This window comes from Trachurus japonicus, chromosome 7, assembly GCF_045865225.1.
Source record: "Trachurus japonicus isolate A0001 chromosome 7, Traja_1.0".
Classification (NCBI taxonomy): domain Eukaryota; kingdom Metazoa; phylum Chordata; class Actinopteri; order Carangiformes; family Carangidae; genus Trachurus; species Trachurus japonicus.
In genome coordinates, this window is record NC_140913.1 from 7,214,595 (window position 1) to 7,358,773 (window position 144,179).

General features: G+C 44.6%; 3 protein-coding genes across 5 annotated transcripts in view; 1 reads left to right on the plus strand and 2 right to left on the minus strand.

Annotated features, from left to right (window-relative positions):
• Window positions 1-11,258: 11,258 nt before the first annotated feature.
• On the minus strand, window positions 11,259-87,265 carry skia (SKI proto-oncogene a). Its single transcript, XM_085780986.1, has 7 exons — window positions 85,853-87,265; window positions 20,400-20,516; window positions 19,467-19,582; window positions 18,579-18,898; window positions 18,126-18,472; window positions 16,266-16,496; window positions 11,259-15,165 (listed from the first exon to the last, which is right to left on the minus strand). The coding sequence occupies exons 1-7, from the start codon at window positions 86,768-86,770 to the stop codon at window positions 14,977-14,979; spliced, it is 2,238 nt and encodes a 745-aa protein (XP_085637112.1). The 5' UTR covers window positions 86,771-87,265; the 3' UTR covers window positions 11,259-14,976.
• An 8,238-nt stretch (window positions 87,266-95,503) lies between these two features.
• On the plus strand, window positions 95,504-102,161 carry LOC146984109 (uncharacterized). The gene is made up of 4 exons (XM_085780990.1): window positions 95,504-95,733; window positions 97,326-97,473; window positions 99,247-99,815; window positions 101,923-102,161. Exons 1-4 carry the CDS (start codon window positions 95,591-95,593, stop codon window positions 101,993-101,995), a joined length of 933 nt encoding a protein of 310 aa, XP_085637116.1. The 5' UTR covers window positions 95,504-95,590; the 3' UTR covers window positions 101,996-102,161.
• A 1,410-nt stretch (window positions 102,162-103,571) lies between these two features.
• Window positions 103,572-144,179, minus strand: part of prkcz (protein kinase C, zeta) — a 106,179-nt gene continuing 65,571 nt past the window's right edge. For 2 of the 3 annotated variants that reach the window (XM_085780989.1, XM_085780988.1), the window contains exons 5-15: window positions 143,840-143,877; window positions 143,401-143,595; window positions 139,718-139,815; window positions 137,758-137,844; window positions 134,792-134,927; window positions 134,475-134,562; window positions 134,178-134,297; window positions 128,901-128,980; window positions 124,880-124,969; window positions 115,909-116,024; window positions 107,173-108,085 (exon numbers count right to left, since the gene is read on the minus strand). In XM_085780989.1, coding sequence (XP_085637115.1) covers window positions 107,998-108,085; window positions 115,909-116,024; window positions 124,880-124,969; window positions 128,901-128,980; window positions 134,178-134,297; window positions 134,475-134,562; window positions 134,792-134,927; window positions 137,758-137,844; window positions 139,718-139,815; window positions 143,401-143,595; window positions 143,840-143,877 — 1,136 coding nt within the window. In that variant the 3' untranslated portion in view covers window positions 107,173-107,997. Of the gene's footprint in view, window positions 108,086-115,908; window positions 116,025-124,879; window positions 124,970-128,900; window positions 128,981-134,177; window positions 134,298-134,474; window positions 134,563-134,791; window positions 134,928-137,757; window positions 137,845-139,717; window positions 139,816-143,400; window positions 143,596-143,839; window positions 143,878-144,179 lie in introns of all 3 variants that reach the window. The other variant, XM_085780987.1, reaches the window with a different exon arrangement.

Here is a 144,179-nt window from a genome sequence, read left to right on the forward strand (position 1 = left end):
ACAAGATGTGGAATAAGAAACTGCGGCGCTACTGTAGTAGTTCTGTAATTTTAAAAACACACCGGCAGCAGCCCCCGCTGATCTGTAGCGTCACTTGTTACTGTAATGATTTGTGGAAAACCAGCTGTGGTCTGTGATTGAGGGTGAGTTTGGAGCTGACAAGAGCATCGCCCTGACGACCGTTTCCTTATACATTTCTCATCGAAAAACTATACAAATAGCATTTAGATGATGTAGAAAAAAAAGAAAAAAAAGTGATAAAAATCCACTTTGTCACCTCCATTTTTGCGAGCTCACGTCAACTCCTGCCGCTGCAAACAACCTCTGCGGGCTGGCAGTGTTTACATCAGCACGTGTGCAGCTATGACGTAAACGAGAAAAACAATCACGGTTGCAGTGTCCACACGCACCCGGTGAAACCAACCCCGGCCGAAAACCCCACCCTGGACTCCGGTTTCAAAAAACCACGGTTTCAGGGTTCCAAAAGCGCGGTTGCGTGTGGACAGGACATACAACCGGGAACATATGTTCACGGTTTCAAAAATACCCGGGCTCGTGTGGACAAGGCCTTAGGAGTAGGCTCGTTACCTTTAATTGTCGGTGCAAGCTGTTTTTAGAACGGCAGAGCAGAGCCACAAGCTGCTCAGAGCTACGCTACGGAGGCTCATGGGATTTCTTGGTTTCCCTCACCCAACCCATCAAATACACAATCCAACAACTCCAAAACGCTCTGGTGGACAAGTTGTGACCTGCACATTCACCACACTGAGATAATAACAGAACGTTACGAGATGGAGTTGTTTTAGAGGCAAATGCAGAGAAACTGCCCCCAATGGGAACACGCATCAGCGGTTTTGGATGAATTTACATTAGCCTCCATAGCATAGCTCTGAACAGCTCGCGGCTCTGCTCCACTGTTCTAAAGATAGCTTGCACCTACAATTAAAGTTAAATGTTGAACTATCCCTTTAAGATATTCAGGTGGTTGCCAGTCTCATGTTTAAGCACAGAGCTGGAGTCAGGACATGATTATTACCTTGTCCAAGGTTCAAACGTGACATTAAATTACGAGAAAAGTCCACATCCTTGGTTTTTCAAGAGATTTTTATGAATATAGAAAGGACATGACATGTTTGGCCCGCTCTTCAGGGAAAATTTGCCCCAAGGTGATGTTGAAGGAACACTTTAGTGGCAATATTTTCACACAGCCACCGACAGTATTTTTTTTTTTTTTTCCTTTTTCCTTGCGTTCCTTTGGCCGGACACACTGAATCACCAAATTAGCGAAGTGTTTTCATTTGACCTTGTAAGCACACTGTGCCAATGCCACCCATGGGTAAATGTGTGAGTCATTTTCAAGAAGCATGCTTTCAGTGGTCAGTCAAGAGTTGGCCTCTCTGTGTTAAAGTGGCAGCTGGGTGTCAGGCAGCTCAGCTCAGTTCACCTGGAGGAGTTTGCAGTGTTGCGTGAATGGACGCTATACCACAGGTTTATAGTGTATGTGAGACTGATGACAAGTAAAGAAGATACTGCCTTAAGGTTTGAAATCAGACCAGATCCAGACATTATTTGGACTGATAGCTTTGTAAATCACTTTCATGTCTAAACACAGTATACACTTATATGTATAAGGAGCTTCCATGTGTTATTTACTAGAGGTCCAAGGCCGCAGGTCGATGAGCTGACTGTCAGGACTCTTCTTCTCCTACAAACCTCCCACAATCCTCTGACCTCCTGAACTCCAGGTCAGGTAATCGATGTCTATTCTGGGGTGAATGTGGAGCACCTGTCCCAATTATCTGCCACTTCCATACTAAATATAGTGTTTGCCCAGAGTTATCACTGTCTTTGCTACATCTGCTACTCTGTTATTGTTGGACACTTTTGTCCCACAGGATACTGAGCTATCATGAAGACAAGCAGCCCCTAAACTTTCTCTGTACAGTGTTCGGCAAGTGATAATCGTAATCAGTTGTCATTACAAATTCCTCTCTTGAAAACATAATTACATTGATTTACTAATTACTACTCATCTGCAAAGGTAATGCATTAATTTAGTTGTCACTTCACTTCTGTTACTCAAACCAGCTCTGTTGGAGGTGTCTTTAAACAAGTTCAAATCACGTTCACACACAACATTAGTGTTGTGTTAAGTGCATGTAGAAGTTTAAGTCACTTTAAGTTGGGGATACAGTGTACGATTCGTTGTTTACATGGCAATCAGATTTTACGAGAAAATCATGATCATCATGATCATTCCTGACCTGAGTATTCTTTCTGTTCAACCCCTGCAGGCCATCCCGACTATTGACAATTGTCCATAAAGATTAATTTGAAAGCAACAGTGCTAACAAGACAGAGGAGATGTGCCCCTTTGATAATTTGAGCAGTGCTGTGTGCCAAAAGCTTTTCTTTAAAAAAAAAAAAAAGAATCTGCCATCGTCTTTCGTTTTTATCGGTCGTGGCAAACAAGGCCTCCATATTTCGTCCAGCCGTGCATCGCCATGGCATTTTCAGACTTTCCTGCCAGGTGCATTGACATTGGGGAATCAACTCAAGACTCTGCTTCAACTGTGTGGGAGCCTGACATCACCCAACCAAAATTTCTGACATCTCTGAAATTCATCTGACCGTCCAACGGCCGTTCAGGAGCAGATGGAGGCAGCTGCAGTTTTCAGAGCCAGATCTGAAATCTCAGGCTCAAATGTTTGTCCGACAAATAATGACATTTCATGAAAACTCCTAAAATGTTTGACCTTAATGTTAAATACTTTTAATGAATAGAAATGGAGGTTCAGCTGGAATTAAGGAAAACACACTGATATGATTGGAAGGAAAACAGCTGGTAGTGATTGATTTTGAGTGGTGGCCAAGAATCTGCTATGCGATATGATATAAGTTTATATATAAGTTACCTTCCCAATACATCAGTAATGAGGTTATGCTCATATAAAGTGTGAGAGCTTGACCTGATGGAGCCTCTATGAAGGGTCACAGAGTCACAAAAAATGAAATGCTGTCTTTCTCTTCGGCATGTGAGTGTGGTCAGCAAATGTCAGACATCCTGGTCACAGACAAACAAAGAACTGGACGGGAGCCGCAAGCTAACCTCAGAGCACAGACTGTGAACACCGTGAATCCGTGGGAATTTTCAGGGTGAAAACAGTCGCAAATTTCTGCTACTAATGGCTTCCATCCATCAACATTGTACATTCTAAATTATCACACAGGTGGTGACGCTACAAAGGACAGAATAAACAGAAAAGAAATATGCAGTTGAAAAAATTATTTAGTCTTTGTCTGACCACTTCTCTTAACTCCACAAAACTGACAATCCAACATTTGCACTCACTTGATAGAGGAGTCAAGTATTGTACACCTCATTAAAGATAGATCTTCATGAAGCACCGATGAAGATGATTTGGTTTTTCCCCTGCCTTTGGGAATTATTTTTTACACAGCGCAGATGAGGCTGGACAACACAAACACTCCATTAGCTTGTTAAGGCAAAAAGGAGAAAGTCATTTTGGGTTTTCCCAGTATTTCACTGGATCCTCAATGTGCCCAATTATTTGGAAAGAGAGAAGATTAAAGTGTTGGCAACCCCCACTCTCTTGATCTTTGTGGATCCATCACAAAAAGAAAAAAATCCACTCACAGGCAGAATGTCAATCATTATTATAGACCACAAACTCTTAAAATGCATTTTCTCTCAGAGGTCTTAGATACACAGTCAAATGTCAAAATTTGCTCTCGGTTTCAGGCTGCGTTCACATTTCCATGATCTCTGTCCAGACTACCATTTTAGCTGAAAAATTTCAATACTTGAAAATCATCATCATCAGTTGACCACTCATGTACACTGGGGATACGTAAGCTGGTGTAAACAGGAACTACATTTTGGTTTATTGCAGAAAATAGGATGAAGAGCAAAGACAATTGTAGTATTAAGGTTCATTTGCATTTAAAGGGACAGGCACTGAAACCAGTTGTTCTGAACAGGGCCGTTTTGAGAGCATAAAAAGAGCTGTGATGTTTGATCCTTGGGGTATTTTGATCAAAGCATGTCACAGATATGTCTTTAAGACACCTGGGAACTATTTTGATTTGTGGAAAGGGGGCATAATATGTCTCCTTTAAAATGAAAACATGGTATGGATGGAGCAGTTCACTGGTTGTTCAACCACAAACAGAGACCAGCCACTCAGAGGCTGTTCACAGCCTCTCAGGATTTTGTTTTCCCATTGTCATCATTTCAACTTAAAACATAATGATACGTATGTCAGTGTTTCGCTCAGAACCCATTTCTGCTGCTCCCACGTGGCCAAAAATCACTCACTACAGGTTTCTGCGATGTTGAACTCTTGAAGTCTGGTTGTACATCAGTTTGAGCTGTTGAGCCTGCCAGCTTTGGAAAACTCAGTAAAGTATGCACAGCAAAACACGACAATGATCCAATGAGCCTGTATTAATCAGGATTTCAGCTGTTGTCAGTGTTGAATTTAACTGTAGGACAAACAAGCAAAGAGCGTATTAGAATTTATATCCCCTCCATCCATCCATCCATCCATCCATCCATCCATCCATCCATCCATCCATCCATCCATCCTTCCATCCACCCATCCATCCATCTCCTCCGCAGACGTCAGACTTGAGCTGCTTCAGTTCTGGATCCAGAGTGATTTATCCTTGGCTGAGGAGACCCATCTTATTGGCTTCCTTCCAGCGACATCCTGCAGGGGCTTTACTGCGATGGCAGCTGATGTGATGCGCCGAGCTCCTGGATTGACAGGCAGAGTGTCTGAGACACTGATCATTTTTGTCAAGCGGAGATGCTAAAATGCTGCAACGACCCATAAATATTGAACCTGCCTAGGGGCCAATGACCTGCACCGGCTGATTGTGGCCTCTCTGGCGAGGAAAGTGGATGTGTGTGTGTGTGTGTGTGTGTGTGAATGTTGGAGAGAGATGAGTCCATTAGGCTATAGGGAAGTGTCCATTCACAAGGAGAAATGGGGGGGAAAGGTCAAGTCCTCTGTGTTTTGTGAGTTGTTTCCTTGGTGGAATAATGTAATAATAGACGGTATCAACATGCCTAACATTCTAACTCGATTTATATTACATTGAATTACAAATAAAATGCAAAAATACTGTGTGCTGACAGCATACAATTACTTTTCTCAACCATCAGTGTCCATCATGCCAGCAACATATTCACTATTAGAAATAATGCAGTAGACAAAATCTTTCCCAGCATCCTTTATTTATGGATTCAAAATCCAGCTTATATACAACCTGATAACACCTCAACATGTTTTTCTTTTTTAGCATTTTCTGCTTTTTAAGACGTAAACCAATTTAATGAGAACACCGCACAAACCCTGGGTAGTTCCTCCCTTTGCACTCAGTTACTCTCAGTTATTGATTCGACCAGATGTTGGAAGCTTCCCTTTGAGATTCTGCCCCATTTGACATGATTGCATCACATGATTTCTGTAGATCTGTCAGCTGCACATTCACACTGCCAATCTCTGGATCGACCACATCCCAGATGTGTTCCCCTGGACTCAGGTCTGGAGACTGTGTGGGGAGGCCAGTAAAGTTCATTGAACTCATTGTCATGTCCATGAATCCAGTTTGAGCTGGAAGTAGCCATTAGAAGACTGTGGCCATAAAGAGGAGCGCATGGTCAGATAGGCTGTGGTATTCAAAAGTACATGGTTTATTGGCATTAAAGGGGAACTATAAAGTCTGGTTGCTTTTTAGCTGTTTTGGTCGCTTTTATTTTTCTCTACAGAGCTCCCCCTACATTTTCGGAATGCATATCACTGTCGTAAAAACTCATCGCTAACCCTTCTCCCTCCCCACCTCGGCCATGTCCATGTGTTTTCAACGAAGCCAGTGAGAAGGCAATCCATGGAGCGATGTCTACCAATGTGGGTAATGTTAACAAGAGATTGTCAGGTGTGTTTGTCTCATAGTGCCGTAAAGCAGTCCATGTTTCTTGCAAGATGCGATCTAGGACACAGGGTCGGACACAGGTGTCTTGCAGGGATGGTTTTCAGCCAAGAGGCACTAGGTGGAAGGCAGATTCCACCTAGTGCCTCTTCTCCCCGTAACAAGTCATTTAACCATCACAATTAATCCAAAGCTGTTTAATTAAGGGGCAAATCTTGCATAGTCTTTAAAGGGATAGTTCAACATTTTGGCAAATTGGCCCATTGCCATAATTGCTATAGTCATAGCAGTAGGTTCATTACCTTTAATTGTAGGTGTAAGCTATTTTCAGTACGGCGGAGCGCAGCAGCTGGCTGCTCAGAGCTACGCTATGGAGGCTAAGGGAATTTCTTGGTTTCCCTCATTAAACTCATCAAATCCAACATCCCGAAACTCCACAGCGCTTTTGTAGACAAGTTGTGACCTGCACAACCACCACGCTATGAGATAATGACGGAATGATACGAAATGGAGCCGTTTTCGAGGTAAATACAGGGTAAATACGAGAGACTGCTTGCTGAAAAACTGTCCCTGAACGCAACGCGCATCAGCGGTTTTGTATGAATTTACCTCGAAAACGGCTCCGTTTCGTATCGTTCCGTCATTATCTCATAGCGTGGTGGTTGTGCAGCTCACAACTTGTCTACAAAAGCGCTGTGGAGTTTTGGGATTTTGTATTTGATGAGTTTAATGAGGGAAACCAAGAAATTCCCTTAGCCTCCATAGCGTAGCTCTGAGCAGCCTGCTGCTGCGCTCCGCTGTACTAAAAATAGCTTACACCTACAATTAAAGGTAACAAACCTACTGCTATGACTATAGCAATTATGGCAATGGGCCATTATGCCAAAATGTTGAACTATCCCTTTAAGGGCCCAAAGTGTGTCAAGAAAACATCCTCGACCACCATTAGACCCAGCCACGTTGGATCCATGGATTTACACCTCAACATTTTTGTAGACTTCAACTGTCCAGTGTTGGTGAGTCTGTGTCCAGTGCAGTCTCAGGTTTCTGTTTTTGGCTGTCAGTTGTGCAACTTGATGTGGTCTTCGTCTTTGCACATGTTGTTCATTTGGATGCTTTCGTGCTCACCACAGTTGTAAAGAGTGGTTATCTTGAATGTCCGTAGCATTTCTGTCAGCTCCAACCAGTCAAAACGTTCTCTTCTGACCTCTCTCATCAACAAGGTGTTTCCTCCACACAGCTGCTTCTCACTGGACATGATCAGTAGCTTCCAAAATACCCAGTCCAGCCCATCTGGCACCAACAATCATGTCGCAATCATGTCAAAGACACTGAAATCACATTTTTTCACAAGTCAGCACAACCCTGGAGTTTTCAAACTAAAACAGATCTTTCTGAAAGTTTAAGTAGTGTGAATGGGAGTTGAAAATGTAGCTAAAGAGATGTTTTAAACTAAAATATAGTAGTAGACTTAGTTCAATATGCCTGTAACAGTACACTTGAACTAGTTCATTTTAACCTGTATGAACTGAACATGGAAATAGCCCATGTGTGGCAGTGCCAACACTGGATAAAACCCTGCAGTTTTATATCAGGATATTGACATATTTACTGATATGGTAACCAAGGAAAGTCATTACTCATGAATAAGACAGCCTCCATCCTGTTTTTAAGAACTCTGAGAGGGCAGATTAATTATCTAAATGTATATGTTGTTCACCCTTCACTCACTTCTCAGTATTAAAGAGGAACTATGTTATCTTGATTAAACAGCTTTGGAGTTATTGTGATGACTTGTTATGGGGAGAATGGAGGCTCTCTGCCTTCCACGTCTCTTGGCCGAAAACCAAACTTGCAAGGGTGTCCCAGCTCTTGTCTTGGCGGCACCACTCTGTAACGCGTAATCTCTTGATTATGACGGATAAGACTACACAAATATACATCATAAAACGTATATGATATATAATGTTATCCACCGCTCCATGGATTGCCTTTTCGCCAGCTTCGTTGAAAACAAATGCACATGGCCAGGGGGAGGGTTAGCAAAACAGAGAAAAAGCGACTGGACTTGGCGTGGTTCTGCTTTGACTAACAATGACAATAGAAAATCATTGGATACACACACAAACAATAAAGCAATCTGTATTATACAGAAACTCCATTTGTTGACGTTTTAATTCAAAGCTAAATATTTTAGCCATTAAATGTGTTGTTGTTGTTTTGTGTTACAGCAGACTGTGGGGTATCACATTATGCTGTGTGTGTTATTTTGTTCATCCATTTACATATAACCAACATGCTTCCGCACTCCAGAATATCCTCAAAAGAAGTGCAAGCATATCTGAAAACGCCCGTCTGACCGTTCATGAAAAAAACACTGAAAATGTAGGAAATGAATTAAACATGACTTAGTAATTGACTGTACATTATAAAACAGCAGGAGACATGGAGGCAGAGTAAGACTGAGAGAGCTGCAGAGAGACTCCAGAGACTAATGAGCTAACTGCAGGGCGTTCTTCCTCATGTGACTGCTGTAATTGGGTCAGTCAATAGCCCTGTGTGGTGCTGCTGCTGCTGTGGAGGAGCTCAGAGTCTGTCTGACAGGCTGGCCCACACCATGCTGACGATGTGGGCCACGGCAGCGGCCGCAGAGCCTCCTCCACTCACTGTACAAGTGGAGCCATGTTCAGATGCTGTGGGCGGAGTTTCAAGGCCCCATATTTTACATTTTTACAGTATTTTATCTGAGGTGTTGATCCGCAAGAAGATTTGTGGTTTTAAAAATCAAAAAAAAAAAAAAGTGCAGCTTCACATATCTCCTCTCTGGCTTTGCTCCGGTAACAACAGGAGCCAATCAGAAGAGAGGAGGCTCTGAACCTCTCTGGCACAGGGAAGTGACTGGTTTGTTCCAAAGTCACAGGAAGTCCTGGTGTGTGTCTTTAAGGCTCAGTGTCTGAATACAGGCTGTGTGCATTTCGCTGTGGACTGAGGCTTTGACACGTTCACAGTATTAATATAAATCCCAGTCCTGCATTATAATCAGCAAAGACATGAAAATCTCACTTTTCTTGGATATTCAATGTTTTGTAAAGTTAGCGTTGTGAGTCCGGGAACACAGAGTGAACCTGTCCCACACGACCTGAGCAGTCTGGACGATTCAGCTGCAGCAGATGGCAACCTTCTCTCTTTATCCACAAAGCCACTGAGAATCCCATCAACCCATGTTTAGTGCTAATTAGCAAATGCTAACTTGATAACTGCGGTGAAACATAGCAAATATCACCTGCTTTACATATTTTCATTGTGAATATATTAGCATTTAGCCATAGTCTTGTCTTGGGGAAGCCTATGACTTAAACAGAACAGATTACAGTAGCTTCTCAGTGGGTTCAGTCACTGCTGTTATTTTTTGGGTTCTAGCATGTAGCATCTGGTTTCAAATTTAAAGCGCACATAGTACCTATTCATAATGGCAGAGACTATATGTCAGCTTCTTTTGTCTTGATTTTTGTATGGAATTAAATTCAAGACAGTGTTTGAAGGTCTTAGTTTTTAATTAGTCTATCAGAGAGCTACAGGTACTCTTAGCCAAACCAGAAACCTCTCCTTGCCAGCTAACCTATGCTGTGCACGCACTGCTGCGTAACATGGCTGTGTGTGTGTGTGTGTGTGTGTGTGTGTGTGTGTGTGTGTGTGTACTCGCTAATGAATGTTTACATCAAATGTTGTCAGCCTGAGTGGGCGTTAACTCGAGACCTAGCGTACATTCCTTTCTGGTTAAGTGTTTGCAGCTCATCTTTTCCATTTCACTATTTTCACAGTGATTGTGGAGGTTTCTGTAGCAGCTGCTCGTGTATATAAACCGGATGAGAGGGTGAAACCAGAAGAATGTTTAGTGTTGCTTCGCTGAAAAGAGGCCACTGCCCTGACACAGCACTGCTTTGTTTTACCTGAAAGAGGTAGCATGTGTTTTATGCATCAATCGTGTGAAATATTCAAACAGGACGCATTTCATTTTATTTTTTCATTCTCTGACTGTGTTTTTCTTGTGCTTTTTTTGTTTTTATGAATGAGATATAAATTATACGAACACCAGAGAATGTATGTGTTCGGATCTTGTTCAGTTTTTTTTTCAGATTTTAACTTCCGACTCATCTTCATGAATCAATTTATGTCTCAGGAAATCCCAAATTATCTCCACTGCTCGTCTGCACTGGGACTCACATGTTATCCATATGATACATGTGTTCAATTGAAGTTTGCCACCACTTCCTATGTGATTGATGATGGCATCTTACAACATTTTTACTGTGAGCAGAGACAGCTACATCAGCTAATTTGTGCTAATGTATTGAAAAAATATTTGTAAAATTTCAGTGAATTATAGTCAGACTGTCAGAATGTCTGATATTGATGTGAAAAAGGCAGTAACACCACAGCCAGGAAGTCATGTACAGTGAATCAGTTTAGCCGAGGCAGGCTGTGAACATGTTTGTTTTGAAGCGTTTCCTTCATTTATTCTAGTTCTGGGGGCTTCTGTTTAGGATTACCTCAGCTTGGACTTGAGAACTATATGGGTGTGTACCAAGCATGGAAGCTCTAACAGAGGACACTATTTAGCTGCATCATGGCAAGTGTAGTATCCAGACCGTCGACCCACAGTAAAGTCCAAAGGTCAGGATATCTCAGCCACTGCTGCTTCGTGAAGGTCCTCCAACTTGAAGCCAGTGCGGTCTCATTGTGCAGGAGCAAGTCAATTTATATTTCCATGCCCCTTGAACAGCGTGGCAAAAGGTCCAGTCTATCTTTACATCTTTGAAGTATGTGTTTCATTTTCTCTTGCCTTACGGTTCTGCTCCACTACATTTCAGAGGGAAATATTTCACCTTGTGATCCCTTCTTGAAATAAAGAAATGTTTGATCACAGGCTGCAGACTGTATGTGCTAACACTTTGCAGTGAGTCCTACTATTCAGCATTTACAACCAGTATGTAAACTTGTAATGTATGTGCCCACAGGAGGCGTTTTTATAACATTATATCTTGCATTTCACAAAGATGGCATAAGTAAAAATCATAGCAATAATAATAATTATTACTAGTATCATTAATGACCAGAGGAGATGTTGTATCCACGCAGCAGGACAGCAGCCCCTCCTTGGGCTGGCGGATGTTGTACTGAACTGAATTCATCAGTGACGTGAATTAGGAGGAAAACGCTCCGTCTGCAGTATTCGCAGGATAATTAGGGTTTGGATTGTTTACCCAACAGGCAGCAATAAGGAAAAACTGGGTCAGTCAATCTGGACAAACAACTTTATTTCTGGTAATGCATCTATACACTGTACATTCAGTCACTGTAGTATATAAGCATAGCTATTTTCAAACATAATCTCATAAAGTCCTTTACTTTACAATATAGTCCGTGTCGTGAGAGAAGGGGAAGGGTGTCGGAGGAGGAGAGATGAGGGAAAAGGCGTGAAAAGATGAGGGAAACAAGGAGATAGATGAAGAAGCCAAGCTTTTTTTCATACTGTATATGTGGTATTAATAAATGGGAAAGCTTACATTTACCTCTTACATAAAAATATTTCTAGAATTGTAAGGTTTATATAGTATTAGCAGCAGCACAGGGCTAAAAAGATACATGAGGATTAGGGGGGAAACAATCTGCAAGTGGCGTTGTAATGTGTGTACATGTGTGTGTGTTTGTGTGTGTGTGTGTGTGTGTGTATGACCCATACTGTAGGTCTGTTATCTGATACTGAACATACTGTTAAAAATATATATGAACTGGTGAAAAAAGTCATTCAATATAAAGACTCTACAGTAAAAAAAAAATGAAAAGAAATGGATTAACATGTTTATGTAGGGAATATTCTCTTACGCACTGCATCATTAACTGTTTTTGAAACATCTCAGTTAAAACACAAATTCAAAAAAAAAAAAAAAAACAGAAACAAAAACAAGACAAGCTATTGTAAGAAAAGATTTCTTTTTGAAAAAGGAAACACCATGTACATATATTATACAATATTGTAAATGAAAAAAATATTTACATTTGAAAATTCTTATTCAAATCTTCACACTGGCTAGTACTTGTCTATTAATATGGACTGTTATTGCTGCTTTACTGTCCATTATTTAGCAAAATGATTCTCCTTTAGAAAACAAGATGTTGTTAAACTGCTTTTTTCTTCTTTTTAACGCGCGGGAGAGTGAAGAGCAAGTGTCGTTGTTGTCTCCCTTCTTTTGTAGAAAACCACGAGTAAAGTAAACTACACAGAGGCTATCAACTCTTTTTGAGTGTAAAAACAACTACAAAATGTACCAATTTTTTAGGTCTGCCAAAGTCACAGACACAGTGTCAGCGATGGCGGATAAGAAACGGGGCTTTTCAACATAATGCCCTCTTTATTATCCTCGACACGTCCGCCTCGGGACAAGTCAGCAAAACTGGGAGTAAACAGTTAAGTCTTTATGTACAACCCAAAGTAACAATTCACCGAAGCAAGTGGGTTTTAAAGATCTTCTATAAAAATTGTTTGAACATGCATATCATTGATTTCAAATAAAGGAAACAAAAAGCACTCATTCAAAAAAAAAAAGAAAAAAAAAAGCCTTAAGCATCTAGCGTTTGTTTAATTGTTCTCTGCATTGAAAAAGGAAAGGAGTTTGTAAACTGGTTGATTTTAGGAACACTGATAAAAACAGCTGCTGAGCTGCTGAACCTGCACACAGGTAGCTGATGAGAGGCCCCGCCCCTGCAGCTTCATCATCAGTTCTCCTACTCTGGAAACCTTTCGCCCATGACCAGGCACTTGAGGTTTTCCAGCATTGCATTTAATTTTTTTTCTCTTTTTTTTTTGTTGTCATCTTCTGCTTTTTGCAAGTGTGAAGTTTTCTTTTTTCTTAAGAACAATATACGGTTTGTTGCTTTTTTTTTTTACTTACTTCTTCCTCTTCTAAATAAGACAAATTGCTTTATGTTGCATAACACAATAAAACCCTTACATGTACAGTATCAATGCCCAATAACTGACTATATGTATGGCAAACTTTCTCAAATTTCATGCATAAAGAAAATATGAGTTTTCTATTGAAAAAAGTGAACATAACAGACAAGCAATAAAGTATCTCCACGTTTAAAAACAACATCAACAACCAAAGAAAAAATTTGCATTAACACAATGTACATTCTGATTGCATTGTACCCGCTGTGTGACGGCAGAGTCGTGCTCTCCACCTTCAGAATAAAATCAGATTTTTAATCTTCCAACTTTTTGTTCAGGTGACCTGTAAAAAAACAAAACAAATTCACCTCGATGATGTGCTGTGAGTCATTAGCGAAGTTTGAAACCGGGTGTCATTATATTACAACAACGGGGAGAATGTGTTGCCAGAACCTTTGTAACAATCCCAGACTGCATCAGCAAGCAACAGGTAGAGCCTTTTTTCTTTCCATTTATTTACAATACTTTGCCTCAAGAAAACAAAGCAACAGTATTTATTCGAGATGCATATAATCAATAAAACGCTTACTGAATTTATATGGTAGCAGTCATGTATAAGAGTTTTCAAAGTAAGATTGAAGACAATAGTGGGAGTACAATGCATTATAACAGTATTTTTGTTATGACAAAGTGCGATTCATTATTGTAAAGTAAAAAAAAAAGAAAAAACAACAAAAAAAACATATATTTATATTTACAATAATTTAATTAAAATGAACATTTTGTGGTTCTTGCCAAAGGTGCCCCATCCAGTCCACTCTGATTTCAAACGTGATGCTTCTGGTGTCAGCTGGATTAAAAACAAGACCACGCACATCTGGAGGATTTCATCTTTAGAAGATAAAGACGTCCGGGTTTTGACCCGAGCGCTAAAAAACACATATGGCAGCTCGTGTGTGTGTGTATGTGTGCGTGTGCGTGTGTGTGAGCAACTCTGAGATGGAGACTGCTGGATATTGTTATTGATCATCCAACACAACACATGTGCTCACTAAAAAAGGTACAGCATGTTTTTTATGTCCAGCGTCCAATCCAGAGAGAGAGAGGAGTGAGAAACGTTTAGACTCTGATCTAAGCCCCGCCCCCCCCGCTCCTGATTTTTATAAAACAACAGGGGGAGGAAATGAGTATTCAAAGCTCCTCCCCCTCAGTGGACTGCGATGGCTTCCTGAAAAAAAACCGACAAAACCACGGTGGCACTGTGGAGAGTTCATCTGCTTGTTTTGTTCGTCTTCTCATTTATTTGTATCTTTTTATATTTTCCAACTCCAAGAGCACAGAGAAACAAAGAAACTGTCTTTTTTTCCTTTTTCTTTTTTTTTTTTGCTATTTTTTGTTTTGTTTTTTTGTTTTTACATATCGCTATGTAGTCTCTTAAATAGCTTATAATGTCTTCAAAACCATCCCTGTCCTCATGGTGGTGGTGAGGGACGGCGGTGGAGACGTTTTGGGGAACGGTAGGTTAAGTGTGAGCCCCGCCCGTCCTGGCTGCGCCGCTACAACACCTCTAATAGAATATGATCATCTCTCAGCATTTATCATCACAGACGTCTGTCCAAAAGTCTCGCTTATTTTTCTTGTCAGAGAAAATCCAGGCACAAACACATTTTGTGCTATACATCCACTTTTTCTTTCGTTCTCGTGAAGTTCTGTGAGTCTGGAAGGTGCGAGTCAGTGCTTGATTCAGAAACACATGCTTCCTTGTTGAACAATTGCATTTTGCAGTTTCTATTCACTTGACTTTTCATGGGGCGCGATGTAGGACGCAGGTCCTCGTGTTCATCTCTCTGTCTCTGGTCCGAAGGCGAGAGTCTGGAGTTTTTTTGTGTTCTGGAGGGCGAGCGTGATTAAGAGTGGTGCGATGAGGCCGGCCCAGGAAATCCTGGGTGCTGGGTTCTCCGGTCTGAGTTGGGCAGAGGATGTCGGGGGGGCGACGGGGGGTGGGGGGGGTATCACGGCAACGGGGGTGTGAATGATTGGGGGGGGAGGTGAGTCACGCTGCCGGGTTAGTTCTCAGCTGACATGTCCTTGGGCGTCCCGTCCTTGTCGCTGCTGGATTTGGGCCAGAGCTGCTGCTGTAGCTCCTTCACCACCCTCTCCAGGTGCTCCCTGGCCTCCCGCTCCTGCAGCAGGTCGGCTCGGAGCTGCTCGCGGTCGGCCTCGGCGTGCTGCAGCTTCATCTGGAGGTCCTCGATCTGGAGAACACATGGCAGGAAACAGCTGTCATCATACAGCACAACTGATCTGACTCTGGACTGAAGCAACCGACTCTGATCCAGTCCTACACTCAGTCTTTCACCTGCTTACACACTATAGAGTGGCTGTATACTGTAAATACTGCTCATATTAAGTTGTAATTATGACTAGAAGAAGCTAACTAACCTAGATGCGTAGTGATACCAAGTGATACAACCGCCCTGACCGGTCTGTGACAAACAGGTCGCACACACAAGAGGCTTGCCCTGCAGCAGCACCAAATCCCAGTGTACCGCAACATGTAAATTAGTCTCAGCCTCATGTTGAATAACATCCTAATTGTGATATTTGGGCTGGACAGTATTTAGATAACGAATTTTGGATGTCACCCAAGCCTGCCATTCATTAACAACTGGAGTTGCCTGTTTGATTAAGTTGTGAGTGTCTGTTGTTGCTTGATTTATTAAATGTCTTTCAGAAATGCAGTCATGGAAGTTTCTAGCTGTTATTTCATGTCAGTGTTGGAAACAGGTGGCCTCTTTAGCAGAGAGCACACTGGTGACACTGGAAGCGTCTGAAACTTTCCTGTGGGCTGCAGCGACTTAAACGTCTAAAACATCTTGTGTCAGTGCAGCCGTTCCAAGGACGAGAGCAGTCTCTGTAGGGAAGGCAACACAGATGCAGCTGGAGAGCATAACCTCCCTCTTGTTTTGTCTAATCTGCATTTCCCATGGTGCCTGGGGGAAGTCGACGTCTCTTCCTGTTTCCTTTCGTTGGAGGACTTATCGTACGTCTGTGCACTAGGCGCTACACCCATTTATTTTTGACAGGGGAAGAGGAAATGTGTTTTTTTTTTCTCTTGCCTTCTCCTCTGCTGACCTTGAAAATATGTGAGCGAGTGAAACACTGCAATTACTCTAAGGGTGTTGTCTAGACGTTGTGCCACCGCATTTGCACACATTGTTAGTCTGGTTTGCCAACATGCTCAGCCTTGTTTGGCTGCATTTACACTCGTTAGACACGTTTCTATTATCGAGAAAATTTCGTCTTCTCTTCACAGAGTTTTTATGGCACAAAAGTTCCGTCGCTTCTAACTGACCTGTGCCGAGTATTTTGCGCGAAGACGTCCGGCTTCGCAGCCCTTGTCGCAGACCCTCAGCTGCCGGGCCTGCTCCAGCTCCCGCTTCAGACGGATCCGCGACTCGTTGGCTTCCTTCATCTTCTTCTCGCTCTCGGCTCGCAGACGTTCGATTTCCTTCCTCAGGTTTCGTTTGGCCTCGGTCGCCTCCCGCAACTTCTCCTTCTTGGCCACCCGCAAGAACTCCAGCTCCTGGAGAGACCAGATTGTGGGAGGTTAGCAAAGAGTAGAGGTTGGAAGTTTTAATTGTAAATAGGCTCCATCTAAACCTATAAAACACTTTAAGCACTTTAAACTACAATTTTTTTTGTTTTTCACAATCTTAGCTCGGAGGCAATTATCTTTCCGACATACTGACAGTTGGAGCCAGGAATCAAACTGCAAACCTGCTGAAAACTTGCCCACAAGTTTATATAAATGTGATTATTATTTTTTAATCATAATTTAGATTTCTCACTAAACTGACAACTCAAAATGATCCCTTAAACGTCTGGCGGTGTTTATGTAACCACTGTTAACACCAGTGGACGCTGCTGTCACATGTCTGTTTCACTGTTGACACCCAGCAGACTGCTACAGTGTCTATGTCAGTGTTTACATCGAGCCAAGTCAGGGGTTAGGGCAACGTGTGGGCTGACAGAAGTTAGGTTTCCTTCCTCTGAATCACTGAGAGAGTGTGAATGTGGGTGCGTGTGTGTGTGTGTGTGTGTGTGAGAGAGTGTTGTGGTGACACACCCATAGTCTTCTCATGGGAACCCAGCAGTTGGGACAAACATGTCTGTCATCAAGCTTTGTTAGTTCCCACAAAAAGAGTGAAAAGGCACAATCCCCATCACACCCTTTACTCTGCAGAGGCTTTACATAAGAAGTCGGTGAATACTGGCGTCAGGGTGAGTTCAAGTCAACACAGCAGGAGCTACACCAGCAGGTTGTTTTAAAGCCAGACCACCGTTCATTGAGCCGCGAGGTCGGCTGCCTGCTTCTCCGCTCTGATGGAAAGTGAAAGTGAGGCGCTGTTACGCTGAAATCACTTTTTTTTCTTTTGCTCAGGATGCATTTTTGTGTTCCTCACCCACACACACTCTTCTGAGCTTTCTTGTTCTCGGTCCAAGACCAAAAATAAAAATGGAAGTCTGGCCTTTTCCCTTCACAGCAACATCCGCTGTCATTGTTATCACTTGCCAACTCATGCTAAGCTTTGTGAACAGTAATAATGACTTTGAATCCACTTCTACATTTCTGTGTCTTTGCTCGAGTAGTTTCCTCAGAGCGCTAACTCTGAAAAAAAGTTTCTGTCAAGTTTAGTTACATAAAAAGAAAGGAAAAACTTTGGGGAAGCTAAAGACTTGTGTGAGTTGTCACGGCTGGGAAACCCCACTCTCTCAGCCAACAGTGACACATATCGTGGTGCATGAAATCATATTCAGTGTTAATATAGCCAGTCAGTGTGTCAGTGTGCTGTCTTTAAGTCGTCTGAGGTCAATTCAATGCATCTTAAAGTTCCCACACTGTAAAAAGTGAGATTTTTATGTTTTGATTAAAGATCAAGTCTAGGTTCTGTATTAATACTGTAACAAAGTGTGTCAAAGTGTCAAAGCCTCAAATACACATAGTCTGTATTAAGGAATTTTGCCTTAAAACGAGCCGTCAGGACTTCTGTAACTTTGTGATGTCACAATAAAGCAGGGGCTCTGAGCCTCTCTTTCTAAAAGACTTCAATCTTTTTTCCTTTTTGAAATCTGAATATCTATATAGCTCAATATAGCTTTTGCTCTTCTTAACACACACAAATAAAGCTGATATCAACGTTCTGGTGTCTACCTGTTGGAGGTTGCGTTTGGCCTGCAGGGCTGATCCCAGCTTCTCCTCCTGCTTCACCCTCATCTTCACTATCTCGTGCAGAAACTTCTCCTTTGACTCTTTGGAGTCGAGTCCGTTGTCCAGCGCCTGCCTCAGGCTCTCCAGCTCCGACTCCAGCCCCAGCTCTGGAGGGGTGATCGGGGTTGCGACGGGCGCCATGGGCGCGAGGGGCGGAGCTGCGGGGGGAGTGCCCTCGGCCGACGTGACAGTGCAGATGGGCCCTTGGGCGCACGGGGAGCTCAAGTCCTTGGCCGAGCTGCTGGACGAGGTGAAAGACGGTGATGACAGGGAGGACAGGGACGAGGTGACTGTTGGGAGACACGGGAGACAAGAGAGTCAGTTCAGCTCGTCTTCATTGAAGCAGATAGTTGAGATCTTGTATACCCAGCAGCTGGTACTGAGTTCTTAACTTACGTTCGTCCCGGCTCTCCACTTCGATCTCCACCTCAGAGTCCTTGTCCTCCTGAGGCGGCGGCGGTGGCAGCGGCGGCAGCGGCGGCTTGCTGGCAGTGAAGGACGGAGGACAGGGGGCCTCTGAAGCGGGCGGCTGCAGCTCCTCTGTGGCTCTTCTCTTGCGAGACCTGGAGTTGGCACCTTCATCTGGGGGTTCACCTCCGCTCGGGTTGGAGGTGCCGGGTACCGACGGAGACATGGGACCCACCTTCCCCAGGGGCAGCGGTGTGAGGGCAACATTGGGGGCCACGCCGTTCTCCAGGCTCTTGTAGTTGTAGAAGCTGAGGGGACAGCAGACGGTTTCATTTACTCGTCTCATGATGTTTACATGAAATAATCCAAATCAAGATAACTTCATTTACAAGAGCTGAATTCATGCAAGTAAACACAGCCAGGACCATATTGTATGGTCCGATCAGGACGCTCTCTGCCAAGCAGGGTAGAGAAACATTCAAATAAAGTGCCTGCAGCTCTATCCTCCCACTTTGTGAGAAACTGGGCCAGATCAACTGTGATATGGTGCAGCCTGCACTGGCAGCACCATGGCAAGTGGGTGCCCACATTATGAGTGTGTGTCAAATGTGTGTGAATGGTGAAGTGTGGGAGGCTGCGGTACAGTCAGACTTGACCTCTGTGACACCAACCCACCCAGACAAGTGAGAGTGTGTGCTGGGAGCTCATCAGATCCAGCTAAACAAAACGGCTATCATCTCTCGCAGCAAAAGCTCCACTTACAGTCCAGATATGTCATTGTTGGTGATTGCGTTTTTTTTTTTTCTAAGTCAGTGAAGTGCTGTTCGGTAAAAAGTATCCTCCATTTTAGATCTGGTTGTCCTGTGCTGTACTCACCTGTCTCTCAGCAGGGCCAGGGGGTGAGTGGAGGGCTCCTTATCACCAGCAGAGATGTGGGGGGACCAGGGCCGGAAAGCCGACGGTCTCTGCCTGGGCTGGATGCAGTTGAGCCCCTGGAGGAAAAAAAATAGAGATAGTTTAAATCAGATGTGATAAAGAAATGATATCTGGTGGTTTTAACAGATGTTACATTGTATGACACTTTTGTTTTACTTTGAGAAACATAAATATTACGTTTTACAAATTGATTTATTTAAAGGTCCCATGTTTTTACACCTGTGTTTAATTAGACATGTTGACATCACAATGTTACAGACGTCCAGACAGCTCGTTTAAAGACAAACTCTGAATACAGAGTGTGTGCATTTCCCTGTGGTCTGGGCCTTTAATATTTTCACACTATCAATATACCTTTTTACAATATGGGACCTTTAAAATATAGTATGTGGCTGTAGTTCTTGGTGACTGAGAAGACAATTTAGAAACACTGCAAACATTTCCACATGTAGTTTGTTGTGCCAGCTGTCTTTGACCTTGGGTATCCATCAGTAGAATATTTCAGGACTTTATTCCTGATTATAAATACTGATTTAGTAATATCACATTGGAGAAGCGTCAGTATGGGGACGTTCTAAGTTTACCCTCATGGCAGATTCTTTTTTTTTAGCGAATATCGATCTTCACAGGCGACATCCATCATTCTATTGTGGTTAGATTCTGTTTCACCGCTCCCTCACACTTCACTCCATCAGTAAGCGACTCCTTCTGGCTTGTGGCGTCTACAATTACACCCACTGACTTGCCAAAGTCTAAATTTAAGCACTGCCCTCATCTGAAAACTTCTGTATAATATTACATGACATCTCATCTCAGGCACCAATGCGTCATTATCGTTACCCACATCTCCTTCCTGAGCCCAGCGACACTGACCTTATTGGAGGCGGACAGGGACTGTAGCCAGTCGTGCTGCTTCTCTTTGTCGGCCAGCGGCGACTGCGATGGGAAGTCTTCATGCTTGGACTTTTTGATCGGGGTGGGATCGGAGGGCTGGAAGAGAAGAAGAAAGAGATTTGTTTTAGGGTTGGGCAAGTGAGAACTGGTTGGTTTCACGCAGGAAATATATGTTCTGTGGAACAGGTCTGAAAGTGTAAACACGTCCGGGTTGATTGATTTTCCCACGTGATATGAACGCACCACAGGTCGCCCAGTTGGCAGCCGGCTGAGGGCTGTCGCGCTAAAATGTCAATGAACTGGAAATGCACCCAATAATGTCAGACAGACCAATAACTCTGTGTGTGTGTGTGTGTGTGTGTGTGTGTGTGTACAGATGCCTGATAGAGGAGTGCCAGCGGAGGTGTCTGATAGCTGGAAGTGTGAGTGTGTTTAAATTTAGGCGTGGTGTTGACTCTGTGTAAAGTTGTGTGTCTTTGTGGGAAGCTGCTACAGGGTTACACACACACACACACACACACACACACACACACACACACACACACACACAATCGTGTTTGCTCATGGGCAGCCAAGAGAGGAGGCAAGAGGTGACTGGGGCAGTGTCTGTCTGTGTGTGTTTTGTGCGTGTGGGTGTGTATATATCTGTCTGTCACACACAGATACACCCACACATACAGACAAGTAGGGGTTTGTTTCTCTTTCCCCCATTAGGCTGGCTCTGTGGCCATGACCTCAGCCTCTCCAAGCTGTGGCTGTCACTAGCTGCCTCATTCACACACACACACACACATACACACACACAAAAGCTAAGGGCAATCTCGATGCATTTCTAATTGAACAATGTGTGTGTGTGTCTGTCTGTGTGTGTGCTGCTTTCCGAGAAAAATCTAAATCTAACAAATCTTTCTTGTCTTCTCTTGCTACCTGGAGAACAGGAATCACAGCAGCAGATGAATGATCCAACTACTCTGAGACGGTGCGCCTGTGTGTGTCTCTGATGTGGACATGAAAATCTAAATCTAACTAAAACTGTTCATTTCATAGCAAAAATTAAACTTCTGATATTTGGATTTTAAAGTATTTTTTTTTTGGCGTTTTTGCCTTCATTTGATAGTACATAGTGATATAGACAGGAAAGGGGGAGGCAGAGAGAGGGGGACATGCAGGAAAGGTCTGATCTGACGTGAAACGTGAAATGTTGTGCGAAAAGCAGTTTCCTTTGAGATAAATCTTTTCCTTCAACATGTGGAGGAAGTAAAGGCTCCATGTGTCTGTATACTGGCTGGCTGGGTTCTGCTGTTATCATACATGTGTTCTGGCTGTGCAGAGGTCCTGTGTTGGGAGTAGAGGTCACACACATGCAGCCCAGATCTCCGTCAAACCAGCAACGTTTCTAGAGGGGATTTATTCACTCACTCACTCACTCACTCACTCACACTGCTCTCTCTCTCTCTTTTCTTTCTCCGTTTCACTCTGGTGCTCTCTCGCTCTCATGTTCTCTCTCTGAGGATCTCCCTCAGGAATCTACAGTGAACTGCTGCAGTGGGCAGAACACACAGACACACACACACACCACCCCCTGCATGGTGTCAACAGGTGGTCATTGGTAATGGGGTTGGATGCTCTCTCTCTCTCTCTCTCTCTCTCTCTCTCTCTCTCTCTCTCTCTCTCTCTCTCTCTCTCTCTCCACCATGCTGGCAGTGTGTCATGCTCTGCCGTGTGTGTGTGTGTGTGTGTGTGTAACCAGAGCTGCTCTCACAGGAAAGCAGCGTGGCTAGACGAACAACTATGACCGAGGCCTGCCGATGTGACAGCTGTCCCCCGTCCACCTGGCCGCTACACGACCGTCTGTGTCGCTCCCTAACAATGTCACACAGCCTCTGAAAGATTAAAGGTCACATATCTTATAGAACGAGATTTTCATGTCTTTTGATTAAAAAGCAGCTTGAGGTTCTGTGATGATACTGTGAAAGAATCAAAGTGCTCAGTCCACAGAGAAATGCAAAATTTGTATTCAGAAATCGTGCTTAAAACGAGCCGCCATGACTTCTGTATCTTTGTGATGTCACAGTAAAGCTGAGGCTCGCCTTCTCTCCTCTGATTGGCTCATTGATTCACAGATAGAAGTGATGAAAAACTTAATAAAGATGATTTTTAGCTCTTAAAACCACAAATGTATATTTTTATGGATCAACACTTGTAAATAAAACACAGAGAAAGTGTAAAATATGGGTCATTTAAGGCTTTTATCTAAGGGCCACGTTTTTGTTCCCTTTGAAGATGTCCTTCAAATGAGGAAATGACATTTATGGATTTCGAGATGTTTCATTTCAAATAAATGAGACTGGAGATTAGCTTTCGTTTGAAGAGCTTTTTTATCACAAATAACCACATCAGAGGAGGTTATTTGTGAAAAGACACATGCTCCAAAGATCAAAGAGAAACCTGGCGTCTTATTTATGTCACTTGTGGTGTGTAGTTTTCTGTGCAGTCAGAATATATTTAAGTAACGAGCTGTTTTCCTAAAAGACTGAAGCAGCTTGAAATGTCCGAACAATCACAAACACCTTATAAAAGGACTTATTAAACACCTGAACAGATCCCATAAAGATTCACAGAATATCTGTAACTGCAATATCTCCCTTCGGTGATCGACTGACTGACTGAGATGGATTGAAGAAATCACAGCATCACTCAAACGTCATAATCAGTGTTTTTACTGTAACTGATCACAGTGAGAAGAAGCTGTGCACATGTTGTTTGCCCTTTTTTTTCGTGCTTTTTAAAATCCCGTTCTTTGTAATGAGAGGATGGATTTTAATTGCTGTATATAGCAAAGATACTTAACAGTAGAACAGAGGAGTCCTGACTGTGGTTGGTAGGTTTGTGTGTTATCTAAAGATGAAGAGATATGTCCTACATAACAGGCCAGCATTAGAGGGCTAGAGGCAAGAGGCTAGTCTGCAGTTCAGCCCGGAGAGTGGCTGATCATACACACACACACACACACACACACACAGTGCTGCCTCTGGGCAGAGCGTCTGTGCCACGTGCCAGTCCTCGTCTCGTGGATTACCAGTTGCCAACGCCGCGGCTCTCCATCAGGGCGAGATCTGGCTCCGGTAATCTTGGACGGAGAGGAGCGTCGGGGGGTCAGGGAAATTGGCAGCTGAGCTCTTTGGGCTCAGTGGTGGGGGCTTCAGGGAGGGAGAAATCTGCATGTCTCGATTACTGAACAGTGGGACTGTGAGACATGAGGCAAACAGACAGCCGGGGTGGGAATTCCTGTTTTTTTTTGTAAAAGAGCTCCAGTGGTGTCTGTGGTGCTGGTTCTCAGGGGACCCGGTGCAAAAATGAAGACTGGTGGAGTTTCACTATAATTTGATTTGGTTAAAATGATCCCAGTAGAGTGCCATGATATCTTCCTGTGTGGGATTAAACATTATCAAACAGGGTCTGTGGCTCAGGGACACACACTCATGGAAACTTATCAGTGCTCTCTGACTTACAGCAGGCCTGCTGCAGAGTGACAGAGCCGGGCTAACTTCAGACACACAAAAATGTGTGTGCATGTGTGTGTGCAAACATCCATGCACTTTGCAGCCCACCCTCTTCATGATCCGGGGTGGATTACACAGCATAGACAGGATGTCACACTTCTAAGATAAGGCTTTCCGATTAGCTGAGGTGTGTGTCAGACGTGCCCAGACTGCTGCGCCGTCTATGTACTCAGCTCCAACACCTCACACTGAGAACATGACACCTCATAATATCTACGCAGCAGCATTACGCTGGTGTCTGGGAGGGGAGGGAGGGGTTGACATTGGCCTTTTATTAAAAGACAGATATGCTTTTATGATTATTATTCATGCTTCCAGTGAAACACGGTTAGGAGCGCCGAGAGCAGAAAAATATTAGCGCCGCACCTTTGAAGCATGCATCTGTCAAATGTCGATTTACAGCTCCTTACTTCACACACGGCGGTCAGGAATATCCCGCGCATGAGAAACTCACAAATCCTCCAGTCACCGGGGCAGCGAAGGTGGAAACAGCGAGAGCGGCCGGGCTTATCTCAGCCGCCGTAGGGGGACCCCATGCAGGGACTCATGTGCCAGCACGTGTCTGGGCCAGTGTGTAGATGTGTGTGTGTGTGTGTGTAAAACGTCTAAGGCTGTGTGTAAGTGTGTTTGTGTGTGAGTGTGTGGCAGAGACAGGATGGGTGGGGTGATAACAGAATTCTCGGTTGAAGACTGTCTGTGCCTTTTGAAACCCTCACGGTTTCGGCACACTTCCTCTGTCTGCAGGCCGCTGCTGTTTGTCTCAGACCCAACGCTATGAATAGCATTTGGTAAAAAAAAAAAAGAAATGTAGCACAGTCCTTCAGTCTCATAACTTCGCAAAGCCGTCTCTGCTGCCTGTTGAAATATTCTTCATCTCTTAACACTTTAATCTCCTCTGCAAGTGGACGTCCAACCACGCAGAGGAGAATCCCAGTCAATGTGACATGATGAACACACACGATTTAAGAACCGAAGATGAAATGTGTGGATTCGTCGAGTGGGGCAGAAAACCTACAGAACTGTTCAAAAAAGCAAATGAAGAAGTGAAACTTGCCATTAAAACTGACTTTGTTACACTTTCACTACGTTGACCTTTAGGCGGTTTCACTATATTTTACTACCGTGAGTTGTGGACATTCAGAAAAAGCTCTCGATAGAGAAGCAGTGCCATGACCCCAAAAAATAAGGGAATATTGAAGTATGAAATTGTGGATCGGTCGTGCTTTACGGAGACACACTGGCTTCTTTATCCTGTCGTTCTCTCTCTGAACATGTCGGAGGTTTGTTTCTGTCGGAGAGGACGCCGAGGGAGCAGAGGGATGAGTCAGTCAGGAGAGGGTTCATGTGGAGGTTGTGGAAGTCCTCCAACCCCAACAACCACTCCAACCCTCTGATTATGGACTGTACCAAGAGTCATGTACCCATCTTCGTCACCATGGTTACTATAATAATGGCCGAAGATCGTTTCGTTTCATCTGGGATGAAATAAGGACTTTCTCGTCATCGGGGACAATCTTTGCTGTCATGACTACAATAGATCACGAGAGAATAACACAAACACTGCTGTCCTGCTTTGTTGACCCGACCGCCCACCACAACCTTCTATCGCTCTCCTCACGACGTCACCACACTTTCTACTCAAGCTATAAAAACAGCAGCTGTCGACTTAGACAAAAAAAAAAAAAAAAAAAGCAGCAAATATGGAGGAGGCGTGCGTGCGAGGAAGCTCATGGTTTTTGACAATCACTGTCTTTTTCAAAACTTGATCTCCGAGCTGAGGTGAAAGCCGCCGTGGGAAGGTTTGGATGTGGGAACGACGCTGCAATCTGGTGGTGTCGAAAACAGGAGTGTCACCTTAATTAAGATTTAAAAAAAACAAAAACCAAATCCCAGCGGCTTTGACTCAAGCCGCTCTTGTGACAGACAGCAGAATCTGGTTCTTGATAAGATCTGTCAGTTTCATCTTCGTTTTTTCTTCTTCTGCCACTCCCTCCTCCTCCCCCCTCCTCCTCCTCCTGCTGCTGCTGCTGCTGCTGCTCTGCTGCCGTCTGCCCCCGAACCCTCCACCCAACTCTGTTCGTCTGTCTGTTTGAGAGCGTTTCCTGTGTCATAGATTACCGGATGTCCTCTACAAACAAGCAAGATTCCAGTCACAGAGAAAGAAAGCAAGCAGAAGAAGTTAGAGGCTGCAGAGAAGAAGCATCATGGGAAAAAACTAAAAGTGTCTGCGGCTGAAATATCTTATAGAACATGATGGTTGTCAGTCATCATCCAGATGAGAGCATAACACGCATTTTCTACTAACTATGTTCTTCAGGTTGATTTTTATCACCCAGCTGTAATTATCTACAACTATCTATAAATGTCCTGTCTGTAAGAGACAAACTGCCTGACGATGAAGGCTGTGAGATGTGGCTGAAAGCTCTGGAACGTGTCAGACTGGTTTCGGGAATATGAAATAAAAAGTGATAAATCTGTGTTTAAATCTCGATAACAACACTTGCGAGAAATCATTTCAGCTTCCACCGCACAGTGTGACAGCGTGGAGACCGTGTGGTTGTCACAGAGTGGTGTATGGTGCTGAACAGGTTGCCTAACCCAGCAGCCCCCCCCCACACCCCTCTACACCAGACCAGGCTGAGATGAAAGGGCAAACAACCTGTTTTCTTTGCCGTTTCTTTACTCAGGAGGGCGAGCGGAGCCGCACCCAGCCCGTGACCTGACTTTAGCCTCTCTGCATGTCTTGCTGAGGGGCCCGTAGTGGTGGAAAAGGGAGGGGCCCCTTCCTGGAGGCAAAGTGAGAGTTAGCTCACCTCATGCAAAACAGCCCCACACACACACATACGCTGAGAAACAAACAGGTGTCAGACAACATGTCATTCCACTGCTTGTGCAAAAAAAAAAAAAGAGAAAAAAACAGAAGAGGCGTAGTGACCGGGGGCGCTCAGGTTCAAGGCTGAATTCATTAGCTGTCGGCCTCGGAGCAAACAAACACTTTAGTTTCCCCCCCTGAGGTTTGAGCCGTGAATTGTTGTGAGCAGTGCTGGGAAGGTGAGCTGTTGAATTTACCACCTGTCTATGCTAATTTCTCAGTCCGAATGACACTCGCTCCTGTGTGTGTGTATGTGTGTGAGTGTGTGTGTGTGTGAGAGACACGGACATACGGGATAAAAATACACCGAGCGCGGCGGCTGCTCGCTCAAGTGAGATTCCTCGACTGTGCGTTTGTGGGTTACACACACGCAGAGCTCCAATTTTGGCAACTAGTTCATCCCACCATCGTCTCCTTGGCTGAGAAGTCGCACAGAACAATGGGCTCTCTGTCTCCAGTCAAGTAAATAGCAAGAAAAAAAAAAACTAAAAACACACACACACATAGTTACACTCAAACTCTTGCAGCACTGCACTGCAAAAAAGATCAAATTAATGTTATTATTCAAGAATCCCGAGTCTTGCTGAGGCAGAGTTCTGACTTCCAGATAAACTGGTTTGCTGACTGCACTTATCTAATATTCACTTTGATTTAGTGATGAGAAATTTCTCCCGTGCTCAGCACATAAGTTACTGTATTTATTCACTTCAGGTTTGGAATTATAAGGAGCGAGTATTAACTTGTTGAGTTCAAGTCTTGGAGGCAAAGACACCTGCCAGGCAAAAGCACAGGGCTGAGTGTGTGTGTGTGTGTGTGTGTGTGTGTGTGTGTGTGTGTGCGCGGCAGATGTTCAGACTATCAGGTAGCTGTATACAGAGTGGAGGCCCCAGCAGTACCTGCCCGTACCACCTCCCCTCACATAAACCCATCATTTATCCCATTAGCATGGAGCTTCTCCTGCATTCCCCTGCTACTTGAAAGAAAAACAAAAAAGACAGAGTGTTTCCACAGCCCTGGTTGAAAAATAAAAATAAAAATAATGATAACAAAAAAAAAAACAGCTTGTATTGAAAACAGCTTGTATTGATACTGCTGTTATGACAGAATGTGCCCGCTCTCCTGTCACCTCCCAGTGTTTTCCTGGAGCGACGCTGCGATGCTCAGTTCCTTCTTATTTCAACATGAACATCAGAGTTTTTTTTTTTGTTTTTTTTTTTCTCTGAAACTTTTATGGCATCAGAACCTGCTGTTGTTCCTGAGGTCTCCGCTTCCAGGAAGAGTCCGGAGAGGCTGGTAGACAAAACAGAGGAGAGACCTCTCGGAGCTGCCGGCACCAGCCAGGCTAAAGTTTAAAGGCTCAGAACAACGGATAGAAAGCAACTGTCAGGACACATAACATATCTGTATGTGATGAAATGTGTCTTTGATTAAGTCAAAGGGAATATCTTTGCTGCAGAGCTTTACAGTGTTTAGCATCTGAACTCTCTCCAGTAACGTGAGTGTTTGTCTCCTTTATTTATATATAGATCAAGCCACAGAAAGTACATGTGAAATGATGAGCGCGCCATAGTGATGATAGGTTGAGCAGTCTGAGCTTGTATTAACTTGCTTGTACTGGGCTCAACCATTTGCAAAAAGCCCCATCATACTGCCATTGTTTGGGCAGATACTGGCCAAATAAATGTGATTTTTGTTGGTCTTGTACCAAACAAACATGTTTAAATAATATTTGCTGGCCGGGGCGTCTCTGTAGCAACACAACACTTAGAGTGCTCACAATGCACAACAGTGTTGTGTCACTTTTTTTTTTTTTTTTTTTTACCTTTTATTAGAAAAAAATGTTCCTGCTATTTTGATATTGCACTTGGCCACGTTGCGATTAGTCGTGCAGCTCTACCGAAAAACCAGGACGAGGAAACTGGAAGTGTTAAAATGCAAACTCATTTCCAGGTTTCAGGGCTCTATGCTAGATAAAAATGTTCAGTGTGTGTGTGTGTGTGTGTGTGTGTGCTATGCAACGCAATGCTGTTGTCAAAACTTAGAGGCCAAGAGGCTAAATTAGCCCCCAGGTCCCAAAAGGAAAGGAGGACCTATTCCAAAAACACATGGATGAAAACAGTGGGAAGGATAGTGAGGTGAAGAAGGGAATAAAAAAGAACAGCGAGAAGAGAAGAATAAACAGTTTATGGCAGGAGATCAAGTCTGAGCACAGAGCGACAGTCAGACACACAAACAGAGGATTTCTCAGATAAAACCGCTGCTTATCAGAGAGGAAGTGAAGACAGGCAGCCTTGTTTTTAGCTCCACAACCATCTGACGGCTCTTACATGCTCCCCATTAGTAGCACACAGACTTTCTACCAGTCAAGTCCGAACATGGAAATCACCAAAAGTGTTGTTTCACGAGTTTCATGTGACATCGGCGACATGAATGGAAAAAAACATGGGAGCGCAAGTAAGAGCAGGCAAGCAAAGAGGGAAGACATGGGATGAGTAATCGTGTACAGCAGGCCTTCACACTGCTGCCTGGAGGCCATGCAGAGCAGCTCTGAATGCACACACACACACACACACACACACACAAAGAGAAGGAAAGGGAAGAGATTGGGAGGTTTGGGAAGGGAGCAGGGTCTCCATTTCCTCTCGCCAAATTTGCTTTGGCAACTCTTTCCGTGGGAATGGTGAGAGAGTAGCTCCCCTCAGCCGGAGAGAGCCAGGGCTCGGCCCACTGAGGAGACGGAAAGTTCAGAAACGTAAAATGGAGAATGAAGGGGGTGGGGGGTGGGGGAGTGGTGGTGGAGGGAGGTGGGGGTAAGTAAATACAGCTGGACTTTTCCATAGCTTTTCCTTTTCCATCCCTTTCTTGGCTTTTGCTGTTTTTAGACGGGTGAAATGCAACTTAACGTTTTATAACAAGCTACGGTGAAAAGGCTTGGACGCGTGCACGGCCCGCAGTGTCGTTACCCCAGTGTGAACTTGCTACCAGACTGAGCCTCCACCTCCACATATCTGAGATGTGCATCGCTGCATTTCTAAGCAGCAGGTAATACCGATATTTAGGAGTGGTGTTTTTACAGTGTAAAATAAGCTTTGGGGGTGGTCTTTCTCTGAGCATCTCTTCTGATTGGCTGATTGTTTTCCGAATAGTCCAGTAGAAAAATATTGCAGACAAACACTCGGAGAAACCAAATCCTTCAGGATTGGATGGCAGGGCGGGGCTTGGGGGTTTGTTGTGACATCACAAAGTTACACGATTGTATTAGGGTTCAGATTCTTAATACAGACTATGTGGAAATCCTATTTTATACAATATAAGATAAATAAAAATATAAATAAATAAAGATTCAACACCTGTATGCAAACAAATACAGCAACAACAAATTTATCAGCTGCACTGGTGCTGATTTTCAAGTCAAATACTTCACACACAGCAGCGAAATAACAGCATACTTAGGCCTGCAACTTTGCTTTTAGTCCAGGCCAGTTCTGAAATGGTCAAATAAAGCCAAGAAAAGAATTTAATGTCCCCCGTTATGATCTTAGACAACAAATGTTTTAGAGCCATCTAAAAGCAGGATAACTCAATTTGCTCCATTTTTAAAGTTGTTCTAATTCCTGCTTATACACTAATGGACATTTCCCATTGATCTGTGTGTCTGTGTGTGTGTGTGCGCATATACTATGTGTGTGTGGGTGAGTCCGTGTGTGGGTCTGTGTGTTCAGTCTCATATAAAGACGTCTGAATGCTTACTAGTTGATAATATTAGATGACAAGCTAAACCCCTGTACTGACTGGTGCTGATGTAAACCATTTCCTTCAGCCATACTATATTTCTCTTTGTGGTTAAAAATCAAAGGCCTTCGGTTCAGTTTATACAATTCCTGCAGTTATAGTATCTCACCCCTTTTCATAATTTGGGCTGATTGGTAAAAGCTGTGATGAGCCAGAATTGTGTTTGGCATCAGAGCCGTTGGAATAGCAGAGGGGAGAGAAGAAAATTCCTGCGTTTACGGCCTCGTAAACGACGCTTTCTGCGCGGAGGAAGGTCGTAGGGAGGCGCGAGTGAGGAGGAATCTGCTGATGGCTCTTTTCCTCGCGTCGGTACAAAAAAAAAGAGGGAAAAAAAGAGAGAAAAAAGCCGCCTCCGTTTAAAAAGGAGGCCAGATGTGAATTATGGGTAACAAGGGGAGCAGTGTGTCTGTGTGTGCGCAGGGTCGGGGGAATGCGGGGCATAGGGCAGATTTCTGCTTGGAGTGTAACGTGCCCTGAGGTTGAGGTTGCTTGTGAAAGGGTTAAGTCGCATGGCTGAGCAAATACATAAATAGCACTGGGGGGGTTGGGTGGGGGAGGGGTGGGGGGCTGTGTGGGCATGGCTGCTGCTGCCAGCTGGCATGGAGGGCGTACATGCACACACACACACACATACAGAGGCAGTTTGATTTCTAAGTATTACTTACGGGGCACTGGAACACCAGCAGGCATGTTCGGGTGCCCTGGTCCAGCCTGCACTGCAGCAGATGCCTTAACATGTGACGACCTCGCCAAGACCGCTTGTGCAAACACGCAGACACACACACACACACACATGTGTACGTCTCCACACTTGTTTCAAGTCACACTAACTTCTGCGCGCAAATGCAAACACACACACACACACACACACACAAAAAGAAGCAAGTCCCGCCTGCTCTCACACATCAAAGGAGCTCCCAGCAGCAGAGCAGAGCTGCAGACACGGGCCTCATCCCATAATGATAAATCACATCCCAACACCTAAAACAAACTCTCGACCCTTTCTCGACTGCACTAAGATGGACACCCAAACAAAACAGATGACTGGGTGCTCCCTGACACCCGCTCTGCCCCCTCATCCTTTGAACACGCACTCTCCCCGCCTGACGTTTCCACTAATCTGAGAGGATTAGTGCAGGTTTAGGGTCTGTGGAATGATGTCAGCTTTTATAATTTGAAATCTGACATGAAGAGTTTGTTGTGCTTCCTGCTCGTGTCTGAACGCCCCATTCACATTTATCTGCTTCGGTGGGTGGACTTCCTGAAAACAGGACGGGGGGGGGACAATGGACACGGCTGGTGTTGCCGTGCCGTGGGAGCAGCGCGTGTCCTTGTGATGGTGTGTGCTGGCAGTTTGCTGCGCATGGATCCTCCTGTCAGAGAGGAGGAGGATGAGGGGGGATTTAAGCGAGGGTGGGTGGGGGGTGGGGGGGGCTTGCAGTCAAATCCCCTCTCATCTTACAGGCATCATTACGCCCGCTAAAGCCTCTTCCCTGGAGCCCTCGGCTACCAGGGACCAGGACAGACCACCAATTACAGTCTTAACCTCTCGGTTGCCCTCTCTGTCTGTATCTCACTGACACCTATAGCTGGGGGAGAGGGCAGAGTGAAGGGGGGGGTTGATAAAGACGCTGCTTCATGAAAGCTGCTGGCATTAAAGACATTATCTGCCGAGCTGGAGCACTGTGCAGCCTTTCCCTGGCTGTTTGTGTTTCACCGCCATGGCGACAATGCACCATAAATAATGACAAAATTCCATTGTGGCGTCTTCAACTTTTATTACAACGCTCCACTCTTTGATGCATGAAAAAAAAAAAAATCAGCAGCAGCATCGTCACGGACGTCGTGGTGAAAAGCCGTTTGGCGAGACAGACAGGTAAACTGTAACAAGTGCATTACTCAGGGCTGTAGTATTCAGGTTCGGTCTTGTTCTGCAGTCTGGCCTCCAACATTTTCCTCTGTTACATCACACATGTCTTTGTCTTGTTTTCTCTTAGGCCTCATTAATATGGGTTAATCAGGACTGTAATTAATCCTGTCTACTCAGAATATAAGAGATGGCAGCAGTTCATCATAATGTGACTACTGAGTAATATGCAGAGGATTAACCGGCTCCATTGTTCAAAGGGGCCTTAATGACTTGATTCTCACTTTAGTCAAATCTTCCAGGACGCAGCCACAATATACAGTAAATAGAACGGCTCGGGGGGTGATAACGCACAGATGGAGTGGTCTGCTGTGACTCAGTAGCTGTAAATGAATTGTTGATAACATAAACAAGCCTCTGGCGCTGGGAGACAGCGGAGGTGATATGATGGTTTAGAGGATAATAGAAGGTGTGAATCTAACGATGTGTGAGGGTCCTCTTACCAACGCGTCCGACACGAGAGCAGCCGCTGTAGGGAGGGGGCGGGCGGGCAGCGGCGGTAAACAGCACAGGTCACTGGCTCAGAGTGAATGACTCAATGTATGTGTGACTATCCGGCTCAGCCGCGTGTGTCTGTGTTTACAGTTCCTGTTCAAAGCAAACACAGCGGGGGAAGATGTGTCTTATTTTTAATGTATGGAGAGGAACTGGCTCGGGCAGCTGCAAGCCAACCCCCCTGGCTGCGTGTCTGCTGCAACACGAAAATCCACCGCTTTGCAACTGTAGCGCTGGAGGCGTTTTTGCTGCTGTGGTCAAGACCTGTGGGATCGAGGAGAATGAGTTGGGATTAGGACTCTTTAAGGGACTGACACCAGAAGAGGTCAGAAATGATAGTTAAGCCCTAAAGTCACTGTCTGCTCAATCCCTTTGATTAAAAACCACAGAGTCATTTCCCCCCTTGTGCATTCTGACCGAGGGCCGGCGGGGTTACAGCTTTTGACTGCCTGCGATCTGCAGGGGGAAACTCACGGCAGAGCACCGGTGTGTGTCAGACGCCGCGAGGGGTTGATTGTTTCTTGGATTAGATCTCTCTGTCTTTGCTTTCAATGTCTGCTGCTGGACTTTTGCTGTGTTTTTCCAGTTCAAATTCATTTCCCCAGCAGGTCGGGGAGGCGGTCAGCCATGGCCAGTTTCTCAGCGGTCGTTGCACTTATTTAAATCCAGCGGTGACGGCTCAGTTTGCAAGAGTTTGTCTGTACTTAAATAGCTTCTAAACCCAAACTATCAGAAACGATAAGATCAGTTGTAGTCCAATGTGAGTAAAGCTTACAAGCCCCCCCACCCCCACCCCAAGCAAATCCTCCTCCTGCTCGTCCAGTGACCAACCCCTGGCTGTACACAAAACAGCTAGTCTTTTGAGGGATCACGGCTCGCATGGCCAGAGGCTACAAACCTTTTCCTTCCTGTCTGTGGGATGGGATTAGGTCAGGCTGTCAGCTGTTTCAAACACCATGACTGGCCACCGTCACTCTCCTGACCGAGCCCTGCTGCCTGCATTTTTTTTTTTTTTAGACAGACCGCTGAACACACTGGGTGTTTCACAGGCAGTCAGCAGCTCCCTGTACGCTGCACAAAACAGCGGCTGTCTGTCCACCATGGGCGTGTTTGTTGTCGTTGGGGCATTAAGTGGGCCAAGCATGGCTCTGGCTAATGCATTAGCAGACACGCCGGGTCAATACAACCACCATGCTGTTGATACCATCAACTAGCATGGCGAAACAAGCTCTTACACATGCCGCCTGCTTTGATGCAAGCTGTGGTCTCTGAGTGTTATTATGTGGAGAGACGGAGAAAAACAAGTGAGGGGTGGAGAAATAGTGGGAAAACATCAGGTAGGTGTGTCTTGATCATCTTTGAGATGTTTCTACAGTTCATCTCAATTCAATGAACTGGAGCCTCCTGAGAAAAAGCAGCTAAAGGACTCAGAGAATGTGAGAAACGAGCTCAAACCCCTGTGAGCCGCGCTGCAGCGTCAGTTGTGCAGAGCCCTGCTTAGATTGGCAGAGGTGCTCCAGACAGCCCCTTCCACTTCCCTTCACATTTAGAGCACGGCGCAGTCGAGCAGCTGTCAGAGCAGCCACTGCCAGCCCGCTGACCCGCCTGTGACGAGCTGCTGTAACACAGTAAATAGTGTAGTACTATCAGAGCAGACATGAGTGGCATCAGGATTAGCATTAGCAGCATTTGCATCAGTTAAAAGCTCTTGCAATTAGAGTATCTGTCAAGTGAATACACCTGAGTGTGGCTGGTGATTGCTTCACTCAGACAGTCTAATGGTATGGAGATGAGAGGGTGCGTGTATTTTGTTTTGCTTTGTTTTTTTCACGGTCAACTTGCAGTTGCTAACATTCATTTGATGTTTTAACAGCAAGCTACATCCAAAAGACTTAGAAAGAAAAAAAAAGATGGAGAGGCCGTAACCCATAACAAACATGCAATAAAAAAGGAAGTGTGTCGGATAGACAGGAAGTTAACAATCACAGGGAGGAGAAGTGTTTCAGCATTAGCCTCCGTAGCGTAGCTCTGAGCAGCTCACGGCTCTGCTCCGCCGTTCTAAAAATAGCTTGCACCGACAATTAAAGGTAATGAACCTACTGCTATGACTATAGGGATTATAGCAACGGGCCAGTTTGCCAAACTGTTGAACTATCCCTTTAAGAAAAGAGACACTGGGCGGCCATCGTCCTGTAGTGCTGCAGCCGGTGTACAGTAGCTATCGGCTATTACAAGCCATTAACCATCAGACTGGCGCTCCAGCTAGCATTTACTAAACATCCCACAGGGGACAGGGCAGAGAGCACGGTGAACCACCTCCACCGCTGCATCTGGAAAGGTATTTTTAAGAGGACCACCCAAGTAAAGTCCCCAAACTGTCACATGCACTTTTTCTTTCTGAGGCGAGAGACTCTCCATTGAGACTCTTGACACACTCGACTGAGGTGAGAGAAAATGGTCGCCACTGCACATGTGCTACATGCACCTAAGACGCATCTCGATGTCTGCGGGGCTCTGTCTGCTGCTCAGGCAGAGAGTAGGCATAATGGTCTGGGTTGTTAGTGAGCACTCCAGTTGTGCTGTGATGGGAATGTTTTCGACAGCTTTCAGACACTTGGCACTAATGATGTTCTGCATGCCCTGTGGCCAGCTGAGAGTTTTTTCTTTTCTTTCTTTCTTTTTTTTTTTTTTTACTACGTGTTCTCCCTCCAATCAGTGTGTTGAACAATTTCACCAGCAGCCACACAAGCACACAGAAACATGCCAGCTCAGCCACACCACTACAGCTTGGCCTTATCTTATAAGTTAAAATAGTAACCTGCAAAAAAACAAAAAACATTGAATACTCTGTTTTAGAACTTGTTGAACAAACTCACATAAAGTATAAAAGTGGACATTTAAAGGTCCGGTTTCTATAAAGTTGAGATTTCCATGTGTTTCTGATTATAAAGCAGACCGAGGCTCTTTATTATTACAGTGACAGTACCAACCTTCTCAGTCCGGTGAAGAGCACTCATGGTGGCCATTAGGGGTCACGTCAATTTCCCAGTTCCAGCTTGAAAGATTTAGCGTCTCTTCCCTGAGAACGGCCAACCATGACTCTATTGAAATCCAGCCGTAAATCCAATCTGTGTCATGTTGAAGTAAGGTAGCCAATAATAGGTGAAAGCCTCGTTAGAGCCAGTCAGACAGAGAGTGCAGGAGGAATGAATCAATGAGCACCAGAGGCTCCCTGAGGGCCGGCGTAGTGGAGGGGGGTGGGGGGAGGGGGACAGTTATTGTAAATCAATTGTCGGCCAATTCATTTCCATTGATAGCATCAAAATAATGACATGCCGAAATAAAATGGTAATCAGGGCCTTTAGCTGCAGGCGGCGGGGACTTGTTAGGCAATCTGAGCTGTGGGGAAAGTGACAGTGGCCCACATTCGCTGCACTCGCGTTTGCCGAACATGTGTGTACTCATCCATGCGTGTGCGTCGGCAGTATGTGCTCGGCAGGACGTGTCATTTGTTTTTGTTGTGGCTGGATACGTGCGTGTGTCACGGAGGATTTTTTTTTTTTTTTTTTTCGCCGGGCGACGGCGTGCATGAGGAGCATCTCACGTGCAGCGCAAACCTCTGATTTAATCCCTGAGATATGCTGCCCCCGACGACAGCAGCAGATGGCTCGGTGAGCAGATTAAAATCTCAGCAGCTAACCTCGCACCAACCCAAACAGACGCACTTTAAGTAAGTAAGAGGAGCTGAGACAATTACTGCATATTTCCGAGCAGAGCGAGGGGAAGGAGGCGGAGGGGGGTGGGGGGATTGAGAGATGATGTTCGTGATGATTTTGTTTGGCTCTTAAGGAACCACAGACACCCTAAACTCCCTCCAATCAATGGCAGAGGGAAGAGATATTAAAACCGTGGGTCACAGCTGAGGTCAAACCTCATGAATCAGCATAATTAAATGAGATGAGGGAGCGAGGGGAGACAGTAATAAACTGGAGATCTGGTTTGGTCAGAATGTGGGTGGCAGAGGAGACTGTTCCTCTAGCCCGGTTTTATTGTTGTGGTTGGTAATGAAACGTGGGCCAGATTAAGGTGAACCAGTGGCCAGGTTCCCCTGCAGGAACTTTACAACCCATAACCAAGGCTGTCTGGTAGAAGCATTTTTCCCTCTCTAAAGTATTAAAAGTATCCAGTAAAACCATGAATGTTTCTGGTAGTTTACATTGAAAAGGCAATGGTGGACTGACTACATTGGTCCAAGTACATGTTTTAATGGTGTCTACCATACAATCAGAGAAAACATTGGTACTGGCCTCCTCTCTTCAGGGGGTAGAGCACTCAAGTTGGGGCTGCTGCCAGGCCCAACTTCCACCCAAAAAACCATGCACACACAATGGATGTGCCAACCTCCTCAAAGCCAACCACCACCACCACCACCACTACTTTGGCAGAGACTTCACAGACCTGGTAGATACCACTCAACACCAGCTCGCTTGTGATCTGAGTCAAACTTTGTTTTTATCCTTAACCATGGACCGCCACCCAGCCAAACACACCATCATGAGGTCCCACAACTCAGCTGAGAAAACATTTTGTCAGCCAACCACGATGCTCAAAACGTATGTCTCGGCCTTTGGACTGGGTGTAGTTTGGGAGTTAACAATATCCTGACGATGTTGGACTCATCAGTGTGCAGATATTGGATATTGCGCCAATCTGATCAAATACTAAGTCACCTTGGCTGCATCTTGATGAGCCGGCAGCCATGCTATCTAAATCCAGACATGGTGGCAGGATTGGTTTGGTTCAGTGTAAACAAGCAAGGGAGGCTAATGAGGGGTTTTCTTTACTGCAACACAGCGGGATCTCTGTTTCAAATGGGTCAAACCATATGGACAATAGGCTGATTAAATTGGATAAATGAAGTGGTAAACTGGTCAATGGAGGACGTGTTGAATGGTACCGCTGTAGACGGCAGTTGTATAAGAGTAAAAAAAGGAGTGCGGGCCCATTGAGGTCGTCCAAAGGGCCGGTTGGGCAGGGTGAAGTTGGGGTCGCAGTTGGGGACAGTGGTGTCTGTTGCAGGGGTTCACCAAGAGGTGAGCAAGCAGACCCACGCCATAAACAAGTCTGAAGTTTATAGCCACTATTTGGGTTTGTTGTTCCGCTGCATTCTGGCCCTGGCGGCTCACTGGTGGGGGGTGGGCAGAGACACAACAGAGACAAGCGGGGCAAAGACGCCGTAAAAAACAAAGGGAAGTTTACTAAAAACCATGTGGCTCACAGGGAGGCCGAGTGGACACTAAAAACGCTGGGGTCATCGAGAGAGCAGCTTCAGGTCGAACTCTTCAGGTCAATCCTGCTGCCATCTTGGTTTGTGGTGTTTGCTCCGACTACACAAGCACACACACCTCCAGCTAAACAACGAGAGGGGCTTTGAAGGAACAAGAGGAGGGATAAAGAAGAAACACGATGAGGAAGGAAAAGAGAATGGAAGAAAAAACAAATGAGAGGATGTTGTGGTTGTGTGTGTGTGTGTGTGTGTGTGTGTGTGTTTGGAAGTGGGGGTAGCAACTCTTTCCTCAGTAGAATCAGTCTTAATTAAAAACGATTGGTTTTATAGTAAGTACGAGCCTGAGGGGAGTCGGCTGCACTGCTAACGTATTCTGAAATGAGCGATGGGGGAAAACGAGGAGGGGTCCGACTCTTACGAGCGCTCTGCTCCATGTGACAGATACGGTGCAGTTAAGCGTGGTTCTGAAACAAGAGATCCAGATGAGGGCGGACTGAACCCGGAGAGTCCAGAGCTGTCAGAGTGATGGGCGTGTGCAGTGAGAGGAGAGCCCTGTTGGTCCTGAGGCTTCATCAGCAGCTGATGAAAGTTAAACGAGGAGCCAGTTTGGAGGCTGATCAACCTGGAAACTACTTGATGTATGTTTGTCAGCTCTTGTCGTTGCCACAGCAAAATGGAAACCCCTCTGCGTGCGTATGTGCGTGTGTGTGTGCGTGTATGCCTGCGCTGGGCCTGCCTCCAGCCTCTGTCTAAGAGGACTGGAATGGCAGATCGGCTGCTGTCTCATCAATCAAGGTTTGTTTAGTGGGATGTGTTGGGATGTGTTAACTGCCGTGCCTTCCTCAGATACAGCTACACTCTCTCTCTCACACACACACACACACACACACCTGGGCGAGCTGCCATGCCCTTGCGACCAGCAGACAGCTCTGAAGTTACAGTCGATTAGTTTGAGAAAAGCTCCCTGTAGTGTTTCAGGTCTTGAAAGGTCACATGACAGACCATCTCACAGACTGGTTTACTGACTGTCTGTACATCGAATTGCTTAACGGTGCCACGTTGTATCGCATTTAAAGTGAGATTTCCTTTTTTTTTTAAATTATAAAGCACATCTAGGTTCTATATTAAGTATCAAGTCCACAACTTGCACACAACTTCTTGTAACGTTGCGATGTCACAACAAAGCAGTTACCTCTCTCGGCCATGCCCCAAATCCCAACCACCCAATCTTACAGCATTTGGTTTCTCTGAGTGTTGTTTGAGGGATGTTGTAAAATAACATTGAGATGACCTCTGTCCTTTTATGGATCAACACTTCAAATAAAATAAATGAGAAGGTGTCTTGGGACCTTTAACATGAGATACGTCCAAGAAATTTAGAAATTTGGCCTTCGTGTTTCGTTAACATCTTAATTAGGCTCTAACAAGTGATGCTGATTTATTTTCTGTGTATATCAATGAATTGTTTCTCAAACACTGTCTTCAATTTTATTTTTATGAGTGACGAACACCTTATAACTTTCTAGAAGGTTTCACGCAAACAACAAAGTATATGGATGCATGTGGTAGAATAGAGAGTAAGAAAAAACAAACATCAATATCTGTGTAAAGCAAAGTCAGTCGAGGTCTGCTGGGGTCAAGGCAGTCATCCGTGGATGTAGTAAACACTCGCCGGCAGCGAACGATGGAGGCGGCCAATCAGATTGGAGAACCAGAGCCATCACCGTGGCAACTGGTAAACCCATTGCTTTTGTAGAGAAGTGTAGACTAAACTGTTGATACAGAGTCAAAGCAGACCCCGGTGTGACTGATCCTCTATGACCTTAGTCACCTGACACACACACACACACACAGGTGCGCGCGCACACACACGCGCACACACACACACACACACACACACACACACACACAGGGTGCCCACAGCAGAAAGCAGGGATCACCACGGCCTGCCAGAGACAAGCTGTACACTGTTGTTGTTTTTTCAGTCAGAGTGACATCTGTTTGCTCGTGGATTTGGCTCGAGTTTTAGTGTGTGTACATGTGTGCGTGACAGTGTATATATGCAAGTGTATACGTGTGCGTGGGAGAGTGCTGACTACACACACACACACACATACATACAGACACACTAACAGCATGAGGGGAAGGGCAAAGAGACTGTGACTCACCTCGCCTGTTTGTAGACGGGCATAGAAGGCATGAAAAGTGTGTGTGTGTGTGTGTGTGTGTGTGTGTGTGTGTGTGTGTGTGTGTGTGTGTGTGTGTGTGTGTGTGTGCCAGTAGGTGCTGACTACCTTACTTTTGGACTCAGTAACTGTGTCTGAGCCAACAACGCGCACACACACACAAAAACATGTGTGTGCTGGCACAGTTTGTGTGTGGGAGTTCTTTTACTGCAGGTGAGCTGCATACCACAAGCTAAGCTGCAGATAGATGGACTGATAACAGACGAGCAGGTACGGGCAAGAGACGCACACACACTCACACACACACACACACACACAGAGGCACAGATGTGACATGATGAACAAAGAGAGATTCGATGCAGCTGCGTACAGCAAACCGACGAAAAAGAGTGTTTTGATTTAGTCTAAACATTTAGGAACACCTGCAGACACATACACATACGTACACACAACACAAACACATGCACACACCAATCAAGGAAATGGCAGAGCAGTAGCAGCAGCAGCCTTGCACTCACAGCTGACCTTTCACTCACTTCAATCTGTTAAATAAAATGAACCCCATCAATCTGACTCTGACACTGCTAACATACATCATCTCTCATTCACACACACACACACACAGGCGCACAAACACGCGCGCACTATCAATCACATGTCAGCATGCGCTAATGCACCTCATCTTTCATTCATGGAGAGGAAGCGGCATGAATAAGCAACAGCTCTGTTCATGCTGAAATGTGGGATTAGCACTGTTAACTGAACTGAACCTCGCTCTGTCTCTGAATGGACTTCAGGCAGGAGGGAGAGGCAATTACAGCACAGTGTCTGCGTGACGCCGCATGTGTTAGCGTCAAGGGTTTTCACCAGCGTGACAGGCTGATGCCGGTCGGCTGTCGGTATCCTGTATCTCTCCGATACACCTGAATTATTGAAGCCAATGACGGGAACTTTTTATGTTATATGACTGTTTTCCATCTCAGTCTGGGTGTGCGGTAAGAGAACACATCCATGGCAAAAACTTGGGGGATCAAAATCAAAATGTACAGCTGGTTAGCAACGGGAAGAAGGGGGGAAAAAAAGAGTTTCCACAGCTTTCGGCTCAGTCCTGACTGTTCAATAGTTATCGTTAAAAACAAAAAGTGCTCTGAGAGACTATAACTCGACCTCTGGATTGTTACAGGGTTGGATGTGAGCCGCAGAAGTGGGCCACGAGTTGGAAAAAATGTTTGGGGCGAGCTGCTGCTCCATGAAATGTAGTTAATTTTATAGGTAATTTATACTGAAAATAAGCCATAGCTGTAAATCTAAAAATGACCCCCTAATTGCTTCATGTGGTGAATTTTACGGACAAAGTAATAAAAAAAAAACCTCTGTATCGGTTTAGAAATGTAGATCAAAGCGAGCGAAGGTGTTGTTGTTGACTATAGCACACAACCTGTGTATCATCCACATCAGGTGAGCTGTGTCCTTCTTTACCTCACCTTCCTCTGTTACTTTCAGAGCAGCTCTTGTTATTTGTGCACTTTATAAGCACCTATTATGAGACAAAAAAAAAGATTCATCTGAGTCACCCTCTCCATTAAGTGAATAATTTGAATTTTGCATAATGCACCATTGAGTCTTGAGTGCAGCGGCTCATAGAAATGCCTACGAGCCCTCAAACTTTGCTCCACAGCTTCATTTTGAACGAGCCTCTGGAGAGTCGTGTCTGTCAAACCCTTGTTTCCTTGGTTTTTTTTTTTGAAAAAGTTGCAACTTCAGAGACTGGACTTTTCAAAGCTGCCAGTTCATTTCTACGTGACTCCGTTTGAGTGTTGAAAGAGGCTGCTGCTGCTCTGCCTTTGCTTCTTTTCTCTCGCCCCCCCCTTTCCTCGCTCTGCAGCACATATACTTTCTGTCTGTTTTGTCTTGCTCTCTGTGATTCCACACCCTCCGAATTCTTGGAATCAAGTTTCCCTCGTTACCCCGCCGCCGCCCCTCTCCCTGTCCTTGCACATGCTTTTTTTTATTTTTTTATTTCTTGTACTACTTGGAGTCTGGCATGGCCTGTGTTTTTCACCATAGAAACCGACATAACAGACCGACACAGCCAAGCTCGGGCTCAGCAAACAGAGACCAAATAAAATCCATCATTCAGTCGGTGTGTGCAAAAGCCTTTTTTCTCTCCCCCCTCTCTCTCTCTTTCGTGAAGCATTCACGCCTTATTTTAGAGCAGTTCCAGCAGGACGAGAGGGGTGGGGGGGCCAGAACAAAGTTTTGAACATAGACGTCATTCGGCAAGTCGCCGGCTAAAGGCAATAAGCATTTCAATCTGCAGGAATAATAATCCAGAAACCATATAATAATGTTTCCACAACCTGAAAATGGAATCATTATGCCAGACAATACAATAACATCTTAAGAGGAGTCCTGTAATACTGTTACTCATGACCACATCACCTGGTGAGACATGACATGATGCACTCAACACGTACGATGTAATTCGATCGTCACATTATTCATATCAGCTGCCACACAATGACTTTACACAAATCTGTTGCTCTGACAACGAAACTGCGCCTTCCCAGCACATAAACGCCGCTAAAAACCTACCAATTTGATCCCATTCTTATGATGTAATCCCCTAAAATGTTGGATATTTGTTTTAGTTATGTAAGCACCCTTGGCCCCTCCAAACCCTCCACTGGGTCTGCCAGATGGAACAAATGACGAATCTCAGACGTTTGGCGTTTCCTGGCTCGAGAAGCAGGGGGAAGGCTGACTTCCAAGCCATTTCCTAAGACGCAAATTGTTCAATGAAACCCACACATATCACTGAGTGTCTGAATCGGTGGAAAACAGCGGCAGTTAAAAGAGGCAAACTTGCACACGTGGTGCAACTCGGCCTTCATTTATCTCTAGCTGTAAAGTGGGGAAGCACATGCAGCGATGCCAACGTAACCGTTGAATGATTGCAGGCTTGGTTTCCCAAACCCACTTTAGGACGGTATTTTCATCAATGCAGGATGGAAGTGAATTTTAAAGATCCCAAATTGTATAAAGAGATTTCCATGTCTTCATTGATTATAAAGCAGGTCAAGCCTCTAAATTAATGCTGTCAAAGTACAAAATCAAAGCCTCAGTCCACAGACAGATGCACACAGTCTGTTTTCAGAAAGTCAGCCTTTAAACAAGCGGACAGGATTTCTGCAACTTTGTGATGTCACAACAAAGCAGGTGAACTGCCCCAAGTCCCGCCCCCTTGGACTTCTCATTCACCTTTCCAGGGTTAGTTTCTTTGAGTGTTTACCTAAAATATACAGTCAGCCAATCAAAAGAGAGGCTGTTGAAACCAGACCTCCAGAGGGAAGCCTGAGAGGGGAGATGTACAACAACACCGAGGTGGTTTTTGGCTTGTAACTTTTTATGTGTCACCGTACTTTAAATAAAACCCTGAAAACGTATAAACAAAACTGAAGAAACAAAGTTGCATCCCAAGGCTAAATGGGCCAACGTCGACAAAGAGACGTCACTATAATTAATGTCAGGCAAAAAATAAGACCATGAACTCAAATCTACATCATGGAAAGCTCTGGCAACCTCCAGTCTGAATGCCAGCTCTCATAAATACTGAGCTTTCTCTTTATCTGAAATGCACACATTCATTAGGGAGGGCATACATTACATACACACACACACACACACACACAAACACACACACGGTCACTGTCAGCTGACACTGGCCAGCACCAGACCAATCGGCCAGCCAGTCTGTTTCTCTGGACAATCAGCCCCCACTGCCCTGAGCAAACCCCCACGGCCCCCTGGGATATCTAGGCTGAGAGAGAGAGAGACAGAGAGAGAGAAAGAGACAGAGAGAGAGAGGGAAAGGGAAAGGGAGGGAGGGCGAGTGCTGGTGGTAGCTATGGGAAAAGTGTACGTGACACACAGACAAGAGCCAGAGAGTCAGACTGTGGCAGAAGACGTCACAGACTCTCTATCAGCTGTCTCTGGACTCTGTCAACTGTCTGTTACTGTCTCTCTCCCTCTCTCTCTCTCTTTACACATCCTTTTACCTCAATCACTCAAGTGCTTTGTCCTGTCTGTCCCTGTCAATTTAAAACCCCACTCCATGACAAAGACCCTGCTGATACTATTACACGCTACGAAAGCTTTAAACACAAAAAAAGGGAGCAAAGGCTCGACTGATAGTATTATTGGGGAATATGATCTTAACCGCTGTGTATTTTATCTATATGGTCCATCTTAACGACTCACTAACACTACGTTTTACTGGATTCCTTTAATAATGTGAAGCTCCTGTTAAGTACGAGGTCTTCTCTCTTGTCCAGACGCCTCCCACCCCCTTCTTATTTCCCCGTCCTCTGCAACCATGACACAGTTACATAATTGCATTTGGTAAACTATGTAACACCACCGCCTCCTCCTCCCCCATAACCCCCCCCCCCAATCTCAAATCGCACTCATCTGTTATGTCTGAGGCCGAGGAGACGAGGTTTCCAGACAGACTTATCACGGTCTGTTTTGTTACTGCGCTGTGGAACACACAGTTACTTTCATCTGCTTTCTCAGAGGAAGAAAAAAAACTAATTCCTCCCAATCACAGATTGAATTTGCGGGGCTGTCGTTTCAATGCTGAGAAACTCCAGATAAAACTGCCCCAGCTGTAATCTCCATTTTATCAGTTTAGCACAATGCTGCACAACTTTTGGTATCGGGCTGCAACGCGCGTTCTCTTCTCGGTGAGCTCATTGTTTTTTGGGCAAGTGAGGCTTTATCAGTGTTGGGGACTTGGCTGACTGATCGCTATGGGTTACTGATGCTAATGCTAATGCTAATGTCGGTGGCACACTGAGACCTCAGCCTGACCAACGACATCACTGCATGTTCACTTGAAGACCTGATGGATACATTGCACATGGAACATCTGAGTGGACAGTTGTAACCATGGTAGAGGACGCTGATGGTTTCTTTGGTCTTTATGACACTGAAAGGTTCACACAGGGAACTGGTGGGTCTCTCTCTATATAATATTGTAAAGTCTTGACCTGACCCTGTAAAGAACCTATATCCACCCATTTTTCTTCAGAGTGTCCAAGGTCAGGTTGCAGCAGTGCAAAGTGGTCCGGACATCCCGCTCCCCAGCGATGGTTTCCAGTTCCTGCTTTGGTGGGGGGGGGGGGTCTCCAAGGTGTTCCCGGGCCAGATAGGATATATAATCTCTCTAGCATTTTCTGGGTCTACCCCACGACCTACGCCTGGAAGACCTCCAATGGAAGGCTTCCTCTTGGTATCCAAAACCACACACCTGAACCTCCTCAACCGGCTCCTTTTGACACCGAGCTCCTCACTCTATCTCTAATGCTGAGCCAAGCCGTCGTAAAGAGGAAACCCGTTTCACCAACTTGTATCTGAGGTTTCATTCCGTTGGTCGTCGTCCAAGGCTTGTGACCTTAGGTGCTCGAGATCCCGTTCAGTGCAGGAACAAACGGTAATGCAAACTGTTCCTGACCTCTTTTGTCCATTCTGACAATGAGACCTGGAGGTTGCAGCAATCGTGCCAACAACTCTAACTTTTTGGGGGGCTTTTGAGGGTTGGGAACAGAGGGGAAAGAGCTTTAATTGAAGAGTCTTTTCTCTTACAGGGCTGGAGAAATAAAAGTGTTGTGTCCAGAGTCAAGAATGTACCAGTTGGAACTGGCAGGCCTGGAGATTTTCCACTGGCTCTACTTCCCTGAGAGGTCTCCCTCCTTCCTCTCTCTGGTTTTCTCCTGAATGCTTTTTTTTCTTTTCACTCTACAGCCTCATCATTTTATCTCCCCCAAGACAACATGTTAAGATAAGCCTTTCATATACACGCTAAACAAAACAGAGTATGGACAGAAGGGGAAAGGGAATAGGATGCATGAAGCCAGTGTGGTAGCAACAAGAGGAAATGGCTATTTCCTCCACTTCCCTATATCCTTTATTTTGTCCCATCATGAGGGAGGGAGAGTACAGTTGTGTACCAGGGAGGAGAAAGTAGGAAGACACAAAAGAAAAACACAGGCAGAAAATGTAAGGACAGGAGAGAGAGGGGGGGAGGGGGAAGAACGGCAGAAGAAAAATAAAAAATGCATCAAGAGCCGAAGCAGGCAGGAAGCCGCCTGTGGGCTTAAGTGCAGGGAAATTAACATCAAACTGTCTTTAACTCCGCAGCTCGCCACAAACAAGGGCCCAGCCTCTCCCTCCACAGCCCATAAAAAATACATTTAAAGGAAGAGAAACTCGCATGTCTCGTCGCCGCCACCGAGGTGAAACCAACGCGACGCTTTGAATTTAACAGATAATACGCCAAAGTTTACCGGCGTCAGAGCAGGAAGCTGTAACAAGCCGCCGTGCTCGGAAACTGCAGATAAGGGCCACGGACGGACTGCAATTAGATGTGGTGAGTTAGAACGAGGCTGAGGTGCTAATGGCCCAAGACTAATGAGGGCACTTAAGTCAATTATGAGGGAGGGAGGGGGGAAGGGGGGGCAACTATCATCCCTCAACCGGCTTCATCATCACTCCAGTCGTCTAGTTTTATGTTCACTCCCCTGCAAAGACAACAGCAGCTCTTAGTTATTTAACTGGATTAGTCATGAAAAATGACTTCCAACACTCTCAGTGTGTAGGACTGACTGTGTTCCAGTGATAAAGAAGTGTGTGCATAATGCGCGTGTGAGAGTGTGCGATGGTATCAAAAAAAAGGTTGTGTAAGAAGCCTATCAACCGCTGCCATCGCACACTGCAGCTCCACGTCCATCACTTCTCTCACAACCGGCGTTCGAGTCGACACAACTCAACAATCTCGGTTTGTGCAACCGTATCTGTGCGTGTGAGGTGAAGACCCCCCACACCCCACCCCCCACTCCAATGTGATCTGACACAGGCCCTCCTTGGCGATGTCGTGGTGGGGTGGGGGGGGGCTTAAGTAGGCAACTCAACACTAGCGAGTCTGCATTGGCTGCAGCCAGCAGTGACGCCGATCGATTTCATTGCGTAGATTAGATTTGGGGAGTGCACTGGGATAGAGTTGATGGTGCTCTGAGTGTGTGTGTGTGTGTGTTTGGAGCGGGGGGTGGGGGGGGCAATCATCAGGCGCCTAGTTGGTCTTTTTAGAGTCTGCCAGGGCCAACACACACACACACATATGCACACACACAGAGGCCAGGGGGGGGCAATATCGGGCTGGCTGGGGGTGCAGTTAGGCAGCTGTTAGCATTTCAGAAAAGATTAGCACCAGGTTCAACTGTAAACAATGAGCTCATTCTCTCTGCTAGAGTGCCGCGCAACACACCACATCTGTTTTGGAACAAGCAGTCTTATTCAAGGCCCACACTGAGGTAATCCACACCACCGCTGTAAAAAAAATCTAACCAGGAGAAGCACTTGAGAGTAAAAGTCGTGTAATGTCCTGCAAAACGCCGTGAATGGCATTTCTGATACGTGTCACTACAGATTCATCTCATTAGTGACCAACAATACGAGAACAATATGACTTGAAGCAAACACACCTTCAGATGTTTCAGCTGCATCCAATGGGAACGACAGAACAGGTCACAGCGCTGACGACGGGTGATGACTGTGATGGTTGAAATAACAACAATATAGAAGCTGGACCAGCTTTATAATTTAAAAAAATTGTATTTGATGGGGCGTTCATGTCTCCTACAGCAGCTCAGAGTGTGTGTGTATGTATGTGTGTGTGTGTGTGTGTGTGTGTGTGTGTGTGTGTGTGTGTGGACAGCTGCATGCAGCAAAGGCTGATTATATAGAGCCAAGTACATGACTTCCATTATGTCAGGGTGAAAGAAGCAGCACAGTTCCCACCATGAGCAGCGCTCAGCGGCAGAGGAGAGGAGACACTTCCTGGAACAGGAGGAAGGAAACATCCTCGCTTTTTTTTTTTTTTTTTAAATATACGAGTTTATTAATATTTGTGCGTCTAACTTTTAACTGTTCAACAGACTGAGAGAAGAGGAGGCGCAGCGGTGTTGGTGGAGCCCAAAAATATAGACGAGTGTAAAATGCAGTCTTTTCTCCTCACAGTTTTTGGTCATGTGGTGTGTGTGCGTGTGTTCGTGTGTGTGTGTGTGTGTGTGTGTGGCTGGCATGAGGGTCAAACAGACAAATGGAGCAGGTGGCACCCAGGTGGGTGCTGCTGGGTCGGTGGCTGGCGATTGGTGGGCGCTGCCCTTTCACAATCCACGTGCCATCTGCCTCGCCCGACAGTCAGCGCACACCGGCGACACGGACGCAGCAGAAGGACGGAGGACGGAGACGGAGGAGACGGAAAGACCTACACATCGTTTGCTCGCTTTCATCATCACCGCCGCCGTCCACCTCCCTCTTCCTCTCTCTCTGGCTCTGGCTCTGACAGACTTGGCTCAGGCTCCACGCTGCTGCTCTTTACACTGGTGCGCTGCGCTGCGCTGCGGTGCCGGCAGTGCCTTCTAATAACAGTGGCAATAAACTTGTTGTTGTTGCAAACCCCTTGATTCCAGTCCAGTTCTTTAATGTCAACTTACACAAACCTACATCTGTTTTTGCAGCGTGGAGTAAAGTGGAGGGATTGGACCCATCTCCGGAGACTCCATGTCACACTCTGCCAATTTAATTTGGCAAACTAATTTATGGAATAGTTAATTGCAACACTGCTCTATTTAACAGTCAAATGAGCTCTGGAAGATGTCCTCGGTCTTGTGACCTTAGAAATGTCATATATTTTAATCAGAGCTGGGAAGTGGCTTGAGCGATAGTTCACTGTGCGCACTGTCCTCTGTGACAAAACCCAACCGGTTTTGGCAAATGTAGTTTCTTCTTCTTCTGCTGCTGCTGCTTTTCATCCTCCCAGCAGCACTGGATGATTGAGGGGGGGTCAGTGTGTCGGTGTGTCTGCTACACCTGGCTTTCTTGTTATAAAAATGGAGACTGGAAGAAATAAAACAGGGGCTTGTTGCGGCGCTTACATCCATCTCAGCTTTCTCTATCTTCCTCCCATCGGAACAAGAAGGGTATGGGGGGGGGGGGAGTCGTATGAGCTATTTACGAGGAAGGTCACACTGAGAGGGCATGGCAACCAGCCAGCAGTCTCTCCCCCTCCTCCTCCTCCTGCCCTCCCCTCGTCTTTCTTTCATCCTCTCCACTCCACCTCTCCTCTAGTAACTCTCTGAAAGCTGGAGCTGACTCTTATTTTGGGACTGAACCTGTAGGTGGTGGATATTCTGCAGCAGTTTTTAGCATCTTTTTAATGTGGGAATCGTCAAAACTAAATTTACATCTTTGGTTTAGTTTTCTCTCAAACTGAAAAATAAATCTCCAGACAACATTTGGATCACAGACACTGACATGTATGTGATGTTTGCAGCACAGCAGCCACTGTGGGCACAGTAAACTCGAGTTTCTTCTATTTCCCATGTGCTTTAGAGATGCAAATGGATTTTCTAGGTTTTGGGATGTGGGTACATCCACTAACAAAAAAAAAAAAGGCGATAAACACTTTTAACGCCGTCAGACAGGTTTGTCTCTCTAGTCGGAGTAGACATGCACAACTGTCAGGAGCAATGTCATCACATGTAGTTACAGAGCAGAGGGAGAGACGGGCTGTTACCCCAGTGATGGAGCTCCTGGATGTGTCAGAGACTCCACATGAGTAGTGATGGTGTGATTTTGAAATTTTATTTCAAGGCTGCAGCCCCGTCTTTCAGCGTGGTGGCTGTGTGTCTCTGGTTTGACAGAAGTGGTTTCCATAAGAAATTTAGGAATAATCAGTGGAAATCAGGGTGTAAGAAACATGGAAAAGTGAAAAATGGGAAGTAAATGCATCTGTGCAGGTGCCAGATGTGCAGATGCATCAAGTGGAGATGCTTCAGATTTTTTTGAACCTGTAGAATTGTCAGGGTCTGAGGTCTGACATGGTCTTAATGAGTCTTTTTTTGCACAAATGACGATTGTTCCCTTTTTCCTTTCCTTACAAAAGCCTGATACTTGCGGGTGGAAGGGGGGCAGTGGAGACTGGGTTTGGTACCCGGTGGTTTTAGTTTACTGGTATCTTAGTACAGGGTAAAAACCCTAAAATCAGTCTTTACAATTTCACATTTTCCCTGATCTGAAAGAAAATCACAGAAAACCCCCCACAGGCTGAATGTAAATGAACTTTCAAATCAAACAGCCTGGATCTGAGGCTGACACTGATACACTGACAGTGTGAAATCTGTCAGGGACCGGGGTCTTGGATATGAGGAACCAGGTGGACCTCAGAGGAAATAACAGTCAAACTGTTGCTATGTCCTTATCAGATCAAATGTTAAGTTGAAAAGCAGCATGGATGGATGGGTGGATGTTGGAGGGAGTCTGGTCCGGAGCTCAATAATAACTTTTAGCAGTCTAGCCAGGAGGCTGTAGGCCCAGACTGCAGCTGTTCCATCCTCCTCCCTCCCTCCCTCTCTCTCTCTCTCTGCTGCACTAATTCTCTCTCCCTCTCTCTCTCTGAGCTGCACAACTCCTCTTCCTCCCTCTCTCGCCAGTTTAATTAGTACATCCCGCAAAGCTAGAAACAGGGGTGTGTGTGTGTGTGTGTGTGTGTGTCCTCCAGATATTCACTGCCAATAAACAGGCTTTAATTAAAGCTCCAATATCATCTGTGAATGCACAATAGGAAACAGATATTTTATCAACCTGATCGATGCTGCTCTTGTTAACCTGCACCACTTCATTATTCTGTCCCTCACAGTGAACTGCATCCAAATGTTTCACCTCTTCTTTTTTTTTTTTTTTTTTTTAGAGTCCCGGGGCTTTAAAGGGTCAGTTCAGCCTATTAATGAAATAAACCAAAGTCAAATAAGTGTGTCAGGAAGATACTGACCACTTTTAACCACCGGCACAAGTGATCAATCCACAATCCACGCTTTCATTAGATCCCCCACATGCTCCCTCTCTCTCTCTCTCTCCTCAGGTCTTTGTACCTCCAAGCCTCAGCACCACCACCACCACCACCCATCCCCTCCCACCCCCACTCATACACTTGAAAACTCAAGAGAGCTCTCCAGTAGGAGTAGGCAGCAGCAGCAGCAGAAGAGGGTTAGATTGGGTGTGAAATACGTTCCGCGACTTTCAAACAAGGAAGGAAAAAAAAAAGAAGAAGAAGAGGCCGTGGCATCGCTGGCGGTGCGGGCGAGCGAGAGCACCTAGTGGAGGGCTCTCCCTTTGATGTTTAATTTAGAGAGGGAGGGAGGGGAAGGCTGAAAGGGTGGGGGGGGGGGGCTGATGGAGAGGGAGACAGTGGAAGTGTCGAGCGTGCTGAAACTCCACTGTTTCTCCCATCAAAGGCTTTGGGCTTCCTCTGCTTTTCATTTATTCACCAACAGTGATGAAGGAGATTGCGGGGCTGGGGTACCGTGGCTGAGAGGAAAGGCTCAGGGATGGATGAATAAAGAAGGAGGAGAGGAGGGAGGGAAGAAGTAAAGAAGGAAGGAAACGCAGGAGGAAGCAGGTTAAGTGAAAACGAGGCTCTGAGGTTCTGGTGGAGCCAGATCTGGCTCACGGAAGCAGTTTTCTCCACCATTTCCTCTCTTGTCCTCTCCTCCCCTCTCACTCTGTCTCCCCTCCTCCCTCCTCCCTCCTCCCCCCCTTCTCCATCTCTCCTTCCCCTCTCCTCTGCCGAGGAGTCCTTCCTCCCTCTTTCTGCTCGCTGAGTGAAAAGTGGAGCTGTGTGCCAGGCGGAGGAAGCAATTAAAAATTAATGGAAGCTGAGTGATAGAGAAACCTGCAAGGGCGTGCCGCCCGCCACACACGCACGCACGCACACGTCTGCCGCGCACGCACACGGTTTCCCTCCTCTTCTTCCTCTCTCTGCTCCTGACGAGTCTGCGCCGGGACGTAGTAACATCACCGACCCAGACGCCCGCTGTCTGACGGAGGCTCCGCTGATTTTGATAATAACTTGATAAATATGACTTACTAATATTTATTGGGTTTATATCCAATAAATATCTTTAACGCTGCGACCTGAATGGGTTTCAAGTCAAAACAAAGTGAATGGAGCGTGTGGTTTGAACTTGTCGACACCAGTTTGCCTGCAGCTGCTCATGTGAGTCACATGATCACTTCATGTCGTGGCTCTCTGTGGGGCATTCAAGACCCGAGTGTGATGGATGGAGACTTGCGGTTCTGTTTACTCTACAAGTGTCTGCATCGATACTAACTGTACACCCCGCCAACCTCCAACACCCAGCGCTATCATTAACCATCATTTCTTTCTCTTCAGTCTTTGGTTAAGCTGACCTCAGCAGCCGTGTCCTCCTACTAATGTGTCTGTGGTGCTATTTATTATTGTTAAAGCTCTGGTCCGCTTATTAAACATCATCATCTGTCAAAGTTTTCCAATAACAATCAAAACTCATTTAGAAAGAGGGTAGAGCTAAATTACGGCTCCAACTGCCACTCGGCTTCGTCTTATTTCTCATCAGCGTCTAATCTCTCGTTCCCCTCTGATCCTCAGCAAAAGACAGTGACCTCTCACCCCTGTCCTGGGATAGCCCTCACGATCCTCCAAACACACACACACACACACACACACACACACATGCAGTGGAAGTGGAGTACGAAGGTGTCTGGTGGCTTTGCTCATCATGTTTATTTGGAATCTGAAGAGCCGCAGACCCACCCTGACCTCTGACCACGAGCAGACGCGTTCTCATCATCATCGTCATCATCACCATCATCATCATCATCATCATCCACAGTCTTCCTCGTCACGAGGAAGCGGCGCTCAGCCTTTGAAACTCTGCACCGTTGCGTCACTTGGCCTGAAGTTGAACCTGGTTTGACTTTTAGCAGCAACGCAACATGACATCATCCAGCAGGGCGTTGCACTGGCTTCATTCACTTGGACAACACACACACACACACACACACACACACACACACACACACATCTACCTGCGCTTCCCCCCTGGAGGTGTTTGGCTGCGTCTCCTGCACAACCGACAGCAAACAACAACGTTCCCACCACGGCAGCGTCTCGCAATGATTTTAATGCAGGACAAATGTGCGTCCTGAAACATGTGAAGCCTTTTCAGCAAATGTGAACAGGACAAACTCCATCTGTTACACAGCGAAGACGAAGACAAAACCGATGTTTCCAAAGGCCGAGAGTCAACCTTAAACCCTCAACTTTTTTTTAGTTTTTCCTTTAAAAGAGATGGTCATTGGAAGCTAAAATAGAAGGAAGGCAAAGCATGAAATTACAAAAGCGGTTACGTAACAATTGGCAGAGCTGGCAACCCTGCAGAGGTCTGTGGCTTTGAGGAGCTCCGTGAAGCAGGTTGATACTTCACTGAGCGACGGTGGCGGGCACAGAAGAGAGAGAAAAAAAAGAAAAAAGTCTGAGATATGGGGTTGAACAAAGCAAAGCCTTGTTGTGTGCACACAGTTAACAGTTAGTAGGTCACAGCGTGCACCGCTGCTACGTGGAAGATAGCAGAAACATGTGGTTACACCCTGCTCCATCTCACAGAGGCCCTGTGGTAGGCGGCCATTTTGGTTAAACCCATGTTGGTCTACGCTGGGGGTTTCACTACCGCACCCCCCCCCACCAATGTTGCAGTTCCTCCCTCTTTAAAAAAAACTACCAGACAAAATCTCACTTTACAAAGCGAGGCTGCATGTAGGTGAGTGGAGCTGCTGCTGCTGCTGCTGCTGCCGCCATAAAATCACAATTATGCAGCACATGTAACATGACGAACGTGGACAGACGGCGTTGTGTTTTACTGCGGCCCCGCGGTGTAAAGCTATCGTCGTGTGAAAGGCATGTGCGAGTGAGAGAGTGTGTTACGGAGGTGAGAGTGAACAGCGGCTGCTACATCTGACACAGTGTTGTGAGTGAGAGGAGAGAGAGAGAGAGAGAATGTGAAGAGCTGCAGACAGCGACACTCACCTGTAGATGAAGAGCAGCGGCGGGGAACAGCAGCACGCAGCCATGGAAAGGAGAAGAGAAGAGAGACACGTTAGTCAGATCGTCTTCACAGTTGTTGTTCAACATGACATCAACATTTTTTGGGGGGGACTTTGCACCTACGGGGCCTCTTCAGGTCTGGGGCCCCGTTCAGGGCAGCCATGACATGAAAAATATATCTGATCTTCTCGTATGAAGCAACTGAAACATCGTTCATCACTCTGCTACGGACAGTTTATTTTAGTTTCTGCTAATCAGTGCACAAACACCACTGTGGAAGGTGATCTTTTTCCCTTTTTATTTTTCTCCCCTTCCTTTTCATCCTTCCATCTCCAGTTAGGCGGTTTCCTCTCTCAGTGGTGGTTTTATATTTTTCCTGCACTTGGCTTAAATGACACAGCAGAGGGGGCCTGTGAAATTCCAGACAGCCTCATTAAAGCACAGTAATTGCTTTGCGAACAGCAGCTCATAAAAAAGACCCCGCTGCCCCATCTCTTCCTATAAAAAGGCAAGGCAGTAAGGGGTACGGGGTGGGGTCGGGGTGTAGGGACAATGGGGGGGACCCCCAACTCTGGAAGTGTTGGTGTGTGCGTGTGTGGAAGCTTCAAGTTGCCTTCTGTCAATCTTTTAATGTGAATACCTTATTATAATGGCCAGGTAGATCAAATCACAGCAGAAAGATCCCCGTCCATCCCTACGCATACCCACACATGCAGATACCCACTCTTGTGAGCACCAGTGATTAATCATGCACAAAGAGCACAGGCTCCCACACACAGACCGGCTACGAACATCCAAACCACAACACACACACACACACGACTAAATCTACCATGACTGTATCTCCTCTCTGACCCTCAGCACAATCTGCCCCATTCTACTTCTCTATATTCTTCTGCTCTGGGTTTCTGTCTCACACAGCCCCCGCTGACATTACTCTCTCTGTAGCCACAGGCCTGTGGGCAAAGAAAAAAAAAAAAAAACTTCTTCATTGCACCAACCTAATGAGGTAATAAGGGTGAAACTTCACCAAATGTGTTTGTTTTTCACACCCGGGCCCTGCTAATTGCCTACTCCTGCAACCCCACAGTTTGCATAATGATGCCAGTTGACAAACCACTCTCCCCATGCTAATAATGATTTAAGTCACCGTCGTCACTGCTGTTTTTTTGGTTTTGTTTTGTTTTGTTTTTCAGTGGGTTTTTTTTAAAGGTCTGATATTCGATATGATATGACACGATATGTGCTGTTAAATAACAAATACCCTTTTGATATAGTTTTACATCTCCTAACTCTGGCTTCTCTCTGAACCTCTGGCAGACTTCAAGTCCTTGAAAATCCTGCACAGTTGGATGGCGGGTCCAGGTGGGAGGGGATTGCTTAGCTGTGACATCATAAAGTGACTGAAGTCCTGACGGCTGGTTTTAGGGCTCACTATCTGAATACAGGCGGTGCATTCATCTGTGGGCTGGGGCTTTGATTTTATACTTTGATTTTATTATATTAGAATCTAGACCTGCTTTATTATAATGAAAAATGGAAATCTCTTTTTATTCAATATGGGAAGTGAAAAATATTAAATACAACTGACTAAAACTAAAACCTGTTTCACGTCCAGACGAAATGTGAAGTGTTTTTTTTTTTACAGTTTGATGTAAATATGTGCGTAGAGGGGAAAAAAACAATAGCAAAATGAAGGTAGTTAATTTTTGGAATGGAGAAATCCCTCAGTAGGTCTCACTTTCACATGCTGATTAATCACTTAAGAAGATTGCAGCCCCCCCTCCCTCCTTCTCCCTCCTGTAGCCCCAACTCACTTCCCCAGCGCTTGATGCTCATAACAGGATTGGTCTGGCTAATGTCTCTCTGCTTAACATATTTCAAGCCCCGGCTGAGAAGTGGCAAGTTTTCATCTGAAAAGGCAGATGAATCGCAGAGACAAAAGACAGATGATAATTCTTGACTTTCCCTTCTCCTGGGGGGGTGCTGAGGTTTTGCCTGCCCCTCATTTACTTGGTTCTCCTCTCCACATAGCTCACTCTGTGTGCTCAGAGCAGGCTAGCAGGGGGTCCCCACTTTCTCTGCGACTAAAGGGATTAGGTGTAATTGGGACAAAAGCACTGTCCTCAAGCTTTTCTCCTCCCGGGGCCTCCCTCTTTAACAGGCCGCTAACTACAGTCAGCTCCTCTGTAGGCGTCTTATCAATTCTGACTAGTCAAATTTGTTCTGCTTGGAGGAATTTTGAATTCCAGTTGCAGGAAAATTGTATTCGAAGAACACTGCAGACTAATTTATTGCACATACTTTTTTTTTTTAAATGCGCAGATCTTAAATGCTCTGAATGAGGCATTCTGGCAGTATTTTCCTCAGGCACTACTTCAGCAAAGATTCCCTTGGTGTTTGAGGTTAAGAATACATGTCGGATTGGGGAACCATTTCAATTATCTGTGACCTTTCCACTGTCCCGGCTGTTATTCCTGCCTTGTCTAGTTCTGGTGGTGCTGAGAATGCTCACATGTTTCCTTTCTCACTCTCTTATCTGACATGTCTGTGAGGCCACTGAGACCAGTGTGGAAGGCTTAGGAAGTGTCAGAGAATCAGAAGAAGATGCAAGAGAGCGCCTGCTTCTTTCCCATGCGGCAGCTCCTCGCGCTCGTCCGCTGACGTTGCCCAGGGTTAAAAAAAGAGAAACTGGATGTGTATTGGATATTGCAGCAACACCCTCCATGTAACCTTCAGCGTGCACTCTGCTGCGAGAAATCAATAAGTCATGAAGAAGGGCAGGATATTTGGCAGGTTACTACCACTGTGAAGATGCTTAGGTCAGTTGCGCTTGACAACCCGCTGACAATTGTTGCAGCTCTTAGTGCCAACAGTTAGCGCTTCTTGCTGCAAAGCCTTCCCCCCCCAAGCATACACAAAGAAAAGGAATGGTCTACAAACTGCAAGGTGAAACAAATCAAACATGTGTCAAAGGCTAACATCTGACCTTATCCTGTTCTGAAGTGAAAATAAGCTACAGTCCTTGACTGAAAGGTGGGGAGCGAGGGGCAAAACAGAAGCCCTACGCCCCCTCTTCCACCTAAGCTCACCCCCAGAGAGAGCCCCATTAAGCAGTGCAAAAGTCAGGCTTACTGGACTGTCTTTATGGCTGCCAGATGGCATGAGAGGGGCCTGGGCTGCCTGTGAACTCGCCTCCACCCCTGTAAAACAGTGACCAGTTGACCCTGGAGCCATATAAACGTAAAGTCTAAGACAACAAGGCTCCAACCACAGAGACACGTCACTCCAGTCGAGTCACCTGAGGAAGCACAGCTTGTTGTTTACACTTTGCCCCCACCCCCTACTGCCCCATTTGATTTCCGGTCCACAGTGTTCACTTCTGAGGGTAAAAACCTAGTGCAAAGACCTTGGTGGCTGCTCTTCTTATCATAAGAAGCGTCACAGTAACCTTGGAAACTGGTCCTGTGGACGGGTTGCCAAGTTTTTGCATCGTCCAGATCTGAATTTATACAGAGAGGACGTTCATCCTGCAGAATCCGGTCACTTGTGAAGCCTTGTAGCGGGGTTCTTGAGGGGCTTCACAGTTGGGCTTGTTCCTTATTAGGAGCCCTAATCACACCAATTGATAAAGACGTGTATTCCACAGTCTGGCCTCAGAGGGCTCATTTCTAGGTGTCACAGAAGGTTCGCGACCCTTCATGACCTCCCTACGGAGCAGCCAATGCCACCTCTTGACTGACTTTACGGTCTGGACCACTGTAAAAATAGAAAAGAAGAAGAAAGGGGGTGGTGCTGGGGGAAGGGGGGGCGACCACGTCTGGCCTTTAGAATGCAGCCTCTACAAACACTATCTTGAGAAGTAATCAAGGGAGGGACACTTGAGGGCTTAATTGCGCCAAATGTCCTTTAATGACCAGAAGTCACAGCCCCGTCTTTATGTCTCTGGGCTTTAACGGCCAAAGGACCGAGGCCACGCAGAGGTCAGGAAGGGGTCAGGTTGAATAACAGGCAGACAGAGAGTTTGGGTTGCGTCCAGGGCAGCCAGAGGTTCAGCCCACTCGGGTACGGGCGACTGAGGACCTTAGAAAGAAGCTGTTGTGGCTTCTGAGAACGGAGTTTGTTGTAGAGGAGGAGGTGTGGAGGCCAGAATATTCAAGGCCAAGGGTACGCCGAGGAAAAAAAAAACAATAGTAGTGTTTAGCAAATGGATTCCTTTGCAGTGCGAGCAAATGAGGAAACTGTGGTTTGAGGATGGTGTCAAGCCTTGCTGTTGGGTAATATATCATCTGCAAGCAGATAGGGAATCCACCTCGCCGCCGACGAGCATCACCGACCACATGACAGACTCGAACTGAGATCAGCGCGACCCTTTACGTCGCTGCTAGTCCGGTTTTCGTCGTCACACACTCCTTTGTCCGCTATGTTCTCCCCATTTCCCTCCTTTCTTCTCACATCTGGAAAGCAGAACTGGTTTCCCTGCAATTCCCCATGCATCCACACACACACACACACACACACACACACACACTGACGTCATGTAGACCATTCTGCTTGATGGGAAGCATATGAGCTGAGAAAGGAACATTGGAGGAAGGGGGTGTTGTCACCAGAACACACAACTTATCTGCCAGAACTCTACAATAACTCACTTTTTCCAGGACTTTTTTAAAAACATACTAAGTTGCTGCTTCTGCTGCTGCTGCTGCTGCTGCTGCTGCAGCTTTAAGACAACCGGACATTAGATTCTAACCATATTGATTGCAACGTAATCCTCGACACTATTCCAGGTAGATTCTTCCCTTGGTTTCAACTACAGTACCGCTCTCTAAGTCTGATGGCTCTGCCTCAATTGTTCCATCCAATCCTTGACGGGAGGCACTGATTGCACTTAGTGGGATTTTAATAATAAAAGGACAATTATCTTCTTGATTTAGCAAGAAAGTTACTAGTTTAAGAAGCAGGAACTGGCTCTGCATGTGGAACCTCAGATCACAGTTATTTCGCACTCCTCCCTCTTGCAAAACATTGCAGGGGGGGATGTTGACGAACTTGTCTTGGCTCTGGAAGGACGATGTGTTGCCTGCCTCCCCGCCATTCACTGGCTAACTCTTTCCATCGCTGCACCAGTTACCAGAGCCAAGACAAACCCCCTTGCGTTGATCTCTGGTGCAGCTCTCCCCTGTTTGGTGGTTTGCCACCACCACCACCAGCACTATCATCACTACGTTTCCATGGTTGCTATGAATAGGGGAAAGAAAACACCAAAGAAGCAGAAAAATAATATAATTATAAGTGGTCTGCACCTGATCTGGAATTGATTTGATATGGTTGTTTATTGTTTTTTAGTTGTTACTAAGCATTTGGTCATAATTTTTACCTCTTGCATATCGTACACAGGGAGATTTCCATGTCTTTTTTATTATAAAACAGGTCTAGGTTCTTCCACTGACCTGTTGTTACTACAGCTCCACAGAGAAGCCAAAGGGCAGAGGTGTAAAACATAGGAAAATTATAAAATGTAGCCATTACTTCTGCCATTTTATTAGCGATAATCTCAGTTGCTATGTGATCTAAATAATAATATCATAAAAAGGTTTTATTATGGCCAAAACTGCACCATATTACAACTGATTCTAATCTCTTTGCATGTTTCCCTTCGTCATGTATCTCTGGTTTATACTCAAGACTGTAACACCAGACTGACGCCACCTGCCACCAAGAAAAAGGTGATAAGGCTTGAAATGATCAGTCACGCAAACACACAAACACACAGCCTACCACACAGCCCCACAGTCAAAAGCACCGGCCATAAGCACAAGTGCTGTGCATTCAAACAAGAAGGAGTGGTAAACAACAGCACCCACTCACACAATAGTGAGAACAAAACAGCAAAAACAAGAATCCGATTAAAGTAGCGAGCAGGGTGAGGTGGCGCTTGGAAATGAATTGTGCGTACTTTGCAGTTGGTATATAAGCCCTTTCGTGCTGAGGAGCGATTACCTAGTTTGCAGTGCTGGTAATCTGAAAAGCAGCTTGGAGGGAATTTTTAAAGACGCAGCAGCGGTGGCAGCCTGTCCTCTCTCCCCCCTGTCCGACACGGGCCAGCCTCTCACAAGGCAGCTGCAAAGAACCACATAGAGGTGCAGCCCACCAAATTTACACATCTAATGCAAGCACAATGTGCCGCGAAGAAGTAGGTCAGTCGATACAAGCAGGTACCCCGGTATGTGTGATGGGCCTCCCACAGAAAGTGCATCAGTGAGGGTTCACAATGAAGCTCCCAGTCATAATGGAAACGGTAGAGATGTGAAAAGATGATGTTAGGAGCTTGTCAGGTGTTGTTTCCGTTGCAGACAGCACCAGATGACTATTCTGAGCTCCTACAGGGCGTACCCAGAGGAGAGAGAGCAGGCTCTGCTCTATTTTTGAGACTGCTGACCTTCTGTCTCTTTTCTCCTCTGGAGAGTTAAGATGAATCCGGAAATGATACCAGACTCCCTGTAAGCTGCCTCCGACTCCGAAGAGAACCGGAGAGGGGATGGAGGAGATGAGGGGGCTTCAAACGAACAAGGCAGCGTGACCATAATTTCAATGAAAAGTCGATAGAGAAGTTGGAACGTCTGCTAATGCAACGGCCAAGACACTGTCAGATCGTCGCCTCTAAAAAGCCACAAAAACCATCGGTCTCCTCTTCTGATTGGCTGATTGCTCTCTGAGTGATCGAATAAAAATAAAGCAGATCCAGCAGGGCCGAGCTTTGACAGAGGCAAAGGAGGGCTGACAGCGGTGACTGTTAGGGTTGGGCGGTATGACGGTATTATACCGTGTGACGGTATAAAATGTCTACCGGTAGAGATTTTGCAATACCGTTTATACCGGAGAAAGAGCAGATGTCTGCGGCATCTCTCTGAAGTCACTGTAGTTAGACCGCCTCGACACACGGGGGAGCCGGCACTGCAGCAGACTGCTTGGCGTGGTTGCATGAGCACGACGAAGAAGAAACAGCTTTACCGGTTACCCGAGTGATAACAACCATGGCTGAGGCAGAGAGTGAAAGCAGAAGTGGGAGCATAATATAATACATCCATGAGTGGGAGTCACGAGGAAACGGAGGCAGCCCGACCCGCCCAACAAGACGAAAAAGTGAAAAGTGAAAGTAATTCACTCCAGCCGTAATCTTTTTCGATCGATCAGCTGTGTTTACCGTTTCATGTGTCATAGTTCTGATGGTTAGACAGATGAATTAGACCTCTAACACATCCTAAAGTTTGACTTGTCAGAGTTTTTCAGAAGAGGAGTAAGTCAAGTTATAAGCGATGCTAATTTCTGTTAGCCCGTCTATGGTGTTTTACATTATACGTTAGCATTAAGCTAGCGGGCTTTTTATGCTTAGTTGTGACACTGGCTGTGTGTGTTTTAAACGTTGTTTCAAACTATGTGGGTTAACATCTTTGATGCTTTATATGTTGCCGCTTAACATATTGCTTTACTCCTCCATGTGCCATTTTTACTGTAGGACAGGCTAGGACACTGTTTGTTTATTATGGTCACTTCCGTCCCTCCCACACACCGTTTTTCCGTCAGTTGTTGAAAGTTGAGCCCTTTGTGTACTACCATAGACTGTAAAGGTTACTTAGGAACTCTAAAGTAACTTCTTTGATTTTCCCGGTTTGACCTGTTTGAACAGCCATAGACAGCACAGACCGTAGGCATTTTTGTAAAATGCTAATTTGTGATTCTGTGATTTCTTTTTTTATATATATAGCCTATATAATTGCACTAACTGGAGCCAGACTGCTCTGGCATTTTTCCTGTAGAAATCCAAGTTAAAAAATAAAAGAGGAAAATGATCAAATGCTACAGTATGGTTATTTTAAGCCATTAATTGAATTTACAGGGGGAAAAAAACATACCGTGATATATACCGTTACCGTGATATGAAATTACTCATACCGTGATATAAGATTTTGCTCATACCGCCCAACCCTAGTGACTGTTTTATTACATCATAACGTTACAGGAGTCCTCAGTTTCTGAATACAGGCTGTGTGCATCTGAAATGCAACTTTTAATATAGAACCTACACCTGATTTATACTGAACTGAGACTTGGAAATCTCACTTTGTACAGTATGGGACCTTTAAGGGATCTGGGATTTTGTTGCAACTGCTGCCAATTCATTAGATTGTTTGGACTCCCACTTAAAGGGGCCGTTGTGTTTGAATTTGCACGAAACAACCTTAAACAAGATATTTTCTCATTTTTTATTTTATTTTTTACAATATTGAAGTTATTAATGGAGTGACAAAAACACCCCTCTAATGAGTCTCTTTGTGCTGTGCACCTGAGTGAGTAAAATGAGGCGTTGACTAAAAGAAACCCAAAGGGACTGTATAGCATGCATACATATGCCTTAATAACCGTTACATAAGACTCATACACAATTGCATTGCTCGGCCCTCTAGCTTTTTTGTGTCCAGAGCAGAAGAATGGAGAGGAAAGAGAGGGAGAGAAAGGAGGGATTAGTGGGAGGGAGAGGGGCCGAGACCCACATCTGGTTAATTGGGGATGACAGGGCCTTGGATCATCCCTCGCAACAACAGGACCTCTGAAAGATGGGGTGTGTGGGGGTGGGAGGGGGGTGTACCTGTGACCCTGTGCAGTGAGTAATGAGTATAGGGGCAAGCTTGGAAAAAAAATCGCTGATAAAGGACAATGCCGGTGTTTATTTTAAAACGCTTGCAAAGACATGAAACTTTGTTGAAAGAGTGCACATCTTTGTTTTTTTTTTCTCAAGTTACATTATCAGCATGTGCGCAGAAAATGAAACTGTGGGCTAAGGAAGAGAAGACTCTGTGTGTGTGTGTGTGTGTGTGTGTGTGTGTGCGCGCGCAAGGCAGCAGGGTGGGGGTTGCAGTCTACCGTTCTAGAAACTTTGTATGTGTCAAAGTGAACAACGGCATCGTTTACATCTCCAGGTTTCATTATCATGCCCCTCCATCTCGGTGTGTGTGAGTGAGTGTTAGTGTGTGTGTGTATGTGTGTGTCAGTGCACTGAAAATCTACTGCCACTCTAGGATAGAGCACACACACACACACATGCACGATTTCTATCTTTCCACCTGCCCAGTCAAACATAAATTGTGGCAAACGATTCACGCCCTCTGCTCCACGCTGGCACCACGCCAACAGCAGGCTGGTGTGTTACACCGGGCCCCAACGAAGATGATGATGATGATGGTGGTGGTGATGATGGTGATGGTGATGATGATGGTTTTGCATCAAGCAATACAAGTCACAGGAAACATATTTTATCAGGTTAGCATCTGGCGTGCATTAGCATCATTACTTTTTAAAGGAACAGATGCAATAACGTTGAGGTTTTAATGTCTTAAATGAAAAAAAAAAAAAGACGATTTCCCATTTAATCCTAAACTTTAACCCAGATATGTAAATTTTCATCCCCTTCCCAGTGAGCATGGCGGGGGCAGACAGCGCCACTCTCATTTTGTCTGCCGTAAAGCCGCTGTGAAATTGTTCAGTTCAGTTCTACTGAGGTAAGCATGCTGGGAGCCTGTGGGACACTGTGTGTGTGTGTGTGTGTGTGTGTGTGTGTGTGTGTGTGTGTGTGTGTGTGTGTGTGTGTGTGTGTGTGTGTGTGTGTGTGTGTGTGTGTGTGTGTGTGTGTGTGTGTGCACACAGGAAAGAGTGTGTTCAAGTGGACCGTGCAGGATGGGCAGTGAGGCACACTGTAATGCGGGGGAAAAGGAGAGAGAAAAAGAGAGCAAGAGAAGAATGGATAAGAGAGAAAGAGAGGGGGTGAGGAGCAAGCAAACGAGAGAGGGAGGGATGGATGGACGGATGGTTGGATGGCTGGATGGATGGATGGATGGGAAAGAGAAAGAGAGAAAGAGAACAGAGAGACGCTCTGGTCAGGCACGCGATGCTTGGCTGGAATCAGGTCAGGCCCACATGAGGCCTCCCGCACACACACACACACTCTCAACAAAACGGGTTCCACACTGCTGAGATCACTGCAGGGTTGTTCTACATTCTGTGGTTCTGTGGAGAACCTGTTAAAGCTGCAGCACCAACGTCCCACTAACACGTCCTCCACTGTCTATTAGAGCGACTGACAAGAGACCAGTCCTTCTAAAGCACAGACCAACACGTGCATTAGAATTAACTTTTATTAAGTGTCAATAGAAAAAGGTTAAATGTACTGAGGTGAATATAATAAGGTTAACGCGATGATAAAGCATTAATGCTAATTCATTTTGCTGCCACTATTTTCCGTGGTTAATGCACATTCTGTGACTTTGTCCTTTGGTCCGACCCATAGTTTGAATCAGTTTCCAGAAATGAATCATCTTTCAGTCTAAGGTTAAACTGTCTCTGCTCAGTCACCACTCCCATTTGAAAATGAAAAATATCCTCTGAATGGCAAACACGAAGTCAAGGTGGAAAGAGCTACCAACAGAGTACATCTAAGACTTAGAGGAAATCTAATTTATTTAACACTTGAAAAATATCCATGTATGATTAATCCGAATAAACTGTGTCTATCGATTGACAGCACCAATTATCATCTGGGAATAAACAAAAACATATGACATTGGTCAGTACAGAAACTGCTGCACAGCTTCTGTTGTTTCTTATTATTTGAAATATGATCAAAATCAAAATATGGCAACATCCAAATTACAGCAGCTGCAGTTTTTTCTTCTTTTTTTTTTACAGTAAAATATTTCACACTGTAGTATAAATGAAGCATTGTGTTGCCTACTAATAATTTTCTCCAGATGTAACGGGACACGTACAAGTCCCAACAAAAATCACCTTGTTATTATTATGGTATTATTCTTTAAGTGAACCTGTAACACCAACACAAGCAGGCCGTTTCCTGGATGTCTCTGCTGCATCTGAACTGAATAAACAGATGAAATGTGAAGTGGCTGATTGTGTCTGAGGTGTTTACTCCGGCTTCCTCACACACACACACACACACACATACATACACACACAGTCTGGTCAATGTGTTACAGACACACTCGCACCGAGCAGCAGCTCAGACGCAAGGTGAGGAAATGTGACACTGTGTGTGTGAAGCTAAAAGTAGATGACACCCTGCTCTCTCACACACACACTCGTACACATATATAGATAGACAGTAGTACAACCCCCCCAAACATGTTTGAAAGTGGATCCCTGCACACACCTCTGGGCCCTCCACATTACCACCTCTTCACCTCTGCACAGGCTAATTACTGGCCCCCATCGCTCTCCACTCTCCTGACAAGAGTGTGTCGTGTTGACCGCTAACCTGCTGCTTTAATTAAAGCCGTCTTCAGACACTGCCCCCCCGCCGCCAGCCTCCCCTCCCCTCCCACCACCTTGCACCTCCATCTCACTCTTTGACAGTTGACCCCGAGCTGCCATATCGCCTTAACAGAAACACGAGCCGGCGACTGGCGGCGGCGGCTGATCGAACACTGGAGAGCAGGTACAGCCGCTCCGTGATCTGCCTTTCAACCACATTCATGTGGTTGAACAGAAGCTGAAATGTGGCATTAGCAGCATTTGTTTTCTTTCCACGCTGCTAATAGATAATCAGGCAGATTAATGAGCTTAAAGGGATAGTTCAACATTTTTGGCAAAATTGGCAGGAGGTTTGTTACCTTTAATTGTCGGTGCAAGCTATTTTTAGAACGGCGGAGCAGAGCTGCTCAGAGCTACGCTACGGAGGCTAATGGGATTTCTTGGTTTCCTTCATCAAACTTATCAAATCAGGGATGCAAACGGGTCAGGACCAAAAAAGAGAGGAATTGTCTGGGGGGGGGGGTGCTCACCATTAACAAATTATTACATTACAATATCATGTAAAAGTCAATTTCCAGTAGTTCAACCCCAACCAAGTATTGATTGATTGATTATAGATGGACATAGTTTTCAGAAGGCCAACATTTCTATAGGCTTAAAAAAAATAAAATAAAAAGATCCTTTGCAATATTTCAATTTTGGAGATACTGAATTTTAGGTCTTCACTGAATGTTGAATAACGCTGAATGTTAGTAACGAGCGCGCATGTCGCGCATTGGAGGTAGGCTGTTATCAGTATAATCAGAGACAACCATGAATGAGTTCGCCTCAGTTTCACGTGATTGTCACCGTCAGCCTGTTAGAAAAACATTTACTGACCCCAGCTGAGACGCTGAGACCCCCCCCCCCTCCCCTCAAAAACAAAAACTCTTCGGATCTGAACGATTCACACAAGTCACCTAATTGGTCATGAAAAAAGCGAGTTTCGCTTTTCGGCGCGCTGTTTGCATCCCTGTCAAATACACAATCCAACAACTCCAAAAAGCTAGTTGTGACCTGCACATTCACCACGCTATGAGATAATAACGGGACGTTACGAGACGGAGTTGTTTTTGAGGAAAATGCAGACCGCTTGCCGAAAAACTGCCCCCGACGGGAATGTGCATCAGTGGTTTCGCATTAATTAATAATTTCCCTCTAAAACAACTCTGTCTCGTAACGTTCTATTATTATCTCATAGCGTGGTGAATGTGCAGGTCACAACTTGTCCACCAGAGTTTTGGAGTTGTTGAATTGTGTATTTGATGAGTTTGATGAGGGAAACCAAGAAATCCCATTAGCCTCCGTAGCGTAGCTCTGAGCAGCTTGTGGCTCTGCTCCGCCGTTCTAAAAATAGCTTGCACCGACAATTAAAGGTAATGCCAAAATGTTGAACTATCCCTTGAAGGAAAAGCAGCCAATAATAATCAATCAGGTCACAGAATAATTACAAAATAAACACGTCTCCTACTGATGAGCATGAGCTGACGTTGGCCGCCCTGACCTCCTGGTCCTACCAGACCAAAGAAAACCATATCAACCCAGCTAAACAAAAACAAAAAAAAGTGATTGAAGTGAATTGAAAAAGGATGTGTTTAGTTTCAACTTCTCATTTGCAAGAAAATGATCAACTACAGATCTGTATGAAACGCATTATTCTTAGCATCGCTGCCTTTTTTTGGGCGGCGGCGTCCAGCTGCAGCGAGGTTACCAGCAGCAGCTGCCGTCGCTGAATCATCTCAAACCTTTTGTTGCGGTCGACCACCGCTCTCTGGTTTGTTGGTCATGACCTTCTCGCTCCAGAGATGAAAAAAAAAAACTCAACTTGTTTCTCAGCCTTCATCTCACTGCTGCTGCTTTGAGAAAATGAGTGTGTCGATGGTATTTTTGAATGAGGATGCTAAAGCATGCATAACATAATTCATATAGAGCTACTTTCTGAGGTTTGTGTGGTGCTACAACTTCACCATGTGCGTGTGTGCGAGTCTGTGTGTGTGTGAGTCATGTTAGCACACAGCAGCAGCAGCAGCAGCAGCAGCACCCAAAGCCCAGCCCACCAGCCAGCCAGCCAGGAAGCAGTCTTTGCCCGTTCCGATTTAGTCCAGGAAGACTGCATTTGCTTAGCAACCACATTACCGCTCCAATCACAGCAGCAGCATTTGGGATAATGTAGGGCCAGAGCGCTGTGCTCTGCTCTGCTCTGCTCTGCTGTGCTGTGTGGAGGCGGTGCATTAGACTCACACTGACACACACACACACACACACAATTCTGATGCCTCTCTCACTTAATGCTGCAGCTCTTTTCAAGCATAAAAGGAAGAGGGAGAGTAGTTTTTTCATACAAGACTGCCTTGATGCTCCAGCTACTGCTTAGCCCACTTTAAGAGAGAAAGAGAGAGAGAGGGAGGGAGGGAGGGAGGGAGGGAGAAAGAGAGAGAGAGAGACTGTCTGGCACCTTGAAACACACACTGAAGTAAATCCATTATCGCTTTTCCCCTCCCTCTCGCTCTACGCCACAGAGGTGTCTGACTGTCTGCGGCTCCCCTTCAGACTAATAGACTGAAATAGAAATTTCCGTGGTAGCTGCTGCTGCTGCTGCTGGTGATGGCTGTGTCCACACACGCAAACATATACACACACAAACACACACACACACACACACACACACACACACCATATAACACATTTCAAGCCGTCCTCTCTTGGACCTCAGTGCTATTTCTGTAATGGAGCGTGAGTCGCTGAACTTCAAGTTGAGCCAAATTAACACTGTGAAAGGGACTTTGTACAACACGCCCAGCAGTCGACAATTAGGTTGCCCACGCTGTGTGTGTATGTGTATGTGTGTGTGTGTGTGGCAGGTAGTGAGGCATATCTCTGATGCTGTAAAGCTGAGAGTCAGGGTGGAGCAGTCAGGTCAGCGCAGCGGGTATAGCTCCATTATCAGACAGAAAATAACATTCGTGCGGCTGCCAACTGTGTTTTTACTATCACAGACGGCGGCTGAGGTCTCAAGACGAGGCTCAAAGTTCAGTGGTGCTACTGTAAGGAAACACACACACACACACTGGGGTTGAGAGAGAGTAGCAGTGTGTAGACTGCGTCTGGCTGTTTATGACTGTCAGAGGCGGTGATAGTCATGAGTTTGTTATTTCTTTCAACAACACTGTCCCCGTTTGTCGCCGTCTCCACTTTAAACGTCATTTACTCTGGAGCGCAATTACCTGAGGACCTCATGTGACGGAGGAATTTCACCACACACACACACACACACAGAAAAAAACAAAGTCTGTGTTTCACTTCAGGCTTAGGGACCAAATCCTAATAATTATTATGATTATCTAAAATGTAACACACACTTTGCTTCGAGAACAGCTAGTAAAACGGATATCAAAGCTCTCATTGAGAAATTCCACTACAGGCCCTACCAAAAAAAAAAAAAAAATCACTCATGACACTAATAATTCTCATATTATCTATTTGGTTTAGTGACACTATAATACAACTGTACTGATACACACCTGAGAAGAGTCCAAACATCTCAAATGATAAATTCTGTCAACAACCAATCAGCTGTCTAAGCACTTACCCTGAATTTTCTTTTGAAAATTACAATTTAGATGACAAATGACCTGATCCAGTAATCTAGACTCAACCTGAGTGTGTGTTCCTCAAACTCTGACTGGTTCCACTTTGTCAAATGTCACGTTTCTAAAAAATTTCACTGTTTCATATCATTTCTCTGGGTTTTGGATGCTAGTCAGACGAAAAGTCTGATGTTCCTCCCTTTTGCTCTGGGGAACTAACACTGTTTTGTTTTGTTTTTTATCTTTGTATAGATTAAATGTTTAATTGGTTCATTGACACAATAGTCAGCTGATTATTTTAAAGTCAAGGATCTTTATTAAACCCCACTTGACAGTTTCCTCACGGCTTTGGGACCCAAACCGGTGTCTTGGTGGAGAATTTCACAGGTTCATACAACATTAACAAGTCACATTAACGACGTCCTCCCGGTGCAAATGGAGCGTTCGCTGACTGCAAAACGCTTTCAGGGGAGGGGGGGGGGGGGGGGGGGGGCAAACACGAGCATTTGCGGGGGCTTTCGTGGCTTTGTGCGCGAGGAAGAGGAATGAAGGGGAAGCCACGACCACGTGGGGCTTTTTTAGCACAAATGGAAAACTTCCTTCCTCTGTTTTTCTCCAGCTTATTCACCAGGTTTTATTTGTAACCTCCAATTCTGGCAGCTCCTCCACTTGGACGCTGCGTGTAGGGCTGCAGGAAGCCCCCCCCCCCCCCCACTACCCACTCGCTCCCCTCCACCCCCTCTCCAGCCCACCCCCTGGCTGGGACACTGCTGTTAGTTTTGTTTTTGGAGGTGTTTTTTTGCTGCTCGGGGTATATCTTTGTGAGGGCAGAGCACAAAGAGGCCCTTTGGTTCAGTGCAGGGTGCTGGGCAGCCTCAAAATCGAGCTGGCTGGCTAGCACATACTGGCGCTTTCCACTCCAGAGCCGGACATTTTGTTCCACTGTTGAACTCTGGGAGAGGCTAAGTGAGTGCAAGAGAGACATAGGGAGAAAGGGAGAGTGAGAGGCTTCACTCTGGAGCCAAATCACATGGTCTGCAGTGGTGAGGGAGGAGGGGGAGAGTCTGGAGTTTAGTTTGACACGATACGGGTTTTGGACGTCCGATACTGGAGACAAAAAAAAAAAAAGATCCATATTTGGTCATAAAGCACAAAAAAATATAAAGAGATAGCAAAGAGTAAGAAGCGAGGCGAGACGCTGCATTTGGGAGAGTTATGTCAGGAGTCTTAAAGATGCTTCCGACAGCAGGGCGGAGACGCCACAGGAAGCCGGTGCGGTGTCGAAACCAGAAGTCTAAGTTGCTGGCTCTGCGGTAGGAGCTCAGACTGACAGTCTGCAGGGTTGTTGTGACTGACAGCCGACACACTTCTCACCCCGGCCCTACTCGGAAAAGGGGAAGTAGGAGAGATTGCACTGCAGCAGGTGAACATGTGACACCACCGTGGGTTCAGCTTGCTCCGTATTGACTCGTGTGTGTGTGTGTGCCTGTGCATGTGCATGTGCATGTGCATGTAAGTGTGTTTTCATTTAGTACAAAAAAAAAAAAAAAAAGGCCTCATCCCTGGGGCTTCTGGCTGTTGTCCACTGACAGTCACCCCACACAGGTCACATGATGAAGCGGGGGAGGGGGCTTCATTTGGAGCAAACTCTGGTATCAGCAACCTCTGTGACCCCCAGTGATGAACTGTAGGCCAGACGAGGAACAACAGGATCCCCCAGTAGCAAACATTTACACAATGACAGAGGGGGATGTTTTTACCAGTATACAGAGTTGGGTACTGGTTTGGAGACTTTAAAGGTGTGACAGAACTGGACGGAATGTTTTCTAGAAGGAGATTTAAAAAGAAAAAAAAAAAAACAGCTCAACAAATGAGGATGAAATTGAGTCCAGGCGAAGAGCAAAAAGAGTTGTGTGTCGTTTCCTGTCCTCCAGCTCATCCCTCTCTCTCTCTCTCCCTCTATCTCACTCCCAGCCAGGTTGGTTTCTCCTCTGGCAGAGGGAAGGCTAATGGACACATTAGCCGCCGGCTTGTCCCTCCGCGGCGATTAGGTGGCTGTGAGGTCATCCCTTCACTTCTGCTCCCATCCACATTAGGGATCTATCATTTCATTACTGCCATTGGGGAGGAGGAGGAGGAGGAGGAGGGAAGGGCCGAGGCGTCCATCATCCCTCCATTCATTCATCCATCCATCCATCCCTCCTTCGATTCATCCATCTATCCATTTGGCTGCTGCTTCTTCACCGTGCCAAAATCAACCACAGAGAAGTCAGCCAAGGCTGCCGAGAGTAAAAGATTAAACTGTCAGCCGAGATCAGATATCGAGGGTATCAATGAAACCGATGAGCGCTAATTGTAATTATTTGGTGTCTTCTAAATGGAATAATTTCAACTTGATTGAATTATAGCGGAATTCTTATCTTTTGTTTGTGGGATGTCACTTCTATGTCGATGATACCAGAGTCTTGCCATTCTTCCCTGACGACAAAAGTTTATGATACTTCCACTTTGGATTCAACAGGACTACTGCTGATCTCTTCTACAGAAGCCTTTCCTCTAGCAGTTTGTAAGTGCACGTATAAGTATAGTAGTAGTAGTAGTAGTAGTGCAAGTATATAAACGGAGCAAGGCCGTAAGGTTGACATAAAGAAACATATAACATATTATATGTTGTAGAATAAAACCTGAAATTTTCAAGAGATAGTTTGAGGCAAAACTCATTCAGAAAGAAAACCCAGAGACTTCAGGACAGGGGGACCAGAGGGGCTAGAATCCTTACCAGTTTCCGGGTTTCAGGACTCATTCTTGCTGCGCTCCATTGTCTAAATCTCAGCTTCCTTTACTCACATCCCACAATGGATATTGGACAAACTCCACTGTCGGCTCCAGAGACTAACTTCTATTCACAACATTACCAAACTAATCGTTGTCTTCAAGAATGGTTTGGTGACCTTTTGCTCTCGCTGTCGGTCAATCCAGCTCTTTCTCTGTTTAAACGTTGCTTTGTGCACCTGCAAACTTTCTGGCACTTGGAACTTTGTGCAACTAGATATTGTTGAAGCACTTCTCAAAAGCTTCGCCTTGATCTGCTGCAGCTTGGACTGTACCTCAATGAGGCATCTGCCAAATAAATACACGTAGATGTAAAAGCCCTTTCAAAATCTCCTTGAACAGTCTCAAAGAGCCCCTGCACCCCATTGACAGCGCCGATGTTCAAAGTGTTTTAAGACGATAGTTAACTGATTCCACACCATTCATTGGATTCATTGGGATACTGACGGCTGACGGCTCCTGATTGGATGGTGTGAAGGACACCCAGGCCTTTTGCTACCTTTCTCCTTCATTATAAGTCTTAGAAATCGAGTCTGATCTTGGTGTTCCTCTGAATAAAAGCTCCTCTTACATGCATACAGTGTGAAATCACACCAGGTGTGTGTATGTGTGTGAGAGAGAGAGACAGAGAGTGAGAGAGAGGGAGAAAGAACATGTGTGCATTCTCAGCTGTGGGTGCATGTCTGCCGGACCTGAGATGTATTGATTGCTGCAGGAAGTGGAATCTGATGTTTCACAGCACTTCCTGAGCTGGACGGCTACACCGCGGATGGTGAAAGCAGTGAGGGGTGGGGGTCTGGCAGGGGAAGGGGAAGGGGTTTGACACAGGGGGAAGCAAGCGGTTCAAGAAAACATAAAAGGTCGAGAGAGAAAGAATGAAAAGACGGAGAGACATAACACCTCTGGCTCTGTCCTTGGGCTGAGAGACAAAACACCGGCCCGCTGTCTCCGCTTCTCCTCTGAAGGCCGACTCGGCTGCCTGGGAAATCAAGCAGCAACCCCCCTACAAACGCTCTCCTCCGTCTCCTACCCGCCCTCTTCAGTTGCGTCACCATATACATCCAGATAAATCTAAATCTAGATAAGTAGTACCGCAGCGTACACTTTAACCAGGCTGTAAATACGTCTGGGTGACGACTCCTGATTGGATCTAACCTCCTCGCTCGCATTCGATTCTATCTGTGAGAAATGTAACCACTTCTGAAAGAGAAAACAACACATAGACCTACACATTCACACTTGGCCACCCTGCCAAGCAGAGGAGGATGTGGCAGATGTTTTATACCTCACTTTGATTAGGATCTTTGCAATGCCCAAGGGTTTCATAATGTGCCAATTCACTCTATCGAAAGTGTGTGTAAAAAGAAGGTAGTGAAAACTGTGATTTGAATGTCTGACCTACAAACTGATGAAGTTAATGCACTTAGATATGACACATCTAACACTTACGGTCATGTGGGACAAGCAGTATTCTGAGAATGTGTCCTATATATGGTGTCATTTACTGTATGTGAAGGCAACTTTGTTGTTTCACACTCCTGAACTCATCCAGACACTGGCCAGATGTTGTCTTTCAGAATCATTTGGACGAGACATTAAAGAGACTTTACAGGGGCTGAATAGGTGAATATGTGAACAATGTCAAATGTGTCAGGCATTGTGGTGCTACAGAGACACTAAAGACGTAAAGGACCCTGCTTGTTCGTTTTAATATTTAATTTCAACAAAAAATGAAATATGTAGGTAAGAGTTCATATGTGAAGAAATATGAAATAAGCATTTCATCAAGTGCATTTGCTGTTCTAACGTAAGCTGTAATATCAGCAAATTAGTGAAGACAGGTGAAGCACTTTCTGTATAAATAAACCTCTGCATTATGAACCATAATAAAATATGTGTAAATGGAGAAATGCGACGGTCTGACCCTGTAGAAGAGCCTCAGTGCTAGACAGCTGTTCTATAAGGGAAGCATACATCGTCCTTTGCGATAATGCTGTGGGAAAAGTGTGACTGCTATGCAGACCACAAGTGCTTACACACACAGACATGTTACACACATACACACACATCTGTCTTAATCCTCTGCAGAGCCATGCAGACGACCAGCAGCCATGCCTGGAGAGAGGGAACTGGAGGAAGGAGGAGGAGGAGGGAGGGGAACCATGGGAGTGAAGGTGGCGTGGCAAGGTTCAGCTGCAGCCCTGACCTCTGTGTGTGTGTGTGTGTGTGTGTGTTAGAGAGAGAGAGAGAGAGAGAGAGAGAGAGAGAGAGAGAAGATAATTAAACAGGGCAGACAGATGAGCCCAGTGAGAAGGCTAGAGGTCACATGGGATAAGTCAGCTTGTCCAACCCCCCTCCCCATACATCCGCACACAAACACACACACACACACACACACACACACACACACACAGGGACAGCAGACATATATAAATGGCCAGGGACTTTATATAAACAGATGTCCTAGTGCTCAACATAGCCTTGGCAGCGTTTCTTTGAAGGACGACGCTGAGAATAAGGTCTTTGTGCTCAACAGTGGGCTGGAGGTGGTTACACGCTCCACACATTACCTTGTCTTAGAGATCTACAATTACATTAATTATAATCCAGGAGCTTCAAGAGGCCTATTGTCTTCTCTGCCTGAGTGGAAGGAGTGTGTGCATGTGTGTGTGTGTGTGGGATGTGAAATCAATTGCTTGATTTTTAGGATGGAGGGGGGTTGGGGGATAGTCTGAGCCCGGTGGTGGAGGCTCAGACTGAGACCTGAGAAGCAGGCGTCTGTGCCAGGAGGAGGGATCCCCTTTCAGTATATTGTTTTATTTAGCATCTGCATGGCCGCTTCATTTGCCAGAGTGCAGCTGGGATGGATTAATTCAGGAGATTGGTGACTTGGAGAGGAGGAATGGCCCAGCTAGTCTTAGAGGAAGGATGTTAACCACATTATAAGCCTTTGTTTCCAACACTTCATTCCTGAGGAGTAAACCGAGCCTACCGAGCTCTACCCCTTCGCTGCCAACACCAAGAGAGGCCCTGGTTTGCTAAAACATACACACACACACACACACACACACACACACACAGACACACACACACACACAGACACACACACGCCTTCCACCTCCACTTCCTGACAAGCTGCAGCTGAGGTGTGGCCGCAGTTCACCGACTGTGTTTCTGTTTCTGCACAGGCGGCCTGAAAGAAAAAACTATCTAGCTCTGCTCCGCCAGTCTAAACTCCCCCTCCCCTCCCCTCCCCTCCCCTCCCCGCTGGGTTTAACCCTTGCTCTCCAGTCTGCACTCAGCTCTTGATTAACTGGTTTCACTTCAAACCCAAATACGGTAACCCACCCTGAAAAACAGCGTGTGCGCCGCCGAGACCAAATCCTCTTTCGGTTGTGTTATGATTGCGGCACACCTGGCCCCCACGGCAACTTCTTATAAACCACTGTCGTGATAAACAGAGGACGGTTATAATGGTCAATCAAAGTTCAGAGCTGAGTTGTTTTGTTGGATCAATAGGGCAGCTCGATCGGCCTCCTGATTAATCCGGTTTAGGATTAACCCGTGGCTCCTTGAGAGCAAGCAAGACATAACTGTGAGTCAGAGCAGACTAAACAAAAGTCAACATCGGAGGTGTTTGTGGACTTTACTTCCAGGAAGATACACCTTTTTCCGAGAAGAGACACGCTCGAGATTGCGCCGGATCTATTCTCTATCTCTTCAGCGTTCAAAACTAGGAAAAAGCCCGTGAGGAAAATGCACAGCCTGCAGCTTCTGGTGAAGTCTTCAGTTTTTTTAAACTGAATTTTCTGAAGGCATGTCCAGTCCCTGAAGACTCTTACATCCTGCTGGTTTTAATATATTCCCCCTGGTCTGCAATGAAGGAGAAATTTGAGGCAACGAAAAAGATCTACTATAATTCTTCGACAAAAATCAACAATGGAGGTTTATTTCTATTTATTCTGGACTAAAACTTACTTTGGAACTCATTTTTAGAGTGAACAATACGCTCTTTTTTATATTTGGAAATTGAGGATATCCCAGAACACATTCTCCTCCACGGGTGTGAATGACATGGACTGTGAGGAGTCATTGTTGCACTGGTAATTATAACTTTTATGTATAATAATAATAATAAAAGTTAATTTTACGTGAGATGTTAATAAAAAGCAGACATGGCCACCTCAGGGTTTGTGCTGGACAGAACCAAACACGATGCTTCCAGGAAGGACGAGCTAAAGCTCATGAGCAGGAGGATGGAGGGATGGGTGGGTGTGTGGGGAGGAGGAGGAGGAAGAGGAGGAGGGGGGGGGGCAAACAATGAGTGCTAGTCCATGACTCAGGCGCTTTGGGAACACTGATCATCCCACAGTGGAGGGGGTGGAGAGTGGGATATCACCTCTATCTGTCTCACAATCACAGATCCACAGCTGATACCCACCACAAAAGAGGTGACAATGGCTAGCCGGTGGACAGCGACCATCCCCCTCCCCACCCCAGACACCACCACCACCTCCCTGGACTCTCACAACAATACTCCTCAGAGCTCCTGGGAGCTGCCCTTCCACATGGCTGAGGCCAAGCCAGGATGACCTCCAGTCCTCTACCACCCCCCTAACCTTTGAAAAGGATGCTTCCCAGGACCCAGCCTGCCTCCACAACAGAACATAGACCTCTGCCTTTGGACCAAATGCTTGTTCGCCATTATTTCAAATGGGGCAGTGGAGTACTTAATGCCCCTCGCACACAACAATTGTGCTCGGAATAAAAAGGTGAAAGCTTTGTGAGTGAGACCCGGACAGCCAGCCGGCCGGGCAGCCCCATAACCACAAATGTAGCTGACTGAGTGATGAAGTTACGCAATTGGTTGACCGGCTGTGTTTCCCCAATGGCCGCTACACTTTAACAATGAAACTGGTGCGCGCGGTACCTATTACGTCAGTAAGTGAGGTTAACGTTGCTAACTTAGCGCCTTTGTTGGGGAATTTACTAACTTTTCAGACCCGTTAGCAAAGTTTCTTCACTAAAAAAGGCGAAAAGAAAAAGAAGAGAAGGGTTTTTTAAAAAGGAACTATGATAAAACTGGTGAGTTTAACCACCTTAACTGAGATTATAAGTAACGTGTTGATTAGCTGATGCAAAACAAATCTGATCGTGAACCCAAACACTCCCTTGAAAACCAGAGCTGAAATGTGATTTTTTAGGATAAATATCAAAACACATGAAAAGGAAAAATTTTCTGCATCAGAGGACCAGTTTATTTATTATTAAACTGAACTTTTAAATTTGTGCCAAAGTGGAGCTTTACTGCTGAGCTTCTTTAAATAAAAAATCCATATTTCTACTGTTTTTATTACCATCCCATCAGTTTGACAGAGATTTTGCAAAGCTGCTGAGTTGACTTGGCAGTTTCCTCCTCCACAGAAATCACACCAGTTCAATCAGAAATCAGATTAACGCGGGTTATTAGCTGGAGGACCTGCCTGTCTCTACCTCCCGACTGAGACAATCATTACGGAGTTGCCCTTTAGAGAAATCAGTCCACCCATAGATTGTTGTTCCAACAGTCTGAGATAGCCCGCTCGCTTCTGACATGACACTATGGGAGGATATTCTAGGCCATGCCTGGTGGATGTTGTGTTACACGCTGGCTGTGCGGCTGACAAGTCTGTGTGTGTGTGTGTATATGGGCATGCGTGTGTGTATTAGCACACGATTCTGTCTGCTTCTGTATTCATTATAAGACTGAGGAGGCATTGCGGGGGTGGGATCTGGATGTTGTGTGGATGTCCGTGCTCATGTATGCATGTACTTTGTTGTGTGTGTGTGTGTGTGTGCATGCGCGTGGTTAGGGGCGGGGGTGGAGTTTGGGATGGGGGGGGGGGCATCACTGTGGGAGACAGGCAGATGGGGATGGAAATGAGTAGGCAGTGAGCTCATGCTAATCTCCTCCTACAGCTCCTACAGCTGATCCAGGCATGCACACACACACACGCACACACACTCCATACCCACACGACTGCGAATCATATGCTCGACCAGCCCCATGCACAATCACACACCAAATGAGGCGGAGGATACCTCCGCTATTCAAATGTTTCCATGTGTCTCACATACACATTGAGTTTGGTAAGCCCCAAAATCTTATAGACACATCTGAGCTCCGCTTTTATCACACAAACATTCATTTCATTACATTATATTCTCCATGGATAATTTGTTAGATTGTAGTGTGTGTGTGTGTGTGCGCGTGTGTCTAGCTGCCTTCATCAGACAGCCATCTGCCCCGTGGGAGTTGCACAGCGGCACGCGATTGGCCGACTGTGCTTCAAGAGAGGCAAGGGGTGAGGTAGGTCACCTCTTTATTTGGGGTAGGAAAGGTCATGCGGTGCTGGCTGCTCTTCCAAACATGAGAGCGCAAAGGGGGGGCAGGGGGGAAATGGGTGGGGGGCAGGGCAACTCCAGAGGACAACACAGCCGTCATACACAAAGCGTGCTCCTGGGCTGACGCAGCACAAAGTGAAACCCCCCATCCCATCATCACAGCTTGCAATTGAAGCTGTCCTGACAGTGGTTTCCAGGTTTAAAGCCACCTCTTTGAAATCAACCAGCTCAGTTTATTCTGCTCTCCACTGCCCAACCTTTGTATGGACCTTTACCTATATTTATATTTTTTATGGGGCGGAGACTGATATCCACATAGGGCATGTAAAGCATGTCTCACATATCTTTGTGTCTCTCTCAACACCTCATAGCGATAAATCTCACGTTCAGCCCCATGATGCAATGCAAGCCCGCACGTCAAAACAAACAGACAGCATAACTGCTCACAGATATGACTTGAATGTTTATCATGCGTGCAATCCATACACGAATGTCGGAGGAGCCGCCCCTGCCACATTGGTATTGTAAACTCACTAACTGAAAACAGTTGTGGCTTGTAGTGGAGCAGACATTTAAACGTCTCAGCTGAACCCTAACCCTAAATCTAGTAGGACTTAAAGGTCCCATATTGTCATATTGTATCAAGTGAGATTTTTATGTTATATTGGATTATAGAGCAGGTTTAGTTTTTATACTAATACTGTGAAAGTATCAGAGCATCAGTCCACAGAGAAATGCACACAGTCTGTATTCAGACACAGAGCCTTAAAGATCCATCTGGATTTATGGAACTTTCTGATGTCACACCGCCCTCACGAGAGAGGCTCTGAGCTTTTGTTCTGATTGGCTACAACACTTTATTTTATTTTTTTTAAATAACAAGACAATTGTATTGAGCAGCATCTCATTTACATTTTCATAATGTGTGTGGGCGGTGGAATGAAAAGACGTTCCTCGCTATTGAAACTGCATTTAACAAAATCGTCAGAACATTTCAAATTGTTTAATAGTGTGTGTGGCTTGAAGCTTTCGGCCGCTTAGGAGAGACAAAACATACAAATCAAGTGATGCCGGCCTCACATCTGAAAATCGCTGCTACAGGAGCCAGGGGGGTGGGGGGGTGGGGGGTTAAGTTAAAGGAGGTGAAAGGTTAGAGGACAGTGCTCAGGGATGTGTAGTTAAGGTAGAAGCCGGGGCTTACAGCACCATGTGTGTCGATGAATATTTCAAAGACCCTCTCATTAAATAAACACACCGGACCTAGCTGCCTATGGTAACCCTACCATCAATATTGAATGCACACAAAAAAATTGACACTGTAGTTCACAAGCCAGTGGCCAGGCCAGACATCGAATCGCACCATCTGACCGAGGGTGGGGGGAGGGGGAGGAGGGCAGGGGCTTCTCTTCCACGCAACACCTGGAGAAGGTCACCAGGTTCTTCCTTCCGTGCCGCTCTTACAATAATCCCGATGAGACACGCTAACGGCCCCTTTCAGAGACTTAAGATTCGTCACCGCGTGCTGAGTGTGCTTGTTAGTTTTCCCACTTTATCGGGAGGCTGTGAATATTCTGACAGGGAGGAAATATTTCATTTCCATACATGCTCTCAGCTCCTCAAACGCATTTGCCCTGAGCTTCGCGTGCGCTGCTTTCCCACATAACTCGCATGCATGGTTGCCTACAACCGCAGCAACATGGACTACTGCTTGGAAAGCTTTCCTTTCCTCCATCTTCTTTGAATGGACGGTCTGGTATAGGAAGGTAGGTGGGAGGTATCATGGACAGACGCCAGAAGGCTTTGCTTTTTCCTTCCCCCTAGCCCTCGTCTCTTCCTCCACACAGAGACCGACCACCAAGGTATATTAATACACTGTCCAGCCCCCCCACCCCCCTACCTCGGCCTGTCCAGGCTCTTCATGAAGCGCTCGGCCAGTCGCTTGGTTTGTCACACGAAGACGCCGCTGATGGATGGTGGAGAAGCCAGCGGACCAGGGGAGACGGGGGATGGGGGCACGGCAGAGGGGATGGTGAGATGGGGTGGGGAGGGGGGGCAGACAATGGCTGGCTATGAGAGCTTAAACTTCTCCTTTTCTTGTTCTCCTCCAGTCTGAAAGAGGGTTATGCTATGCGTGAACCACAGCGGTGATGCTGAGGTGTTTGAATGAGCCGAGTCTTAGTCTTTTTTGCAACACAGAAACAGAGTCATGGGGTCAAATTCTGGAGAGGTTTAGGTATTGTTGGAAAAAAAAATTTAGCATCTGATTCGTCGGCGATCTTATTTTTCAGGGTCTTACTTGGAGAAATGCGAACACGTTTCACGAGATGAATGGATCGGATCAAAGTGGACTCCCACGCAAACCAACAACAGCACCTGGCGTGGTTTACAAAGCCAACGTTGATTTATGTCGACAATTACAGTATAAGTTATCATGGGCGGGGGTGGGGGTTGAGGGTTCGAATGCTGAAATAAACACACAGACAAGGTTGGCCAGGGCTCGGTCTGAATATGACAAAGTGACAGTCAAGTCAGAATCCCACAGCAAACAACTACATGCAGAGCTGCTTTCTAGATGCTTTCATCCATTGTGCACAATCAAGCAGTAACTGGGAAAATCCCCTTTTGTTCACCGAATTTTAAAGGCTTTGAAATAAACAGCTTCTGGCAGGGAGACGTTTTGTATGAGAAGAATCACTGCACTTAATTCATTTTTCCACCGCTACTTCAATGGCAGCCTTCTGAAAACATTTTCCAGACAACACAACAAGCTATATAACCTGCTCTGCCACTCTCTCTCTGTGTCTCTCTCTGTCTCTCGTGTTTGTTAACAGCTCTTTCCTGTCTACGGCCGACACAGATGTTTAAAGGCTCATCAAAACCACTGTACAGACTTTTCGTCGCACGGCACAATTGTTCCTCAAAAGTTTTTCATCGAGGAGTTAAAAGAGCAATGTAAATGTAGTTTTTTGCTACCGACTTCTTGCACATGAAAGGCTGAATCTGTGCAGCTTAATTATGTTTTATTTTCATTTTCATAATTTACACTTTTCCATTCTTTTTATTCAAAGTGTTAATCCATAGGAAGATATATTTGTTGCTTTTTAGCACCAAAAACCATCTATGCCTCCCCTGCATATTTCTATAGGCTATTACATTATAATTCAAAAAGACATGATACGAGAGCTTTCATTGCCTTTTGTTTCCGTATCATTCACGTTGGGCGTCGTCAACATCATTTTTCTCAGAGCTTAATCTTCACTTTCACATCTGCCCAAGATATAAAACATCATCTCAAAGGAAACAGGCCGGCGAAGTTTCAGTGTCAGTCTGTCACTCTGCTTTGATTCACCGCCAAAAGCGATGGAGTTTTCAATCACTCTTGACATAAAGACGCTCACATGTCAATACGCCATTGATCTCTCTGACCCTCGGTCATGCCTCACAGCTTGGACCGACTGTCCTCCATTAGAAAGCCAGACTGGCAGCACGTTCAGGCAAACACCTAATTCAATCAGCCGCTTCCTCCTTTCTCAAAGCACAGAGCACAGACTCTGAATTCTATTTGACTGACAAAAAAAAAAAAATGGAGAAACATCAACACGGCAAACATTTTTTCCTCACATGCGCTTCCCCAGGACAAAAAAAAAAGCCAAACTCTGGAGCAGACCTTATGCAACTGTCACATTTCGCCAAATAGAAAATATTCCCTCAGCTGCCTTTGCAGAGCACAGCCACCAGCTGTTGTCATGTCCACTGTGTGGACATGGCTGGCTGTCAGCAGGCTTAGCCAACACTGCGCCTTGCATATGAAACAGGACATGGGCCTATATCCCCTTGGGGAGTTCACTTCCTCTGAGCCCCCACCACCACCACCACCGCCGCCGCCACCACCGCTGCCCCACCTCCCCCTCCCCTCCTGAAACAAGCTGCCCCTTTCTGCTGCAGGCCAGATATCCTGAGCAGCAGTGAGGGCATCTCAGGGGTGGGGAGGTGAGGAGGGGAGGGGCGGCTGCAGAAGTAAAAGGGGAAGTTTGAGCTCCTGCGCGGCAGCAAAATAAGATTCTGTCTCCTTTTTTATCTCATTTTTTTTGAAGTTTTACAAGACCAATCAGCTGTTTGCACACCCAGCATGGAAACAGTGTGCAGGAATGTGCAGCAGCAGTACACTATATGTGGAGCATAAACACAAAATGGCTTCTGTGCTGCGTTATTGTTTCTGTCCGGCACCTCAGAACCAACACGAATCACTGGATCAGAGGACATTTGGGGGTTTTTCACCAGGAAGCAGCAGAGTCACTGCGCCGTCTCTTGGGGATACGCATGCACAGGAACATGTTTCAGTGTTTTCATGCAACAGCTGTGGCGAGCGTGTCCACCTCTCTGTACTGTAGCTCAGAACAAACCAGCATCCATCTGTAGCAAAAAAAGATCCTGTGTCCAATCGAAGCTGCCTCATTTCTTTTTAAAAAACTGAAAAGAGTCTGGATTCTCGCTGTTTAGGAAGGCAACTAAAAAAAGAAAGTCTGATGTAAACTTGCTTGTTTTGAACCAAGCATGACTCAAGCTGGAGCTGGCTCCTCGACAAGCGCCGCCCAACCCCAACCAAACACCACCCCCCTCCGCCCCACAATTCTCTTTTCTCATATCTCCCTTAAACAGACGGATTGTGTAGAAATCACATCATCTTGAGGGCAAATTATAAAGTTAGCAACATACTAAATCTGCAGCCACAATCCTTATCTAAACATCCTGATGCGGAAAGCCACTGATTATGTGTGCCACCCACATGTGCACCAGCCAGAAACCAAAAAGATTTGCAACCAGGGGTGGGGGGGGGAGCTGGCATGAGCGACTTGGGAGAAGTGCTCCACACCCAGCGTCTAAATTAATTTAAACAATATAATAGTTAACTGCATTTTGCTGTTCTCACATCCGGAGAATGAACTTTTTAGTGCAAATTCACGCTGCATCCACAAACACACAAGAGCAGTTTGCAGTTTTTTTTCTCCCTCAGACGTGTGTGTGTGTGTGTGTGATTCAGATATTTGCCAGCGTGCATCTTGGGAGGAGGCTCAGCTCAGAGAGGAGCGTCTGCAAGGAGGGAAGTGCGGCAATATCACTTCCTGTGTCTGTCTGCATGCGAGACTGCTGCTAACACTTTTGTAACACGCTTATTAATATTCACAGAGCCGCCCAGTTCCTTGGCCGACAGCACACACAGATGATGGCGTTTTCTTGTGTGAGTGTGTGTGTGCTGAGCGGTAAGAAGCAGTCTAGCACTTTGCCTCACATCCTGCAAGAAAGTCCTTTTTTTTCTTCTTTTTTTTCTTTTTTTCAAAAGCGCCTGCTGAAATGTGCTGACAACAGGGAGCTCTGTTGCTATAAGTTTAGCAATATTCCTCAACTCCCACCCAGCATGTATTCCCTCATTAGCGTTTTCTTGAAACAGGGTACTTGAGGAAAAAAAAAAAAAAGGAGGAGTCGAATTAAAAAGCCGGGTAGAGGCTCAAATGAGCCTTGGGCTTAACACTTGGGTGCCCTGTCGGCACTTATAAAAATAGAAGAGGCCCCTTAAAAGTGGGGGTCCTAGAGGTGTGCCCACTCAAGTCTGAATGAAAGTGTGTGCCAAGAGTGGGTATTCACCATGCATGGCAGGACTCTGGCACTTTTCGGGAACTTCGAGGGTCTCTCTGATTCCTCTTTCTTTAGCAGACCCCCACCTCTGAAAGAAGCCTCAGTGGGGGCTGGAGAGAAGCTGCTTGTAAACACTTTTGCAGTTGCTTTCTGTGCCTCATCAACAAGTCTGCTGCCCCCAGAACCCCCCCCCCCCCTCTGGTTTCAATTAGATCCAAGTAAAAAAAAAAAAAAAAAGTAGGTAAGAGGGGCAGGATGAGCCGAGTGCGTGTATGTCAGAGGTGGGTGGCTGGCCTGGGGTAAAGTGGATGTTTTTGGGGAGGGGAGGAGGGAGGGAGGGGAGGGTGGATGGGTGAGAGGGTGGTGGTGGTGGTGGTGGGGGGGGGGGGGTCCCGATGTTTGCTGAATGCTCCCCTTTGTTGGGATCATATTATGTTTCCACCACAATACTTCTAAACCCTGCTTCATCAACTCCATTCATGTGTAACAGTTCATGCAAATGGCCACACTAGCCTTTTTTTTTTTTCTAGAGGTGGGGTGGGGGAGTGGGGAGGGGGGGGGGCGTCTTTTTATCAGTCTACCACCCAGCTACCCCTCTCTGCAAAACTCACTGCCTGCACACCAGAGATCAGATTATAATCCCTTCATACATCTTTACAGTCAGTCAGAGAGGAAGGGGTGTGGGGGGGCGGGGGGGGGGTGGGGGGCTGAAGAAAAACCACATTCAAAAAAACAAAACAAAAACAAAGAAATAACACAGGAAGCAAAGCAGAGCTGGAAGCTGCAGAGAAGAAGAAATCTGAACTCTAGCAATTAGAATCAGAGTGAGAGAGTGGACAGCGCACAACACTAGATACTGATTAAACACACACACAACTGTCACACAAACACACACACACACACAATTTGAAAATGTGTGTGTGTTAGTTAGCTTTTGTTACCTCTTTGGGACAGTTTCCGGTATAAACACTGACCTTGCCCTCCCCCCCCAATGAGGCAAAACATGTTTCTCTCTGAGGTCCTGGTGTGGGGAAGTCAACACACTGTCCTGCAACTACTTTGTGTGTGTGTGTGTGTGGATTGAAATGTCTCTTAATGTCAAGTGGGGGAGGAAGAATTATTTCCTGACTTCCATCTGAATTCAGTGTGATGTGTTTTGTGTTTTCCCACTGAGTCAGTTGCTGGTGAATGAGTTTGTATTTACAGTAGAGGACCAATAAAAAGTGAGTGTAAGAGGTAAATAATGGCTTTATAGCCACCAGAGGCGTTTTGTTGTCACTGCTGGATGAGGCCCAATTAGTGACAATATGGCAATGATGACCATACTGAGTGGATGAGGAGGATGGGGGGGGGGGGGTCAGTGACCCCTGGATGTGACACATGAGACATCAGGAATGTGCAGGTAACCCTGTCTTTAACTTGGACACACACATCTCACTCTGTATAGGATTCCCAGCCGGGACTCCCCAACCCAACATCCCACAACACATGATGCAGAGAAAAGTGCCACAGCACGAGGACCCCCACTCACCCTGGACGAAGCTTTCCTCTTGTACTTGTTGGCGAAGTCAAATTTCTCCTTGATGTCGTCCAGGAGCAGCTCCAGACGGGCCTTCTCCTCTTTCCCCGTGTAATCCTGGCCCAGGAGGATGTACGCCCTCCAGTTCGCCGAGTCGAAGCCCCAGTGGCAAGTCCTGTTCTCCTGCGCCTTGTGACTGTGCACCACGAACTTGTGGGTCGGGTACATGAGTCTGCAGTCCATGCACTGGATGCACGCTGCGTTGGGGCTGTTGTACAGCTCCGGCACGAACAAGCCCTTGCACTTGCCGAAGCACTCGTGGTAGACTCTGAAGCTCCTCTCGGTGAGCTCCAGCTCCAGAGCGCCGCCGCCGCCGCCGCCGCTCAGCTCCTTCTTGCAGCGCGGCGGGTAGGCGCCTCCGTAGATCAGGGCGTTGCAGAGCCGCTCCGCGTCCGTCTTGGTGATGAGGCCGCAGGACGGCGCCGAGAAGGGCAGGATCCCCATGACTTTGAGGATCTCCAGCTGGTCCGCCGTGCACCGGGAGCAGTAGATGTGCAGCTCGTCGCACACCGAGTTGATCTGCTGCAGGGTGAAGTCCCGCAGCACCGTGTTGAGGATCTGCGGCAGACACAGTCTCTTCTCCCCGCCGACCACGAAGCACGAGATGGTCTCGCCCTCCAGCACGGTCTCGCACCTCTCCGTGGAGCGGTCCGAGGGGATGAAGAGCGGGCCCGGCATCACCGGCGGCGGCAGATGCTGCAGGACCGGCTCCGGCTCCTTCCCGTCCTTCTTGAAGAGGAGCTCATGTTGCCACCGGGCAGAGAAAGCGGCCGGTCCGCCCAGAGAGCTCATAGAGCTGAGGTGAAACTGCTTCAGAGTTTGTTGCAGTCCCGGATGAGGCTGGAAGCTTTGCCGACTTACAGTCTCCATGTTTTTCCTACAACTTTAGAAGCGTAAATCCTCCTCGTCGTCGTCGTCGTCGACCGGGAATCACGAGTATTTATCCGTGAGTGAACCTGGTAAATCCACGGTTTGCCAGAAGTGACCGAGCCGTCGAAGCGCTTCATCAAACATCCAGTCAAAAGTCCCAGACGGCGAGTTGACTGTTTTTTTTCTTTCTCTCTCTCTTTTTTAATCTCCGCGACTAGTGAGTGAACACCGGCCAGTCGCTCCCTGCAGCGGCTCGACTGTCCATATCCCACCGACACCGACACCGACACACGGCAAACCAAACTCCACAAGACACAAGTTCCGTCTGTCCAACAAGAAGAACAAGAAGAAGAAGCACGAAGCGGCACAAAATGAAACAAAAGCTGGAGTTATGAGTCGATACGGCTCGATACAAAAAGAAAAATCCTTATTTGAGTCTCTTTCCGCTGTCGAGGACTGCAGCTATCCACTCAGTCTGCCCCCGCAGTTCACTCTGACTGTATGGAGATGAGAAGTCTGAGAGCCAGCCTGCTCTCTCTCTCTCTCTCTCTCTCTCACCCCCGTCTATGGCTCTCTCTCTCTCTCCCTCGCGCTCTGTTTAGCGCTCTCTCTCTCTCTCTCTCTCTCTCTCTCTCTCTCTCTCTCTCTCTCTCTCTCTCTCTCTCTAACGCCCCCCTCCCTCTGTGTTTGTGTGTCTGGCTCAGTCATTGAATCCCAGCCAGGAATGTGAGTGACTCTGCAGGCAGGCTGGGCTCTTCCAGGAACAAGCCGTCACCCCCACCACACACACACACACACACACACACACACACTTACACTCCCCAAATACACACTACAGTGCAGACAGCAGAGAAGAGGGAAAAAGTCAGAGGGGAAGACTGCGTTCACTTTAAACTTTCTTACAGTCATTTCTGCAGCGGTGGCAAAGTAACTAGATACATGTAATTTATTCCTTTGCTCCACCACAATACAGAGGGAAGTCTTATTGTAGTCTTCCATATTTATTAGGCTGCGTATTTACATATTTATACAGTAAAAAAAATAAAAAATACACAAGCTACAGGATATGAAATTATTACAATTAGACTACCGAATGACTTGCACGTATTTCATCATTTTATATCAATTTGAATACTATTCCTGCAAAAAACAAATGCGGGGTTATTATTCGCCATTATTTAAATTATATTTAATTATCTTAAAAAAACACTTGCCTTATATTTGCAGCCTATTCATTTTTTGGTAATGGTTACTTTGGTTATTTTTAATAATAATAATAAACTGATGCTGCATTCAGGTGATGTGGCGTCTAAAGCCATTAGATGTTTTTTATTTTGTTTTGTTTTTTACCCACTTGCGATAGAATACATATTCTTCCACATAGTCTTCCAGTTATTGGCCTTGTTTTCCACATGTGGCTGCAGATGTGTTGACGTCGACATCGTCAGAAATGTGGTCACTCGCAAACTTTGAGGTGGGTGGAATTTCCACATCAGGAAGCTCATATTTACCATCTTTCCCATGGGCCTTGAATGTAGCAGAGGGACAGGGTTAGAGAGAGAGAGAGAGAGAGAGAGAGAGAGAGAGAGAGAGAGAGAGAGAGAGAGGACGGGTGGTGTTTTGCGAGACAAGACAAATTTAGCTTTGGAAGGGGAAACGCAAATTGCACGACTGACTGCGGTTTATTTATTTTCCCTTCTGCTTGAATGTGTCAAAACTGTTTGGCAAGAGGCGGCGAATAAACAAGTTTCATGTGTTGGCGACCTTGAGAGACAATCCTGCTAATGAAATGACGCGAGAAGATTTTTGTTGTTTTTGTTTTTCACAGATCAGCTAGTAGATGTTAGCAGGTGGCCAATTCACTTGCACAACAACAAAAATATATTAGATTTATCTCAATTTTTACCCCTATAAATTGGGATTTCTTTAAATTGAAGGCCACTTTTTTTTTTGGCAGAATAGTAGTTGCAAAGTTAAAAGAATTGCAGAGCTGTATTTTTTCAGTAGGTTGTATATTTGTAAAGGTATGCTTGATTGCTCATGTTGTGTTCAAGGATGAGTAAGTCTTTTGTTTTTAAGGGGGGTTTGTTATGTAAACGTGTAACAGCCTACTTGTTTCTACAGGCTGACGTTTGTACAGGGAGACACAACTCTGACACATCATCTCAAAATCTCATTTTAGGGAGGAAAGCAGTAAAGCTGATGTTATAATCACGGCCACAGTGCTTCAGCCTCAGGAGGTCATGTGTCCAGAGCAAGTTCAACTCCAGAAGCCAGGAGGCACTTTGCTGTTCCTGTGGCGTCCCCTAGCCAAACACTGCTGTAACTGCAGCAGGATGCCAGGGGTCGAGATCTGGAGGACTCCTCCTCTGCAGGCCAGCAGAGAGCCTCCGGGTTGAGTCCAGTATTAAAGTTGTGAATGCACCTACTCCTCTGAAATAGACATTTAAATGAAAACAGTGGGAGAAAAAGGTTTTCCATGCAAATCAATGACAACAGAGGAGAAGCGTAGGGGAGAGTGGTGAGTGGGTTTGATCCATCCTGTCTGCTCATGGTGCTGTACATGTGATTATTTAAGTGGGTGCATTGAATTTAAGCGACACACAGTTTAGGGTGGGGGCACTCAGTGGCATAGGCTATGTAACATGACCCCCTCAGTGGGTGGATAACCAGTGACTAGACTGAAAGTCTGAAAGCCCTTGATGCGGTTTGAGATGAATCAGACTGAAGCAGGTTTACGTCTTAACCTGTGGTTTATGTTTTGCATGTGGCCTACTGTTGAGTCTGCTGAGGGTGATCATGTTTTGTGCAGTTGTTGTACTGTATACTGACAAATCTGTGAGGTCAGTTGTGTGTGAGGTGGGCTGCAACAACAGACCTTTTAGGGGTAGTATACTCCTCTTTTTGATGATTCTGTTGTGACGCATGTGCTCACATCAGAGTCATGTCCAGGGTCTTTGAGTTGAACTCAGGTTCTGATTTCAACCTCACATTGTTTTAAGTGTAATATTAACAATGTGAACGTATCACACTGCTCAGCCAACAGAGAAATGCACGCAGCCTGTTTTCAGACACTGAGCCTTAAAACAACATCTGTAACACTGTGATGTCACAAAATAATCAGTCACCACTCAGCAGTCCTTCTCACCTGGACCCTCCATCCACCCTAGCAGGATCGGTTTTCTTTGAGTGTTTGAAATCTGTAGTATTTTTATGCCACTCACTCAAAATCAGGCAACCAATCAGAAAGGATCATAGCCTACTCTCTTCTGATTGGCTAACACCAACGTGTTGTTACCAGAGCTCAAGAGAAAAACCTGAGGGAGATTTATGTTCACTACACTGAGATTTTTGGTTCCTAACACCACAAACATGCCTTGTTATGGATCAAGACATACAATAAAACACCATAAAAAATGTAAAAGAAATGGGACCCAAGAGTTCTGAGTGTGCATGAATGAAAAAATGTAGTTTTGGACCAATAAAGCAGATGATGGTGAGGAAAGACATTCCCACTTAGTTTCACTCAGACTGATAATCTCAGAAAATGTTCACAGAAATGCAGCTTGCAAGAAGAGTAAAGATGATTGATTGTAGTTTGTAACACTACAACAACCTGGCTTCATGGTTATAACCAACTATCTATGCTTGAGAACAGTAAGATAGTAAGGACATGGTTAGCCTAGCTTAGCGTAACTGATTTTATTCATCTATGCAAATGACAGTTTGTGGTTGAAGGTGTGAGTTACATGCTGGACTATTTCCTGATAGACAACAACCAGGTGCAGTGACTGTGTGCAGCTTCCTGATGTCTTGTTGTGACTGCAAGGTTGCCAGGTTTGGTGCCACAAAACCTGCTAGCTGACCGCAGCCATCTGGTGATGTAGCTGGAGACGCTGCACTCAAGTAGGTTGTAAACAAAAAAGATACACGGGCAGAACGGGTTTCAGAGGAGTTGAGTTTTTATGCTAAGCTAGGCTAAACACATCCTGATTCCAGCTTTGTATTCAACACATAATATTATTCCCCTCATCTCACTGAGGAAGAGCAACTAAGCACAATTTTAATGAAGTTTATCTGCACAGTATGCCACTATAACCCCATAGTGCATTGTGTGTAGAGCCCCATGAAGCAATAGCATGCAGTGGGTAGTGATGGTGCCAGTGCTGGAGCCACAGGGCTGATGTTTGTCCCATTCAGCTGGCAGATAAGTAACCTTTCCTGAGGCAGACCAGAGCCTCCGCTGGGCCTATCAGTCTGGCAAAGAGACATGCTTTCAGCCAGCACTGAGCTCTGACAGCTACAGGCTGGAAGTGGGCCTACAGTACCACACTGACATACTGTATCACTGTCTGTGTGTGTACATTAAGTGGTAATGGATACAAGTGAGCAAGTGAGATACAAAGCTTGTGCTTCCTTCAGGCTTCTCATCCTATCAAGGCCAAAGCTGCTAGACAGTATGGAGTGTATGCCAAGCCTCATTTTGAATGATTCATAATGTTGCCAGCATTGCAGTGCTTGTCCTCTTGCTCTGCTTTTCTTTTCTCTCATCAGCTCATCTCTACTCATCATTTACTTGCTTGCATTTACTTGCTCTTTTCTGTATGTTTCTGCGCACTCTGCTTGAGCTTTTGAAATTATTTTCTTGTCTGCAGGTATTTTGTTGCTGTAGGTGCTGTAAGTCCAGTGCATGGTGCACATGATCTGCTGCTCATGGTGAACATGAAGGTCCAAATCTTCTCCTCCCCTTCTTCATAATGCTAAACTCGTATTGGTGTAATTGTTTTTTTTAAGCACAATAACTTGACCATTGCCTTGTGATGCACTTGTCAGTACAAACTCCCCCTTTGTTACTATGTCCAGATAAGTTTTGACATCCAGGATTTCAAAGCTCTGAGAGGAACTCAAGGTCTGTTTTCACACCTCCAGTCCACACACCAGGCCAGGCCTAGTGTAAAGTGAAGGCCATTAAATTTTCTGTTTGGAAAAGTTACAAAAATTCACAGACACCTCTCTGAAGTCTCTCTTTACACAGTATTGGGTTTCAGTCCCTGTTAAACAACAGCTGCTAGCAAAGACAACACAGTCCTAATGGCTGTATGAATGTAATGCATCCATGTTGCTTTCACAATTGGTATTTAAGGGTCATGAGACCCAACTAGTTTTCAAACTAAAAAGGGGTCTGCAATGTTTCCAATGGTGGCTTGAACCCCCAGACTAATGAGGACATTGCCTTAGACTTGCCAACAAACGTTGTCTGTTATTTGACATATACTCAGTATGAACTACCACCCAACTAAATGTGACTTTAAGAGTGTATAAATAAATGACCTGCTGAACCCTCTGAGTCTGAACCTGTGTTTTACAGCACCAATGTTGGGCTGGAGAAGTTCTGGGGACGTGTGGTTAAAATTACCAACAGTGAATTTTCACACTGGATGGATTTCAGTATGTGGCCTCTCACCTCTATGTTTCAAAAAACATATCCAACTACATCATCAAGTGTTAATTAGTCAGCTGTAGGTTTATTTTTCACTTCGGCTAGAGCAAGTTGAAACTTGCTTTCAGGCTTCTCGCTAAGCTAAGCTAAGGAACCACATCTTGACTCCAGTTTCATCTATAAACAGTATAAACCGTATCAGCCCCATGTCGGGTGACATAAAATGGCATGAAGACAGGTTGGTGGGGAAATCATGTACACTGCCCGTCCAAAAAAAAAGTCACACACTCTAATATTTCATTGGACCACTTTTAGCTTTGATTTCGACACGCATTTGATGTGGCATCGTTTCAATAAGCTTCTGCAGTGTCACAGCATTTATTTCCGTCCAAAGTTGGATTTATTTTTCTGGACTATGTGTTCACATTGGACCCCATTTCTTCCTCTCAGTCTTTAATAATGTGTTGGACAGTTCAGTTTTAGTAGTCTCAGCAATCTCCTTGGATGTTTTATTTGCTTGATGCGTGCCAATAATTTGACCCTTCTGAAACCGATTAGCATCTTCTCCACGACTACAAGATGTTGTTTAAGGAAATGAGACTGCATCAGTTAGAGTTAGATAAGTTGTTGCCAGCTGAAACATAATCATCCATGCAATAATTATCAAATGGGAGGCTCTGACCTATTAGCTTAGTTAAATCCAAGTGGTGACCTATTTTTTGGACAGGCGGTGTATATTTCCCAAACTCTGCAAATGGACTTGAACTCTGGTCCAAGCAATACATCCTGGAGACCAAGTTTAAACTGCATACCATCATCAGGTGCTTGTCAGGTGGAAACAGATCACAACCCAAAGGTTGGACTGAGATGGAGCAGGCAGAAGAAGTTTGGAAGTCCAAACATGACCTAGAAAAGAGCTGTGAAGGACAAAATAGACAAGATGATCAAGACCTGGTGGGAATATGCTGCAGACGATAGGACATGAAGGAGGAAGCCCATGGAGCGAAGAGAATTAAGGGAATAAATAAGCAACTTGTCTGACCCAGAAAACAGCTGAGATTTCAATCGGTTATGTTTCCAAGTAGACGTCTGTCTTCTATCTGGATACAAACACCTGACTGGTTTTGTGTGTATGTTCTCAACACATCACGGAGAAGTTGACCACTGGTCTAACCTCCCAAAAACTTGGGTGCATTAAAAAAAAACTTAAACAGTTAAGACTTCTGCTGCTTCTGCCTCACTTTTATTCTCCTCATCATCTTCACCGTCTCCATGGCAGCGGAGCACAACACAGCATCACGTGGGACGGGTGACATAACGTTTCTTTCCAGGCGCCGGATTGCTTTTTCCCAGAGTAGCACTATGTACCACAGGCCTGGCCCACTGCTCTGCTTTTGTATTTCTTCCCATCTGCGGTTGAGGTAGAACAAACTGATTGGCCAATGTCAGCATTTCAGCAGCGCTCCTTCTGGAATACTCATCTAACGGGGCAATGTGTCCAAAAGAGAAAAAAAAACAATGCTCTCACCTTATTTCAAAGTGGCAGGTTTTCCCATAGTGCTGTTTTCCATTCTTTTAAATAATGTTCTCCACTTTCCTTTCTTTTCTTTTCCTTCCGTTCAGTCCAGCTTTCCCTTGTCTTTTTCCATTGCATAATTGTAGCCACTCTCCGTTGGTCCCTCTCTTCTGGCCAAAAGCTTAAAAGGCTCAGAAAGTCCCACCATTATTATGACTTCAACTTTCCACTTTATGTGTGTCCTAGCAGAGGGAACAAAGTATTATCATTACAGTTAGCATTCTTGCATGATGTAACCTGCTTCAGTGCGCACTGAGTAGAAATCCTTATGCAAGAGTGACATAATATAAGTTTATTAAAAAATATGAGTTGCTGATGATGTGATATGATCAAACAGTGGATCTTAAGAAGCTCCTTATCGTGTTGTTTCGTTTGGAGACAATCCTACACTTTGATGAACGCCACCAAGCCTTCCATTTCCAAATGCTCTAGTTTGTTTATTTTTTCCCTTTGCTGATTTGAATTGAAGACTCAGCTCGTTTTGCACATCGCAAAGTTTATTTTACCTGCTGACCTGTTGTTTTTTTGGCCCCTATTTCCTCCACAAAACGACTTGCTTCACTTAAAACTGAATTCAGGTTTGTTTGCATCACATTTCTTACATTGTTATTGTTATTTTTCAGCATCACTGTTAAAGAAATTTGCAGTGATTTACAGTCCCCGCCTGTGTTTTTAGAACAAATTGATCTTTGGGTCAAATTCTCCTTAAGGCCACAGAAAGTCTCGGTCCAGCCTCTGCAAAATTAGCCAGCAGTCGTTTTCCATTTGTGATGAGCTGTCATGGAAAAAGAGACTTGAACTAGTTGAACTGGATTTACAGCCACTTGTTCACTAACATAAAAGAAAGAAGGTCAGTTTACTTGCTTTGACTGGGGCCTTTAACCATCTCTTATGGTCTTCCTCAGATTATTCCTTTTGCTCCATTTACATGGAGATAATTTGACTGTTATCACTCATAAATGGATAATATTATCCATTTTATGGGTCGATTAAAATACCTGTAGTCATCCAGAGGCAGATTTAGTGCATTGCACGCACAGTCTATAATTATACATAATCATTTAATTAAATTTGTGGTATTACTATGCAAATTTAAATAAATCCAAATGAGAAATTAGCCACATAGTAAAATGAAATCACACTTGACATTTTGTAGTACAGTGACCCCTATAACTCCCTGTAAATATTTTTGTGCCCATCAATGCTTTTCAGAGAATTTATTTTTAAAAAACAGAGATGACTGGATGGGGTGACTTTTTCAGATAGTGTTTGGGTGCCACACAGGCTAGAACAAGCGATGCATTTGCTTTTGTGTACCTACAGCAAATAATGTCACATTTGAAATTGTTTATCTATCTATCTATCTATCTATCTATCTATCTATCTATCTATCTATCTATCTATCTATCTATCTATCTATCTATCTATCTATCTATCTATCTATCTATCTATCTATCTATCTATCTATCTATCTATCTATCTATAAATGCATTATCTACTACTTATGTTTGTTGATACTTATGACTTTGAAATATCAACAAATAGAAGTAGATAATGCATTTATAGTCTATCTATTTGCTTCCTGACCCAGGTGTGCTCTGTGTACAGACCTTTTTATATGCAGTCTATGGTACAGACAATAAACTACCCTGAGTTTATTCAGGAGCTTTGAGCGTGTGCGCGCATGCGCCGGGAATCCCACTCTGATTGGATAAAATCGAGTGACGTAGGGTTTCAGGAATAAGGAAGTCCCCCTTTGCTTTTGCTCGCGCGAAATTTGAAGTCCGTACTTTAATAAACCGACATGTCTGAACATTACTCCAAGTCCAAGCTCAAAAGAAAGAAGTTCTGTGTTGAAAAGCAGAACCCGGAAGTGTCCTTCAGGGACACCGTGTCCAGGGGGCGTCCAGCGCTGTCCTCCGGCGACGTGACAGCGGACAGCGGCGGGTGGGTGAGCTGTTTGCAGCGACAACTCTTCAACACAGCAGCGTCAGAGTTAAACATGGCTTCAGACTATGATTGTGTTTCTTTTTCATATTGTAGGACAGTCTCCGCTTCGGTCCGTGTCTTCTCTGAAGCCTTTATTACACGGTGAGGACGAGGCGCCCACACCGACACACACAACCTCGTTTACAATCGCAACACTTCTGTGTTTTCTTGCCTATCCCCTACGTAACGTCACAAATAAAACATTATGAAGATGTTTTACGTGGTTGCTAATGAAACGTTCGGCCAGTTGTAGTAATTATGTAGCCTAGTGCTGTTTAATCACATTCAAAGCTCAACTACTAACAGGTTGAATACGAAAACTCAGAGGAGACAAAACAGAAAAACTTTACATTTTAATCATCTAAACGATCACAGACAGAATGAAAGACGTTCGACCTTTGAGAAATATTAAATAAAGTGTGGCCGTTTCCTAGTGAGGGTCTATAAGGTCACAGTGAGCAGATGAAAGGATGACAGAAAATAATGTAGAATGAATACTTGAAGTGCAGCTTTCAGGAAATAGTGTTTGTGGGCAGATTTTAACTTGCAAATCGGTGTTATTGATTCAAAGCAAATTAGATTTTCACCTGTTTACATATTGAAAATGTCCACGAGGGCTTACAAATATATATTTTGATATGAATCATTTTAGTGGGAAAAAAATTACCTTGATGAGATTTTGATACATTCTAACTTTATCATAAAATTGCATCACTTGATATTACAATTTCAGTAGTATTTTGGTTTGCTATTCAGCCTTAATTCAGCCATTACAACTGTGTTTGCCACTGCACAATGGATGTTAAGAGTCACAACCAAGGAGACACACACGTACCATCAAAAAGGGGTTGATCATAAGCATTAATAAAAGGATGTAGATGTATTGCAGGGCTGTCATATTAGGTTGCACGGCTGCACGTAATGAAATTTCAACTGGTGTAAGGCTAAATCCAAGCTGGAGCAAAGAGATGAGAGATTTTAGGAAAGTTTTTATTCCAAATGGAGACTCACATGGGAGCATGCTGGTAGATGTCAAAGTAAAGACACAGGAGAGAAGGCAGATGTGGGGCAGCAACAGTGTCTTAAGTGAATTACACTTAATTCTGATGTAGTAGAACACATGGAGAAAGTGGGCGCTTGTAATTTGAAACAACAGATCAAAAAAATATAAAAGAAGTCTGAAAAAAAAAACTGAACAGTTGTCTTTACTCTTTAAATAAACAGGGTGGGCTCATTTACATTTATCTACAGCTTGCTTTGTTATTTACACAAGCACACTCTGACACTCTGAGCCAGATCAAAGAGCTGTTTCATAAATAATTTGATTGACAGATGAAAAATGCATACAAAATAATTCAAAAATGGAAAACACCATCACTGTATCCTGCTCTCTTTGCTAAATTAAATCTATTTTTTATACAACTTTTGATGAACTCCTCAAAAACCAGTTAATATTCCACACACAGACATACAGTGGGATGTGTGGTACTCTGTGTGGCTGCGTCTGAAGGAGAAACAGGTTGAACTTGTGTGTAACATGTGGTCCACAGGTCGGCGGCCCCTGCAGCAGCGTGGTGGACCGGTCAGCCTCCTCCTGCTGTGGAGAGTCTGTGGGCGCTCACCCTCAAGTCTGCCCTGCCCGACCTGGAGAAGCAGCGCTGGGACCTGGTTCCTGATCTCCCCCGGCCGTCTACAGCGGTGCGTTCCCACGGAGTGAACCACATCGCACCGTTCCTGTAGTGAATATGATGCAACTCACAACAAGACTCACATCAGAGACGCACACAAAGTTAGGAATCTTCAAAGTTCAGATGTTCAGAGACCTTCTCGCTGCACTGATGTGCTTCAGTCTGAGGTGTCGGGATCAGAACTCTGGCTCTGCCGCAGGGAGAAATGTCTGCAGTGTGACTCTCGTGCTGATCACTCGTTCATTTTCCAATTAAGAACCGATAGAGCTTCTAATCTGGTCTCTTTATTCTTATCTTGAATTGTTAAACAGACATCACTCACCTCAGCCACAGCGAGAGCCAGGCTTTTATTTTGAAAGGGTCTTTATACGTAATCCCTCTGTTGTACATTCCTCTCCTGTGGTCCTGGTGTTTTCCGTATTATGTCAGTGTCATAATCACAACATCCTCTCCACTCAGTTCCTCTCAGCTTTTATTAACCGGTTATTTTCAGTCACTTCCCTGCTGCTTATTTTTGGATCATTAGTGTCAGTAACGCAACACTTCCTGCACATTTAGCCGCGTGCATCACCCGTCTCATTAACAGTGGGCTTTAAATATTTCAGTATGATTTGCAGGATCTGCAGGAAGTGATGCTTTTTATTGACTTTAGCTTTACAGCAACTGGAACAGACTGGAGACACTTACTGATGCTGTGTGTATTTGTCATATTTCCTTCAATTTTCATTATATTTATGTTTTGTTTTTTTTGTTTTTTTACAATTTTCTATTTTTTCAAGCTGCTCAACTTTGAACTGCATCATCATATGTAAAACATCTTTTACTTTTTCAGTTTTTGCAACTTTGGTCATCTGTGTTCAGCTGTAGAAACTGCCTCCTCCTGTTGCTTAAAGGGATAGCTCAACATTTTGGCAATTTGGCCCATTGCCATGATCCCTATAGTTTTAGGAGTAGGTTTGTTACCTTTAATTGTCTGTGCAAGCTATTTCTAGAATGGCAGAGCAGTTGTTTTCGAGGCAAATGCAGAGACTGCTTGCCGAAAAACTGTCCCTGAAGGCAACGTGCATCAGCGGTTTTGCATGAATTTACCTCGAAAACAACTCTGTCTCGTAACGTTCTGTTATTATCTCATAGCGTGGTGAATGTGCAGGTCACAACTTGTCCACCAGAGCGTTTTGGAGTTGTTGGATTGTGTATTTGATGAGTTCGATGAGAGAAACCAAGAAATACCATCAGCCTCCGTGGCGTAACTCTGAGCAGCTCGCGGCTCTGCTCTGCCGTTCTAAAAATAGCTTGCACCAACAATTAAAGGTAACGAACCTACTACTAAAACTATAGGGATTATGGCAATGGGCCAATTTGCCAAAATGTTGAACTATCCCTTTAAATCTCTGAATTGAAATATCCACCTTTTTCTGAACATCAAAAACGTAGCCTGTTTTGCCGGTTTTGCTCTTCCGGTGGAATTTTATGTTTACGTTTCCATGGTTTCAGTAGTCGCGGTAAATGCATGGATTTCTTTTTCTTTTTTTTTCAATGAAAATCTGTAAAACGCATGGATCATCACACCAGCTTTTAACAGTGGATATCACACAAATTGACATCCGTGTTAAAAGCCAACGTTAATAGATCCATGTATTTACCGCAACTATGACAACGACTGAAAACCATGGAAACGTAACCTACAATTCCACCAAACCGGCAAATTGCCCATAGATGACGTTCGGAAACTTGTGGATAGCTGCCTCTGACTCCCCCTGATTTTCTTTCCATGTCACTCCAGAGGCCGACAGTACTAAAGTTGGACGACCAGCGGTGGTGTGACCTCAGAGAAGAGGTCGCTCCCTTCCCTGAACCCTCAGTGTTGTCGAGTCCAGACCCTGTGGAGCTGGTCTCCTCGGAGCGCGACCTCCCAGCACAGAGCGAACCTGCAGCACGCACCTGTGGCCCACAGCCGTCCTCTCACAGCAGGCAGAGTCAGGATGGGAAAGCAGCGTCTCCTCGAGTCCTCGCCAAAGGACGACGGCTGTCTCTCCACAGCCGGGAGGAGGGGGGGGCATCGTCAGCAGGATGTTCAAGAATTAGAGGAGAGGAGGGGATGAAGGGAGAAGAGGAAGAACAAGAGGATGGACCAGTCAACAAGCAGCGTCTCACAAACCAGGTGAAGGTTTCCGACAGCCGACTTCCTCTGCAGGAGGAGGGCAGAAGGAAAGAGGAGGCGGTGAAGGACAACGAGGAAGAGGACGTGCAGGGAATTGTCAGAGGAGGAGGAGGAGGAGGAGGAGGAGGAGGAGGAGGAGGAAGAGAACGGCTGCAGTGCTGCCCCATGTGCCTGCTGGTGTTTCCTGCCGGGTAAGAGACACAAACACATTTTCTGTTTTTTCATCTAAAAGTGCACTGATGTAAAGGTTCTGCGTCCTCAGCCTCAGTCTCACTCACCAGCTCATCGTTCAGCTGCCTTTCATTTCCAGCTGTTTCCATGAGTGTTGTTCCCCTGCTGCTCTAACTGTGGATGGATTTGGAATAATTTGTTCAAGTGTGAAGGAAACAGTCGCTCAAACATCTCTGAACTGCTCGTTCTCCTCCACACAGCCCAGAATAACATGTCCCAGCCTTTAAATGTGCTCTTTTCTAAACACGTTTTCCTTTCCCTTCATTAAAGTGCTCGGTTGGTTTGTTCCCTTCCAACTCCTTTATGAATTAAACTCAAAATTTCTTCAAGATGTTATCGATTTACAATTTGGGATCAATAGAAAATGTAAACATATAAATTCAGTTTGGTCAGACTGTTGCGAAAAGTTGATTTAGTTCTGGTCCGGACTAAACACCCAGACCAAGACATGATATCCTTGATAAACTCCACTAGACTGGACTGTGAGCAGACCCTGGACCAGTCAGAAACATGCCGACCAGGTCAAAAGGTCATTTAGTTTGTTGCTGTGCAGTGATGAGGACGAGGAGCAGCAGCGTGAATAATCCTCTCCTTGTGCTCATGCCGGTCTAGTCCTGGTCTGACCCGGTGGCTCCTGAGCCGGACTGTGTGTATGTTGGCCGGCGCTGCAGGACCAGGCTGTGCTCACTCTGCAGGTCTGCAGCAGGAACAATGGTCACCTCTGTGAGAGTGGACACGGAGGAGCTCAACTCTGCTGCTGCTCTTACTCTGCGTCCTCCACTCGTGTTCCTCTCACGTGCACAACCGTGTTTAAATAACCAGACTCAGGATTATGTTTGTTTTCTAAAGGGATAGTTCAACATTTTGGCAAATTCGCCTATTGCCATAATCACTATAGTTATAGGGGTAGGTACATTACCTTTAATTATCGATGCATGTTGTTTTGAGATCGGTGGGGCAGAGACATGAGCTGCTCAGCGAACACAATGGAGGTGAATGGTACAGGTCCCCTGTCCCTCATCAAACTCATCAAATACACAAACTCCAAAACGCTCTCATGGAGAAGTTGTGACCTGCACATTCACCACGCTATGAAATAATAATGTAACATTACGAGACAGAGTTGTTTTCGAGGCAAATGCAGCCAGAACTACATTCCAGACATGGCTGCTGGGTGGAGTGATTTCAAAAGCGCAAGTAGTTCCGAGTATTTGCTCCATGTGTCGTAATGTTACATAATTATACATGATTATTTCATAGGTGAATTTGTCAAAATGTTTAACTATCCCTTTAAGTATTATAAAGATTCAGCTTAGAGCATTCATTCATCCAGAACTTAAATTACTCAGTTGGTGTTTAGAGCTAAATAGCAAATGTTAGCATGCTAACACAGTAAACCAAATAGGTTATGTGTATAGCATTGTTAGCATTTAGCTAACAATGTCAGCAACAAACTGACCTTTTGACCTGGTGGGCATGTTTCTGACTGTCCATCCACTCACACAACAGGAATCACAGTAAACTTTTCAAGATATTTTATAAAAAGAGATTTCCATGTGTTTCTGATCATAAATCAGCTCTAGGCTCTTCATTCATAACGTGAAGGTATCAAAGCCTCAGTCCACAGTGAAATGCACACAGTCTGTATTCAGGAACGGAGCCTCAGAACAGGCTGTCACGACTTCTGTAACTTTGTGATGTCACAACAAAGCAGTCACTGCTCCGCCCACAGATACAGCTCCTGAGAGAAACCTCAGAGACATGTAAAACTACACTCATGGTTTCTGGTACTTAACACACGAACCATTTGTCTTTTATAATATCAACACTTGAAATAAAGCAGGTTAAGTGTGTGTGACCTTTAACCAACATGCAGGTGAAGCTTAGATTGTTTTGTTCAGTGTTTTTTGTGTCAAAAAGAACAAAGTGTAGTTGTTATTTTCAATTAAAAGCCAAATAATCTTTAATTTTTTTTTCGATATCTAAGTCCCTGCACAGACTGTGTATCAGAGTGTAAAGTGTTGTGTTCGGTGTCAGTAACACATCTCCTTGTTCATGTCACTCCAGGTTCACCCAGATGGACTGTGACGGCCACCTGGCCCAGTGTCTGTCGGAGATGAATGTGGACATGACCTGGTGAGTCCACAGGATGCTGCGCTGGCTGCCGTCCACGAGCTGCCCCACACTCCCTCCAGGACCGTGCCGTATGGAGGACACACCCAGAGAGCAGCTCGCACCGAGGAATGACAGGATCGTTTACACTGGCTGCTCACTGAGAGGGGCCCCGGTGGTGGGAAGAACATTCCTGTGCTGTGGAAGAAGGTTTCTGGAGAAGCTCTGAGGACTCCTCTCAGACGAGACGACCCTGCCGTCGGTACACTTCACCCTCTTTAGGCACTAGATCCTGAATCTGGCTCCCCTCGAATCCATCCGCCGTGGTTCAGGCCGGTTGAGAGAATCTCCAGACTGAGATGAAATAAAAAAGAGCACATCCTCCCGCTCTAATAAAACATCTATTACTCTGATTGACAGAGGCCGTTGTTTTCTTAGAATGAGGCTGCTGCTACCCTGCACTCAGCCTGGATCTTATCTTGTTTGGATGAAAATGTTATTTTAGTTCTGTTGCGAATTGATTTTTCAGATTTGGTCTCATATGCAGAGAGTGTATGCAACAGTGGAACTGAATTCACTGTATTTATCATCAGATTGGTGTATTATGGGATTTTGGGGGATGAATCATTTCCAATTCTCTGTTAAAAACCAAAGGATCTTCTTGGAAACATCTCTGTTTGTTTCTGGTGTTTCTTCTCTCACTGTGTTTGGATGGAGTGAAAGAGGCTGGTGCTCAGCAGCTTCATTCAGCCTGATTTTTATTTAGAAAAATCTTCATAAACCCAGAATGTGTAGAAAACAAATCCAGTGAAGGAGAAACACGACGTTTCACAGACTGAGCTGTGGCCACCACCCTGCTGAACACGCTGGATGGTGTGCAGTGATGTTAAGTCATGTCACAGTGAGCTGGGCGGAAGGATACATTGTTGTTTGCCATGATATAGTTCCAATATGTAACAAATTGTATTTTGTACATTTGTGTTTGTGTGCAGATTAATTAAATTTACATCAGGGAGCTTTAGAGATACTGCTTAAAAAGTCTAACAGAGATTAACATTGACCTTTTTTTTTTCTTGAATTGTATTAAAAGCTGCACACAGTTTCTGAGCTCTGGCTCATTGCACAAACATTATTTCACTATCTGTTGAAAAAATTTGTTCACACATTGTTAACAATTACAGTTAAAAAAATAAAGACAAATTTCAAATGATTTATCTGTCTTTCTGATGCTAATCATGCACACAGAGCAGTGGATGAACGTACACGCCGGCCTTCACACCGGCTCTGTGGTTGTGACTGAGCTGATGAAACCCACTAAAGACTCTGCTGCGCTGTTTTAATATTAATTTCTAGTAAACAGCTCAACTTTATTTTCTCTGTATCAACTAAACTGCACAGAGAATTGGTTTAGTGGATGAAAACTGGTTAATTGCCTTTTCCAGTCTAACAGAATGAGCTCAGTTAAGTGCTGATCAGAGGATGTGAGGATGTGCGATGCCAGCTCCCAGGCAACACACACACACACACACACACACACGCACATCTAAACTGTAGCATCTGCAAAGATTTTTTTTTGCCGCCGTCTGCAAAAAGGAAGGACCCAGTTCACGGAAAACCAGTATCATTTTTAATAATTACACATATTTACAAAGATGCGGTGAAGCAAAATGAAGCGAATCCCACCAGCAGTATGTTAAAACAAAAAAAACATGGACTAATTTGTTCAGTCTTAGCGAAAGATTCTGTTTGACTCAAGTGTGTGAACGGCCTTCACTGCTCCGTGTTGTGATTTCAAGGACTCCCAGTTCATCCATTGGTCCCGTAGAAAAATAAAAACAAAACAAAAAAGAAGTAATGTATCACCTGGTGTGCCAAAAGATTGACAAAACATGACGTTAATAAAAATGCTGCAGAGGGGGAGGAGTCTAGGGGGTTAGAGGATGAAGCTTCCTTGAATGTTGAAGTGATTTCCAGCTTCTTCGAGTGTGTGTGTGTGTGTGTGCATCGTAGTGGACTAATTGGTGACTGTGGATCTGCTTCATTATCTCTCCTCTCTCTGTTCCTTGCCTGCAGCTAATTGAGACCCTTTGACTCAGGATCATCTCATAAATCCTATTATGTGGTTTATCAAATTAGCACGGGTCAGATTTCATCAAATCACTCCCAGCCAATAGAGAGCTTTCCCTTGAAAGCGCGCAGACGTGGAGATCAACACAGCTTGTGCGAGAGGCGAGGAGTTTAATCTGTGTTGGGAGTCGATGTCGGCGCCTTTTTACCAGCACAGGAATGATCCCACATTGGTTTAAAGAGACGCAGCTTCTTGTGTATAAAGCTGGCAGTACATGAAGAGCAACAGCCTCACTCTTCCTCGTTTACAAGCGAACTCATGGATTCTTATTGTTGTCGACTGGAGGAATGAAGAAATGGTGATGGATTGAAACGGTTTGATGGATCAGAGCTGCAGAAGTGAGCAGAGCCTCCAGACCACTGACGTCAGAGTGGACCACCATGTGTCAGGCTGACTTTACACTGGCCAACTGTTTGGTGTCAGCTGCAGGTGACAAACCCTGTTCTTATAATCAATCAATCAATCAATCAATCAAATTGAGTTTTAAAAAACAATTCCTTGATGCCTTCGCTTGAGGATGTTTTACCCTTTAACATTGTGAAGACTTAATGTCTGAATTAAATATCGTCTGATGTGAGAAATACAAGCGACGTGACCAGTGTTTTCTAGTGTTAAAGAATGAGGCTTGTGGTTTGATTTCCCCTTAGCTGCTTAGCTTAAAAGGTTTCATTAGTTAAGGAAAAGAGTTAAGGCATTTGCAGCAGTGAAAGAGTTTCCATTGAGCCTGTGGATTTGCTGCCATTAGCATTCACCTGCTAATCACTTCTGGGAGAGAACTCCACCACTGTGTCCAGCAGATCAGATGTTTGAGAGTGTTTGAAACTTGGAGAAGGAGGTGATGCACTGGTGATCTGTGGGCATGAAACATCAGCACAACATTGGACCAAAAAGATCATAAAAGGCCAATAATCTGTCGACCGACTCTGAACAGTCAGACAAATGATTGACCGACACCAAACTGTATTCAAACTGACTGCTTGTTAGACTTTTATTGTGAAATCAGTTCCTCAATGGGGCTTCCTGCTTGCCATAAAGTCGGCCATGGTGTAGTTAGGTTTTACTTCTTAGTTTGGTTGTTAAGGTCTTCTGTGCAACTGACTTTAAGTGATTCCTTAAGTATATGAGCAACGTAAGGAGAGAACCTCAAATAAGAAAACACCCTTAAAGAGAAGTCTCAAGAGTCAACTCTTTTTGTTATTTCAAGGAACTTTAAGGAAAATCTTGACACGGTGTTTTGTGCAACTGTCTCCAGACTTGAAGCATTTGATAACTGATACTTGACCATTTTAAACGCTACAGATACAGTTGAGTCGGTGCTGAGTTCTGTGGAGCAGCCGTCAGGGGGAGATAAAGCCCAGACACACAGCCGATGCACATGTGGTTCTGTTTGAATTACACTGGGCGTCTGTGTACACAGATATAGTCACGTTTGTCAGCACGCTCTGGACTGAACACATGAGCTCTGTGCAGACTTGGACAGGTATGCATTTTCTGTGAATGCTGACGAGTGTTATTGCATCTTTTTCCTGGACCCGTGACCTGGCTGGTCCAGCACATCTGTTCAAGCGTGAGAGCAGTTGTTATAGGTCCAGGCCCGGTCTGCAGCGGAGTACCTGGGTCAACAGCAAAACCCCCCGTCTGGATTGTGATTGATCTTCAGTGTAAAACTTAAAGCTTCTGTCTGCGACTTTAACAAATGAAGCCAGCAGTAGCTAGACCATGTTGTGTTCGCAGGAAACAGGAGGATGCTAACTTGTGAGCAGCGTCTTCCAGCAGCCGATGCTAACTCACAGCCTCGGCGTGAGAATAGCCGTCGACCAGGAGGGCGTTCACTTTTTGATTGACAGCTGCGAGATCCCACCCCTGAGATTGGCCTTCTCTGATTGGTTAGAAGGATGAGCCTCATCGGTAACCCTCTAGCAATTATCAATGGTCTACCACTGGTATTTGAAGGAGAAAGATGATGATTTGTTATGTGGCTGGAGCTCCATGTTGAATCACCACTTCAGTTTGAGGTGAAGATGAGGTGAAGATGTTAAAACAAGTGAAGATGTTGAATGAATGAAGATGAATCTAAGTGCTTTGTTCTGCTGTGTGTAAAATAATCTTGACTCTAAAAAGGTGTGTTTGTTATTATTCAACACCACTTCTGTCACCAGTGCAACATTGTGTGTCAGTGCTCCTTGTCAGCAGAGCTGTCCATCAACCACAGGCCCGCCCCCCACAGAGGCTAAAGGAGCATTTTATATGGATCACTGGAAAGCTTCTTTTTTTAACATGACTGCACACTGAGACCGTTTCTGTCATTTCATGTGGACGTTTCTAAGTAAAGGAACAATCTTATACTTGAAGTGGCCCTCGGTCGGCTGTCGTTGCACCATGTAAAGCCAGCCTTCGGTGCGGAGATGGAAACACACAATGAGCCCAAAATAGAAATGGAGACACGTTTCCACAAGGCCGAACAAACCAACCGGTCACATGAGACCGTCGACCGGCCGCAGATGGTCACGCAGTGGCAGCTGGTGTGGAAGAATCTGAGCTCGGCCAGCAAGCCTGTGCACTGTGGAGGCCAGAGCCAATCAACGGTCCTGATATCATGTTTTCTGAAGCTGCCAGACTGTGATTGGCAGAAAGCACGCCGCGGCCTCTCCACGCCTTTATACATGTTTTTTTGTTTTTTTATCCCAAAAGCAGGACAGTGTGGACTCTGCTAGATGACATTTGAAAATGATAGTTTGGCTTTGGGAAAACTTGATGAGCAGGACACAATCTCCACTATTTAATATCTTAACATCAAACCTAATGTTAAAGGATTTCATTTCTTACTGCCACCAGTTTCTGAGATGCTGCTCTTGTGAGTCTCTAGACCAGTCAAAAACAATCAGTTCTGAACTGATGATTTGAATTGATTTGTTAAATAAGAAAAGATTCAGTCCTGGCAGGTTACTGTGCTCCACATGTATTGATTCCCCTCAAATTTTGATCGGTTTGGACCAACCCCTGGCAGAGTGTGGCCATGGCTTCAGTTGGGTGAAGAAATGTTCAATAGGAGATAAGTGCATTCAGAGACAAGGTAATTAATTTGATCTTTGAGGCACTTCTTAAATAAAAAGCCGTCTCCCACTCAGCTGTTTTCCCCCCGTTGTTTTGTGAAAATCATAAAAGATAACAAAAAGAAAAGAAGTTTGTGATTACAGATGAAAATGTGCCACTTGCGTCAATAAAAAGGCATCGTCAATTTTGGATTCACTACCTACAATATTATACACAATAATAACTTATTTTTTTTCCTTTGTCATTGTACATTCTTGTTTCGTGTGAGGCGTTGCCCCCTCCCCCCTACAAGATAGAAAGAATTTTTTTAAAAAAGAAAAGAAAAAAAAAGTGCACGTAAAATTTCAAGTTCCTCGGCAGAACTGTCATATTCATCCAGGGATGTGAGTCGGGTTGAAATTATGTGTTCATGATGGCAGGCACAGAATTAACAACAGCTCTCTGTTCAAATTACAAAGCCAGTCATGCTTTGACATGAGGATGGACATTCTGACGGGAGGAAGGAATGAAGCTGAGGGAGAGAACGAAAAAAAAGAAGAGGGGAAGACGATGTCAGGACAGGGAATGTCTTTGTAGTTCAGTGTCTTTAGTTTCCTTGTGGATACCAAGAGAGAAGAGAGAGCGGTACCCCGACAAAACAATCTCAATCGTCCAGGAGGGAAACTCTCCCGTTCTCCTGTTTGCTTTGCCTTGTTGACAGGTCCAGAGAGGGAGTTCATCCTCCATGTTGTCCTTTACTCCTCCTCCTCCTCCTGCTTGCCTTGCAGAGTTGGCTTGCGAGTGGTTTTTGGCTGAGACGGCAGCTTGGACAGACAGTAGGTGGGCGAAGGAGGAAGCTCGTCTCTCCTTCATACAGACTCTTCTGTGGATAGCAGCAGGGGGTTGATGTATTCAAATCCCTCAAACTCTGACTGGTCTATTCTCTTGATGACGTCCCTGAGGAGGGGGAGACGGAGAGAAGAATCAGAGGTGTTGTTTCAATCACAGACCCTGAGCACAATGCCATCCACAAGCACAAACAGCAGCAGCAGCAGCAGAGCACAGCGGATCAGGTTCTGAACAAAGGTGGGGACAGATTGGAGTTTCACAGCAGTGACAGAGAGAATGACTCTCCCCCTGTTTTTAGTCAAACCCCCACAACTGGTTAGTATGACAGAATAATAGGGCCATTGTAGTTTAAAACTCTGAATTTTCAAGCTGCAAATTTATATGAAAAAAAAAAGTCTCTGACATTAAAAACTCACAAATCTGCAAGAGAAGAAAAAAATCTTTTTAATGTCAGGAAGGAAATGACTCTACACTTCACAAGGAGCTCAGCCACCATAATGAAGTGGTAACATCAAGTGTTTCCTTGTTACCAAATCCAATGGAAAAGTGGAGTTTGATAAGATTTTCCACAGCAGGTATAATGAAACCGAGCCACGCCTGCCCAACCTTGTTAAGTGGAGAGATTTGTTTCTTTCCTTGATAGAAAACAAAACAAAATGAGTCAGTTTGTTTCTCATAAATCTGCTACTTTAAAGTTGAATATTCCAACTTTTACCTCCCTCTCTGTCTCCCAGGTTGTTTTTTTGACCTACAATTGCCCTAATACTCCGTCATAAGCGCTGCACTCGTCCAGCTTATTCTGTCCTGCTGCCCACTTCGATACCTGCCAGGACCCAGCGCTGATCTAACACCTGGCAGTGTTATGTACTGGGGACTGGAGTGTTGGTGCCCCACAGTGGCTGAACAGAGTGGCTAAATGTTTAAAGGAGCAGCAGTTATAATGGTGACTCTTCACTGTAAAATTGTAAAAGGGCTGAAACCTGCAGCTGAAAAAAGTCTGAGCTGACGTCTTCTCTTTTGCACAGGACCTTCACACTCTGTGACATGGCGTGGCTCTGTACATGAAGTTAGGAGGGACACAGGGAGCGCTGTGTGGACTAATCAGTGGAGAGCTCAGGCTGCTTTTTGTTTCCTGACTGTGCTGCTTCCATTAACAAAAGGCATAATCACAGGTAAATGGAGCGGAACCCCATAACTAGTGGGCTCGGAGCGGCTGGGTAAAAATAAATGTACTCCCTTAGCAACACTGCTGGCTTCTCCTCCTGCAGCAACAGGCTGTTTACTCATCTCCGTGTGCGTGTGTGCGCGTGCATGTGTGTGTGTTGGTGAGATGAGGAACTGAAGCCCAAAAAGGAGGAGGAGGCCTCTCGCTGGGGGAGGCTGAGAGGCTTTCTCCCCGCAGACACTGAGCAGAGGGGCTTTGAAGTTAAAACAATAGGTGCCTTCACTGGACTTTCCCCTGCTGTACCAGGTGGGTGGGGGTCTCACTTTAGGGGCCACCAGCAGTGTCTAACAGGTTGCAGATCCCACCCACATAGAGCGCTGTTAGGAGTGAATAAAGCGCTACACCGTCGGCTCGCCGACCGGCATACTGATGAAGCAAAAATCTTTCTCCTCCATCTGATCTCATGTGAAGTGCTCTCGCTGTCGGAGCAGGTCAACCACCAATACAACAATCACATTTAGAAAATTGTGTTTTTCTATTTTGGAGTTTCGGAGAGTACAGAGAGAGACCACAGAGAGGGACACATAAAAGAGAGGGGAGAAGGTTTGGGAGGTGACCAAAACAAACAGGGTGTTCAACCAACGTAAATGTTGCTTCTTTTTTTTTCTTTTTTCTTTTTCCCCCGGGCTCGGACGACTTGAAAGCATTACCAGATGCAGAATGAAGAGGAAAGAACAGGGACGGGACAGAGGAGGAGGGAGTGAAGTGGGAGAGACTGAACAAGCATGAGGATACCTAAAGAGGGTTTCAGTTGAAAAGAACAGACATTCTGCAGCGATATTAATCTAAGAGACCAACACGTTGGTAAAGCAGACGCTCCCTGTAGTCACAACTGATGTCCATGTTTTACCCACACCCACAGCGCTCCACCAGTGAACCACATCAACCACATAACAACCAGGACATTGAAGTAAGACAGACACAAACACAAACTGCCCCGCCTACTTGAGCAGTTTTATGATTGAAATACAATTGTGTTACAACTTCCACTAATTGCTCGTGAACATGACCGACCATGGATCCAACTCCCTGGTGTCCAAGCTGAAACCACACTGGTCACAGCTTTCTCAATAAAAACTACGATGAAAAATACTGTTGATGCTGTGATTTGATGACCTGGTTTCAGTGGCGCCGCAGCTGCTCGTATGAAGAAGAGTTTGCTCTGCTGTCTCTCGTCTCTCCTTCAGACACTGAATTATCCACTTGACCTGTTGCCCTGCTGGTAATAAACAGCAAGTTGTGTTCAGTAATGTTCAGTCTCTGTTCTCCATCATGTTGTTGTCGGAGGGATCTCCAGGATCCATGTTGACTATTTCAACATTCTTGGACATCTTCCATAAAGACATTATCCAACTTTTGATCTTGTTGTCTATATATATATTATATAACCTATATAAACACCCTGATCATTGTGAAAGTTGCCCACTTTTTTAAATTTTCATTGAGAGGGTCTTTTATAGATGAATAAATGCTTTTCCATGGTCTTTGGATGATGTTTTTTGGATGTTGTTACATTGGTCTTTATTTGTCTTGTATGAACCAATTTCTTTAGACAAAATTCATTTACATTTTGGAACCTAAAGTGTGTTGAATTAACTATTAGTAAGTCATGTCTGCTATGTACCATTAGATGTACTGACAACTAACTTTGTAGTCCTCTCATTTCTAAGTGGTTTATGCACATGTGTTTGTGAAAAGCATTTAATAATCCTAGCATAATATCCTAAATGTAAAAAGATTAAGATTAAAATGAATGAAAGACCCAAAATGCTCAAATGAGGCACTAAAGGTTTTATAGTAGTCTCTATGAACAGGGCATCACTGTCGCTGCTGCAGCTGAACTCAACCATAATAAATGACCTGTTTCCTTCAGAACAAAGGTGTTGCACCTCACAGACCATCTCTGTCTCATGGCTCTCACTCTGCTCCTCCTTTTGAACCTTTTGAATACCTTTCATAGCTGGAAAACCAAACTATCGGTCTAATTAATGAATAACAACCCATGTAAGTCAAAGTTAGCCCAACATAGCACTGCTGGTCAGAAAACCATCCAAGCAGGAATAGTGGAAACCTCCCAACAGACCAGGACAGCCACAGCTGAATCAGAAACCATCAACAAACAAATGACTGAAATTTGACCTGAAACAATGAAAATGTTTGGTCAAAAGACAAAGATCAAATCAAAGTCTGGTGCCAACATCAACAGTGTAGGAAACCACCTGACCAAACCAGAGTGGTGCTGCGGTCCTGTTACATTCAAACAACCAGCAAGGAGGCTGGAGGACTACAGTATGTTTCCCTGGGCCCTGACTGAGGCTGCCATCTTCTCAGACAGAGAGCTGGCATAGCAAAACTAAAGCCTCCCTCCCCCCTCCCCTCCCCTCCCCACGCTGGCAAGGGCCCCCAGCAATCCTGGCTTTTAATGTAGCAATGTAAATCTCTAACACGGAGGGTTTACCCTTCTCTCTCCCTACACGACTCTCGCTTCTCTTTCTTCTCGTGCCAAGCCCATCACGAGTGGGAGAGAGGGGAGACTGGAGAGCTTTTTTGCATCACCCCCTCCTAGCGGGAGTGGGCGACGTCAGCCCCTTCTCCTTGGTAACAGAGGGAAAAGAAAGGGATGGGGAGATAAAGTGCGAGACGAAGGGAGGAGGCGTGCGTCTTCTTTTGATGTGCCGTGGTGTTTGATGCCAGGTTGATATCTCCACTACTGAACTGGCATTGTGCTCCCCACCTCGTCCCCCCCCCCACTCCCTTCACTGCACAACCCAACCTCCTCCACAATTGCCTCCCCAAAAGTCTGTCAGGGACTCCCGTTGTTAAACCCTGTCACAAATGAGCTGCTATGAGCTTCAGAGCCGTCTCGCTGCAGCCCCCTTAATGAGCTGCGAGTCTCACCCACTCCGAGGCTGGTTTGAAGATCAGCATCCAGCGAGCAGCACCTTCACGTGGAGGGAGAGCCGCCGCAGCCACCCATAGACATCTGTCATGGGTGCAGAGCGTGATGGGCATTTAATAAGGCTCCAATTAACACCGGGAGCTCCTGTTGCTCCGTGCCCTGCCGTTTCGTTAACGCCGTCGTTACTGCTGCACATGTTCACGAGAGCACGGGCGGGGAGAAGCCGCGTCGGTCTCCACCCAGCTGGTGGAATAATGAACCGATGGTGATGATGATGCCACCGACAGCTTGAGTGTCACATTTTATTTTGGAGAAAGTCCTAGCTCTGCTTGACTTCCAGTCCAGAGTGAGAGGTGGTAACGCCAACTCTAACAACGTGGCAGAACTGCTTTGCCTCAGCGTGATCTGTTGTTCTCCTGTGGAGAGAGCAAAGATGTCAAACCTCACGGCTGACATATGTACCCCGACCCAGTCTGGACCCCAAGTCTTCATTACGCTTTAATGAACTGCTTTTAGATTGTCTAACAGTGTCTAGGAAGGATGGAGGCTGTTTGTTGATTGGAGCTTTCTGAAAGGTGAAGCAGAGTTTAGACTTTTTCTCTCATCTTGTCTGTTTTCATTCTTCAAATAACATCTTCTGTTATTTTTTCTTCTGTGCACAGCGAATGCCCTCAGGTCAAACTGTACGTTTCATCACGCTGAGATTAGAAAAACCAGCCTCTTGGAGGGAGATCTTTGTTCTGAAGCCCTGCTCAATGTGGACGATCAAATCAGGTACAAACACTTCGCCCTCAGATGTGGTCAGACCACATGTGATAGGACCCAGTCGGTGTCACGTACAGTGACTCCTTCAAGACACGATGTAGCCGCACTCAGATGAGACCTTTCTGGTCAGCTGCCAGACAGATGTGGAGTGATACACTGAGACCGTTGAATATGTTAGTTAAAGGGATAGTTCAACATTTTGGCAAATTGGCCCATTGCCATAATCCCTATAGCTTTAGCAGTAGGTTTGTTATCTTTAATTGTCGGTGCAAGCTATTTTTAGTACGGCGGAGCAGAGCTGCGAGCTGCTCAGAGCTACGCTACGGAGGCTAATGGGATTTCATGGTTTCCCTCATCAAACTCATCAAATACACAATCCAACAACCCAAGAGATAGTAATGGAATGTTATGAGACAGAGTTGTTTTCGAGGTAAATTCATGCAAAACTGCTGATGCGGGTACCTGTCAAGGCACTTTTTCGGCAAGCAGTCTCTGCATTTGCCTCAAAAACAATTATTATCTCATAGCGTGGTGAATGTGCAGGTCACAACTTGTCCACCAGAGTGTTTTGGAGTTGTTGGATTGTGTATTTGATGAGTTTCATGAGGGAAACCAAGAAATTCCATTAGCCTCCATAGCGTAGCTCTGAGCAGCTCGCGGCTCTGCTCCACCGTTCTAAAGATAGCTTGCACCGACGATTAAAGGTAACGAACCTACTCCTAAAACTATAGGGATTATGGCAATGTTGAACTATCCCTTTAACATGGCTGACATGAGACTGTATAACAAGTCGTTGTTTCATTAATTCAGAAACCCTTTATAGTTCATGCTTCTTCCCTCACATGTTTGTACATGGTCTTTCATAGATGGACAGGATGAAGACTACAATCAGCTTTTAATAACCAGGTTCTTGACTACTGTCTTCAAACTTTGTGATGGTGACCCCCTAATTTTTTTTTTCTCTGTGCATAATATAAACTCCCTTCAACCTAAGAAATGGTAATATCATCATGCCCTTAAATCCAAAAAATAAATTCCCTATAAATGATTGGGTACAATCCTTTTTTAATAATACTCACTACTAATGCTAAGGGCCTGAATTTTTTTTCAAGTGGTGAGGTGCATGTTGTGTTCAATTTCAGTTTAGTTTCTGCTTTTGAGCAGTGCAGCTGTTGGGAGGCTAAAACACACAAAATAAAAGCTTTGCAGAAAAACTATAAACGTTGGAGCCTGGAAAAATCAATCCAGCATGGATTTAAATGAAAATGTTGTCTTACATGAGCCCGGTAATATCTATTGGCAAGGCCTGTTAAAGCCTTATGGAATCCATTTTGTGACGGCACAAAGGAAAACAGGCTGCGCTTGTGTTTTCGTGCGGCGGATGCAGACGGTCTGCACCAGTGGAGCCTGCTCTGCGTCTGTTGTTGTGCCAGATCTCTTCAGCCTTTTCTCTTAAACGAGGACTCCTGTCAGATCCTGAAGGCTGCATGTTTGCATTAATCAAAACAATGTCCCTGATGGATAAAGACGTCAATGTTGGGAACTCGCAAGGGGGGTGGGTGGGGGTTGTTCTTCTTTATTAGATGCAGAAGTCTTCTGGGAAGATGGCACATTACCCACTGTTAGTGTGAGAATAAACGTTCCCTTTCACCCTGTGTTTGATCACGACAGGATCCACCGATCACCTGAACACATTTCACACCTGCCAAGTACGATCGCTGTCAAATCCTGTTGCAGCCTGGTGCTCTGCTTCATTCACTGATGTTGACACAAAAGAGAAGATTTAATTTGAAAAGGGGGAAAATAAACTGAACAAAAATATGAATGCAGCTCTCATTGCTCCCACAAGATCAAATTAAATATCCAGGACTTTTTTGCCAAGCTCAAAAAAGGCCTGCTTCTTTCACATTTTCTTTAGAAATGTGTTTGGATCAGAGTGTGAGCTCATCCTTCTACCTAGCAGGTGTGGCACACAGCATCATCACACAAGTGTGCCCTGGACTGCTCACTTTAACATGTGAGGTTTAGGTTATTTATTAGACACGGAGGGTATTATGTGTGTATGTATTTGTGTCTTAGATTTCCAACTGATAAAAAGGGAGAAACAAAAGTTTACATTTATATTCTGTTCAGTATATGAGAGATAAGAAATGCAATGTCCCTTATTGTTTTTCCAGTGGGTGTAAACATTTGGCACAAGCTACTGTAACACTGTCAGTGCTGTACCACACACATTAGTGCAATATGTGTGTGGCTAAAGACTGGATGACTTTGATGTCAACAGCCCAGACAGTTAAATACACACTACTGTGTTGTTTAGACTGAGCTGTTCAGAGTGCTGAGGTTACGAGACCATCACCACATTTACTTGCAGTTACTAGAAATCAGCTTGATGTTTCAGAGACCCTCCAATGAAAATCAAGTGTTTGAGTCATATCATGATCGAATATTTCCACACTGGAACCACAGTGCACCGGTGACAGGTTCAGACAACCGGGGATTAATCCATCACAAACCAAAGCCAAGTTCTGGGGCTGGGCAAACATGAAACCTGAAACCTTGTCAGTACAGAAGAGACAACTTTGTATTAACACAACCACTAACATTAAGTCAGGTAGAGCCAATTCAAACCTTAAATCTTATATCTACTGGACTAACATGTCGGATATATCTACCGGTATGCTAGTTGCCAATTTGACTGCACAGCAGCCTCCTCTGTCTGACTGAGGTTCAAACATGTGAAACACATGTTACTCTACTTTCACCTGTTGGCACAAAGTAAGCAGCTGCAGTGGGTGGGAATTTGTAACTGAGGAATGAAGAGTAGATGTGCTTCTACAACCTTTTGTGGGGAAACCAAAATAATAATGCAACATGTTAATAAACTTCAGCACACAGATCTTCATATATCTATATCTATATGAGGTGTTTTTATTAATGTGCATTGTCCTCATTAAATAAATAAATAAATAAAATAGGAAAGTGGAGTCAGTCATTCACATAATGTGTCGGCAGTGATGTGACTGAAGGAGCTGTACTCACTCATCATCTGGTGTTAGCTGCACTGGTTCATTAGTAAACTGCGTGTCGAAGTTTTCGAGGCCGTATTCATCGGAGATTTGAGGTTTGAATGGTGGCGTCACCTCTTTCTTCTCCAGCTGAGGAAGAAACAAACACATCAAATATATAGCGTGTACAACCATTGTTTTTACTTAGTGAGGGAGAACAGAGACAATGCAGAAAATACTCCCAAAGTCTGTAAACTTTTTTTTTTTTTTTGTACAATTACAGAAAACAGACTGTCTGTCACTCATTACCCAAAATATATGAAGCTGCATTCAAGTGATCACACTTCTTCTCCGTGAGCTGTCAAATCCTCATTTTTAGCAACACATGTTTAGCTCACATTTGAATTCAGCACTGCAGGAATAATGTGCAATTTTGCATCATCAAACTGGAGGTAATGAGAACTGATGCTGCAGAGTCCTGCAGAGTCTTCTTATTTGATATGATAGGATTATTCTGTCACAATTTCAAAAGACACTGCTGATGGTGAACCGTCAAAATCATAGTGAACTGTCAAACTCCAGCAGTTCATATAATTAGTCAACATTTTATTAGTGTTTTTCCTGCAGATTCCAGTTGTTAGATGAGTTATGTAGCTTGGCGCTCCATGTGACAGATCCTACTTGGGTCATCCAAACACAGTGGAAGTGTTTGGAACGGGATTTGGATCAGAGAGCCACAAAGCTAGGGAGGGGTGGACAGGAGGTTGGATGGAGGATGTGGTCTACGACAGGCTGTAGCAGACCGGCCGTCTGGTCTACGGAGGTCTTTCGCTTTACACTGTGCCCACCATTACAATACATCTCAAAGTGTGGCTTCTGACGCCTAGCAACCCTGACAACAAGTAACTTCATTTCAGAAACACTTGAGGTCTTTTTTTTTTTTTTTTTTTTACAGTTGCAGCAGTAGAAGTCGAACTGAGCCGTGACACTGTTTTTTTGCTTTCATTAGTGGCTGGTGTGAATCTTTGGATTTGCCATGAATAATCCACTAGTCTGATCCTTTGTAGCCTCAGAAATGGGACAGCCTGGTCATGCTGATGTAATGCAATCGTCAAGAAGGATGTGGCCCCTGAATTGGGACACCGGTTTGTACATGAGCACTCTGAGAAAAAGTCGAATGTTTAATTTGATGTTGGACAAATGGACACACTAATCCTAAGAAAAGGAAGAGAACATGATCAGAGCCTGTAGAAAACAGTTGTGTTCTATGCACAGCACATATAGTACTGTACATCAGGCTCTGTGGCTCTTCTCCATATGGACAGATCTGCCACGGTTAGAGACGAGCACCTTGTTGCTGCATTTCTCAGTGGCGGTGAAGACAGACAGGACTGAGGAGTGAAGAGAAAAACAACAGAATGGAAAGGGTTGAGGCAGCAGAATAATTGTGCCCGAGTGATTCAGCCAGGAGAGTTTTTGTCTGGTTTGTTTCCATGGTTTCACATCGGTCCCTCATCCTGTTAAAATGTGCACTGAGGACATTTTCTGAGAACACAATGAAGTCAGATGGGCAGAGAGAGACCACAGGTACACATCTCTGTTCTCCATGATGTTTCCTCAATCTAAGAATGTGCTACTTTAGGAGTAGCACCAGGGAGATTATAATGGAGCTCAATCAATATTGTTTTTGATGGCTAATCCGGGTCCTGCCTGATGCTGTGCGTCATGTGTATAAAACTGTTTAGTGATTAGAACAGAACAGAATAGAAATGCAAGACACAGAAAAAAGACCCATATGTTCATATATGCATGCGCTGAAATCTCAGTGTAATGTATCACTGGTATTCACTTTCTACTACTTCTACAACTACTTCTAAATAATGAAATGATGAAATAATTTTCACAGTTCTTGTTAGTGTGTGTGCTCTCATACGCTTGTCACACTTTTTTTGCTCTGCTGAAATTGACTGAAAACAATCACAGTTTTTAAGATCAATATGTTTTGCTTTTATAGTATCATCATCATCATGCCATTCACATAAAAGAGATAAAAACAACAGTGTTTTCATGTTGCTTTTGTAAGAATAACGCAATAACAGTCATGTTTATTACCAACGAGGTGCTGTGGTTATTTGAGGATAGAATGATATTTTCATAAACCTTTACTTGCCAAGAGCTGTCTCCAATGATGGGAAGCAAAGCAAGGCTAATGTTAGCGCTTTAACTGCCCCAATCTTTATGACTCTTCATCTTCTGCTCAAGTTCTGCTCAGCAAGACCTGACCAAATTCCTGATAGTGAATGACTGCTGCTCAGAGGACACAGTAAAACCTCTTGTATTGTAAAGAAGTCAAGTCAGTTTTTATTTACATAGCTCCTAATCACAAAAAAAGTACTTTTCTAGAGCAGAGCAAGACTCTTAAAGGGATAATTCAACATTTTGGCAAATTGGCCCATTGCCATAATCCTTATAGTCATAGCAGTAGGTTCGTTATCTTTAATTGTCGGTACAAGCTATTTTTAGAACGGCGGAGCGGAGCCGCGAGCTGCTCAGAGCTACGCTACGGAGGCTAATGGGATTTCTTGGTTTCCCTCATCAAACTCATCAAATACACAATCCAACAACTCCAAAACGCTCTGGTGGACAAGTTTTGACCTGCACATTCACCACGCTATGAGATAATAACGGAGCGTTACGAGACAGAGTTGTTTTAGAGGCAAATTCATGCAAAACCGCTGATGCACATTCCCGTCGGGGACAGTTTTTCAGCAAGCAGACTCTGCATTTGCCTCAAAAACGACTCTGTCTGGTAATGTTCCGTTATTATCTGAATCTGTGGTGAATGTGCAGGTCACAACTTGTCCACCAGAGCGTTTTGGAATTGTTGGATTGTGTATTTTTTTTTTTGTATATTTTTTGGCTTTTTTGCCTTTATTTGATAGCACAGTGAGATAGACAGGAAAGGGGGAGGCAGAGAGAGGGGGAATGACATGCAGGAAAGGTCTGCCCGACGCGGGACTCGAACCAGGGACGCCTGTGTTGACATGGGGCGGCCGCTATAACCACTGCGCCACGCATTGTATATTTGATGAGTTTGATTAGGGAAACCAAGAAATCCCATTAGCCTCCGTAGTGTAGCTCTGAGCAGCTCGCGGCTCTGCTCCGCTGTTCTAAAAATAGTTTGCACCGACAATTAAAGGTAGCGAACCTACTGCTAAAACTATAGGGATTATGGCAATGGGGCAATTTGCCTAAAAAAAAACAACCTCAGGAACAAGAGCAGACTCAGGGTGAGTGGCCATCTACTGTACCTCGACAGGTCAGGTTAAGGGAGCGTGAGAGAGAGAGAGAAAGAATAAGAGAGGAAATGACCATCAAACAACATGATGGCTGAGAGGCTGTCAACAAGCGACCATCACACCTCAACACGACTCATCCCACAGGAAACCACATTCAGCAGAACAGAAAACGACCCAATGGCCCCTTTAAACACAGAGCCAGTGGATTAATGAGAAAACTCATGTGAATCATATGTTCTTGTGGTTTATTTTGAACGGTTCTGACAAACAACCTGTTTTGTTGTTTGGGTGTGAACATTGTAGAACTCTATTACACACTCACCACTTGCTTTTTGTTTGTCAGTCGTTTCCTCTGTGTGTGTGTGTGTGTGTGTGTGTGTGTGTGTGTGCGTGCGTACTTAGCTCCTACACAGCTCCTGGTTCTCCTGCTGGTTTTTGTGGCAGTTTCTCTGCTTCATTAGTGTTATTGGTTCAAAGCACTTTGTGAGATCAGCTTCAAATAAACAAACACAAAGCAACTCACTTTTTCTCTTTGTATCTCTTCCTCTCGTTCCCTCATCACCAAATTGGCCCACCTTCCCCCAAACTCTCTCTATCTCGCTCTCTGTTCGCTAATTTCTTTTTCAACTTTTTCAGTGCCTACCTACTTTCCTCTGTCAGTTTCACCCCCTCACATCCTGTCTCCATCTTCCTCCTCTCCGTTTGTCTCTGTCTTACTCATTGTCAATTCTTTTATCTTTTTCACATCCCTCTCCTCTCTCCACCTACTTTCCCCAGTCTCTCTGATGTGTTGTTGGGCAGGCTGAAGCTCTGTGTGTTGGTAATGAAGTGCACTGAAGGCCAGAAACGAGCCCAGCACCTTTAGAGGCGCACACACACACACACACACACACACACACACACAAACGGGAAGTGCCCCTGAGGCCAGAGGGGCACATGAAAGAGCTAAGTGAGGCGCCAGAGCGATGCAGGAGAGCCATGGATTCTCAGATCACAGCACCTGTCAGAGTATGTATGTGCGTGCGTGTTCCACTGGCATTGCTGCTTTCGGGACAGGATTAGACGCTGCGACAGTCAGCCTGATCTGAGGCCGGCGTTAATGTGACTGGAGGAGACATACCGCAGTCAACAGATGTTGAGCCATACATCACACACTTCCATACATACTCACTTAATCACACACACCGAGTTCTCTCTCTCTCTCTCTCTCTGTGTCTCTCCATCGTGGTGTTGGAGTCACATTTCCATAAGAACAAGGAGATGAACATCAGAAGGTAGGGACTTCTGTTGGACAGTGAGACATCCCACAGAGAAACCTGCTGATGTTCACATACGCGGTGAGCTTCAGTGGACAGAGAGACGGCTGGAATGAAACCTGGTGCTGTGTGAAGCACGGCGACGTGACGACGTTAGAGCAAGGGCGCACAAGCAGCCGGACAATCCAACAGATTGTAAACAAGCAGCAGTTCACAGTTTAGCTAAGAGGAAACTGTGTGCGCACACTGAAAGAAAGTCAGGGGCTGCAAGAAGGACTGATAAATAGAGACTGTACAAGAGCAATTGATTTAAAAAGCAGACAAGTATATAACGCTCAAGATTCATGGAAAAGTCCAAAAGCATGAAACAAAATGAGGCCGGTTGTGTGGCGTGTGTGTGGCGTGTGCGTGGCGGCTGCGTGAGCGCCCTGGCTGCCTGTGCCCGACGCGTGTGTGATGCCTCCAACCTCGCGGCTGTTTTGCATGATCTAGAGATTCGGCGTCTCTTCTATTTCTCATGCGTGACATGTGGCTTCCAGCAAAAAACAGAGAAGACCTGATGATGTCATATTGACATCATACCAGCAACATCACATAAAACTGACAACTTCCACCAAAGTTTCTATGTCTAGGTGGAATCTGAAGTTGTGGCAGACGTAAAGAAAAATGAATATATATATCGTTTTAGTAGCTGTGTGTGAAAAAAGTGGCACTTTACTGACGTTTTCTATCAGAAATAAAATGGAAATAATTTTACAATGAAAAGAACCAGAAATGGACAGACTCTCTGTTGAGAGATGGAGCTGATAGTAGCAGTCAGTGTGAACACACACATGCGCTTCATTTGTAATTAATTAATTAATTTGAAGCACCTTCGAATAGAGGTGCTGCAGCTGCTCATCCGGTCAGCAGCTTAAAGGGATAGTTCAACATTTTGGCAAATTGGCCCATTGCCATAACCCCTATAATCTTATTGTTACCTTTAATTGTCGGTGCAAGCTGCTCAGAGCTACACTACGGAGGCTAATGGGATTTATTGGTTTCCCTCATCAAACTCATCAAATACACAATATAACAACTCTACAGCGCTCTCATGGACAAGTTGTGACCGGAACATTCACCACGCTATGAGATAATAACAGAACGTTACGAGACGGAGTTGTTTTCGAGACTGCTTGCCGAAAAACCGCCCCCAACGGGAACGCACATCAGTGGTTTTGCATGAATTTACTTTGAAAACAACTCCGTCTCGTAACGTTGCATTATTATCTCATAGCTTGGTGACCACTGACCAAATACACAGAGCTGTGCTGTGCAGGAGGAACTTCCTGTTGTTCATACGTGAGACACAGACGCAGCCACAACAAGGATGTCTGTTTCCCTGCCCGACTGGGATCAGAGGATCAGTGAAAGATAATTCATATTGGTGAAATCAGTACTACCCGTTTCCAAATGATTGACTCCTTCTCCGTGTTCATCAACCTGACAGTTCTCTGGCATTAAAGAACTGTGCATTTGGAGAGGGAATAAAAGAGGACAGCAGGTAAATGATATTCAAATGTGTCATCTCTTCAGAGAGAAAACTCCACGCTCCCTCAGGAACTGTCTGATGAATATTAATACGTGGTAACAACAGTAGCGGCATGCCAGGCCTGTCAGGTCTGGAGACAGGTTTCTAGTTTGAGGGCAGAGAGCGTCGCTTCTCCACCTCTCACAGCTTTGTCAACTTGTTTTCCCTCTGCGCTACATGGGAGCTTTGTCGCTGGGCTCAGGATTTCTCCCCGCTTTGATATCTTTCCCCAGTTTGCCTTTGGTGTGTACTTCACAGGCGCGGTGGCAGCACTCATTAACACACTCTGACAATTGTTTTCCTCTTTTATACCACTACACTACCTGCCATCTCACCTAATTGTCCTATGAGGGACATGGTTACAATGAGGATATTAAAAATGGCCTTAATTCATCTTAAATTAGGATTTGCTCTGGTGTCTGATAACGCAACACATTAACAGTGCAGCTTCAACAGCTTAGTAATTTTCATTTGGGAAAATTAAAAATCAGAATGTGTGTAATAAGAGCACTGTTTTCAATTTTCTTTTTTTATGGATTAAAATACAAAAACTCAGCATCACAGCTATAAATTCTATTTTCTAATAGTAAGTAATACCAGAGGAAGAGCCAAAGCTACTTGTGTTATCTGTTCTGTTACTCTACCTCAATGATATAAACAGACCAGACAAGATAAGAGCAACTCTGCTCTTTTAATGCAAAACAATTAAACCGAACCACAAACAACATTCTCCAAAATGATCATTAACCTGAACCAACATTTCTCTGAAACAGTTGAGAAAGGATTTCTTCCCGCACTCTTGTTTTAGACTACTTCCACATCAGCTAGGTGTTCCTAATAAACTGCCAACTGAGTGTAGTTTGGTAATGTAAAGACCCTTAATATTGTATGACTCGCACCCTCTTTCATGTGGTTTTCAAATAATTTTGTGCGTCAACCTCGACACACACACACGCACATGCATTTCACTGCCTGTGCTTCAGTTGGTGCGAAAATCTATGTGTGATTAGAAATTCACTTTTATTTGCCTTGTTGCTCCACAGAGGGGGGAAGGTACTTTACAGCACGCAGCAGTAGTCTACGCACAATGTCTATGACTGTATCATCCATATTTTAACACATAGACACACGCACATACACAGGGCTCCACCTCGCTCATGTGCCTGCTCAGATCGTAAATAGGAGGGTGTGTTGAGTGTGCTGTTGAGGCTCTTGAAGTTTACAGCAGACACGTATGATGGAGCCTGACAAAGGCAGTTCACAATATAGATTGACAGCTGTGCACTGTTCTCTGAGCTGATTGACATTAGATGTGGGCGTGCCGTGTTTATTCTGTGTCTGTTGTTGTTACATTAGTTCTGAACGCGCTGACAGGTTGTAAGAGTGAAGATCCAGATCGGCTGTCAGCCGCTGTCTGTCACGAAGGAGCACTCACCTGGATCTCACCGGTGACGAACTGTGTACTGGGAGTGGAAGTGGAACATGTGGAGGGATCACCTTTCACTTCACAGTTAATTTATATGACGTGAGTCATGAGATAATAGGAGTGTGCTGTTGGAGAATGTGTGAGATGTAGAAGTGTTAGATGTAAACCAAATGAATTGCGTGTATCGTAACTAAAAACCAAGTGGACTTTCATTCATGTGTCATGGTAAAGTAAGCGCATCAGTTGTGTTCCTGTTGAAATGCCTCATTGGCTTAAAGCATTGGCTTAGCCTCTACATTGTTTCATACGGTTAAGATGTGAAGCAAGGGGAGGGTATTCTGGCAAAAATGAACAAAGATGTTCCGCTGGGGGCTGGGACAAGAAGTGAGCAATTCTCCATTGACCCCCATGTTAAAATAGTCGACTTTACAGCTTAAAAAACATATTTACAGCCTGGTACATTTTTTGTTTTTGGTCTCTACCGATAGTTTCCACCTCCATGAACACTGTGGGGGGGTGGGTGAATTTGTTTGTACCACAACCATTTTAGTGTTATTTAGGCTTAAAATTCTTACATAAATTGGGGCGTGGTTACGTTGAGTGACAGGTTCACAGACAGTTACCGGCAGTTAGCTCTTTGCTAAAGCATCGGCTGGGCTAGGCTAGGCTAGGCTACATCCAGTGGTTAACAGGCGCTGCCGTGTCCTTGTTTGTTTGCCTATTTTCAGATAATTTTTTCTGGTAATTAATATAGCTTGTTGTGCTGTTGACTGTACTAACCGAGCGTTGAAGGAGTCTGTGTTGCAGTTTTTTCGGTGAGTAAATATCTAGTACTATTTTACCCATAGACTGTATAAAATTGATTTACCTGTATGTTTGCACTAATTGGCATGTATCGGCATATTTTGCCGCTGGCTTATAATGACTTTATTGCCGACTCATGGTCCCTGCTGATACAGACAGAGGACCTGATTAGCCTTAGCTAGCTCGGTTCGGCTTGGTTGCTTCGAGTTCAGTGGGCGGGTTCTCGGCCGGCTGACCCGCAGAGTTACACTCCCACTAAAATCCAAGATGGCGCAGTTCAAATCCCCGTGGTAGGATCACAAAACAGACTCCCCCAATCCAAGGGGTGACGTCACGGGTGCTACGTCCATGCTTTGTACAGTCTATGGTCTGGAGATTGGGGGGGAGGTGGGGGGGGTATGGGATGAACGTGTTTGGCAGCAATACTCTCTACTGACTGGAGAATTTAAATCATCAATGACTGTTTTGAAGGGTCTGAAGTGTGACAAGAAAACATTGCAGCTACCCTCTGACCACCACCTCCAGCCTGGACTGTTGATCCGTGGATTCATGGAGCTGACGCCAGATTCTGACTGTACCATCTGCTGCCTCAGCAGAAAAGAAACACACAAGTGGACAAATCATAGCAACATGTTTTTTTTTTCTCTTACCTGCTCCCAGTCTATACTGCGGAAAAAGGTGTGTGACTTGATATCTGTGAAGCCTGTCTGGACCTGGCAACCCAGCCGCTCCTTGGGATCCTGTTGGGATGGAAACAGCCGGTCAGAAACGAAACAATAACAGAATCAACTCTAGTTTCCCGGCAATATGTGAAATTATTTTTCGCAGTGTGGATTCTAGGCGTAGATAATGCGGGGTGATTGTACTTCATCTGCACAGTTATAAAATCTATTATGATACATCAGTTGTTACACAGCTCCTCAGAGGATGAAGCATCTGCTTTATACACAAGTACAATTAGAAAGATCAATACATGATGTGGACAATTAGTGATAATGTTCAACTCCATGTTTCTTCCTGCACTGCATGTGTAGGCAATAGGCATACAGCTACCCCCCAACCCCACCCCACCCCCGACTGCTTCAATTGCAATGCCGTTTTTTTTTTTTTTTTCGTTTTTTTTCATCACAACAATTATGGCAATGACTTATAGAGGCAAAGTGCATGTGAAAAGCCACGGGGCTATCTGCACAAACAGAGATACATGCATGCTTCAAAGCTACACTATCCCGTCACACACATTAAGACCTGTTGCAAAAACATCAAACTGGCTGCAATGCATAAACACACACAGTGTTCTGCAAATGTACACACAGAAAGAAGTACTATGGTAATTATACACATGAACACATATAAAAGGATCAAAACATTTCTTTTCTTAAGGGGCTGAAATAGCGGTTGTGGTTCATTTCTTGTGAGTCACTGCTGCTGTAATGCAGATACAGTTTTAAAATGTTGTTTTTGTCTGTCTCTCAGTATTTCTCTGACTGGGCCCAGTTGTCAGACTCTCATCCCAAGTCCCACTGGCTCCTGCTGCAGAGGAAGAACACCTCACAAATTCAAATATATAGTTTCATTTTTTAAAACAGCTTCTCTAATTTCCTGAAACAGCTGGACACTGCAGCTGTTAACCAACGTTACTCACACAGGAAACAATGCATTCGTTGGGGACTACATTCAATGGCGGATTTATCCTCATTTGGTGCACTAATGGATATTTGCTCTAGTCAGAATAAACTTGTGTTCATGGTAACGGAGGAACATCTAGTGACAGGAGTGTGACTCACTGATGTGTTTTTTGGAGACAACAGTGGAGCTTCAGAGGAATAAGAAAGTAAATAGCCTGCGTTTACATGGTGATTATATCTAAAGTTAGTTTAGTGATTTTATAGTTTGATCATTTATTTATTTTAATGTTTGATGGCTGCTGCCTGCACCCACAGGGGAGAGGGGGGGTTAATATGGTTTATTGCTGAGCTGAGCCCAGAGGTGCTATTGTTTTTGATGCGTTTTATAGTTTTTGATCAATCACTGTTTGATGACCATGAGTGTTTGGGCTGAGAAGTTTTTCTCTTTCCACACTGCTCCCGGCCATGAATTACATTCCACACTCATGATTTTTTCCACTGTTGTAGACAAACTTATCATATATCTCACAATGTGCTCAAAAAGCAGAGAGTCCAACTGAATCTCTCTGGTAAAAACTAAGCAGGTAAAATCACCATGGCAACCTCTAAGATCCGGCTGACACACAGGTGTCTTATTATGTCAGCTATCAGCAAAACAGCTGAAGTTTGGGTTAGATTCTATTTTTGTGACTTTGTTTTGAAACATACATGATAAATAAAGTTATTGTTATTATGTTACACGGGAAAGTCCCACTGGCAGAAAGGCAATGTGCAGAGTGTGCACTGCTGCAGCACGAAGGGAGGAGCTAGTGTAGGAAACGTTGCTGAAGACCATTTTATAATAATGAGTTTAACACTGTAACATGCCTGATGACAGACAGCTGTCATGTCCATCATCACTGTCGACTGACATGATTATATGCTGTGGGTCAGGACATCTATACTGTACGTTTTATGTTAGGTCATACACCCTACATAAGAAGTGTGTGAGCTTAGTCGTAGTTACATGCCTTTTGGTGTGTGTAGGGTATGTGACCTTCAATTAAGTGAAGCTTGGAAGAGACCTGCTCAGGGTGGTAGAGCAGGTCTACACACACACCAACACTCAGGTAGAGCACAGTATACTCAGCAGATCTCTGTCTAGCCAAGTTTATATACCATCCTCTTAATATGTAAAGATATTTATGTCAAATACCTACTGTAAAACATGTTCATTTATTTCTGTCTTTCTTTCTTTCTATTATTTATGTATTTTGTTATTCAAATGTTTTCCCACATGTCTGCCTGTGGATGTGGAAGTAAACATGTGTCCTGCATCTCTGACGCATTCAAATCTGAGAGGACGCAGTAAACTCACTCTCCATGTGTCCGAGGGACAAATCTCATTTTTAAATTTCATCCTCTGGCAAAAACCACAGGAGAACAGAGTTAACGTTTACCAGCTCTGTTTCTGATTGAGATGTTGGTCTGTGTTGTGACTGTCTGCACCTGCACCTCTCTGTCTCTGACCCAGCATGTCGCAGGGCGGGGCAGCACTCTCACACACGGGGCTACACACACCTGTCAACGTGGGAATCATAATCTATGCGAGTAATTTTTTATAGTATGCAAAGCAGGCTGCACAGTCTTGAGATGTGGTTGGTTCAGAGACATGGGGGTGGAGTTTGGAGTTGAGCTGCGGTCAACCCGATTGGCGCGGCGTGTGTTCCAGTCTGGTTGGCCCGGCTCCAGCAGCTCAGTGAAGATTATTGCAAGCCGAGCCACCGTGACATTCAGGGCAGCTTATACCAGCTACTACTGTGTTGCAAATGTTGATTGTGTGAATTATTTGACTATTGCAATTGTAGTGGTAGGTATTAATGTGTTTTCCAGGGGGAATTAACTAAGTTTGTGTCATTTTCTATAATAGAGGAAACATTGTTTATGTAACTAGGAACACTGGTAGTTAGTTTCTTCTGTTTGCTTTTTCGGTTTAAGATCATAAATTCAGTCCCTGTTAGGCAGAGTCTTTTGGTTTTGTTATTTTCTTTAAACAGCACCCATGTTGACCTGTTCATCTCCCTTTGTTGTCTTTGTCACTTTGTCATTCAAGTTAATTGACCTCCCAGAGTAAAATGTATTTAACAATAACATCACATCTGGCTTGAACTTATTTCCCTTCGTAAGAAAAACACAGAAAACCATCAGACTAAACTGAATCCATCATACCTGTCTAATTGATTTAGTCTGATGGTCCACTGATTTAATTATCATGTTTAAAAAGAGGCGCCTCTTATGGTTTTTCAATGTATTATGACGGTTTGTATAGCCTGAATCCCTATTTAAGAACATAAGATGTATGAAGTTTTTTATATTTTCATGTAAATAAATCAATTTTTATTATTTTTATCAAAAATATAAATTTGATTTCTTTCTGGGAGTTCGATGAGAAAATGGATATGTACGCACAGAACATGCAGTAATAATAGCTACAATTCTCCAGCTCAATTACACACTGAAATATTTTTTTTCAGTTCACCACAGTGATTTCTGTAAAAATGCTGCATAAACGCAATGGGAAAATCTATAACCTCTTCATTTTTATCTTCAGTGCTTAACTATGCTAGGCTAATTGCTATCTGGCTCTAGCTTTTCACTGCCAGCGCTGAGAGGAGGTTGATATTGATCTTTTTTTTATCTCTTTGAGAGGAAGCAAATAAGAATATTTCCCAAAATGTTGAATTATTCCTTAAAGTACTGAAATATTTCTCGTTTCATCAATTGGGGTTTGATATGATCATATCTGTAGTATTTCTATTTTTAGTCATCTTAAAGCTGGAATATATATATGTATATTAACTAAGTAAAACATGTGTCAAAAAGTGTCCAGCAGTAAAATTGGAGCTGTTTGTTAGTTCTACTATTGTGACAGGAATTAACAGGCAGTCTGAGCCAAATAAAGAGGCCTTCCCTGGCTTGGCAATGGACCCACACATGATGATTTGACAGAGCCACAGTGCACAGTGAAAGAGAGAGAGGCTGATTGGGAGTGGACGGCTCTCACCTTGTTTAGAAAGCCCTTGAGCACGCTGGCAGCTTTCACCGACAGAGACCTTGGGATGCGAATGGGCTTCTCAAGAATAACTGTTGGTAAAAAGAGAAGAAGGACAGCAACAAAGAGGGAGAGAGTCAGAGAGAGGGAGAGAGAGAGAGAGGGAGGGAATGAAAAGGACAATCGTGAGTAGGGAGGAGGATGATTCACGGTCCAACCTGCCTGTGGGTGCCCATGTCTGCTGTGTGGGAGTTAAAGGGAGGGAGAAGATACAGAGGACACTGTTCTGTTCTTTCACTCACTTTTGATGGTCTACACACAACCTTGAGACTCCCACAGCTCCACAATGTCGTATGAAGGAGAACAAAAAACACTCTGAAAACTCATTTTTTTCCCCCTCAAAACCTAAATCCAAGGATGCAGCGCTGCTTCACACATTAGTGCTTCACGCTGAGGTGACCACAGATTCTTTTCTTCCATCTCTGCCCACGGTCATGTGACCGCTGTGTATTCTTACATCTCTGTGGTTATTCCCTATCAAAGTAACGTTTCAGGGTAAATGATGTGGTAAAGAAACCCCACCAGAGCAGACCAAGATTTCCCCCCAGTAGGACCCTAGTGTTTAATGTTTTTCTCATTTCTTCTACTACATTCCCTATGAAGATATTCACACACCAGAATGTCTTCGATGCAGGTGCATATATCTGTTACCATATCTCACACACTGCTCTTTCTTAGCATCACAATGTATTGATCACCCTGATGATGACTAAAAAGATGTTTTATGATACATTCCTCTGTTGTATTATCATTATTATATATGTAAGAAACAACCTTAATTCTACTTAAACTTCTTCTGTTTTTAAAATCCAAGCCACCAGAGACCTGACGGCTGCTTGGTCACATCCTCTCAGGGAAACTACACCCAAAACATTAAAAAAATGCTGTCATCATGCCTCACACACGCTCCTCTCTGCTGCTCTTCATCATCACATCTGAATGATTATTGGGCATTAAAGTCATTCTAGTGTTTATTCAAACCAAGTGTATTATCATGAACCTGATCCAGACTTAGAGAGGTGCTGAAAGTGCTGGACAAAACTGTTGAAACAATTGCTCCCATATATTTTAGTAATCAAAGATGTGCAGGTTTGAGTGTGAATCCCTTCCTTGGTCTGGTTTTGCCTGCGAATCTTATGTTTACCAGTCCCTCTCTCTCCGTGTCTGTCTACAGCCCTGGGATTGGCATGTGAAGCACTGATACCCAACGCAGGGCCTAGCACAGGGTCTAGCTAGATGGCATATGGCTGGGTGGCCCCATAGTGGCAGGGCTGGTTTCCGTTGGCAGGCGCTCATCCAGCAACCTGGTGCTCTACCGGTGAGACCGCCAGGAGGACGGTGGTAGTGGCAGATGCTAGCCGCGGAGCCACGCGATGCTCCTGACAGTCACAGCAGAGACGTTATGCGTCACACAAGGCTTCTGTACTATGGAGGAATTTCTGTCATGGAGGACTGTGTGGGTGTGCAGGAGAGAGGGAGGGAGGGGGGGTGGAGTGGGTGAGGGCGTGAGCTATGTATGGGCACCATATGGATTGAGGAAACACATTATGCAAATAGAAGGACAGATATTATAGAGGTTCATCTATAGCGAGGGTGCGATCACACCCACAGTTTGTTTTCTTTGGTCCAAGCCACTTTGAATTCATCTCATTTATGTGGTTTAGGTTGTCACAGGGATGTTACTAATTATTACCCTCTAGCTGGGTTCTGGGTGCTGCTGATCAGTTCAAGATTTACCATAGAGAGGCAATGCCTTTGTAAAGCATCACGTTGATGCTAGAACAGTCAGCCTGTGAGGCTGAAATTATGGTTATGGGCTTATGGGTAACTGTAGGTTGCAAATATGCAGATGTGCACAGCTTCTAAAGCTCTACATCGGTTTGTGTGGAGCTAAGCATCAGGAAAGCCTGAACTCCCATGGCTGAAAGAAAAATCAAAAAAATCAAAATGAAACATCCAAGCTAATGTCATAAATGACCCTGGGGCGTGTAAAGTACAGCATGACTGAGAATGAACTAAAAATGGGCATGAGTGTCATTTGACAATATTTCACCCAAAGCCACAAAAATATTAAAGGGATATTTCAAAAACAGAGATCAAATTCATTTTTTCCGAACAACTTTTTCATGTCGCAGTTTCAGGACACTTGAGTCAGTACAGATAAGCAGTATGGAGGTATTTGGATGTTTCATAGTGTGTGTTTTGGATGATTCAAAGTGAGCTCTATCCGCCGCCATTATATGAAAATCTGTTGCCAGCCGGACCCCCCCTGGAGCTCCAAAAGCGTTTTGATGACTATGAAAGTTCTCCAAACCCTTCCTTGGCATGACGGTGAGTACAAAATTGGTGAGTTATTGATTTGGGGTGAAGTACCCCTTTAAAATGTAATTTCTGCAGAAAAATAACTTCTTCATAATTTGACATCTGTAGCACACATTAGGTGGATGGATTGTATTTATATAGTGGTTTTCTAGTCTTTCAACCACTCAAAGCACCTCACACTACAAGCCACATTCATAAATTCATTTTGTGTTTTTCTATCACTACACACTCACACACCAATGATTCATCAGGGAGGATTCTGGGTTCATCATCTTGCCCCCTCCCCCCGGGAGGCGGGAATCGAACCATCAAGAAGACAACCCGCCCTACCTCCTGAGCTACAGCCGCCCATGTGCAGCAGTCAGAGCAAATACAATGGGGTGGTGATGCTGTCAACAGTGTGGTCCATGGAAACAACCCCTTCCATATCCCACCCCCACCCCCCCCATCCTCATGGCACAGATGGCACAGTGGTTCCACCCTCCTCACAAATGTTTTCTCTTTGCATTAAGCAGATTTCACAGCATATAGTGAAAAAGACTTCTTTTGGCTGAGGAACGTAACAGTTACAGAAACTGATTTGTCAACACCTCTCTTCAGAAACACAAGCCAGTCTGTCCTTCACAAAAAATCTAACAGCACATTAAAAAATGCCCAAATGTAAGCATGAGTCCAGACTGAGGTCATTCTCCCTCAGCTCATTTTGCTGTGTGAGGCTTTCCAAGTTCCAGTAACCGCTGGCTTTAGATGTCTACATCCATCTCCTCATACTATTAAAATCATCACATAAAACAAAGTTCCAGCAACAGGAAATGTGCTCATAAAGCCATAAGTTCTGGGTGAAATTTCCTGATACTCCAACAGCTACTTTGCATTTTGACTGATGGGAGCCAGAGACCTGTGTTATCAGCCGCCTCGGTGCGGTTATCTGGCGCCGTCCCGTTTTGAGTGAGAATGCGGTCAGCTGCCAACTAACGGAGAAATGCTGAAGTGTTCCGCACATGCATCCTAAATCTCATCTGTAAGAGAGGCCGTGATGTACTGCCAGATTCTCCACAGTTCATGAAGGGTGGGGGAGCAGGCATTACAGCATGTGTAAGCAGCAGTGCATCATTACACGAATTCTCAAATATTAACTCATTTTTTGCACTCACACACACACACTAACAGCATGAAGTCAGCTCCTAGTTAGTGAGGTCTGTGTGGGTGCAGTGTCATCATCCTTTAAGACATTAAAGCCTGATTGTTTTTTTGCCAGGCCACTGCATATTTTCTCTCACCTAATGTGCCTTAAAGAGTTTAATTTGGCTGTCAACTGAATTTGCATCACACAAATCACTGAACTGGATTTCTAAGGAGGAAAACAGGTGGAAATTTGAGAATTTACACAAAAAAGGAAACGATAAAACAAAAAACCAACAACTACAGCATTTTTATCAACAGGAAACGTAAGCTCTCCTCTCTACTACTGTAGCTCTCCAATATGATGTATGTGAAAGTCATGTTTAATATGTATGTGTGTGTGTGTGTATACACACATTTATTTGTACATAAAAAATCAGCAAACTAAAGCTAATTAACATTTGAGAGAAATAAAATTGGCCGTGCTTTCTGAGATTCTTCCATTTTAATGAAGCGTACCGTTTCCATCTAAGCCTGGATTTACACAGACATAAATCCTTAACAGCCTGGAGCTGATTGTTATTCCATTACATGGAGTCTATTTTACCCACTCTCAGAATGTCAGTTATGCGTCACAAAGGGTTAAATTAACATGTGTTTGTTTAAATGGCACCGAACAGCCTACCATGTGCTCTCAATATTCATATTTGACTTCCCACTACTCTTCTATACTCCCAATCCCTTTTATTTAGCCATAGAGATCCGAGTTGGAGCTGTGAACATTCCTGTTGAAGGAACAGGGGCAGCATGGAGAGAGGACAAAAAACTGTAGTGGGAATTTTCTCAAAAAGAAAATACCACTTTTTACAGTCAAAATTGCAGTCACTGACAAATTACAGCATTTAGAGTGATTGTAGTATTTATAGTGTCTTCTCTTTCCATTACCTCTTTTCCTATTTCAGATTTAGAAAGTATATTTTTATTCATTCAACAACATGAGTGGTGCAGCAATGCCAGTTAGTCCCTAGCGCCACCAGCAGGTTAATGTTGCGTTAAAGAGTTAAATGTCTCTATTTAATGTCCCCTCTGTTTAATTTATTAATAAAATATTAATGTCATTCCAATCAGCTTCACTCATCATGACTGTAATGTTAACTAGCAAATATTAACATGTTAACAAACCAAACTAAGATGATGGACATGGGAAAAATGCATTGCATCTTCTAGTGAAGCAAAGCTGCTTGTCTGGATGTAATGTAATGTCTAGCTAGCAAGGTTGTTGTGGGCTTTGGCATTTAGTTTTCCCTGAGGATGACCACAGATCTGCCAACCCCCTTATAGTTCCCACGACACCATTAGGCCAACATTTTCTTTACAAATATTTGTATTCTTGTACAGAATGGCCCTATAAAATAAATAAATAATAGTGAATATATAGTAATTATAATTCTTGGTCTCTACATGATTAAACCTTTTAAAAATATTTTGTTAGCCAACCTGACCTTACCCCTGGAAGACACTCACAGGTAATTGAAATTTTCAATTTCCCCTGGGCAGATGCTGACAAAATTTTAAAAAGTACATTTGTTCTATGTCAAAGAAAGATGTTTTTAGACTCACGGCAGCTTTTTGAAACTTCTGCTTTGGTGTTGTTGCTTTTAGAGGACAGGGCAGTGTGTAATAATAACAAATAGAATCGAACCACATGTGAAAGAAGTCAATAAAAGACAATATATTGAAGTAAATGGTTTTAAAATTAATGCAAAGCCCTCATTCCTGTCTCACCTTGAAAGAGGTACTCCTCTGTGTTCATGTCAGGATTGTCAGTGATGATGTCAAATGGAGACCTCCCTGCCATCATCTCAAACATCAGCACGCCCAGAGCCCACCAGTCCACACTGAAGCCTGAGAGGAAGAGCAAGATAACACAAGACATTTGCATTTGTCAGGACTGCTTTCCAATCTTCTCCCATCACACCAGAATAAGTAGTATAATTATAATATAATAACTCCATAGACTTAGAGATTGGCAACCTCAGGCAACCCGTGTCTAGACGTGAACTGATCCATTCCTGTACTCACCGTAGTCCTCTCCTCTGAGGATCTCAGGTGCAATGTAGTTGGGTGTTCCACAGAAAGTACTGGTGGTGTCACCTGGTCTGATCCCTTCCTAGAAGAAGAAGCAGAAGAAGACGACGAGAGGGGGAGAGATGCAGATAAGAGCACAGAAGAGAGTTGAAGAAATTGAGGATATGATGAGCTCAAGAAAATGAATGGTGGAAAACAAAACAACAGAGGCCCCGGTGTAGTACTTTCAGTCGATGCTGATGTACTGCATTATTGATAACGCTACGCCAGCAATCAACACAGTCTACTGGAAAAATCAATCCGTCTCTTGCCTTGCACATGCCGTAGTCTGTGAGTTTGATGTGTCCCTCATGGTCCAGGAGAACGTTGTCCAGCTTCAGATCGCGATAGATGATGCCCTTTTCATGCAGGAAGTTCAGAGCGATACAGATTTCCGCAGCATAAAATCTGTGAAGAGGCAGGGAGAGATGAGGCGTCTCTGACATATCTTCTCTGTCCTCTACCGCCACCACCAGGCCAAATACTCCTAACTGTACCCAGGTAATACCAAAATCTACAGACCATGGAGCCTCTACATGTTGTCTGGAAATTTTAACTGGGTTGGTCATTAGCTGTCAACACATTTGTAATATTTCCAGCACAGCATGTGTATAAGATGAGAGTTGCCCCATTAATGTAAAAGCACAACATTACAATAGGATAAGACTTCATTGATTTATTACAAAAAATTATATTAAAAAAATAAAATGAATGATATGGTATTGAAAGAAATAAGAGTACAGTAATAAAATGTAGGTTATAATATTGTACCATATATTACACAGCAATATAGATAGTGGTGATTAGCCATGTAATGTAAGAATGAAAAATTAACAACGATCATACTTCATTATATATCATACTAATTGATGAAAAGCTGGTTTTCGCTCCAGGTAACAGTTACCTTGTATCTCTGTAACACTCATTCATTTAAAGCAGAAGTAAGCGGAATGTTTGTGTTAATATAAGTCTTAAATAGTTATATCTTCCAACGGCAATCACTTATAAAGTGTTTGGTCCGAAACACGGGTCTCTCAGTCACTCTGCTCTGCTGTAAGCCGAGGAGAAAACTTTCCTTGTATCATACAGCCTTTATCCAATGAGGAGAGAGAACGGCATAAAGGGGCGGTCCTCTCTGTGTGTGCAGCCAAGGGATGCGCGTGAATGTGGTGACGTAGGGACGAGGGCGGGGGCTGCTAACTCCATCGGCTGACAGGAAGTTAGCCAAAACGACCGGATCGCTTACTTCTGCTTTAACTGAGCTCCATCGCTGAAAGGGCTTATTGGGAACGTTTACATGGTTACTGTGCACGCTCACGCCTCCAGAGGATGAACCCTCTCCGTTCTAAAGAATCTGTGATGGGTGGCATGTTTGTACAGTGGTAAGCACTGTTGCCTCACTGCAAGAAGGTTCTGGGTCTGAACCCGGGTGCAGGGCGCTGGATTGCTCCCACAGTCCAAAGACTTGAAAATTAGTGTCAGCCCTGTCACAGACTAACGACCCGTCCAGGGTGTACAGTACTTCTGCCCTCGCCCGATGTCAGACAATGTATGAGCTTTCATCCAAGTATGTGCCAGAAGATTCTTTGAGGTCCAGTATTGTATAAAGTGAGATTTCCATATTTTTCTTGATTATATAAATACTGTCAAAGTATCAATGTGCATATGTGGCTTAAATGAAACATATGAATGTTGGGTTAGAAGAAGAAATCTAAACATATAAGTATATAATGAAGATGCTGCATATTTGTTTAGTTCGGTGGATCGACGAGTTCTGAAGTCTAAAGGAGATCAGTGATTCCTGTCACTAACATTAATCTAACCGTGTGACCGTATTTTAAGTGAACACTGTCCTCTACATTCTACGGCTTTAACAGTGATTATATGTACCGTGTGCCTCCTGTGAGTCAGTAGCATGTTGCCTCTTCACGTGTAGGTAGTGTGTATTCTGTCTCTGGGAGATAAGCCTTCATTAACAGTGATGAGCCTCTCTCTGTCTGCCTGTTGTAAATCCATGACTGTCAAACACTGAGGGAAAGACTGTCGTGGAGGAATGTTTGACAGAAAAATCACAAATCCCACATTGCTCCCCCACGTTTTTCTCTGTGACAGCCTTCATTGTACACCGTTGTTTCACTGCTGGCATCAGACTGATAGAAGCTGCGTCCTATCGGCAGCACCATCCATCGCCCACCGGCCCGCCTCCCCCACTGCACGGGGGAATGCAGCAGGGCTCTCTCTAAGAGCACTGCTCATGAATATGTACAATCATTATGAGTGATTAACATGCTGCTTTGCATATGTACAGCCACTGTCTCCAGAATACAGATTGCAGGGGCCGATTGGGGGCCCAACAGTGCCTCTTTAAATTACCCAGCCTTTGATCCAGCATTTATCAGAGCCGCAGTTGGAGTGCCCTGCAAGTAGACAGGCACAATGAATTATGGGTGCTCATTATATTTCTCAGAGGGGGGAAAAGAGTGTTAAGTTGGGTTTTGGCAGCACTGCCACATCCATGCTGCTAAAGGCTCCCATTAAGCCTACGGTTGTGAGGAGTGCTTGGAGGAAGTATGCTCTTGAGGAACAGTTTAGACTGGAGTGCAAGGAAGGTGGATACAAAAGCATCTTCAACCATGCACACCCACTTCAGCTGTCCCACACCACAAAACTCACACAACGCTTCCATGAAGCTGAGGTTTTTTGTTTTAACTGAAAGACAACGGCTACAGTGCACACGCTCTGCCCTTCACATGACACCATCATGTCACCGTCAAACGCAGAGGAACCATCTGGAGGAAGTTCAGTCAGTCTGCCCAAACAACATACATGTGTTTCCTGTGCAGCCGGCCGACTCCGCCATGTCAACTCCACCAAGATCGAGTTATAAAGTGACCCTCTTGTATGTCACACCCCGGTCATGAAGCCTATTCCTGGACGCCTCCCTGCACAAACCTCAACACTGTCCACCTGATATCTTTTAAATGCTCTGAACATTTGAGAACAGCCAAAGGAGAAATAATCCACTTTACATTTAAAGGACGTATGTAGGAATTAGTGACACCTGGTGATGAAGTTTGTAGAAGAACCTACATGGTGAGGCAAAATGCTAATGCAAACTCATTGATTCCTAGTTCCACGTGAAAGATTTATACTGTGACTAAATATAAATGCTACAAGTCTGAACTGGGACTTTTTTAATCTTGTATGTGAACAGATGTTCGAACATCTGCATGTTTACCTTGCATGTTCTTCTGGGAGCTTCCTTTGTCGTTGCATATGAAACATCAAGTCTCCGCCATTCACATATTCAATCACCAGAAATAACCTGGAAAGCAAAGCATGATGGGAAAATGCATTAGTTATACAGTGGATCTTTGAAAAGACACTAAAGAGTTTGAAAAAACCCAAACTGAAAATAAGATTTTTTTTTTTACATGGATTTACATGGATCTGCTTCTTTAAAATTATTCTGTATCTTTAAATGTGATTTTATAGAAATGTCTTGACTCATAAGTCCCTGATGAATGCTACAGAATCGGTGCTAGAGGGAATTAAAGGCTGGGACTTAAAGAGACAAAAGTGATGAAGGCTTTCAATTATTCTCAATGAGTTCTGAAATATCGCATTTAGACGTACAGCCTCACAGTCTGAAAACTGGTCACAGTGACATGATGTCACAGTCAATATGACCAATATGACCATTGACCTTGCGGCCATAAAAACATCATTGCTTTTATTTTTCATTTTATCAACTTTTCTACCAAAATTGAAGAAATTCCTTCAAGGTGTTACTGCGCTGCCACATTTATGAAAGTGAAGTGGACAGATGGACAGACAACTTCAAAACAAAATGCCACTCACTCACTCACTCACTCACTCACTCACTCACTCACTCACTCACTCACTCACTCACTCACTCACTCACTCACTCACTCACTCACTCACTCACTCACTCACTCACTCACTCACTCACTCACTCACTCACTCACTCACTCACTCACTCACTCACTCCATGTGCTGGCCTTCATACATCTGCTCAACGTTTACTGCTGTTCAGATTACCCATGATCTTAGAGTTAATAGCTGGTTAATAGTGATTTAAGGTTCCCCTAATGAGCACAGAGTTAGGGATGAAGACCCTCTCCTACTTTAGGCCTTGGTCTTGGAATGACCTGCGAGTCAGGATGAGGATGGGATCTCTCATCCCTCTTTCTGGCTTTACTGTAAACAGACTCTCTGAACTATTAGTCACCAGCTGCACCTGTGGCTCTTACAGTAGCTTTCAAATTGTGTTGCATGTTTGGTGTCTCTTTCATTGTATCAGTTATCATTATTAACTGTTACCTTGCTCTTGCTGTGTATGTTTGCTTGTTTTAGATCGTTTTTTTGTAATGCTGCTCTTCCTGACCAGGACATCCTTGAAAAAGAGATTGTAAAATCTAAATGGATCCTTCCTGGATAAATAAAGTTGAAATATATATATATATATATATATATTTTAAATACTCTTTCATATGTCTCCTTTGGGGTGTTTTAATAGTTTTGAGAAGGTTGCAGCTCTGCTATGCAGCTGCACATTGGCATATGAAGAATGGAAGGCTCTGCACAGTTTCAAGGCAAGAATATCATAATGAAGCCGAACTTTTGATGATGAGACCTTCATCAAGGCAAATATCTGACAAAAAGGAATCTCAAAATGACATCAAAGAGAGCACACCTGGCTCCTTGATGCATGTAAAAGCTGAGGGTAAAGCTGTGTAGGAAGCTATCAGAGGATCAAAATAACCCGAATAAGAATACGAAAAAGAAAAAGAAATAAGGGCAAGAAGTATCAGGAGAACTGTTTAAATGCACAACATGTGGCCTTGAAGGTCCCATATTGTATAAAATGAGAGCTCCATGTCTTTTCTGATGAAGCAGGTCTTGATTCCACATTAATATTGTGAATGTATCAAAGTGCTAAATCCACAGGGATATTCACACAGCCTGCATTCAGACACACCGACCTTCTAATTAGTGGACAACCCACTCCTGTCCTGACATTCATGGGATTTGTTGATGATAATAAAACACCAGCCCTGTGAACTAATGAAGAGCAGATCACAGTCAAACTAACGTTATGTTACTGTAAATTACTATCAGGTGCTGTGAAGTACGCTGGGAGCTCTCGCTGAATTTCAGCCTTATCAAGCTCTTACCGACTTTCCGTCTGGAAACAGGAGTGCAGGCCCACTAGGAATGGATTGGTGGACGCCTGCTCAAACACATGCTTCTCTGTCTGCACCCAGTCGATATCCTGGAGAGATGAGGGGAGACAGACAGAGACAGAGATGGCATGAAGGCAAGAAAATGTATTAACAATCAATTTGTCTGATCAATAGACCTCCTCAGACAGCTAGAGACAGACCGAACCACAGATAAAGAATGCAGTTAGTGCAGAGAATACTCCTCAGACTGTTTTGCTCCTTGGACTGTCCCACTTAGGTGGGTGGACCTTGGATGGTGTGCCAATAGATAACAGGGCAGCATCCTGAAAACCATCAGTGAGTCACTGACTCAAAGAAAGACTCAACATAATCTTTTTAAAAAGGACACACAGACAGAGTTGTTCTTTTATAACCTTAATGTGTTCAAAGTGGAGAATGTAGGGACAACACTGAAGCAAACATCCCCAACAACCAATCTACAACAAACCTGCACTATCTTTTATTCATGATCAGCCATTCTGATCAGGTCTGCGTGGTTTTAATTGTGAACTAGTGTTTAGCCGGAGGTGAGGATGTTTGATGAAGATTTAAAGAGTCTTAAAGTTGATGATGGTTAATGTTTTATGTGGGCTACAACAGAGTGCGTCAGAATTCTGAGCTCCCCGTGCTGTGCTCCTGCACCTTATGGTTAATTTATAACACCACAATAGAGACCCCATATTGTGCACACCATACCAAATTCTTTCTGGTCAACTCATTACTAATGGAGGAATTTATAATTATGCAGAATCCGAACTCACAACACATCTCCTGTTGGTCATTTCATCTGCTTTAGTAGTTTGTAGTCAGCTCTTACAAGCTTCCTTTGATGTAAGGCATTAGACTACTGCAAAGATGAATTATTAAATTAATGTACACCAGTATAGCTATTAATAAATAAAAATGGGATGTTCACTCAAAAGATTAGTAGAACATGATGATTTCTTCAAATGTTTTCTGGTATCACTTTTGTTCTGTTCATAGAAAATTTGGTTTTGGCCACTGGATTGAAATTAAAAGTGTTTCTGGGTGGAAAATGAAAAAAAGAGATGATAACAGTGACGAAAGTGGATGTATGTTGTCCAAAGTTAGGTGTGCAGATGCTGGATGATGCTGTTGCTCTGGACAGTGGGTTTGTCTGGATATACAAGCCCATTGGGTTGTTTTTTTTAATAGGTTATTTATTGAGCAACAGCGCCATCTAGTGTCTGTTTAAACCAACAACACAGCATATTCAACAGGCTGAAGGTCCTTGCAGCTCTGTGCCAGTCTCTCATTCACCTTGGTCTTTGACTCTCGTTGTGACAAGTTCAGTAAATGAACTGCGTGGGATAAATCGGTGCTTTTATATTCTAACAGAGGTGCAGCAGCCTTCACATCATTTAGTTTTACAAGAGGGACATACAATCAAAACACCCAGATTAGGTACTTCAGTTCAGTGTCTAATAATAATACATGATTTTAATCCTTTTCTTTAAGTGTCCTTGCAATTTGAAATGACTGAATGATGAAGCACTGTGTTGGATTAAATGGAGACAGTGAGTCTTCCAACAGAGACTGGGTTATCCTAAATTCAGTCTTTGCTTTATAAATGGTGCAATGATCAACTGAGGAGTTTCAAGTTAACTGGCGTTTACTCATATCTGACAGATTACCAGTATCAGCGTAATAAAACAGAAATATAAAAACTGCATACTTCTTCACAGTTGCAGTGACTGTGTGCAGCTTCTTGAAGGTAGAGTCAATTTAATTTAATTCATAGAGAAAAATTCGGCGAGAGTAGTCTGGCTGTGCTGGGTGGAAGGATATACTGTCACTTTACAAGAAATAGTTCCAGTATATAAATCCCTCTAAAACTGTGAATTGCTGTTGTACCTTCCTGTCTGTGTGCAAATTGATCTGATGCAGTGCAACACATTTATCAATGAGTGTTAGTAGGTGCAGGTGGGCTGTTTTCCCCTACTCACATCTCATCTGTATACTAATCCAGGCTAACTGCTTATGAACTAAACACACAGACATGAGTATGAATTTCATCTGAACATCTCACAATCTGAGATTTCTACCCAGAGTTTTGTTTGTGCTGTTCACAGTATTGAGGTCTATGAAAATGTTTATTGTTGGATGAACTGACACTTGGAGAAACTAAACGTGGTGATACACAACTTTCCTTCATGAAATCTTGCAAATAAACAATTTCAGAAGTTCAGCGAAATAAGTAGACACTACTCTCCTCGCTGCACTCGCATTAATAATAAATAATAAATGTGAACTATACGTGAGTCTGTGTATTTCCTGCAGTAAAAGCATAATGCAGTCTCTTGTGAATTTTACGTCATGTTCATCAGGCGATTCATCACAGCAAAAGATGTTATATCGGGATTTTATCATCTCCTATGAGTCACCCACTCACTGATTCCTGCTTCCTTCCTCCTAAGCCTGTTTTCCTTTTCAATTCATGAGCTTTCTGCCACTTTTGTGTGATTTCCACCCCCACTTTTCTCCTCCCTCCCCTTCACTCAACCCATTTTTCCCTCTTTCCTTTTACAGGCTCAAAACCAGTTTCTGACTCAGTCTTTTTCAATCTTTCAATCTCCATCTCTCCCCGTCCTATTTTCACCCTCGCTCTCTGAACAACTTCTACACTTCACATTACACCTTCATCCTTTCCTCACTGATCACTCCTGCTGTTACATAGACCCAGCAGCCCCCTCCCCCCGGGACCCTGAGTCCTGCTGCTTTTCATTCTGGCCGGCTAATCAGGCACTGCCTCTTCAAGATGCAAGGTCAAAGCAATTAAATAGATGGTGTAATCCAAAACCAGCAATCTTCACCGTCTAAGAACACGCATTGAAAGCATAATTCAAAAGGTATTTAAAATTCATCTCCTTGTCTATAAACACATTGACCCACTGATCTCTCCTTCATTGATCTTGAATCTGTGAAAAAGCCTTAGACATCATTACCTTTTGTGTGTTGCCTCACCTCACCGTGCAACACACATCAGCTGGCATCATGTCATTTGATGTCTGTGGCTCATGTCCCTAGAAAAGCAGTGGAGGTGCAGAAGCTGGGCTGTTTCTCCCTGGAGAGTGATTACACTGCTGCACCGGAGCAGTGACGCATGTTAAAGCCGGGAACTAGGACAGTGGCAGATCCTGACGCGGTTACACGTGGGTTTGCACAGACATCAGTAGCTTTTGTATGGTATAATATACTACTGGTGTGTGTTTATCCAAGAGGAATGAGCCATCCAGTAACATCACTTTCATTCCCAGTCTTCATCTTCAGGCAAAAGGACAAAGTCTTTGTGCAGAAATAAACAACTGAAGACAAACAAACAGAGCACTTTCCAGTCTCTGTGCTCATTATTAACACATTGCAGCACTATGATGCAAAGATCAACTTTACATTTAAGATTTATCTAGTTCTGGTTCTGAATAACACTGCACTAACAAATTAGAACTAGAGCAGAGATGGTTCATCTTGATGATTAATAGATGCACATTTGTCATGTATGAATGAATAAGAGGTGTTTCCCTGACCTGCTCTGTCTGTCAGCATTAAACAGCTCTAAATACCTTGCACGTAGCTCTGTCTCTCTTTGCCTCCCCCAGGTGCACTTAGTGCCTCACCTCATCATCGTGGACCAGCTCCTTCTTCACCACCTTCATGGCGTAAACTTGCTCGTTCTTCTTTAGCCGGACCAGCAGGACCTTGGCGTAGCTGCCACGCCCGATCACCCGGATCAAGTCAAAGTCACCCAGTCCGAGAGCCAGGCCCTGGGACAGCTTAATGCCATCGATGCCATCGACTACTGCTTTGATGTCCTGCAGGAGGTAGAGGAGTGTGTTGGTGTGAGTCAGAACAAGTACGAACCAACAGAGTTTTAGTTTGAATTGGACTGAATTTATTTTAAGTCCAAGAATGATCAGAAAATCCTCCTTATCCCAAAATCATTCATATATTTTTCCTCATTATGTGATGTGTGTATTATATTAAGGAGTGATAATTATATATGACAAACTTGACAATGTCTAATTATATTCTACAGATATTCAAAGCTGTTCTCACCTCTGTATCTGTAACTTCTGTCTGCGGCATTAAAGGTACTGAAAGAAAAAAAAAATACACAGAGTTGTTGAATGTTTTTGTCCAGGCCAGCAGAGGGAGGCAGAGTACACAATAAAGTCTGGCCGTCCACAGGAAACACCAAACTAGGTCAATCCACAGGGGGTGTCAGAACATCTCATAGCAGGGACCCCCAGCAACAGTCCAGAACATCGGTCCTCAGTCTCCTGTAATAGGATTTAAAGCTCTGTTCTATGGGATCCCATCAGAGAGCAATAATGTGGTTAGATAACGGTGGAGAGTCAGTGTTACATAAATGATGACAGTGAATGTGAGGTTAAGC

What these genes read in the sequence shown, in the direction of transcription:
- skia (XM_085780986.1), bottom strand. Translation starts at nt 86,770, where the DNA reads ATGGAGACTGTAAGTCGGCAAAGCTTCCAGCCTCATCCGGGACTGCAA. An exon ending in CTGGCCCTGCTGAGAGACAG is followed by an intron (nt 18,899 to 19,466) that starts GTGAGTACAGCA and finishes CTGTCCCCTCAG; the next exon opens with CTTCTACAACTACAAGAGCC. An exon ending in CCAAACGCAACCTCCAACAG is followed by an intron (nt 16,497 to 18,125) that starts GTAGACACCAGA and finishes TGGTCTCTCCAG; the next exon opens with GAGCTGGAGTTCTTGCGGGT.
- LOC146984109 (XM_085780990.1), top strand. Translation starts at nt 95,591, where the DNA reads ATGTCTGAACATTACTCCAAGTCCAAGCTCAAAAGAAAGAAGTTCTGT. An exon ending in GTGACAGCGGACAGCGGCGG is followed by an intron (nt 95,734 to 97,325) that starts GTGGGTGAGCTG and finishes TGTGGTCCACAG; the next exon opens with GTCGGCGGCCCCTGCAGCAG. An exon ending in TCCCCCGGCCGTCTACAGCG is followed by an intron (nt 97,474 to 99,246) that starts GTGCGTTCCCAC and finishes ATGTCACTCCAG; the next exon opens with AGGCCGACAGTACTAAAGTT.